The sequence below is a fragment of the Microcaecilia unicolor genome, chromosome 5, assembly GCF_901765095.1.
Source record: "Microcaecilia unicolor chromosome 5, aMicUni1.1, whole genome shotgun sequence".
Taxonomy (NCBI): domain Eukaryota; kingdom Metazoa; phylum Chordata; class Amphibia; order Gymnophiona; family Siphonopidae; genus Microcaecilia; species Microcaecilia unicolor.
In genome coordinates, this window is record NC_044035.1 from 253,398,280 (window position 1) to 253,520,175 (window position 121,896).

General features: G+C 44.0%; 2 protein-coding genes across 2 annotated transcripts in view; one reads left to right on the forward strand and one right to left on the reverse strand.

Annotated features, from left to right (window-relative positions):
- Positions 1-4,771, forward strand: part of GSK3B (glycogen synthase kinase 3 beta) — a 362,942-nt gene extending 358,171 nt beyond the window's left edge. Inside the window, 1 exon segment of the mRNA XM_030203995.1 lies at positions 831-4,771. Coding sequence (XP_030059855.1) covers positions 831-898 — 68 coding nt within the window. The 3' untranslated portion in view covers positions 899-4,771.
- A 45,926-nt stretch (positions 4,772-50,697) lies between these two features.
- On the reverse strand, positions 50,698-121,348 carry NR1I2 (nuclear receptor subfamily 1 group I member 2). The gene is given in 12 exon segments (XM_030203996.1): positions 50,698-52,846; positions 68,302-68,407; positions 69,432-69,441; positions 69,443-69,549; positions 71,923-72,068; positions 75,354-75,598; positions 76,237-76,397; positions 76,400-76,423; positions 80,243-80,373; positions 86,643-86,883; positions 117,453-117,505; positions 121,144-121,348. Coding segments are annotated over 10 exon segments (1,242 nt in total). The 5' UTR covers positions 86,810-86,883; positions 117,453-117,505; positions 121,144-121,348; the 3' UTR covers positions 50,698-52,701.
- Positions 121,349-121,896: the final 548 nt, after the last annotated feature.

Here is a 121,896-nt window from a genome sequence, read left to right on the forward strand (position 1 = left end):
GTCTGGCCTATCCCCCACTCTCTAGCCCCAGATAGTCCATTATATACCCCCTCTACATAACCCCCCACCCCCCAAAAAAAAAAAAAAAAAATCCATCTCCATTTTCCCTGGTTCCCTTACCCTTAGTCCTGTATCTCTTGTGTCTTGCCCCCTCCTCCCCACCCCCACAGGTCCAGCATCTCTCACTTTCTGTTCCTCCATCAGCGCCCCCCCCCCCCCCCCCCAAGTCCTTCAAACCTGAGTTTTTTGCCAGGAGCGGTACAATAGCATGCTGCCTGTGCTAGTGCTGGGGTCTTTCCTTTGCAACATCCCACCCCTTCTAACTTCCTGTTTATACATAGACAGGATACAGCAGAGGAAAGGCTCTGGCATCAGTCAGTCAAGAGCCCAGGTCTGAAAGATCCAGCTTGGGTGGGGGGGGGGGGGGGTTGCTGGGGGCAGGAGAAGGCAGGCATAAGAGATGCCAGACTATTGGGTGGTGGGGGGGTGGGGGGGAAGAGGGAAAGACAAAGGTGCTGGATGCACATCGAGGGAGGGGGGAGCAAGGGAGGGGCAGCTGCTGTTGCAAATTTTCCAAAAAGAAAAAAAGATCATGTCACAGCAGGGCTTTGGAGATTCATTGAATCCCTTGAACGCTGTGGTTACACACTTTGCCCAAATACATTTTATAAACTTATTTCTGAAGATATAAATCTTTAAGTGTATATGCAGCTATTTTTGAAAAAAACTTTCCTTAATTTTGCTTTTATGTTGAAAATTTTAAATATGTTGTATTCAGTTACACCAGTACCTCTCTGTAAATCATTTCTCTCCCATTCCTCTTTCAACAGAAGCAAATGCTGGAGACCGTGGACAGACCAACAATGCAGCTTCCGCATCTGCCTCAAACTCTACCTGAATAAATCAGGGGCCACAGCAGCATGGGGGAGGGTTGGAAAAGCACCAGTTATTGAGTCTCACTCTGCAACACTGGTCAGATTTTGAGAGAAAATATTAAAAAGAAGAAGAATGATTTTTTTAAAAGAAAAATCTGTTCCTTTTAGTGGTTCAGTTTTTTTTTATTATTATTATTTAATCTTTATATCAATACCAGTCAGTTTTGCTGTAAGCTTACTATGAGGGAATCCTAGGAGGTAGGAGAGAATGGGGGGATTGATGCTGAGGAAGAGAAATACCTCTCTCCCGTGGCAGTCTTTGTATTCAGCATCTGCTGCTGTGTTTCCAAATATGACTTTTGCCTCGTGTTCACCCTCCCAATGGCAATGATGAAGAAAAATTTAGCCTTTTGCTCAACTTGATTTAACTTTGTTCCTCCTTCCCCTTTTGTCTGTTTTTTCCGTCATATTTTTCCCCTTTATAAAGTGAAGTCTTGAGGCTTTAGTGTCATTCAGTCTGAATTTGGTTGGGAGCTTAGCAAATGAAACTGAAAACCAGTCTAATCATTTCTTCTATGTTTGAACCTCATGTTTGGATTTTGAAGAATTGTCTTTGGCTACAGGTGGTTGTGCAGGAGAAAGCGAGAAAGAGCACGAATAGCTAGGGCTAAAAAAAAGTACGATTGAAGTCTGATGTTTCCAGTAAAAGATGTTTTGTTTTAATTAAATATTATCAATTAAGAGCTGGTCTCAGTAGATGGTGAAGAAAAAGTCCTTCAAACAGTTTCAGTATAAAAAAAAAAAATCAAAATTTAGCTAGCTTCAGTGGAGCTCAGTTGTAGCAACAATGTGTGGGCCAGTCAACTCTGCTGTTCAGAGAAGGAGGCACCCAGACCATGTCTGCAGTGGAGGGCCATTTAGATGCCCTTTGACACAGCGACTATGGAAGGTGCTTTCGAGCTACTGCCTCTGGGCTTGCTGACACAGCAGTTTTATAATGTGAACTGTTAACAATCTACTGGTTTATTTTTTAATTAATTTTATTGAGAGAAGGCAGGATTGCAAATATCCACACTATAGTTTTAATTTTAAACCCAGATCTAGACTTTGTATTTAATTTTTTTTAACCTCATGCTTTTTTTTTTATCTATCCTTATTTATTGCTGCATGTCAGATATGCTATTATGATATTGAAATGGTAGACAATAAACTGAGCATCAAAATATCCAGTTACCTGTACCTACTGACGTGTAAGAAAGTGGACTTCATAAATGTGTGCGTTTATGTATTTGTATATATACGCACACACTCCAGATACCATTGTATATAATATGGGTGTGTACATACATGTATACATATATTCAGTGCTTTTTTAATATGTTGTCTAGCATATGAAAGTGAAAGAAATAAGAATACATGCTTCTGTTAAATACGGGGTAAGGTGTTAAATTGAGATTGGTTCAAGCATCGGATTTTTGTTTGCTCATTTAAAAGCAATATTCCTTGAAGAGGATAATCAGTCTTTGCATTACATAAAAATAACTCATCAGTACTCATGAGGACCACCACCTTGTGGGTTGAATATATTCATTCAGAATAAACAAAATGGACCTTTAATTCATCCAGTTGCATCTGGATACTTGCTTGATCTTTGATTTTTCAGACACAAAATGGTCTCTTGTTTTTCCCACTTTACAGCAGTTTCCTTTCTGCTTTGATGCCCCCATCACAACTAAGGCCAACCACAAAGCAACAAAAAGATGAAGTGCATAATGCAAATGCTTTTCAGTCCCAGTAGCCACGAAAGTTGGAACATTTTTTTTAATGAGAGAGAGATAACATCCTCAGATATATCTGTTGGATTATAAAATAAGTTTACAGGTTTTACTCTCCCTTTATTTGGCTTAACTACAAGGCCCATTAGTTCTTTTCAGATTTTTAATGGTGGAGGAAAGGATATGTCTGAGGTGCTCAACATGTATCAAGGACCTAAATAAAGCTTTAAAAAAAGTCTTAATTAAAGATGTTGGTCAGTAAGCAAATCTGGAAGTATGTATTTGAAGCACATGCACACAAACACTCTTAGACCATACTTTCAAGACCTGGAAGAGGATACAGGGCGTCAGTGCAGGCGAATGCGTTGTATAACTAGCTGGCTAGAACAGATAATTAACACCCTGTATTAGCATGGACTTTTGCTGACAGTTTATTACCAATTTTTGCTACAAAAGATTTTTGCTTGTTTAAGGAGCCACTTTGTGTTTTTGTTTTTGTTTTTTTTGGTTATGTGTTTTCTTCATGGGGAAGAAAGGGTAATACAGAAAATGAAGAAGTTATATTTTTATTACATTTTCTTGCTTAATGGGTGGGGGGGTGCAGTCAAATCAGATGCTTTCATAAAGGATCTTGGCTGGAATTATTTTGTACACCTGAGATTCCAGATCCTTATTAAGAAAAATTAAAAAAAAAAAGAGAAACCTTAAAATAAAAAGCAAAACAAAAAAAAATGTAAATATAAAGCTCCCCACCAAATCCAAGCTTGTACATTTTTTTATTTTAATTTTTAATGTTTTTTTTATTTTTTATGTAAATATGTGGACCCAGGAACTGTTATTAATGAGCAAAATGTTACCATTCAGGGCAGTGATTCTGTTTAATAATCAGACAAGTATAAGTAGACGAGCTTGTTAAAGCCATATAGTTTTAATTCTGTACAGTAGGTGCCAGCCTGTATTATTGTAACAATAACTTTAGCAATGTATAGTGTATCTATATAGTTTGGAGTGCCTTTGCTTCCATGGGTTTCAAAATTTTCCTTTTTCCCTTCTACACATTGTGTCCTTATTTCCCAAACCCTGAAGTACTCTAAGATTTTTTTTTTTTTTTTAAGGTTTGTAATACCATTTTCAGTAGCAGAAAAAAATAATCCTACATTTGTTTGTTCAAGCCATGGCTTAGACTTCATTTATGTCCACCATTGGCAGTAACCAACTTTATTTATCATAATCCCTCATTCTGTGTGTGGCACCAATCCTGTAGATGGTGGCTAGTGACTTAGGTCAATTTTGCTCGTCTCCCTAACCTTCCCCTGCTCCTGTGATGTGTAGAAGTTTTTAAACCCATTTTCTTAGCATGCTGAGGAAAAGTTGAGAAAACTGGGTTTTGTAAATGGGATAGGACCTGGGGATAATTGAAGAAAAGTACCTTTTTGGACCCACTGTGCCTGTTCAATGGTCAGTTAGCCCAGTTGAAGGGCTTATGGTAAAGATCAGGTCGTTTGTGTTTCCCACCAAGTAATCCAGCAAGGTGATCTTGAATTTTTATAAAAACTTTAAAAATAAACCAAAGGTTACTGCTCTTCTAACCATTTTTCTTGATAATCGTATTAGATGTGAGGTTTTTGGTTTGAGAAAATATGTGAGCATATATCTTAAAAGGTTGTATGTCCACTGTGTGTGTGTCTGGGGTACAGTCTGAGTAGTATCTCCCCCAGTGGGCTTCATTTTAGATGTTTTAATTTTCAAATTTGAGACATTATAATCCTTTGTTTTCTTAATGTTAATAGGTCCCATTTGCTTGTTCTTCTGTTGCTTTTGAAATATATTCTGAATGATAGTGTTGTATTTGGGTGTGAGGAATAGAATCATATAACATAATCAAGGACTTCACTTTCACCAAGATAACCCTTGTTCCTAAGCCACTAAGTTTAAAAAGCACAGAAAAGTAACAAATCAGGATCCAATTTTTTTTTCTTGCAAGTAAACTAGATCCTTTTGGTCCTTACAAGGGTGGGGGAAGGGAAAGGAGGGGTTCATTTTAAATGATCATAGTTTGTCTTTGTTTTGGCAAAACTGCAATAAAAAGCAAAACAGGGACTCGGTGAGATTGCAAAATAAGGGCAGTTACCTGTGGGTTTTGTTTTAAAATGTAGCTTCTTTGTGTAGTTTTTCTTGCTATATATTTTTGCTTGCTTATAAAACTTGAGTTCATAAGTGTGCTGCTGATGGATTACTTGGCCTACACACAAATTAGCGTGACCACTACTATCTGAACAGAATCAAAAGATATATTAAAAATAAAAAAGTTAAGGACTGTGGGTTATATATAAACTATTGTATACACGAGCAAAATGTCTTGATTAAAGAAAACTGTATACGATTATTACTACTTGAATGCCTCTGTGACTGAAATTTTATTTCATTTTTAATTTTTTTTTTTTTTTTTTGTGGAAAGTATGCTTAATGTTTTGGTCCTGTTCTCTCTTACTCCTTCCCCTGCTGTAAATACATTTTGTTCTATGTGACTCTGTTCAGAAATAGTTACTGGTACTGTAATTTGCATTAAATAAAATGTAGTTTAGCCTGAAAATGATATTAAAAACACAAACAAATGTGTGTATGTGTGATCTTTGAGTGCTTTCTCCTCCTCCACTTTCATTCTTCCCCTACTTTGTGCTTCAGAACAGCTTAGTGTGAATTAGTTGTATTGCAGAGGATTTTACTTTAGTTATATTAATTTGAATTTTCTTAGAGAACTGGAAGGACTGTCTAGGTTTTACTGAGGATTTTGGAGACATGAATCATAAATGCTATTTTCTTTGTTGCTCTACAGATAGCAACAAAGAAAAAATGCAGTTCAGATAGGAGCAACATCTATCTCCAGTTATGAGTCAACAGTCTTATTTTGAAAAGTCCCTCTCCCCAGCATAGTAATAGTCCATGATGATTGGTGAAAGAATACAGCTAACTTATTGAAACACCTGTTTCATTGTATTTTACATTCTGCCTTTACTTTGCAGTACAACACAGATCACAGAAGAAAACATAACATGAATATCTTATATATCTTAAATTACAAAAGTACTGTAACACAAAAGGAAAAAGAACATAAGAACTTCCATACTGGGTCAGAGCAAATGTCCATCAAAAAGTGGCTTCCCCCAAGTCAATTATGGACGTTTGCTCCATGAACTCAGCTGAGTCTTAAAACACAGCTACACTAACAGCTTTTACCACATCTTCCGGCAGTGGGCTTTTTTCCTCCCAGTTTTGATAATCTGCTTACGTCTCCATGATGGAGTCTCGAAACAAAGTACAATTAAAAACAAATAAGAATGACCTATATCATTACAACATAAAATAACCCTGTCCCCCAAATTATATTAAGTAGTCTTAAACCTGTCATTTACAGAATAACCAAGTTTATAAACCCTTCCTAAAAGCCATATTGTTGCTTGAAAGAAAAAGTGTCATATGTTCAATTTTTGTGTGAAATGAGAGAGATGTATATTTTAGTACAGTGTTGTAAGATCATCTTGAATGCAAACTGTTGTAACTTCTGAAAGGCCCTATCTCAAGTAAATTAAAATTTGATATATTGATGATAATTAATACTAGCATTAAACTTCACATCTCATTTTCTGTGTTTCTCATCAAGCATTCATTTTGCTTTCAGGTGATCATTTATGAAAATTCCCTCCAAATTCCACAGTCTGGGCGCAAAGCTGCCATCCACTTTCCTATTTGTTTTAAATGTACTATTAGTAACTTCATGGCATCTTTATGTGTGGTTTTGGTTTGTTTGTTGTTTTTGAAAGTAAACAATCTATTTGAATTTACTAATTCCGCTATTTTTTTTTTGAGATGCAGTGACCAGAATTGCAAAATAATATTCAAGGTATGGACACACCATGAAGTGATACAGAAGCATTATATTCTTTGTTTTATTTGCTATTCCTGTCCTAATATTGTTTGCTTTTTTTTAGCTGCCAGCCTGCCACTGCACCGTGAGCAGATTTCAACATATTGTCCAGATGATGGCTAGATTCTTTTCCTGGTTGGTGACTCCTAGTGTGAACTTAGATATAATTTGGGTTATTTTTCCTTATGTGTATCACTTTACACTTGTCCACCACAAATTCCATCTGCCATTTGGATGTCTAGTCTCCAAGTTTCATACTGTTCTGACATTTTCACTATCATCCTGCAATTTAACAACTTTGATTCATTTGGAGGCATATTTTCAAAGTTACATAGAGGAGCATTTTCGATATGACATCTAATTCCGACTTTGGACGTTTTGCAAAAATCATCCAAAATCTGAATAGGGAAAGGAGGTCATTTTCAAAAAAGAAAAACATCTGTCTTTTTTTGTTTTGTTTCAAAAATACTGTTTTCAAGATGGTTTTGTGATTTGGACGTTTTGTTTTTGGTCCATTTTTGAAAAAAGGAAGCCCCACGTGCAATTCAAGCCACTTGGATGTAGATGGAGCCAACATTTTTAGTAGACTGGTCCCCCAGACATCCCAGGAAAGCAATAGGGCACCCTTGGGGGCACTGCAATGGACTTCATAAAATGCTCCCAGGTCCACATCTCACCATTGCTCCCTTATCTTTTCTGCTGAGCCCCCCAAAACCCACTACCCACAACTATACACCACTACTATAGCCCTAATAGGTGAAGGGGGTACTTACATGTGAGTACAGTGGGTTTCTGGTGAGCTTTGGAGGGCTCACAGTTTCCTCCACAAGTGTAACAGGAAGGGGGAGGTATGGGCCTGGGTCTACCTGTCTTCAGTGCACTGCACCCACCATTAGACTACTCCTTGGACCTGCGTGCTGTTCTAATGGACCTGAGAATAATATCTGAGGCTGGCAAGTAATGTTTTTAATCTTATTTTTGTGAGGGTGACAGTTCTAGCTCAAAATGTCTTCGTTTCAGTCCTGGATGTTTTTGTTTTGTTCCATTATGGCTGAAAAACGTCAAGTATTAGGAACGCCCAGATCTCGCTCTTAACCTTAACACACCCCTGACGTGCCCCCTTGTGATTTGAACGCACTTCTGACGAACTTCATAGAAAAACGTATAAAAATTGATTTTGAAAATACTTTTTGGACGTTTTTCTCTTTTGAAAATGAGCTCAATAGTAACCTATAGAACTTTGTAAGTCTTAGGTCCTTTGAAAATGAGCCCTTTGATGTCATCTGCAGATTTGATCACCTTGCTTCTATTTACAGATCTTTTATAAATATTGTTAAAAGAGCAGTTATTTTGCTCTAAGCCCCTGGGGTACTCTACTGCTCACCTTTCTCCATTGAGAAAATTAGCCATTTAACTTTTCTCTTGTTTTCTACCTTTTAACCTGTTCCCAGTCCACAATAGGATATTGCCTCCTATCCCATGCCTTTTAATTTCCTCAAGAGCCTCTCATGAGGAACGTCATCAAATGCTTTCTGAAAATCTAGATACACTTATGGAGGTTATTTTAGAAGCATCATCACGTATAAAGTATGACATTTACACATGTAAACGAGAATTTCAGAAAACCACTATTTTACACATGGAGATCCTTACTTTGCAAAGATTTTAAGGGGGCATGGCTTGGGCATGCCAAACATCTACACTTTTCTTAGAGGTGGCTTTTTCTTCCTGTGACGGTTGTTGGCAGCCTCTACTCTCCGTGTCCTGTGGAGTTGGACTCCTTATTGATCTATTTGTTTCCTCATCTAGATGCGCCACACATTTTTCAGTAGACCTGCAGTTTTTGTTTTTCAGCCATAGACATCGAACATACCTTGTTAATGGAACTGTCACCCACATCCTTCACCCCATCCCCTTGCAAGAAATGTATTTCATCATAAGGATTTTTAAATATTCTTTCAGAGACTGAAGAGAAAATGACATCAAGAGCAACAACGTATTACAGAAAGGAAGAGACATTATACAATTGCTAGTTAATAAGTAGTAGTACCTGATACAACTGGTATTACATAATCAGTAGTGAAGATGATGGGTTTTTAACCCTTCTTAAGGTTACCCATTTGTGGGGGAGAGGTTCTCTTTGATATGTTAAGCTGAATTACATGCATTCTTAACTATTCCAATAGGGCCCAACAGGTAAAGGCAATATTCTGCAAGTTATCCAGCCTTAGTCTGGATTCTAGAATGCTTTAACACTATTATTATTACTATTATTATTGCATTTGTACCCCACATTTTCACACCTGTTTGCAGGCTCAATGTGGCTTACATAATACTGTCGAAGGCGTTTGCCCAGTCGGTTGACAACAAATACGGGTTGTATAGAGATCGAATGAGGTATATGTGGAGGATTGGAAAGGATGAAGATTACGTGATGTCCGGTGCGATCATTAGTCATGTTATGTTCCTGGGTGAAGAGGTTTAAGTGGGGTCATTGGGATAGGCCTTTTTGAAGAGGTTGGTTTTTAGTGATTTCCTGAAGTTCAGGTGATCTTGGATTGTTTTCACCGCTTTTGGGAGGCCATTCCATAGTTGTGCTCGTATGTAGGAGAAGCCGGATGTGTGAGTTGTTTTGTATTTCAGTCCTTTGCAATTTGGGTAGTGTAGGTTTAGGTATGATCTTGACGATCGGGCTCTGTTTCTTATTGGTAGATCTATAAGGTCTATCATGTATCCTGGGACTACGCCGTATATAATTTTATGTACTAAAGTGCAGATTTTGAAGATGATCCGTTCTTTGATTGGGAGCCAGTGCAGCTTTTCTCGAAGGGAGTATAACATGATCTTTTAGCATTCCTGGGGGGTAGGTCTATCAGGTCTGACATATGTAGGCTGGTGCATCTCCGTGAATGATTTTGTGGACTAGGGAGCATATTTTGAATGTGATGCGTTCTTTGAGTGGGAGCCAGTGTAGTTTTTCCTCGTAGGGGTTTAGCACTGTCATATTTAGTTTTACCAAATATAAGTCTAGCTGCAGTGTTCTGGGTTGTCTGAAGTTTCTTGATTATTTGTTGTTTACAGCCGGCATAGAGTGCATTGCAGCCTTAACTATTCTAGACGACTGAGTACTGTTGATTGTACCAGGTTGTGGAAAACTGTCCTTGGGAAGAAAGGTCTTATTCTTTTTAATTTCCACATTGAGTGGAACATCTTGGTTGTGTCTTTCGCATGATTCTCGAGAGTTAGGTGTCGGTCGATGGTCACTCCAAGAATATTTAGGGTATCTGAAATTGGAAAGTTCAGATTTGGAGTATTAATGGCGGTGAATTTGTTTTTGTTATGTTGAGAGGTGAGTATTAGGCATTGGGTTTTTTCTGCATTAAGTTTCAGCTGAAATGCATCCGCCCATGAATGCATGATCTGGAGACTTTGGTAACTCAATGATTTTCCAGCAGAGATGCAGTAATTGTAGACACTATCCTGCAAGTTACTAAGAGGAAGCCACTGGAGTGACAGTTAATGAGTCCTATCAAATGGGAACGAGGAGCCATTGGTGCAGCTGCTGATGGCCCTTATCCTATGAACTGTTCTCTGCTAGTCTGCACTTTATACAGTATAGCTGATGTTTTTCTGGCACAGCTGCACATAGTTTGAAGAGCAACAGTTATTGCACAGCCCAGTAGAAGATACTACATTACAGCTTGAGAGGAGTGGTAGAACTCTGTGATTGCACTAATTTTAACCCCCACAGTTTTCTAGTTTTTTATGGATTGAGTGGGAAGGCTGAGTTGCTATGGGCTGAAATTCAGGGCCAGAAAGCAATAGCATTACTGTTATTAGGACAAGGCTCATCTTGAGGTCAAGAAGTAGATTATCTCCACTACCAGTGTGCCTTGTAATAGCTGTTGAAATAAGTAAGAGATGATATTTGATAGGAGAGCTTGTTCCTTCTGGATAGAAATTGGAAGACGAGAAGAAACCAGAGATTGAGCTATGAAGAGGAAGAGTCAGAGAATGAGGACAAATCTAGATGCTGGTGGACTGAGGCAAATGACACAGTCAAAATGATACAAAAAGACTAATTCGTTGAGTATTTTGATAGAAACCCTATTTTTAAAACATTCCTAAATAATAGCAGATTGCAAAAGCTTGGACCTCTTGCAAGAAGTGGTCCATTAAGTGTTAATTTACCTTCCCCAGAGTCTTTGTAACCTTGGCATTTATTCAGAAAATAATCTGAAGTATTTATTTGGGGGGGGGGGGTGGTCTTCAACTTGAGAGATGGAATGCCTTGGCTTTTTGAAGAATCCGAATCCAAGATGACTGTTGTTCAGATAACTGGCATTTGGATTGATGGAAGATACAAAGGAGGCTCACCAGGATAGAAAGCAAGTTCTAGTCTAGAGAGGCCTTCCACATCCAAGATTTGCCTTCTATGTGCCCTACTAAGATTATGGAGAATAAGAAGGGTTATCCTGAAGTCTGTGGTACTTTCAGGTGAAGAACTGGGAGTCCCTCCTGTCAGTCCCTGTCCTGCCCAAAAAGATAAATTCTCTCAGAAGAAGAAAGAGACCAAATATATACAGTGGGGGAAATAAGTATTTGATCCCTTGCTGATTTTGTAAGTTTGCCCACTGACAAAGACATGAGCAGCCCATAATTGAAGGGTAGGTTATTGGTAACAGTGAGAGATAGCACATCACAAATTAAATCCGGAAAATCACATTGTGGAAAGTATATGAATTTATTTGCATTCTGCAGAGGGAAATAAGTATTTAATCCCTCTGGCAAACAAGACCTAATACTTGGTGGCAAAACCCTTGTTGGCAAGCACAGCGGTCAGACGTCTTCTGTAGTTGATGATGAGGTTTGCACACATGTCAGGAGGAATTTTGGTCCACTCCTCTTTGCAGATCATCTCTAAATCATTAAGAGTTCTGGGCTGTCGCTTGGCAACTCGCAGCTTCAGCTCCCTCCATAAGTTTTCAATGGGATTAAGGTCTGGTGACTGGCTAGGCCACTCCATGACCCTAATGTGCTTCTTCCTGAGCCACTCCTTTGTTGCCTTGGCTGTATGTTTTGGGTCATTGTCGTGCTGGAAGACCCAGCCACGACCCATTTTTAAGGCACTGGCGGAGGGAAGGAGGTTGTCACTCAGAATTGTACGGTACATGGCCCCATCCATTCTCCCATTGATGCGGTGAAGTAGTCCTGTGCCCTTAGCAGAGAAACACCCCCAAAACATAACATTTCCACCTCCATGCTTGACAGTGGGGACGGTGTTCTTTGGGTCATAGGCAGCATTTCTCTTCCTCCAAACACGGCGAGTTGAGTTCATGCCAAAGAGCTCAATTTTTGTCTCATCTGACCACAGCACCTTCTCCCAATCACTCTCGGCATCATCCAGGTGTTCACTGGCAAACTTCAGACGGGCCGTCACATGTGCCTTCCGGAGCAGGGGGACCTTGCGGGCACTGCAGGATTGCAATCCGTTATGTCGTAATGTGTTACCAATGGTTTTCGTGGTGACAGTGGTCCCAGCTGCCTTGAGATCATTGACAAGTTCCCCCCTTGTAGTTGTAGGCTGATTTCTAACCTTCCTCATGATCAAGGATACCCCACGAGGTGAGATTTTGCGTGGAGCCCCAGATCTTTGTCGATTGACAGTCATTTTGTACTTCTTCCATTTTCTTACTATGGCACCAACAGTTGTCTCCTTCTCGCCCAGCGTCTTACTGATGGTTTTGTAGCCCATTCCAGCCTTGTGCAGGTGTATGATCTTGTCCCTGACATCCTTAGACAGCTCCTTGCTCTTGGCCATTTTGTAGAGGTTAGAGTCTGACTGATTCACTGAGTCTGTGGACAGGTGTCTTTCATACAGGTGACCATTGCCGACAGCTGTCTGTCATGCAGGTAACGAGTTGATTTGGAGCATCTACCTGGTCTGTAGGGGCCAGATCTCTTACTGGTTGGTGGGGGATCAAATACTTATTTCCCTCTGCAGAATGCAAATAAATTCATATACTTTCCACAATGTGATTTTCCGGATTTAATTTGTGATGTGCTATCTCTCACTGTTACCAATAACCTACCCTTCAATTATGGGCTGCTCATGTCTTTGTCAGTGGGCAAACTTACAAAATCAGCAAGGGATCAAATACTTATTTCCCCCACTGTATAACTTAATTCTTTCTATAAAAGAACTAGCAAGAATTGTAAACCTCTTAAGTACAATGCAGTACAAAAAACTCAGGGGTAAAAGCCTCAGAACACTTCTTCCGCTTCTTATTTGTAGAAGAGCATATGGTAGGAATATCTCTGATAACATTTACTTCATCGGCATAAAAACCCCTTGAGAATTTAATTGTTAAAACGCCAATGAAATCAGTTTTCTTGGATCCAAATACGAGTGATATTATAAATAAAGTTCAAATGTGACTTCTTGAACATTCATGCAATTCAGCTTCCAATTCAGCACACACCGACTGTGGCCAAAATTTCACCAATCAGGCTGTTTCAAGGTGCATATAAAGTGTCTCAGCTTAAGACTGCAGTGCTTGCTCACAGAGTCACAGAATGCTCCTGCCCCGAAGACACCACTAGACCACCAGGGCTTTTACAAGGTAGACCTGGTTAAAACCCTACTGTAGGGGGGGGGGGGTGAGGAGTTCGGACTGGTAGGTGGCCCGGGGGAAGTGTTTTTGCTGTCGGGGAGGCTGGCCTGCAGCAGAGGCAGGGCCACAGTTCTGGTTGAAACCAGAACGCAGATTTGGTTTGGGTCAGAATCGGACCCGCTGGTTTTGGTCAGCCTATGAAAAAGGTAGTGTTCACAAAACATGCAAAAAGAGTAATACAAAAAAAGACACTGCATAAAACTGATGGAGTTGAAAAAAATCAAAGGCAAAAAAGCATGGAAGAGAAGAATGTTCATGAACATATTGCAAAACTGAAAGTGGACAAAACCATGGGACCTCGTGCAGTAAGGCCCAGGATAATGAGAGAACTAAAAGAGGTTTGGCAGGTCCTCTAAAGGATTTGTTTAAATAGATCTTTGGAGATGAGGGAAGTTCTGTAGGATTGGGAAAAGGCTGATGTGGTCCCTCTTCACCAAAATAGGAACAGAAAGAGGTGTGACACTAAAGGCTGATAAGCCATACCTCCTTGGTAGGAAAGAAAATGGATATGATGCTGAAGAAAGTATAGTGAACTTTCTATAACCCAATGAGTTGCAAGATCTCAGAAACGGGTTTACCAAAGGTAGGTCATGCCAAATGAATCTGATAGGTTTCTTTGGCAAAAGAATTGGATTGAGAACATGTGCTGGATGTCCACATGGATCACAGCAAAACCTTTGATACTGTTCCTCATTGGAGGCTCATGAGTAATGTTTGAAGTCACAAGCATTGAGGAACTGAAGCAATATCTCAAGGGCACCAGTGCTGAATATGCTACTGTCCAGAATAGATTTTGGTCTGTTTCCTATTTTCATAGTTGATCTCACTCTGTTCTACCATTGGCCTCCTGAACAGTGCATTCTCTTACTGGTATATGTCATAAATGCAGGGCTTTTCTTGAGGGGGTACTTGGGGGTACTGAGTACTGGCACCTTTTCCATTGTCTGCTAAAATTGACCCATGGTCCCCAAGTTTTAATGAAAGAGCTCTGGCTCTACACACCAATTCTGCCTTGTCATACATTTTCTGACTGGTTGCAGGGAGCCTGGCTATTTTGGGGTGGGTTCATCAGTGATCTCCCCACCCCTGAAGGGTGGCCAGGCATTTGAGTGCCGGCACCTTTTTTGCTAGAAAAAATACACTGCATAAATGTCACTGTGTTCTATCACCCATGTTTGGTCTTGTTCTTTCAAATGTGTCTTGCTATGCTTTTAGTTCTCTTGCAAGCCTGAACACTAAATTAAAAAGTTATAAAAATAGAAGGTGTTCATAAGTTGCAAGGTACATTTTTCTAAAGCAGCTAATCTTAGATTCCTCAATTTTCCTAAATTGCCTTTTGTTTCACTGCAAGATATGTTTAAAAGATATTTGACATTTTGGGAGTTGCTGTAGAAACTGTTCCCCCTATAATTTGTGCCTATTTACCTACTGGCAAAAAAACAAAAAACTAAGTTTGCAGATTCAAGGCGATAATTGTTGAGAATGGACATTTTGGACATTTCTAGTATCTTGGAATAAATCTGATTCTGCTATTGCAACCCCTCAACTATTGGTTACATTTGCTGTCTGAGAAAGAATGGATGCTTAAGGTATTTGTGCAGACATTGTAACAAATTATTTCTCAGTGTATAGATGTCTTTCCAGTTATGTCTAGGGATGCTCAAAAGAGAAATAGTTGAGACCAGGTATGGTTCAGTTGGGGGCATTGGTTTTTCTTAAGTTCCCTTACAACTGTATAATTTATCAATCTGTTTGGTATATATATATTCTTTTATCCTGCTCACTTGACTGGTTTTCAGGCTTTTGCTAATGGCATTAATGTAGGTTAATAGTCTCTTATTTGGATTTATAGGATTTTTCAACAGTCTTGCTACTTTTTGCCCTTTTGTGTTTAAATTTGCCTTTCTATTTTTAGTCAGCCCTGTCTCCCCTTCCCAATTGTGGACTGGAGTAAGTAAAAACGTATTTCCTTTGAAGTTTTTCATAGCTGTAATTGGCTAGATTTAACATGTTGCTTTTTTTGTATAAGAATGATTTTTTATTATATATCTTTAAATTACAAAAATAAAACATTTAAAGCAATTTTTGCCACATGGTTACTGAGTGTTGTTTGTATACTTCAAATTGAATCAAAGTGTGCTTTTTTTTTTTTGAGTACTGCCTTTCTTCTTCCCACCCTACCATATAGACCAGATTTGCAGAGGGTTTGGGCTACTGTTTTCTTGTGCACATTTCAATGTCTTGGTCATTGAAGCCTATAGCTCATTCAAAGTTGCTATTGGCCTCTTGGTTGCCTCACATATGAGTCTCATCCTTGCTTGGTCATTCAGTTTAGTGGGACAACATGAAGCAGGCAGGATCTTGGTGGTAATTAAAAGAATCAATGGTACAGATTTCCGATATTAATCCTAGAATATAAATAAAGCACATCATTTTATAATAATACTTAAGCATCTAAATATTTAATTTGCAAATTTATAGAGTGCTCATTCACACAATAGAGTCATCATTCAAAGAGACTGGATGAAAACCATCATTGCACTGCTCTTGTTCACATAATATAAAGATGATGTATACCAACAATGTGACCCACACATTGCTGTGTCTTCATCAAGAAAACATAACTAGACATAGAACAAACAGCATACATGTAATGCTGATATATGAACAGTGCCGATGGATCACAGTATAGCTGTACTTATCTCAATTTCTGTGTCAGTCAATGTGACCCAAAACATCCCAAATAAGTAGGATCTACCAAAATTACCACTTTCCATAAATTCTCAAAGTGAAGCAAAGCAACCAATAAACATTCGCATTGGATAAAACTCACCATTTCCTCAACCCAGTTCTTCAGGAGGAAACATCAAATTGGAGAGAGCTCCAAATCCATGCATCATGCACAATTCTCGATATCTATTTCTATTCTATTTCTCGATAACCACCCTTACCATGCTCTGGGAGGACTTTGTAATTCTTTTTACATCAATTCCCTAATTTGTGCCTTTCCACAACTTTGAGTTCTTTTGCCAGCATCTTTTTTCTTATGAACATACTATACTGATGCATCTTGTTTCTTATGAATATACTGATAGATTTTGCTATGTTGATCAGACTAAAGGTTCATCAAGCCCAGTATCTTCTATGTGACAGTGACCAATCCAGGTCACAAGCAGCCAGCAAGATGATAAGGGGGCTAGGTTAGTTTCTTATTATTCATCCTGAGAGAAAGTGTCTTTCCCATGCAGCTAATAATGTCTTATGGACTTTTCTTCAAATAACTTATCTACCTTTTTTTTTTTAACCAGCTATGTTGCCTTGACCACATATTTTGGCAGCCAGTTAAACAGCTAATTTGTATGTTGAGTAAAAAAAAAATTCCCAATTTGTTTTAAACGTGCTATTAATTTCGTGAAGTGTCCCCCTTGTCTTAGTAGTATTTGGAAGGATAAATAACCATTTCCTATTTACCCATTCCATCCCACTCATGATTTTATAGACTTCAACAGGGGTGGCCCGAGGCAATCTGCTGCCTGAGGTGAAGGACGAGATGGCAGTCCCCCACCAGCACCTCCTCAAAACTACAATCAGGGAGGGGGTTGGGAGTCATAGAAAACAAGTTTATTATGAAATCGTGAAAATGTATGTGAGTCATATGCACATAAAACCAAAGTCAAACAGCCTGATGCATTGAACCACACACAAACGAAAAATGTCCAGTCCATTCTACCAGGGTTGAACCCTCTGCTGCTGGCGGGTGCCACAGCCTAGCGGGGGGATCAGGGGTGTGGGGGGGAGTGCCTTCTTTTATTAAGTAGAGGAGGTTCAGGAGCTCTTTTCCACCTGGAAAACCTAGACTGTTTCAGATTCCTATACAGAATCTATATATCTACTGCTACTACTTATAATTTCTAAAGTGCTACTAGATGTACGCAGTGCTGTACAATTGAACATGAAGAGACAGACCCTGCTCGACAGAGCTTACAATCTAATTAGGACAGACAAACAGGACAAATGAGATAAGGGAATATTAAAGTGAGGATGATAAAATAAGGGTTCTGAACAAGTGAATAAGGGTTAGGAGTTAAAAGCAGCATCAAAAAGGTGGGCTTTTAGCTTAGATTTGAAGACGGCCAGAGATGGAGCTTGATGTACCGGCTCAGGAAGTCTATTCCAGGCATATGGTGCAGCAAGATAAAAGGAACGGAGTCTGGAGTTAGCGGAGGAGAAGGGTACAGATAAGAGAGATTTACCCAGTGAACAGAGTTCCCGGGGAGGAATGTAAGGAGAGATGAGAGTGGCGAGGTACTGAGGAGCTGCAAAGTGAATGCACTTATAGGTCAATAAGAGGAGCTTGAACTGTATGTGGAAACTGATAGGAAGCCAGTGAAGTGACTTGGAGAGGGCTAATATGAGCATAACAACACTGGCGGAATATTAGTTCTACAGCAGAATTTTGAACAGATTGAAGAGGAGAGAGATGGCTAAGTGGGAGACCTGTGAGAAGCAAGTTGCAATAGTCTAAGCGAGAGGTGATAAGAGTGTGGATGAGGGTTCTGATAGTGTGCTCAGAAAGGAAAGGGCGAATTTTGGTGATATAGAGAAAGAAACGACAGGTTTTAGCAGTCTGCTGAATATGTGCAGAGAAGGAGAGGGAGGAGTTGAAGATGACCCCAAGGTTATGAGCTGATGAGACAGGAAGGATGAGAGTGTTATCCACAAAAATAGAGAATGGAGGAAGAGGAGAGGTTGGTTTAGGGGGAAAGATAAGAAGCTCAGTGGTCATGTTTAGTTTCAGATGGCGCTCAGACATCCAGGCAACAATGTCAGACAGGCAGGCTGATACTTTGGCCTGGGTTTCGGCTGAGATTTCTGGTGTGGAGAGGTAGATCTGGGAGTCATCAGCGTAAAGATGATACTGAAAACCATGGGATGAGATCAGAGTACCAAGGGAAGAAGTATAGAAGGAGAAAAGAAGAGGGTCCCAGGACAGATCCCTGAGGTACACCAACTGACAATAGGATAGAAGTAGAGGAGGATCCACTAGAGTATACACTAAAGGTACGCTGGGAGAGATAAGAAGAAAACCAGGAAGGAACAGAGCCCTGAAATCCAAGTGAGGACAGCGTATTAAGGAGTAGGCTGTGATCAATAGTGTCAAAAGCAGCAGATAGATCGAGAAGGATGAGGATAGAATAGAGACCTTTGGATCTGGCCAGGAACAGATCATTGGAGACTTTTTAGCAAGCGCTGTTTCAGTTGAATGAAGGGGGTGAAAGCCAGATTGAAGTGGATCAAGAATAGCTTGAGATGAAAGAAAGTCAAGGCAACGGCGGTGAACAGCACGTTCAAGTATCTTGGATAGGAAAGGGAGGAGGGAGATGGGGTGATAGTTGGAAGGACAGGTAGGGTCCAATGAAGGTTTTTTAAGGAGTGGTGTGACTACGGCATGTTTGAAGGCATCAGGAACAGTCGCAGTGGACAGTGAAAGATTGAGGATATGACAGATAAAAGGGATGACAGTAGGAGAGATAGTGTTAAGTAGATGGGTGGGAATAGGATCAGAGGAACAGGTAGTTTCGAGGAGGAAATAAGATGTGTAGTTTCCTCTTCAGTGATTTCAGAAAAGGAGGCAGGGGTTGGAGGGTTTAAAGAATGGACTAAGGGAAGGAGAGGTGTAGGTGACCTGGTTGAGAATTCAAGTTTAATCTTGTGAACCTTATCATGAAAGAACTCAGCCAGAGTCTGGGGGGAAAGTGAAGGGGGGGGGGGGTTGGAGGTGAAGGCACTTTGAGGAGAGAGTTCAGTGTGGCAAAGAGACGTCGATTGTTTGAGCCAAGAGAATTTGTCAACTGAATGTAATAGTCCTGTTTGGCAAGTAAAAGAGCAGACTGGAAGGAGGTCAGCAAGAATTTTAAATGTATGAAGTCAGCATTAGCACGGAATTTCAGCCAAAGGCATTGGGCAGAGAGGGCACAGGAGCGTAGGTAGCGGATTACAGAACGGGGAATGGGAGGAGCGAGAGTATCCAGAGCAGAGGAGAGAATAGTACTATAGGAAGAGAGAGCCTCATTGATAGACTTGGATAACATAGTGGTAGAGAAGAGATTTGAAACACTGGAGGACAGAGTAGAAGGGTCAGTAGCCTGAAGAGTCCTAAATGTATTGGTTAAGATTGGACGGGACTGGGGAAGAGGGTGTTTAAGTGTGAAAGTTATCAGATGATGGTCAGAGAGGGGAAGAGTTGAGGCACAGAAACTGGAGAGAGAGCAGTTTGAGAAGAGGATAAGATGAAGACAGTGGCCATTCTGGTGAGTGGGGGCGGTGGAGCACAGTTGAAGATTGAAAGAGGATGTTAAAGCAAGAAACTGAGAAGCATAAGAGTCAGAGGCATCATTAGCATGAATGTTAAAAATACCCAAGAATGAGGGAAGGAGATGAAGGTTCAAGAAAGAAGGAAATCAGGCATCAAAATCAGTGAGAAAGGAAAAAAGGGACTTATCAGGGGATTGATAAATGACTGCTACTCGGAGAGGCAGACGAGCAAATAGACAGATGGAGTGGACTTCGAAGGAAGAAAAACAATGAGAGTGAGGTGGAAGAAGAGGTTGAAATCTACAAGAGGATGAAAGTAGTAGCCCGACACCACCTCCACGGCCAACCGGGTGAGGAGTATGGGAGAAAAGATAATCTCCATGACATAGGGCCGCGACTGAAGCAGAGTCTTCAGGGTAAAGCCAAGTTTCAGTTAGGGCAAGGAGATGGAGAGTATGAGAGAGAAAGAGGTCACTGATGTTGGAAAGTTTGTTACAGACAGAGCGGGCATTCCACAGAGCACAAGAGAAAGACGGGAGAAGGGGGGAGGAGAGGAACAGAAATTAGATTGGAGATATCACGGTATGGCCTGCACAAATAGGATGAGAGCTGATGTTGGAGGACCAGGATTGGGATTATTGTCCCCAGCGGAGAGCAGGAGAAGGAGCAAGAGAGTACGGAGAAGAGTAGGAGAGGTATGACGACAGCGACGAAGGCAAGATGTACTCAGAAAGGAGCTGGATGAATGGAAGGAAGGAAATGTTGAAGGTTGAGAGCTGAGAAAAAGGAAGAGGAAAAAAGAGATGGTGAGATGAATACAGAGAGTGGACAATGTGTTCCTGCAGTGTACAGTGGTTTCAGATGGAGAAACAGATTAGGAAGGGACAGTACCAAGAAGAAAAAGTGTACTGGAGCCATAAGTAGTAACTGGGAGAAAAATAAATGAAGAGAAAAAAATGCCTAGAGTGGAGGCCCTGAGTGGATCGGAGTGGACCTGGGAGTCACCCTGGAGAAGGCTGTAAAGGATATGCAGATGAGCTGCAAGTCCTCCACAGCACCTGAAAGGCAGCCAGTGGTAGAGCTGGGCACCTCTCAGTCGAGGAAAGGCTTACCAGGAGTTAGGCCGAAGCCAGCATTCCTCTCCCTGTGGTCGCCTGATCCAACTTACAATATATCATTTCTTTTATACAGTGACAACAAAGGCCATCACTCTACCAGCCTAGGCCCACTGTTTATTTGAACCACACAGACTCCATACAGCCACACAGTTCAAATAAGCAGTTGAGCTCAGGCCAGCAGAGGAGGAGGAACTGGTCTGATGCAGCTGCTTGTGTCTTCCTTATGCCACATAATCCAGGAAGGCAGCACTACAAATATTACACTGGACCCTAAAATAGTATCAGCTCCTCTCGTACCTATATGAATCTTCACTATCCTACTTGCATTGGCCTTAAATATAAGGCGGCCTACGCATCCAATTTCACCTATTTAAGTACGCAAATGTGGAATGCATTACCAAAAGCAGTGAAAACGATACATGACCATCTACAATTCAGGCGAACTTTGAAGACCTATCTGTTTTGTAAGGCCTACCCTACTGTATCTGATTAGCAACCTCACCTCTGCACCAATTTAAAAGACACAGTTTTTTCTTATATCTTTGCCATTTATTGTTCCCATTTACCCCTGCCTTCCCTTACCTTGATTCTATTTGTATTTGTTTAACATTGGCCGAATTGGAGCTCCCAAATACAGTGACTTGTAAGCCACATTGAGCCTGCTAATGTGTGGGAAAATGGGGGATACAAATGCTGCAAATAAAACACCAAAACATCTATCCAAGTATAACAAGACAACACTGAAAAAACAAATACATTTCCTTTTGTACTGACAACAATACATAAACATCTGAGATGCACGTTTCACAAAGCTAACACATTTCAGTTAATAAATTCAAAATAAAACATATTTTTCTACCTGTGTGTGGCTGGGCCTTATTTTTCTATCACATTGGTCCCTGTCTTCTGCTAAGTCTGTTTCCAGCAGCCGCTGTCCATTCGTTATTTCCTCTCTCCTTCTCTCACTACACCGGTGTCTGATGCATCAGTCTTTCTCTTTAAGCTTTCTTTTCTGCCTCTGCCCACTCAAATTTCACCCTCTTGCTCTATTCTTTTTAACTTTTCATCTACTTATCAACTTTCTATCTCCTCCTCTCTTCCCCTAGCTCTCAAATTTACCATTCTCCTATTCCCTTTTATCTTTCTCCATTACCACATTCTACCCTCTTACTCATCTCCTTGACACCCCTCCCATGGCCTCTCCCACACGAATCCACCATTCCTAGCATCCCCCACCTTTATTCCTCACTCCACCCTTGTAACCCTTCCCACCATCTCTCTTTCCCTCCCTTCTACCCCATCTGAAATCTCTCTCTTCCCCTTCTGCCCCATCTCTCCTCCTCCCTATTTGCCCCTTCCATCTTGTACCTGGTCCATTTCTTTCCCTCCCCCTCTCCATCTATCCCTGCTCTTCTCCTTCCCCCTTCCACCCTCTCATCTGTCCCCCAAGTTCATCTCTCCATCTCCTGCCCCACCCTCCCCATTCATCTCTCTCTCCCACCCCTTCCATGAATCTGCCATCTCTCCCTTCCTCCCTTTACCCCCATCCTCGTCTTTCATCTTCTCTCCCTCTCCCCATTCACTCCCTGAGTCCAATAAGTACATATAAGTACATAAGTATTGCCATATTGGGAAAGACCAAAGGTCCATCGAGCCCAGCATCGTGTTTCTAACAGTGGCCAATCCAGGTCACAAATACCCGGCAAGATCCCAAAAATGTACAAAACATTTTATGTATTTATTATTTATTTATTTATTTGACAGTGCTTATATCCCACAATTTCCCACTTCTGGCAGGCTTAATGTGGCTTACAACATTTGAAGAACAAATAGGGTACAATAAATGGAAAGGGTTAAGCAGGGCAGAGAGGTAAGGATAAAGAAATGGGTCAGTCCATAATAGTAGCGTCAGTCCATAATGGCAGCATCCTGAGGTCAGTGAGGCTGGACAGGATCTTTGGGGTACGCGTGCTCAAATAAGCAGGTCTTATACTGCTTATCCCAGAAATAGTGGATTTTCCCCAAGTTCATATAATAACTCCTATGGACTTTTCCTTTAGGAAGCCGTCCAAACCTTTTTTAACTCCGCTAAGCTAACCGCCTTTACCACATTCTCTGGCAATGAATTCCAGAGTTTAATTACACGTTGAGTGAAGAAAACATTTCTCCGATTCGTTTTAAATTTACTACATTGTAGCTTCATCGCATGCCCCCTAGTCCTAGTATTTTTGGAAAGCGTGAACAGACGCTTCACATCTACCCGTTCAACTCCACTCAGTATTTTATAGACCTCTATCATATCTCCCCTCAGCCGCCTTTTCTCCAAGCTGAAGAGCCCTAGCCGCTTTAGCCTTTCCTCATAGGGAAGTCGTCCCATCCCCTTTATCATTTTTGTTGCCCTTCTCTGCACCTTTTCTATATATTTTTTGAGATGCGGCGACCAGAATTGAACACAATATTCGTGGTGCGGTCACACCATGGTGCGATACAAAGGCATTATAACAGCCTCATTTTTGTTTTCAGTTCCTTTCCTAATAATACCTAACATTCTATTTGCTTTCTTAGCCACAGCAGCACACTGAGCAGAAAGTTTCAACGTATCATCAACGTCGACACCTAGATTCCTTTCTTGGTCCGTGACTCTGGGAACCTTGCATGACGTAGCTATAATTTGGGTTCCTCTTTCCCACATGCATCACTTTGCACTTGCTCACATTAAACGTCATCTGCCATTTAGACGCCCAGTCTCGTAAGGTCCTCTTGTAATTTTTCACAATCCTTCCACGATTTAACGACTTTGAATAACTTTGTGTCATCAGCAAATTTAATTACTTCACTAGTTACTCCCATCTCTAGGTCATTTATAAATATGTTTAAAAAGCAGCGGTCCCAGCACAGAGCCCTGGGGAACCCCACTAACTACCCTCCTCCATTGAGAATACTGACCATTTAAGATACACAATACCAACCGGCTCACCTTTATCCACGTTTGTTCACCCCTTCAAAGAAATGTAGTAGATTGGTGAGGCAAGATTTCCCTTCACTAAATCTTTTAACCAGTTTTTAATCCACAATAGAACACTACCTCCTATCCCATGACTCTCCAATTTCCTCTGGAGTCTTTCATGAGGTACTTTGTCAAACGCCTTCTGAAAATCCAGATACACAATATTAACCGGCTCCCCTTTATCCACATGTTTGTTCACCTTTTCAAAGAAATGTAGTAGATTGGTTAGGCAAGATTTCCCTTCACTAAATCCATGTTGACTTTGTCTCAGTAATCCATGCTTTTGAATATGCTCTGTAATTTTGTTCTTAATAATAGTCTCTACCATTTTGCCCGGCACCGACGTCAGACTCACTGGTCTATAATTTCCGGATCTCCTCTGGAACCTTTTTAAAAAATTGGCATTACATTGGCCACCCTCCAAACTTCCGGTACCACGCTCGATTTTAAGGATAAATTGCATATTTCTAACAATAGTTCCGCAAGCTCATTTTTCTGTTCTATCAGTACTCTGGGATGAATATCATCCGGTCCAGGACATTTGCTAAGCTTCAGTTTGTAGAACTGCCCCATTACATCCTCCAGGTTTACAGAGAATTCATTAAGTTTCTCTGACTCGTCAGCTTCGAATACCATTTCCGGCACCGGTATCCCACCGAAATCTTCCTCGATGAAGACCGAAGCGAAGAATTAATTTAATCTCTCCGCTACGGCTTTGTCTTCCCTGATCGCCCCTTTTACTCCTCGGTCATCTAGCGGTCCAAGTGATTCTTTTGCCAGCTTCCTGCTTTTAATATACCTAAAAAAAATTTTTACTATGTGTGTTTGCTTCCAACGCAATCTTTTTATCGAAGTCCCTCTTAGCTTTCCTTATCAGCGCTTTGCATTTGACTTGACATTCCTTATGCTGTTTCTTATTATTTTAAGTCGGTTCCTTCCATTTTCTGAAGGATTTTCTTTTAGCTCTAATAGCTTCCTTCACCTCACTATTTAACCATGCCAGCTGTAGTTTGGTCTTCCATCCTCCTTTTTTTAATACGTGGAATATATTTGGCCTGGGCTTCCAGGATGGTGTTGTTGAACAGCATCCATGTCTGATGTAAAGTTTTGACCCTTGCAGTCGCTCCTCTAAGTTTTCTTTTCACCGTTCTTCTCATTTTATCATAGTCTCCTTTTTTAAAGTTAAACGCTTACGTATTTGATTTCCTATGTATACTTACTTCAAAGCTAATATCAAATCTGATCATGTTATGATCACTGTTATCAAGCGGCCCCAGCACCATTACCTCCTGCACCAGATCATGCGCTCCACTAAGGACTAGGTCTAGAATTTTTCCTTCTCTCGTCGGTTCCTGTACCAGCTGCTCCATAAAGCTGTCCTTGATTTCATTAAGGAATTTTACCTCCCTAGCGTGTCCCGATGTTACATTTACCCAGTCAATATCGGGGTAATTGAAATCACCCATTATTATAGTGTTGTCCAGTTTGTTTGCGTCCCTAATTTCCTTTAACACTTCTGCATCCGTCTGTTCATCCTGGCCAGGCAGACGGTAGTACACTTCTATCATTATCCTTTTCCCCTTTCCACATGGAATTTCAATCCACAGCGATTCCAAGAAGTGTTTTGTTTCCTGCAGAATTTTTAATCTATTTGATTCAAGGCTCTTGTTAATATACAATGCTACCCCTCCACCAGTTTGATCCACCCTATCTCTATGATATAATTTGTACCCCGGTATCTCTCAGTCTCTCCCTTCCACCTCTCCCCCCCCCCCCCCCCCCCAAAATCTGACATTTCTCCCCCCCCCCCCCCCCTTCTTTCTAGTACCCTGAGCCTAGGAGGTTAGATAAAACAGGAGGTGGGGTGATGCCAAAAAGTTGAAACCAATTAGGTTAATCTCTGTTTCCTCTTCCCCACGTAGTCATCATTGCCATACACTCAAAACAAAGCAAGCAAACCTATGAGCTTCTGCATCTATATCATTCTTTGTTAACATTTTTATTTAATCTCACTTATATTTTCAATCCATAAGTAACAAAACAAACAAACAAGCAACTAGGTTAAATAAGGTAAGATGGTCTGCTGACAAGCCTGACCATATTGTTTTAAATGTCATAGCTTAAAAATAATTTTGTCCCTAAACTACTACTACTACTACTATTCAAAGCTGAGTCAACATTTAGGGTGGAGAATTTTGAACACTATAGAGATGGATTGAGAGGTTAGAAATATTTATTAAATTATAAAGAACACTTTATTTTAATTGAATTCAGTAATGCCCATTGGTTTGAATTTGGAGATCGGATGTCTCCGATTTGAATGGGACATTTTAATAGGTCTCTGGTGATCATGTGAACTAAATTAGAAACATCTTTAAATATACATGACCTTTTACAAATGAATATGAAGGTATGATCTTATGAACATGGAGTTATTTCACTGTATGCTTCTCTTCTAAGATAAGTGCATTTACATTTTTTCATAGACCAACTTCCCTTATACAGTTTAACGAAACATGAATCTTGTCAGCAGCTAGTCCCCTGATTCTTATGGGACAAGTGTTTCTACGCTAATTGTTGCATGTTTTGAAATTCAATACCTTTGAATATTTTTAATTACAATGGAAAAAGTTTTGAAATAATGAACCTATGATGAAATTAGGTGAGCCATCAGTCTGAATTATCTCATATGAAAAGTCATCTCTGATGGTCCTGAATATATTTTCTATAACTTTATAGTGTTGGTTTGCTAAAGCACACGTTTGAGGATCATTATATATGCACTGGGATTATTATGGTGTATATTGAAATTCCCCCACAGTGAAAAATGTCCTTAGACTGCAATAAGGGCCCTGTTTACTAAACTGCGCTAACGTTTTTACCGTGCACTAAAAATTAGCATGCACTAATGTTAGAGAATATATGGGTGCCCCTAGCATTAGCGCGCGCTAAAAACGCTAGTGCACCTTAGTAAACAGGGCCCTAAGTGTTTTATCGACTATTTTTCTGAGACAGTTGGCGCTGATTACTGGTGTCAACTAGAATTCTTTTAAAATTTTATATATTTTAAATCTTGCATGACATGGCTGCTGCTTATATAATTGCTGTGGTTTTATGTAATGCCCTTTATGGGCCTCTTCTTAATTCTGTTTCTGTGAAAAGATTGATGTTACCATCTTCTAAAACTTGTTACTTAAAGCATATAATAGACAAATGGTTTAGGATGGCAACAGAATGGAATTCTTTTCCCATAGCTCTCAGATATGAATAACTATGTGCAGTTTATCAACTTTTGAAAGCTAAGGGTCTCTTTTATCAAGCTGCGCGGCCCACGCTAGTGGCTTCTGGTGAGGTAATGCTGACAAAATCCATTCGCTTTGAATAGGCTTTGTCGGCATTGCCACTCGGGAACTGCTAGTGCAGCTTGGTAAAAGAAGCCCTAAGTTATTCCAACAATATTTAAATTTTTAATGTGTGTTTAGGGGGGATGTGTTTTTTCTCATGAGATATGTTGTTTATATTTTTAAGTATTTTGTATTGTAAAGATTTTATATAGATATTTGTACAGTGTTATTTTTATTAATGTATGTAATCCACCTTGAACTTTTAGTGTAGGCAGACTAAGGTGATCAAATTGAATTAATTCAAGGAGTTAAAATGGACATTCAGGGAGGACAAGGCCATAGCAGCGAAACTACATGAATTCTTTGCTTCAGTCATTACTCAGGAAGCTATAAGGAAGCTACCTGTGCCAGAACTAGTATTTAAAACTGATGATGCCAAGGAAACAAACAAATCTTTGTGAACCTAGAATATGTAATAAGCCTACTTGTCAAGTTAAACAGCAGTAAACCTCCTAGACCAGATGGTATACACCTCAGAATACTGATACTAAAAACTGAAATTGCAAATCTACTATTAGTAATCTTTAACCTATCATTAAAGTCATCATGGTATCAATGAAAAGATTGGAAATTGGCCAATTTAATGACAATTTTTTAAAAAGGTTCAAGCAGTGAGCCAGGAAACTACAGACGGATGAGCTTGAATGTCAGTGCCATACAAAATGATAGAAATTTTTTAAGAACAAAATTAGGGCCCTGTTTACTAAGCTGCACTGTAGGAATATAATGGGTGTTTCAGTTAGCACCTGCTAATTTTTAGCATGTGCGGCTTAGTAAACAGGACCTAATTAGTGAGCACATAGACAAACATAGTTTAATGGGACAAAGTCAACATAGATTTAGCACAAGAGAACTCTTGCCTCACCAATCTGCTACATTTTTGAAGGTGTGAATAAATGTGGATAAAGGGGAGCCAGTTAATATAGTGTACCTAGACTTTTAGAACACCTTTGACAAAGTCTCTCAAAATGGCAGATGAATGCAAAGTCATGTACATTGGGAAGAATAACCCAAATTATAGCTACTTGATACTAGCTTCCACATTAGGAATCACCACTCAGTAAAAAGATCTAGGTGTCATTGTGGACAATGCATTGAAATTTTGTGCTGACTGCTTGTGGTGATGATGATGGTCAAAAAAAAATAGCAAGCAATGTTAGGAATTATTAAAGGAACTAATAATAAAACAAATATAATGCCTCTATATCACTCCACAATAAACCACACCTCAGTTATTGTGTACAATTCTGGTTAAAATAAAAAGATATATAGTGGAATTAAAAAATGTATAGAGAAGGGCAACCAAGATGATCAAGTTGGATGGAACTTCTCATATGAGGAAAGGGTTAAAAGATTAGAGCTCTTCAACTTGAAAGGGAGATATGATTGGGGCCTATAAAATCCTGAGTGGAGTGGAGCAGCTAAATGCAAATCAAAAGACCCAGTATGGCTATTCTTATGTTCTTATTTTTTTCGCTCAGTGCATAGTTAAGCTCTGAAACTTGTTGCCAGAGGATATGGTAAAAGCAGTTAGTGTAGCTGGATTTTCAAAAGGTTTGGACAAATTTCTGGATGTAAAGCCCTTAAACTGTTATTAAGGTAGACCTAGAGAAAGCCATTGCTTATCCCTGGGGGTAGCTGGAATGGAATTTTGCTACATTTTGGGATTCTGCCAGATACTTGTGATCTGGCTTGGCCACTGTTAGAAGCAGAATACTGGGATAGATATACCATTTGTTAATCGTAGTATGGCCATTTAAAAAATATATAAATTCTTATGTGTAAACAATAAAAAAAGTGGAAGGCAAAACATCAAACATCTAAATCTTTATTATTCCTCATATAGTAACATAGATGACAGCAGAAAAAGACCCGCAGGGTCCATCCAGTCTGCCGAACAAGATAAACTCATTTGTGCTACTTTTGTGTATACCTGACCTTGATTTGTTTCTGCCATTTTCAGGGCACAGACCGTAGAAGTCTGCCCAGCACTAGCCCCGCCTCCCACCACCGGCTCTGCCACCCAATCTCGGCTAAGCTTCCGAGGATCCATTCCTTCTGAGCAAGATTCCTTTATGTTTATCCCACGCATTTTTGAATTCCGTTACCGTTTTCATCTCCACCACCTCCCACGGGAGGGCATTCCAAGTATCCACCACTATCTCTGTGAAAAAATACTTCCTGACATTTTTCTTGAGTCTGCCCCCCTTTAATCTCATTTCATGTCCTCTAGTTCTACCACCTTCCCATCTACGGAAAAGGTTAGTTTGCGGATTAATACCTTTCAAATATTTGAACGTCTGTATCATCATATCACCCCTGTTTCTCCTTTCCTCCAGGGTATACATGTTCAGGTCAGCAGCGGATCGTTCTTGTTGCATTAAATTTGAAGAAGAATTTTGATCATTGCCAAAATATACTGTTTGGCAAAGGAATACCCAGTTCCTCTCTCCCCATTGGCTCAGCAATTGATACATTCAAAAAAATAGTGTTACAAGAGATATCTAAATTAGAACAGAAACCCCAATATCAACCTTCAAATTTAATGCAACAAGAACGATCTGCTTTACAGGGTTTGAGGAATAATAAAGAATTGGTCATCAAAAGAGTAAATAAAGGCGGAGCCATGGTGGTTCAAAACAAACCAGGATTTTGTTAATTAGATTCATCAACAACTTTCAGATTATACGATTTATTCTAGATTACATCGGGATCTGATAGAAGAACTGCTGGCCCAGATTGCAGGTCTAACAAATGATGCGCTAAATAGTGGATTCTTAACAAAGAATGAATATAAATTCCTTAACCACCATACAGCAAAGTTGCCTGGCTTCCACACCATTCTGAAAAATCATAAAGCCTTGATAAATCCCCTGGCTGCTCAATAGTTTTGACTAGGGACTCTTTATTAGAAAGAGTCAGTAAATATGTAGATTGTTTTCTAGCTGCGTTAGTGGTGGAAATCCCTTCTAAGACACTACTCATTTTCTCGATAAACTTTGGGCCCTACAAGATATTCCTCAAGATGTAATTCTTGCAACCTTGGATGTACAGTCCCTCTATACAGCCATATCACACATGGAAGCCATACAAGCAATAGAAAGTGCTTTGAAAACCAGACTATTCCCCTTGCCAGTTCCTCCTACTTTTTAATGGAATTAGCAACATTAGTTTGAAGAACAATTATTTTGTTTTTGAAGGAAACAGTTTTTTGTTTTTTTACAACTTGGGATTGCGTGTTAACTCCTACTATGGAACCCAGCATTGTGTATATTAGCATTATTTTCCCCTAGGTGCATCACTTTCATTTCTGTACCTTAAATATTATCTGCTATTCAGGTACCCAGTCCCCTGTTCTTTCCAGATCCTCCTCCTACTCCTCACAAGCCACTAATGCTTAAAAAAAAAACAGTGTGAATAATTATTTCTCATCTGCATATTTAATCACTTCAAACCTAGCTCCCTTTTCCAGGTAACTTCTAAATATGTTACAAAGAAGTAGTCTTGGTACAGATACTTGAGGCAATGCCACTATTTTCTCCTTTGAGAAAATTCCACACTTTATCTTTTAGCCAGTTCCAAAAGTCAACAGAAGGAAGTCTGCTCTGCTTTTTAGTGTGCAGTGGAGCCTCTCATGAAGAACTTTAAATGCCTTCTAAAACTCTAGGTGCACTATATCAAAGGGCCCTTTTACTAAGCCACAGTAGGCGCTAGCATGTACCTACCATGTGCTAAAAAGCACTGCTGTGGAATGTGCTAATCAGTGTTCTAATCCTGTGCTGAAAAATATTTTTCATTTTTCAGCATGGGGCGAATGACTATGCTGCATACTGTCTGATTAGCATGGGGTTAGCGCAGTAACCCTTAGTGCCTACAAAATAGGTGGCAGAAATGGCCATGCACTAATTGGCCATTAAAGAAAAATATACAAGTGCGACCATTTTACTGCCATGCTAAAAGTGGCCGCAGCATGCTGGGAAACCCAAGCACTAATGGCACTGGCCACTTTTAGCACTGCTTAGTAAAAGGGCACCCAAGCGACTTACCCTTATCCGCTTATGTATTTTAATTTCTTATATACTGCTTGCAAGCTTGAAAGCTATCAAAGCGGTATACATTCAAATACCTTTAAAAAAAAAGTCTAACAGATTGTTAAGGCTAAATCCATGTTGGTTCTGCCCCATTAAGGGGGGTAGTTATCAAGCTGCATTACAGCTATTATTTGTATTTGCCCTTAATTCGTTTTAAAGGGCACTAATATAAGTTAAGGTACTGTTAGGTAAGTTACAGGTTACATACTAATGAGACGCAAAACATATCACAAAGTGCCCCTTGGGCCTACCTTCAAACATGCTTGGTGTTTAGTGGAGTCAGGCAGGAGTGATCCCCACTCACATTGTGGAAGGGGGTGTAGATTTTCAATAGCCACTGTAACATCTTTAGACCCAAGTTTAAAAGACAATGCAAGGTTATATGTCAAGAATTGTGTTCTAATACACTTTTTTACTTTACAAATAACTCTGTGTTAGAAGTCTTAATAAATAAAGCAATGAAGCACAAGAAACGCACGAGAATGTAAGGAATTCCTCCACTCCTGGGACCTCACATGGCCACTAACACAAGCAACTCAGGTCAAAGGGCATATATTGGACCTCCTCTCACACAAACTGCCAACAAACCAGAATATAATAATAGACACTAACGGACAGAACACCTTGGACCGACACTATAACTAACCATATCATTAAAATGGCGAAAAAAGGGCTCATACCGCACACAAATACATAATACCTACAGCACTAGAGGTCAAATAGACCCGGAAGCATTTTGGCGACAGATGTATGGAAAGCTCAAACGAACTCCACAGACTACCTAACAGAATGAGACAACAGATGCAGAAGCACACTAGACGAAATAGTGCCTCTACGAACAAGAACATCACATAGGCACAACTCCATAGCATGGTTTAACGATGAATTGAAAAGACTAAAAACTCAAGCCAGGAAATTCGAATGAGCTTCGAAAAAACTAAAAGACGAATAAACACTCAACGCTTGGAAACAGACACAAAGAAAATATAAATATGCAATAAGACAAACCAAAAGAACATAACTATAAAACCAAAATAGGGCCAGACTACAAAGACACAAAGAAACTTTACCAACTTGTGAACAAACTTTCTTGACACCACAGCGGTCACTGCTACCAATATAGACGTCTCATCCACAGACAAACACGCTAATTACTTCAAAGAAAAAATCATAAATTTATGCAAAACGCTACCCCAGGTCAATACTGACACCGATAACTTAATCGACAGCTTGGACCCAAACCCTGGAGAATATCCAGTCGACCGAACTTGGTCAAATTTCACACTCCTCACCATCGAAACAGTCACCCAGGTGATCAAAAGATTCTCCAGCACCCACTGCAAACTGGATACCTGCCCCAGCCACCTACTAAAATCCGCCCCAGACCACTTCTTAACGGACCTCACTTCCCACTTAAACTGCATGCTCCAACAAGGTCTTTTCCCAGCGTAGCATGGCAATATCCTACTCACCCCAATCCCAAAAGACACCAAGAAAAAAACTACAGAACTTGCTAATTATCGTCCAGTTGCATCTATTCCACTAGTAGTCAAACTGATGGCAAGCATGGTGACCAAACAAATCACTGACTACATGGACAAGTTCTCAATACTACACGAATCACAATTGGGATTTTGCCCCCTCCACAGTACCGAAACTGTGCTAGTCACTCTCATGGCCAAATTCAAACTAGAAATAGCCAAAGGTAACAGTATACTCCTCCTCCAATTCGATATGTTGAGCACATTCAACATGGTCAACCACAATATATTATTAAAACTCTTAGATTATTTCGGGATTACTGGAAACATACTTAACTGGATTAAGGGTTTTCTAACTACCAGAACATACCAAGTGAAATCAAACCTAAACATATCACTTTGGAAAGCAGATTGTGGAGTACCTCAAGGATCACCACTATCACCAACACTATTAAACATAATGATGATCCCACTGGCCAAATCCTTATCTAACCAAGGTCTCAATCCGTTCTTATATGCAGACGACGTTACTATATACATTCCCTTCAGACACGATCTAACAGAAATCGCCAATAAAATCAAACTTGGATTGAACATCATGGACTCATGGGCAAACTCCTTCCAACTGAAACTGAACACAGAAAAAAAAAACACTACCTCATCCTCTCTTCTCAACACAATACGTACAAACCCACAACCTTAACCACTCCAGAGCATACTCTCCCTATATCAGACAACTTGAAAATATTCGACGTCATAATCGACCACAATCTTACGCTCGAAAGTCAAGTGAACTCCGTAATAAAGAAAATGTTCCACTCAAAGTGGATACTTAGAGTAAAACCTGAGGGTCTCATTCCGTAACCTAATACAATCAATGGTACTAAACCACGCAGACTACTGCAACGGAATCTATGCGGGATGCAAAGAACAACTCACAAAGAAACTTCAGACCGCCCAGAACACAGCAGCCAGACTGATATTTGGCAAATCACGATTCGACAGTGCCAAACCCCTCCAAGAAAATCTGCACTGGCTTCCAATCAAAGAGCGCATCACTTTAAAAATCTGCACCTTGGTCTACAAAATCATCTATGGCCAAGTCCCAGGTTACATAACAGACCTTATAGACCTTCCACTCAGAAACATAACCAGATCATCCCGAACATACCTAATCCTTCACTACCCAAACTGCAAAGGACTTAAATACAAAGTAGTCTATGCATCCAGCTTCTCCTACATAAGCACACAACTATAGAACGCACTACCAAAAGCTGTGAAAACCACATATGACCATCTAAACTTGGAAAGCTTTAAAAACCAACCTGTTCAAAAAGGCATTCCCCACTGACCCAACATAACCATCTACACACTGCAACACAGCAAAACCAAAGATCGTATTGGACACTACACAATCTCCTCTCCTCGATCCCCATAATAATGGACACTATTTAACCTTCCTCTCCTCTATCCCCATTGTACCTATCCACATGTATCTATAATCGACTATCACCTTGTATTTGTTTTTCTACCGGACTAGGCGAAAGCCTTTACGGTATTATGTAAGCCACATTGAGCCTGCAAATAGGTGGGAAAATGTGGGATACAAATGAAACAAATTAAATAAACTAAACCAGAAGAATTCCTTTATGGAAAGTTTAAACATGGCAAAGTTTGCATTGTTTCTTGTAAGCAATTTTGTGAAAAATACTCTTTTGAAGGACATGCAGGTGATTTTGGTGAAGGACTTTTTTAGTTTTTGCATATCCTTAGTTGTGCTAAGACCTGCTGTTAAATCTCCCTCTCAGCCTTGGCTAACTTACGCTCTGATAGCAAATGACTGCATTACACTTTTCTCTGCTTATAGCAAGTGACTGCATTCTCTGCTTGTAGCAAATGACTGCATTACACTTTTCTCTGCTTCCATATTCTGGGCAGCCTGCCACATTAAAAATGTAATGATGTGGGTTATTTTTTATTATCTAAATGTTAATTGCACATTGTTTCTTTTGAGTGCTGTAATATGTTAATTTGAAGAAACAGGAGAAGTGGATTCCCCATTTTACATAGAGCATAGAAATTGGGACATGGTCAATTCTAAAACAGCTGCTCGAGTGCACTTGTACTTATCTGCACATGCAGTGGGAAAAGCCATTTTGCAGATACACATTGAAAAAATGAATGGCATGAACTTGGCTGCTTCCATGTAGAGGTGTCACCTTTACAGCTGGAAGTAACAATTTCACAACTTTCAACAGGTAAATAGCACCACCTCTCACCTGCCCCATTTTTTTCAACTATGCATGTGCATTTAGGAGATGAAAATAAACTATATGGAATGAAGGACAATGATTCCCTTAATCCCTCATGTTAAGCCCTGGCTATAATGAACATGTTTAAAAAGAACGATACAGTCCTTTGCGCAGTAGTAAATCCAACTGTGCGAATTTTCCCTCATACATATACACTGGCTGCCAGCTCTTACGTGAGCCCCAGCTGCTATAGGGACCCACTAAAGACACTTATGCTAGCTCCAACTGAATATCCAACAGCAGGGGACCAGGTGTTCTGCCCCCTCCCTCAGACCAGAAGAGCCCCCACCCCACCCTTTGTAGGCTATCCCTTTTGAAAGCCCTGGTGGTCTAGGGAATGATGCCTACTTCCACCTGCCCATCATAGCTTCAGCCTCAAAACGGCAACAGAAACTTCTGACGTCAGTCTCGTAATATTTGCTAGTTCTGCAAAACTGCCAGTAGAGATCGTGGTGGCTATTTTGAGGCAGGGGCTGTGACGAGCAGGAGCACATGGACATTGCTGCTGCCCTCATGGCTCTCTAGATCACCAGAGCTATCAAAGGTAGACTAGGGGGTGGAGGCTGGTCAAGGGATCTTATTTTCAGGGGGAGAGGGGGGACCTGAAATCTCTTGGACCATTACACCTAAGTTAGCTATCTAAGCACTGGCACTGAATATCAGCCAGCAAAGACAGGACTGTTTTTCATGCAATCCTCTCTGCCTGGTTAGCTATGTGGGTGTTGGCACATGCCTAACAGCAAGCTCCTCCCTAACTCTGCCCCCCCCCCCCCCCCCCCCCCCCCCTCCGTAATGCCTCTCTTGCCTGGTTTCAGTTTGGCTAGTTCATGTTGATCATTAGTGACATTGTCCAGTTAATTGGTGCTGAATATTGGCAGCCAGCCCACTGAGTTACCCACTTAAATCAGAGCTTTTATCAAAGAATATACTGATGCAACTCGCTTCCTATTTTCAGGATGGGTGTGTGAATTGCTTACACCTCTTTTGTTTTGTTGACCTACCAAGAAATTAAGTCCAGTCGACAATGTGAGCCTAACTGTAAAATATCTTCTCCCTCTACACATCTTCCTTATGGCAATAGCAGGGTCAGGTTACATCCAGCCAGTAACTGCATTGTGCCTGCAAAGTTCCAGGCCTCCAGCAGAGGATGCCAATTTCTTTCACATGCTTGTGACCTTTACAAATGACTGCCATGCTCTCCTACTTTCATTGCAGTGCATTAATGACTGCCATGCTCTCATACTTTCATTGTAGTGCATTGATGATTGATGGCAGGACCAACAGGGAAGTCATGTTGAATATGCTAGCTGCAACTCTGATCCCTCAACAAAGCAATTGGTGAAACAGGAACCTGGCATAGTCCGGGATTTTGCAGACTGCACAGGTAAGTGACTGGTTTGCCTGCCTAAATAATGACATATTAGAAAACCATATTGAAAAAGTTCAACAAAACTTATATTGAAAAACTTCTATAAAAATATCAGATGGATGGGGATTTTGTCTATAATTATACTTGCCTCAGAAAGAACTCTACACAGATATGAAGTCCTGGAGGCTTTGAGACTTTCCCCCTTGCACCACATAGTTGTGTAAGATTGTATAACCTGTTAGACTTTAGTTCAAGTTCATTGTTGGTGTTTCAGAAATTACAGTCGCATTTGGTGGTATTGGGTTGTATAGATTAAAGGCAGATTCTCTGGTAACAAAATGGATACAGTCTGAACTGGTCACCTCTGTATTGCAAGACCGGTGCTCTAACCACTAGGCCGCCACTCCACTACTAGTCTACTAATTATTTGCTCCCAAGCAGTTGTGGTAGGTCAGCAGTGCTGAAAAAGGCATAAGATATTTTTAATGCCTAAACAGTTGCATATTTTCTCTACCACATTTTTGTAATCGCAACTTTTTTTTTCTTTTACATTGATGCACTTAACTGTGACTGAGCAGCACAGCACCCTGTACAACAATTAAGTTGCAGTACAGTCTATTGATGAAGTATGGAATGATGTTAGATCATGGGTAGCTAAACTTTGACTCCAGCCAAGCTGTCACAGGATGCTGCTCTTTATTCTCACATCCACCCTTTCAAAATTGCTGCTTCTACAGCAGAGCCTTTTGTAAAATACTGGCAGAATTGTGAAGATTCCAACTGTGCCATCTTAAGTCCTTTCTTGATGACCTAGTACAATGCATTTTCATATTTTATTTCCTGGCTATTTTAGTATAGGTCATGCACCAGCAGGGCTTTTTTTGAGGGGGTACTTGGGGGTACTGAGTACCGGCACCTTTTCCATTGTCTGCTAAAATTGACCCATGGACCCCAGGTTTTAATGAAAGAGCTCAGGCTCTACACAACAATTCTGCCTTGTCATAGATTAGGTGACTGGTTGCAGGGGGCCTGGCTATTGTGGGATGAGTCCCTCAGTTTTCACCCCACCCCTGAAGGGCATTTGAGTACTGGCACCTTTTTTGCTAGAAAAAACACACTGTGCACCAGTGTGCTGGCCTTTTTCTGGACTGCTTCCAGCATGCTTGAGGTGAAGGATCCACTGTGGTAGCCGAGATCTCACCAAGGATCTATACAGTGAAGCTACCACCTCTTTTTCGTACTGGTTATGTTTCTTTCTGGACCAACTCAGGTTTTGCGCCGGCTATCATCTTATAATATTGAATTGCCATCTTCAGGACATGGATGTGATCACCCCAAACTCACGTTCATGTTCAGTACACATCAGTGTCTGTCCACTCCTTATGTACAGGGCCAGTCAAACCCGGTAAGCAGGGTAAGCACTGCAGGAGGGCGCCTGCCTTTAAGGGTGTCACTTTGCAAGCAATCAAGCTCAGCTGAGTATCTAATCTCTGCTGCTCATCTCAGTCTGGCTCCAAAGCTGTCAGCTTTCTGTCCCGTCCCCTCCCCCCTCCCAAGCAGAGAAATATCCTCCTTGTGTTTGTCAGAGGACGTCACTGCTCCAACTGAATCTGGCTCTGATATAACTTGTGGGAGCTCAGCTAACCTCTGTCCTTTGCCCAGAGAGGGCTCAGACAGAGACAGCACAGCAGAGCCTGGACCCATGTTTTGTCAGAGACTGCTGTTTAGTGCTGCACCTGACCCACCCTTTTCCACCCCCCACCCCCAACACAGCAACTCACAGGACAGGAGGGCTAGATGCCTGCTTTCAATTCCTAACCATCACCTATCTCTCATTCCCACTTCAGTAACTCCTGTTAGTCTGTCCAACTCAGATTGTAGAATATGTTAGTTTATGCTGATTAAGTCTGTCCTAGCTAGATCCTAAGCTGTGCTCGATGGGAAGGCTATTGTGCTGCATGCAGAGTCTAACTTCTTAGGATTTCAGGTTAATTAGAAGACTTTGAAGAGGGGCTATCTCTGTTCTACATGTGTGACTGCAAGGCCAAGTGTCTGAATAGGGATCTGTTTGTTAGATTCTGAAATTTTGATAACACATTGTTTTTCAGAGTTGGCAAGACTGTTCTCCTAATTCCTGGTCTGTGTGCTAAGTTATTTTTCCATATCATCAAGCTGATCAATCCATAGACTGGTGGGTTGTGTCCATCTACCAGCAGGTGGAGATAGAGAGCAAACTTTTGCCTCCCTATATGTGGTCATGTGCTGCCGGAAACTCCTCAGTATGTTCTCTATCTCAGCAGGTGGTGGTCACACACAGCAGCAGCTCTGGCTAGGCCTCCAAGCCTAATTTTTAGGTTTTGTTGAGTGCCTGGGGTTGAGGGCTCTTTTGAGCAAGTGCAAACCTGGTGGTGCCAGGTCCCTCCTTTTCTCCCCCCTCCCGCTGGCTCCGTAAAAAAAAAAAAAAAATTTTGAACGTCCTTAAAGGCGTTTATTTCGACGTTTATTTAAGCGTCTATTGCAGCTACTCACTGGGACACCAGGTCGTTACAACTCGGAGCGGACAGCAGGTAATTTTTACCTTTTTATAGCGGGCAGGGGGTTCCCCGATTCTTCTCCTCGTGGCATATGGCGTCTGAGGGCGAGGGCGCAAAGGGTCGCTCCCCGGGTCGCTTGAGCGCTTCTAGAGGGGATGCGGGGGTCTTAAAGCCTGATTCGCCCTTGTTGGGTGACAGTTTCATGACCGATGAATGTCCCGGTCCTTCCTCCGGCGTGGCGGTTTTTCCCGCCATAAACGCCCATCCCCCGCTCCTCGCCTCCGCCATCTTGGCCGGCCACGCGGCTCGGACGGCTTCTTCTTGGGCCGCCCTTGAGGTTGGAGACATTAATGCCATGAACGCCCTTAATTTGGGCGACGGCACAGAAGCGGCTAAAGTTAAGAGCCGTTCTTCCCGCGCGGCTCCTTCGCGGAGTTTCGCGCCGGACGCCATTTTGGATGCGCAGCATGTCTCTCCCCCGCTATTGCGAGCGCCGGTTGAGGGTGCGTCTAGGGCTGTTGCCCAGGCTGCGGAAGTGCACAGTCTGGGGGGTTTCTCCCCCGAGTTTGTTTTGCTGCTGCATCAGGCCTTCCTCATGCACAACGCTGCCCCTGCTCCCTCGTCTGGTAAAGAGGTTGAGGTTCCCAGAGGTAAACGCCCTCGGGTTGATTCCCAGGCCTTGGAGGAATTTGTCTCCTCCGATGTAGATGAGGGCAGCGTGTCTGAGGTCTCCCAACGGTCCTTTGCGGATTCCTTGGAGGAGACGGATCCCCGCTCGGATGGAGCAGATGACCCCTCTGCAGCGCGGCTTTTTAGCCCAGAGGATTTGCCCAACCTGTTGTTACAGGCCATGGACACTTTGAAGATTTCCTCTCCGGAGGACGTCTCTCCCTCAGCCCCTGTTGGCTCTGCCATTATGCTGGGGACGAAGCGCCCGCCTAGAACCTTCCACGTGCATGATGCCATGCACACCTTAATTTCGGCTCAATGGGATGTCCCAGAAGCGAGCCTTAAAGTGGCTAGGGCTATGTCCCGCCTCTATCCTTTGGCTGTGAGTGAACGTGAGGCCTATCTGTGGCCTACCGTGGATTCTTTAATCACTGCGGTGACTAAGAAAACGGCGTTGCCGGTGGAAGGTGGCACGGCCCTAAAGGACGCCCAAGACAGAAGATTGGAGGCGGCCTTAAGGTCGTCCTTTGAGGCGGCTGCTTTAAGTTTGCAGGCCTCAGTTTGCGGCTCCTATGTGGCCAGGGCGTGCCTGACTATGGTGCAGCGGGCTTTCCCCTCGGATCATTCCTTGAGGGCTGATTGGCCGGCCCTGGAATCGGGCTTAGCCTATTTGGCAGACTTGCTGTATGATGTCTTGAGGGCCTCAGCGAAAGGCATGGCTCAGACAATCTCTGCGCGGGCGGTGGCTTTGGCTGAAACATTGGTCTGCTGACCACGCCTCTAAATCCCGCCTGGCTAGGTTGCCTTTTAAAGGCAAGCTGCTCTTTGGGGTCGAGCTGGACAAAATCGTGACCGATCTCGGCACGTCTAAGGGCAAGAAATTACCAGAGGTCAGGGCTCGGGCTAGTACTCGTCCCGGTACCTCCAGAGGACGGTTGCAGGAAGCCCGGCGGTACCGCCCGGGCAAGTCGGGTTCCTCTGCCCCCTCTTCCTTCAAGAGGAATTTCTCCCCCAAGCAGCATTCCTTTCGCAGAGACCGCCGTCCCGGAGGTGCTCCCTCCGGTCCTCCCCCAGGGTCTCGTACCCAATGACGGGGTCTTGGTCCACGCCCCAGTGCAGATTGGAGGACGGCTGTCCTCGTTTCTGGGCGAGTGGACCACAATAACTTCAGACGCGTGGGTGCTGGAAGTCATCAGAGACGGCTACAAACTAGAGTTCTGCCGACCCTTAAAAGACGGGTTTGTACTCTCTCCCTGCAAGTCTCCGGTCAAAGCTGTGGCAGTGCAGCAGACCTTGGACAATCTGATCCGCCTGGGCGCGGTCGTTCCGGTGCCAGAAAGTCAGCTTGGCAAGGGACGTTACTCCATTTACTTTGTGGTACCAAAGAAAGGAGGTTCTGTCCGGCCTATCCTCGACCTCAAAGGGGTCAATCGGGCCTTGAAAGTGCGGCACTTTCGCATGGAGACTCTCCGCTCTGTTATAGCGGCAGTGAAGGCAGGAGAGTTCCTGGCATCCTTGGACATCAAGGAAGCGTACCTGCATATTCCCATCTGGCCTCCTCATCAACGCTTTCTGCGTTTTGCAGTCCTGGGACGACACTTCCAGTTCAGAGCCCTCCCTTTCGGGTTGGCTACTGCTCCGCGGACCTTTTCCAAAGTAATGGTGGTCATCGCGGCCTTCCTACGAAAGGAAGGGGTACAAGTCCATCCTTATCTGGACAACTGGTTGATCCGAGCCCCCTCTTATGCAGAGTGCGGCAGAGCTGTGGACCGGGTAGTTGCTCTTTTGAGCTCCCTGGGATGGATCATCAACTTGGAGAAGAGCCAGCTGCGCCCGACTCAGTCCCTGGAGTACCTGGGAGTTCGATTCGACACCCAAGTGGGCAGAGTGTTCCTGCCAGACAATCGGATTGTCAAACTTCAGGCTCAGATGGACCAGTTCCTAGTAGCCTCTCCCCTTCGGGCTTGGGACTATGTGCAGCTGTTGGGCTCTATGACGGCCACGATGGAAGTTGTGCCCTGGGCCAGGGCTCATGTGAGACCACTTCAACACTCTTTGCTGCAGCGCTGGACTCCGATGTCGGAGGATTATGCTGTGCGCCTTCCCTTGGACCCAGCAGTGCGCAAGGCGCTGAGCTGGTGGATGCAGACAGACAAGTTGTCTGCGGGAATGCCTCTGGTGACCCCAGAGTGGATTGTCGTCACGACGGACGCCTCGTTGTCGGGCTGGGGAGCCCACTGCTTGGGAAGGACAGCGCAGGGGCTCTGGTCTCCTGCAGAGGCAAAGTGGTCTATCAACCTCCTGGAACTCAGAGCCATTCGGTTGGCGCTTTGGAGTTCATCCCGGTACTGGTGTTGAAGCCTGTACGGGTCCTGTCGGACAATGCCACGGCTGTGGCCTATGTCAACCGCCAGGGAGGTACCAAGAGCGCCCCTCTAGCCAAGGAGGCTATGAATCTTTGCCAGTGGGCGGAAGCGAACCTGGAGCAGCTTTCAGCGGCCCACATTGCCGGAGTCATGAATGTCAAGGCGGACTTTCTCAGTCGCCATACCTTGGAGCCCGGAGAGTGGCAGCTATCTGCTCAGGCGTTCTTGGACATCACGAAGCGCTGGGGCCAGCCGAGCCTAGATCTGATGGCGTCATCGGCCAATTGCCAAGTGCCGCGCTTTTTCAGCAGAGGACGGGACCCTCTATCCCTGGGAGTAGATGCTCTTCTCCAACAGTGGCCGACACAAGAGCTTCTCTATGTGTTCCCGCCCTGGCCCATGTTGGGCAGGGTGCTAGACCGGGTGGCAAAGCATCCCGGCAGGGTAATCCTGGTGGGTCCGGATTGGCCCAGGCATCCCTGGTATGCGGACTTGATCAGGCTCTCAGTCGACGATCCTCTGCGGCTGCCAGTGGAGCAGGGCCTGTTACATCAGGGTCCCGTGGTGATGGAGGATCCCTCCCCCTTTGGTCTTACGGCCTGGCTATTGAGCGGCAGCGTCTGAGGAAGAAGGGCTTCTCAGACAAGGTCATCGCCACTATGCTGAGAGCGAGGAAGCGCTCTACTTCTACTGCTTACGCCAGGGTTTGGCGTATCTTTGCAGCGTGGTGTGAAGCAGGCTCACTTTCTCCCTTCACTGCTCCAATTTCTTCAGTGTTGGCGTTCCTGCAAGAAGGTCTGGAGAAAGGCCTGTCGCTCAGTTCCCTTAAAGTCCAGGTAGCGGCTCTGGCTTGCTTCAGGGGCCGCCTGAAGGGTGCTTCCCTGGCTTCGCAGCCAGATGTGGTGCGCTTTCTCAAGGGAGTTAATCACCTGCGCCCTCCTCTGCACTCAGTGGTGCCTGCGTGGAATCTCAACCTGGTACTAAGAGCATTGCAGAAGCCGCCTTTTGAACCCTTGTCGAGGGCATCTCTGAAAGACCTGACGTTGAAAGCAGTCTTTCTGGTGGCTATCACTTCAGCCAGAAGAGTTTCCGAGCTCCAGGCGCTCTCATGTCGAGAGCCTTTTCTGCAGTTCACTGAGGCAGGAGTGACTATTCGCACAGTGCCTTCCTTCCTGCCCAAGATTGTTTCTCGCTTCCATGTGAATCAGCAGCTCTGTCTCCCTTCCTTTCGTAGGGAGGACTACCCAGAGGAGTACTCTGCTCTTAAATATCTGGATGTGAGACGAGTCATCATCAGATACTTGGAAGTGACCAATGATTTCCGGAAATCGGATCATCTGTTTGTCCTGTTTGCAGGTCCTCGTAAGGGTCTGCAGGCTGCTAAGCCTACAGTGGCAAGATGGGTCAAGGAAGCCATTGCAGCGGCTTATGTGGCCGCGGGGAAGGTGCCGCCTATCCAGCTGAAGGCTCACTCCACGAGAGCTCAGGCGGCCTCGATGGCAGAGGCCGGATCCGTCTCCTTGGAAGAGATATGCAAGGCGGCAACTTGGGCTTCGGCTCATACATTCTCCAAGCATTACCGTTTGACTGTGGCTGCACGGGCGGAGGCCCGGTTTGGAGCTTCAGTGTTGAGGTCAGGGATTTCAATGTCCCGCCCTGGGTGAGTACTGCTTCGGTACATCCCACCAGTCTATGGATTGATCAGCTTGATGATATGGAAGGTAAAATTATGTATAATCATACCTGATAATTTTCTTTCCATTAATCATAGCTGATCAATCCATAGCCCCTCCCAGATATCTGTACTGTTTTTATTCTGGTTGCATTTCAGGTTCAAGTTTAGTCTTCAGTTACTTCAGAAAGACTTCGTGTTCAAGTTTTTTCACTTGGATTCTTCAAGAGTTAAGACGAGTTTGTGTTACAGTGAGCTGCTGCATTCCTCTCCCCTCCGTTTTACGGGGCTGGATTGAGACTTAAAATTCTGCCGGCACTCCCTCCCGCTTTGTGCGGCTGTAGGGCAGCTTTGTACCCCTCCCGCTTCGGCGGTGTTAGGGTCAGTCAGCTCCTCCCGCGGTTGCGGTTGCAGGATAAGCCAGATCCCCCCGCATCGGCGGGTGTGGTGTCCCTCCCCCGCTCCGCGGGGATGAGCTGGACGGATTCCCCTCCCCCACTTGTGTGGGGATGAGCTGGGTTAATTCCCTTCCCCCGTTTCGGCGGTGGTGAGCTGGGCAGAGTGTCCCTTCGTGGGTGTAATTCTCTAAGTGCTGAGTCCTGCGGATGGAGCTTTGATATCGACATACTGAGGAGTTTCCGGCAGCACATGACCACATATAGGGAGGCAAAAGTTTGCTCTCTATCTCCACCTGCTGGTAGATGGACACAACCCACCAGTCTATGGATTGATCAGCTATGATTAATGGAAAGAAAATTATCAGGTATGATTATACATAATTTTACCTTCTTCTATACTGGTGTAATATTTTCAATGATGCCATGGCTGGTAAAAGGGGTATGTCTACTGTGGGGGCGGAGCCATAGTGATCCCACCTCTGGATGGGTAGGGGTACCGACTAATAGACTGCAGGAGGACGCTAGAAACCCTAGAGCCGGCCCTGCTTATGTACCTCTCCTGGATTTATGCACGCCAAATGGATCTCTGCTTTGTAAGCAGGATTCTGAGAAAAGGCAGGAGGGAGAGGAAAGAGCCGGGAGGAGAGGAGCTAAGGTTCTAAGAACAGGAAACTACACGGACCAGAATTCTCTGGGAGAGGACACACTCTAGTGGGTAGAGATCAAATGGGGTACTCTAGACAGGGGGAGAACTACAGAACCCAGCACCACTTGCAGGGGAGGAGGGAACACAGGAAGCGGAAATACACCCCAGGAGGCCGTAGGATCAAGAGAGGATTGGGAAACGGAGGATAATCAAGGGGAGGAGGAATACCTGGAGGAGAAGGTGGGAAATGATTCTATGGCATGGGAGGAGTTTGCACAAAGGGGAGATGGAGGAAGGAGGTGAGGAGCAGATAGAAGTTTCTGTTCTAGACGCAGGACAGGGCTTAAGCCTGAAAGACAAAGAGGAGTGATTGCATGGGGGGGAAATGCTGTACTTTGGCATCAGGAAGAGACTGTTAAACCAAGACTGGTATTTTCAATACCTCTAAGGCAGGTCAGTCTGAACTGGGTGGTTGTCAGAGAGTTATTGGCTGACATAGAGGGTGGTGAAGTTCAACACGGTCTCTTGATTGGACTTGAAAGAGAGAGGGGTAAAAGACTGAACCTGATATCTCTAGGACTGAGGATTCTACTGGTTTATGGGGTATTGAGGGCTAACCTAGGGTGGGTGAAGAACTGTGTGCTAAAGCAGGGGCTTTGAACTGAAACTTTAATAAAGGATCATGGGGATAGTGTTTTAAACTGAACTATCCCAGTGACCCAGGCTTTGGGGACTGTGAGGCTTAAAGGTAGCCCAAGGCAAAAGAGGAAGTAATGGACTTTTTCTGTATTTACCCTGAGGGAGAGAAGTGCAACAGTTTTGTTTTGAAGTATGCTATAACTGCTCCCAGGAATTTAAGACTAATTGTCAGGACAAGGTCAGCTGGTTTCCCAGGAGGCAGATACTGGAGGTGATATCGGTGTGGCAAGGTTGGCGAACAGCACAGACTGGTGTGGAATTCGGGGCGGACAGCACAGATAAGTACAGATTCAGTACCGGACAGCACAGACGGAAGCATCTGGCGGATGCGTGCTGACAGCTTGTGTGTACTGACTCTTAACTGCCAAGCAGTCAACACTACTGGGAATGTCTTAGGTTATAGCTACAAGGAAAGAAACCCACCATATTTCCATTATCCCCTTCCAATATCACTCACCTCGCCTAGAGGCGATTCTTCCCGCCCGCCGGAGTTGGCAGCGGCCTCCATCTTGGAGGCACCGCATGACCCGACCCTCGCGGTTGCGGAGGGGTCTGAGTGCAGGGGGACGCCTCGTTTCGAGGTTTCTAGAGGAGCTTTTGCCTCTGCTTCCCCCAGTGTGAGGGCGGATATACAGTGTGAGTTTTTCTCCCCTGAATATGTGCTGCTGATGCATAAGGCTTTTATGTTAAAAGGAGCACTGCCTGAGGCTACTGACAATTCCTGTCGGTCTGGGTTGCCTCTGGTTCTTTATAGCCCATCGTCTGCTGGAGACTTTATTTCTTCCCCCGAGCTTTTGGCTGATGCTAAGCGTAGACGAGTGAATACCCCGTCTGAGGGGGACTCTTCACTCTGTTCTCCCTCGTGGTCTAGTTTCGGGGAGTCTGAGCGGTCTGGCAAGCCCTCACGGACTGATGATCCAGATGATGGTGGCTGCTTGCCACAGGAGTTGGATGACCCTAAAGCGGTCCGCTCTCATTTCTGATGCCTTACAGGCATGGCTCTCTGTCTTTCTTGAGCCCTCATCCCCATCCCTCATTCTTGGAGATTTTAACATACAGACTGATAACCCATCCAACACATACGCTTCTCAGTTCCTCACTCTAACATCCTTCTTCAACCTCCAGCTAAGCTCCACCACCCCTACTCACAAATCTGGCCACTGTCTTGATCTTATCCTCTCCTCTACCTGCTCACCCTCCAATTTCTGCGCCTCAGCTCTTCCTCTCTCTGACCATCACCTGATCACCTTCACACTTCATCACCCTCCCCCTCAGTCCCGCCCTACACTAACCACTACTTCCAGGAAACTCCAGGCTGTAGATCCTCCCACCTAGAGGATACTAGAGGATACTCTAGTATCTCTGATCTCCTCCCTTCCATCTTGTCCTCCAAGTCTGTTGACAAGGCTGTCTTCACTTACAGTGCCACTCTCTCTTCTGCACTGGATGCCCTCGCACCATCCATCACCTGTCCCACAAGGCGTACTAATCCCAAGCCCTGGCTGACCCCTTGCACCTGATACCTTCACTCCTGCGCCCGATCGGCTGAACGCCTCTGGAGGAAATCTCGCACCCATACTGACTTTATTCAGTACAAATTCATGCTATCCTCCTTCCAGTCCTCCCTATTCCTCGCCAAACAGGACTATTACACTCAATTGACAAATTCCCTCAGCTCTAAACCTCGTCGTCTCTTTGCCACCCTTAATTCCCTCCTCAAAGTGCCCTCCGCTCCCACCCCCCCCCCACCCCCACTCTCTCCTCAATCACTGGCTGACTACTTCCGTGACAAGGTGCAGATCAACCTCGAATTCACCACCAAACCATCTCCTCCTCTTCACCCTATAGCCCACTCCCTCAACCAACCAACCCATGCCTCCTTCTCCTCCTTTCCTGAGATCACCGAAGAGGAAACCGCCCATCTTCTTTCCTCCTCGAAATGCACCACCTGTTCCTCGGATCCCATCCCCACCAACTTACTCAACACCATCTCTCCTACTGTCACCACCCCCCAATCTGTCATATCCTCAACCTCTCTCTCTCCACTGCAACTGTCCCTGACACCTTCAAGCATGCTGTAGTCACACCTCTGCTCAAAAAACCATCACTTGACCCTACCTGTCCCTCCAACTATCACCCCATTTCCTTCCTACCCTTCCTCTCCAAGATACTTGAATGCGCCGTTCACAGCCGTTGGCTTGATTTTCTCTCCTCTCATGCCAGCCTCGATCCGCTTCAATCCGGCTTTCGCCCCTACACTCGACAGAAACGGCACTATCTAAAGTCTGCAATGACCTGTTCCTTGCCAAATCCAAAGGTCACTACTCCATCCTCATCCTCGACCTATCTGCCGCTTTTGACACTGTTAATCACAATTTACTTCTTGCCACACTGTCCTCTTTTGGGTTTTGCCAGTTCATTAAGCCCTAAATGTAGTGCAGGTTCTCCAAATATCCCCCTTGTACTACTAAAACTTCCAGGTTTACAGCTTCTGGAAGTTGGCCCAAAATGTCATTTTTGCTCAGGCGACATTTTGCAACCCTTTACTTGAGGTCCCCTAGAACCTCCAATTTTTAGTCTTTTGAACTAAAATTTTGCATAGCTTAGGTTTTTATCATAAAGAAACTATGTACCAAATTTCATCAAAATCTGAGATGGTGAGGTGGGGACGACCTTTAAAATTGGTCCACTTGACACGGAATGACTCATCTAAGACTTTAGTCACCTTTTCCAGAGAAGGTCACATATTTCTCCAATTTTGCAAGCTTTGTATTGGTTGCCAGTTGAAGCCTGATGTGTTTTGGGCAGTGCATTTCAATCCTTCTCCATATATTGGTATTCTGCTGCCTCGGTGTGTCCCAAGCGGCTGCTCTTTGCTGTTCCTGACCAGATCTATCTTCAAGGGACTGGACAGCCAGCTTTTGCGTAATTTGGTCCCACATTATGGAACCCTCTTTCTCTTTCTGTTCATGTGGGGGGAATTAAATAAAATGGTTAAGACCTGATTGTTTAGTAATTGATCCTGCTGGAGTATATTCTTTTAACATTTTTTGTTTTAATTTCTACTCTGTTACTGTCATGTTTGTTATTAATGTACCATTCTTTGGATGTTTTCACTAAAGTGTGTAATCAAGTCGAATGAACGTATAATTGTAAAGTGCTGTATACCCCACTGAAACTAATGCTGAGCTAAAGGAAATTTAGTGAAAAATGAAGTAAAAAGAAATATTCTTAAATATTCATACAGGAAGAAGACACTGCAGACGTATTGGGAGTACAAGGCAGCTGCAAGCACATATCAAGAAGCCTGGAATAAATTACGAGAACAAGTATTCAGGAATTGGATCAGAACTCCACGGAATTACTTGGCATTTACCTGAGACCCTAGAACTTTGAAGGACACATAATATCTTTATAACTTTTTTCTGCTCTGCTCTTTTAATTAGCCTGGGAATTAAATTTGGACATAGTACCTAGTTCCTGCGCTCCTCCGGGGAAGGGGACAGAATAGAGATAACTGCAGGTGTCAGAGCACAGTCCTTGAGTTACTGCTGGCAACTGTCAAATGAGTTTAGGAATTCTGATCATTTATTTCTGTTGGCAGGTCCCCGACGGGGGTTTCCGGCGTCTAAGGCCACTATAGCCCGATGGCTTAAGGAACTCATTTTTTCGGCTTATCTGCTTTCAGGGCGGTCGCTGCCTGAAGCGTTTAAAGCACACTCTACGAGGGCAGTGTCCTCTTCGTGGGCTGAAACGGGTGTTTTTTCTCTTCAGGAGATCTGTCATGCGGCTACTTGGGCTTCTCAGCTCTCTTTCGTGCGGCATTACAGGCTGGATGTGGCAGCGCGGCAGGATGCGCATTTTAGAGCGCAAATGCATGCTTGCAGAGTTGCCTGTTCCCACCCCACTTAGGGAGTGCTTTGGTACATCCCATCAGTTAATGGATTCATCTGCTGTTGATGACAAGGAAGGGAAAATTAGGTTCTTACCTTGATGATTTTCTTTCCTTTAGTCACAGCAGATGAAGCCATCCCTGACTGACTTTAGTTTTTGTACAGATGTTGCATAGACATTGTGCCTCATCAGGAGTACTTGAAGACAAGCTATCAGAGTTTCTACATGCTGTTTTTATTGCGGGAGGTTGATAACGTCTCTCCTTTGTTTGGTTATTACCCCGGTTCTGGGGCGTTTGTTCTCTGTGAGGAAAGTTTGTTATATTGCCTTTTTTATTCACTCTGCTTTGGAAATTTCATATACTGCTGGTAGGTGGATACAACCCATCAGTTAATGGATTCATCTGCTGTGACTAAAGGAAAGAAAATTAACAAGGTAAGAACCTAATTTTCCCTTACTTGATACTAGTCCTGTGACTATGGTTGTTTGGTTGATTTAATAAAGATACATTAAAAAATAATAATAATTTAGTGTATGGAACATTCTAACCAAATCGGTGCAGGGAGGGAATTCCATAGTGAGGGGACAAGCCAAAAAAAAAAAAGGCAGCAGCTCACAAACTGATCAGTAGTTCTGCCAGAGAAAGTGTGAGATAAAATTCAGAAACTCCCAACACATGGGCAATATTTAATATCTGTATTCTCAAAACAACAAAATACTATCCCTTACAGTTCTCATCCTTTTCCATAAGCCTGATTACAGCTGTGACCCTTTTTTTTTTTTTTTTCAAATCTTATGTTACAGAGAATTAAATAGTAGCATGAGAGGATTGCCATCATTCAGCAGTGAATTGTACCAACCTTTTATTTAATTAGAGTTGATCTGATATGCCACCATTCAAAGAACAGCAGCATAGCTCTTTAAAATGTACCATCTAGGATAAAAGTACTGTAGTTCCAAACACACTGAACACTTTATTATAAAACTGAGCAAAGATATACTGTAGCACAGGGGACATGAGGCTTTACAGAGTGGCTGGGATCAAGCCCATAATTAGCATAATGGGAGTAGGGTTTTGCAACACAACTTACCTTTAAATACCTGTCTTTAAAGCTTTCAGGAGCCCTTTTACTAAGCTTCTTAAGGGCCTACACAGCAACAAATCGGCACTACCGCCCAGCTAGCGTGTGAGCCGTGTGGCCATTTTGAATTTGGCATGTGCCAAATCCTGTGGTAGAAAATAATTTTCTATTTTCTACCACAGGCCACTTAACCGGTGGTAAACAGCGCACGCTGCATGCTTACCACACGGGGGTAGCACATGAAACCTTACTGCTAGGTCAATAGGTGGCGGTAAGGTCTCAAGCCAAAAATGGACATGTGCTGGTTTTAATTTTAGCGCACGTCTATTTTCTGGCCCCTTTAAAAAAGGCCCTTTTTTCTAGACACAGTAAAAAAAAAAAAATGGCCCAGCGTCCACCCAAAAGACATACTCGCACTACCGCAGGCCACTTTTTACCGTGGCTTAGTAAAAGGACCCCTCAGTTTTGAACACAGTTATAAAAAGCCAGACAACCTGGCTTGTCATGACATTCTGTGCACAGCTCATGACACAGGAACAATAACTCAACTTTTCCATAGCATGATCATCCAGAACTACCTTGTGCTTCTAGTCGGGGAAGGCTGTATTTACTTGTTCCTGAAACAAACTTTCAACTCTGCCTCCCAAGGGACAAATTTGCCTGGGTCACTGCCTGCCCGCTCACTCTACCCAATATTCTCCAGCTTCCAATGGGGGAGGAAACCCCAAAAAGTAGAAGCAGCCACAATTGGCTGTAGTTACAGAACAGGTGCCAGGACTACTTTAAGTTAATTAAATAATCCAAGACATTTTTTAAGGCAGCTTAATAATCTCCTGAGAAGCTGTCCACTGCCTTTGAATTATTTTTTAAAATTTTATAAACGCACAACTCTAGGCCTAAAGTAGATTTAAGTAATAATTTTAGGAGCCTACAACTTTTAAAAATCAGCCCAATTTGAAGAGTTTGCCACCTAGACTTTTCAATTAAAACATTTGCTGGCTTGGCCCTGATTTCTAGCACTGGACATCTCATTTAGAAAAGTTAATAGCAGGTCTAACTAAGTGCTGTAGTTCAAAGTGCCTATATTTAGAAAAGGATTTTAGACATCAATGTTTAATAAACATAGAATCTTTAGTGCCTAACTTAAGTCTCTCTTGGGGTGCTCAACCCTCTTTGAATATCAGGTTCTGTAAGATTGGGATGGTACTGTTGTAGTTCAAAATCCCCTCTTACAAAACTTAGAGAAAATTTCCTGTCCCTGAATTTTTATCCAAGAAACGCCAAGGCCAGCCTTCCATAAATATTACTGATCTCAGTATGAAGTAAAAAAAAAAAAAAGTCAGTGTTTACTAGGGCTGCTCTACACAGTCTTGTAAATTAAATGATGCAAGTGCAAATTGTCACCATAATTACAATTTATAATGAAATCTATGCAATCAAGGTAAATGCTGTTCCTGAGCTCAAATACAGTCTTATTTTCATTCCTTGCTCTGTAAGTACCAGAAACCATGATCCTTGCGATGAATTAAATTCTATGAGGTTCTTTCCACATGATCATGTTCTACCTAACATCAGTAAGGTCACATCCTTGGGGGTGGGGGGGACCCATAAACACCCACAAACACCCACTACTGGCAGACATGACTGGATCCTGAGAGTCTGCTAGCTAGTCCATGAAAACCTCACTTTTCTCAGCAAATGAAAAAAATTCTTTCCAAAATCTGCCTTCCTTTTCCACTGGTAGTAGCGGCGAGCAGTACAGCAGTGAGGTCAGTAGTAGTTATCAGACAAAGTGCCTATGTGATATCCATGTGTACTTTCTTTATTGATTTCCTGAGTTGATGCATCAGAATTTGGCCATCGAGCCAAAGCCATAAATGTAGGGAAAACTATAACGTCTTGTTAAAGCACACCTGTTATAATTTCTTTAATTGTAAAAATACATTTTGTGTATGGAAAATAGTTCTAAGATGGTCTATGGTGTCAAGGCAATCATATTATGATCTTTGTCTCTTTGAAGGCTAGCACCTCAAAATCTTCAGAGGTTTGTAGTCACATACTAGAAAAAGCAGATCCTCTGCATTACATTTCACAGTGAAAAAAGGCCCCCTCCTCATCATCAGGTTTTGGTAACTTTGTCCATGGGATAAGATAAAATGCCAATTAAATATCTTTCCTGGCAAGACCTTTATCAGTCCTGTTGAACCCAGTGATGGAACATCATGCCTACTGTCTTTCACTAACAGCTCCTGCTGTTTTTAGAGGAGGCCTTGAAAATATTCTTTGTAAGATTTGAGAGAGACAGCATTGAAGCTTGTGTTCGGCTCCTTTTTTTGGCTGGTGTCCTTAAGCACAGCATCCAGTGAATGAGGGAGCAAAGGGGCCGAAGAGCAATTCAATCCCCCACCCTACTATACACTTCCATCATGAGTGGAGTAATATCTGGCTGGATGTTCTGGATCTGGAGAACCTGTTTACAGAATTCATTATTCATGCTTCTAATCTCTGTCAAGAGTGCCATGATCTTCGGGAACAGGAACCTAAAATTAAAAATGGAAAGACAGTCAAGTCCTGTTATTACTGTGTGTCCAATCTATGCACACATCTTTAATCTGCTAAAGGTAGATGCCCTCTGGTATCAACCTAAGGGGTGTTCTGGAGGAGGAGCTGGAAGGAAAAACAAAAATCCAGTACAGGATCTTTGTGATGTCGTATGTGGTGGGAGAGGGGGTACAAATTAAAAATTGGACCCTGGGCACTGGAGGCCCATGGTACACCATTGAGCTATTTGCTTGTGGGCTAATATGGACCAAATATAAATACATATACTTTTCACAAAAAAAAAAAGGTAAAGGCCTGAGGTCCCCATTGAATGGTTGCCCATATTAAAGAGCAACCCCTTGGTCTAGCACAGTTGCCAGATTCTTCTGACCTGTGCATATTGAGTTGAAGAGCCAGCATGCAAGTTTTGAGTGTTGTGCATCCTATAAGTCAAATTAAGCATTAACAAGTCAATATTGAGCTAGTGGTAGTCAGAGCTGCTGGCTAATTTAGACCCAGATATTCAGCTCCAGGTCTGATCTGGGCACCACCACTGAACATCCAAGTCAGCAGCGGTACCCAAAGGTTATGCGGCTATGGCCGATATATAGTGCCATGCCTGCATAGCTAACCAGACAAAGATGTTGTTCAAGTGGTCCTACTTGCCTGGTTAGCTATGCAGGTACCAGCACCGATTATTACTGGTGCCTACATAACTCCTGGCTCCTCCCAAGACCACCTGGCACTACTTGGAGTACGCCATAGCAGTCATAGGGGATATTCAATGGCGGGTTACAATCTAAAATAACAACAAAATTAAGAAAATTGAAAAGGAACTACGATGTGTGGATACGACAGGAGTCTAGCATTCAACACTAGGTCAACCACCCAGTAGAAACAAAAGGGCAAAGGGGTATTCTGGGAGGAAAGGGAAAACTGAGAATTTGCATGGGGGAAAAAGAGAAACAAATAATGGAGATGATACTACAGCTTTTTAAAAAAACTTTAGGACAGATTATTCCAAGTGGATAAAGAGTGGAAGGGAATTCCAGTAAAAAGGTGCCTGAAAATAGAAAGCACGATGACAGGTAGATTCTAACTGAGCTTGTTTTGGATTCGGAAGAACTAAACGATCATTAATGAAACGTAACAATCGTGCAGGGGAATATAGAATAGTAAAAGTAGATAAATAATCAGGCAAACCGATCCTGTGTACTTTGAATGTAAGTGTAAGTAGTTTAAGAAGAATGCGTTTTTCCACAGGAAGCCAAGCTCACTGCGATTTGAATATTGGACCCTAATTGGTTTCTTGGCACAGCACTAACATTCATGGCATTTCTTTAAAAAAAAAAAAAAAAGTTGATGCAAAAATAGGTCCACATCCAAATCTCAGTAAGTGGAATATAACACATCTGCCATTTTGAAGCCAAGGAATTCCAGTGTAAGGACTGATCCAGATCATCCTGAGAGGTGAAGGATGTACGGTGAAAACAGGGAGGTTATTGTAGAACTGGTAACGGGACTTTTAAAAATTTTAATGTACCAGATTTATATTTCCTCAGATCCTAGTGCCAGACTAATGCAAGGTAGATAAAGCGAATGCTACATACGTGTAGAAGGTATTCTCCGAGGACAGCAGGCTGATTGTTCTCACTGATGGGTGACGTCCACGGCAGCCCTTCCAATCGGAACACTTTCTAGCAAAGTCCTTTGCTAGTCCTCGCGCGCCGATGCGCACCGCGCATTGCGTGGCCGTCTTCCCGCCAGAACTGGCTCGTGCCGGCCAGTCTCATATGTAGCAAGGCAAAGAGAAGGGAAGACACAACTCCAAAGGGGCCGAGGCGGGCGGGTTTGTGAGAACAATCAGCCTGCTGTCCTCGGAGAATACCTTCTACAGGTATGTAGCATTCGCTTTCTCCGAGGACAAGCAGGCTGCTTGTTCTCACTGATGGGGTATCCCTAGCCCCCAGGCTCACTCAAAACAACAACCATGGTCAATTGGGCCTCGCAACGGCGAGGACATAACTGAGATTGACCTAAAAAATTTACCAACTAACTGAGAGTGCAGCCTGGAACAGAACAAACATGGGCCTAGGGGGGTGGAGTTGGATTCTAAACCCCGAACAGATTCTGAAGCACTGACTGCCCGAACCGACTGTCGCGTCGGGTATCCTGCTACAGGCAGTAATGAGATGTGAATGTGTGGACAGATGACCACGTCGCAGCTTTGCAAATCTCTTCAATAGTGGCTGACTTCAAGTGGGCTACCGACGCTGCCATGGCTCTAACATTATGAGCCGTGACATGACCCTCAAGAGCCAGCCCAGCCTGGGCGTAAGTGAAGGAAATGCAATCTGCTAGCCAATTGGATATGGTACATTTCCCCACAGCCACTCCCCTCCTGTTGGGATCAAAAGAAACAAACAATTGGGCGGACTGTCTGTTGGGCTGTGTCCGCTCCAGATAGAAGGCCAATGCTCTCTTGCAGTCCAATGTGTGCAGCTGATGTTCAGCAGGGCAGGAATGAGGACGGGGAAAGAATGTTGGCAAGACAACTGACTGGTTCAGATGGAACTCCGACACAACCTTTGGCAAGAACTTAGGGTGAGTGCGGAGGACTACTCTGTTATGATGAAATTTGGTGTAAGGGGCCTGGGCTACCAGGGCCTGAAGCTCACTGACTCTACGAGCTGAAGTAACTGCCACCAAGAAAATGACCTTCCAGGTCAAGTACTTCAGATGGCAGGAATTCAGTGGCTCAAAAGGAGGTTTCATCAGCTGGGTGAGAACGACATTGAGATCCCATGACACTGTAGGAGGCTTGACAGGGGGCTTTGACAAAAGCAAACCTCTCATGAAGCGAACAACTAAAGGCTGTCCTGAGATCGGCTTACCTTCCACACGGTGATGGTATGAACTGATTGCACTAAGGTGAACCCTTACAGAGTTGGTCTTGAGACCAGACTCAGACAGGTGCAGAAGGTATTCAAGCAGGGTCTGTGTAGGACAAGAGCGAGGATCTAGGGCCTTGCTGTCACACCAGACAGCAAACCTCATCCACAGAAAGAAGTAACTCCTCTTAGTGGAATCTTTCCTGGAAGCAAGCAAGATACGGGAGACACCCTCCGACAGACCCAAAGAGGCAAAGTCTACGCTCTCAACATCCAGGCCGTGAGAGCCAGGGACCGGAGGTTGGGATGCAGAAGCGCCCCTTTGTCCTGTGTGATGAGGGTCGGAAAACACTCCAATCTCCACGGTTCTTCGGAGGACAACTCCAGAAGAAGAGGGAACCAGATCTGACGCGGCCAAAAAGGAGCAATCAGAATCATGGTGCCTCGGTCTTGCTTGAGTTTCAACAAAGTCTTCCCCACCAGAGGTATGGGAGGATAAGCATACAGCAGACCCTCCCCCCAGTCCAGGAGGAAGGCATCCGATGCCAGTCTGCCGTGGGCCTGAAGCCTGGAACAGAACTGAGGGACTTTGTGGTTGGCTCGAGATGCGAAGAGATCTACCAAGGGGGTGCCCCACACCTGGAAGATCTGTCGCACTACACGGGAATTGAGCGACCACTCGTGAGGTTGCATAATCCTGCTCAACCTGTCGGCCAGACTGTTGTTTACGCCTGCCAGATATGTGGCTTGGAGCACCATGCCGTGACAGCGAGCCCAGAGCCACATGCTGACGGCTTCCTGACACAGGGGGCGAGATCCGGTGCCCCCCTGCTTGTTGACGTAATGCATGGCAACCTGGTTGTCTGTCTGAATTTGGATAATTTGGTGGGACAGCCGATCTCTGAAAGCCTTCAGAGCGTTCCAGATCGCTCGTAACTCCAGAAGATTGATCTGCAGATCGCGTTCCTGGAGGGACCAGCTTCCTTGGGTGTGAAGCCCATCGACATGAGCTCCCCACCCCAGGAGAGACGCATCCGTGGTCAGCACTTTTTGTGGCTGAGGAATTTGGAAAGGACGTCCCAGAGTCAAATTGGACCAAATCGTCCACCAATACAGGGATTTGAGAAAACTCGTGGACAGGTGGATCACGTCTTCTAGATCCCCAGCAGCCTGAAACCACTGGGAAGCTAGGGTCCATTGAGCAGATCTCATGTGAAGGCGGGCCATGGGAGTCACATGAACTGTAGAGGCCATATGGCCCAGCAATCTCAACATCTGCCGAGCTGTGATCTGCTGGGACGCTCGCACCCGCGAGACGAGGGACAACAAGTTGTTGGCTCTCGTCTCTGGGAGATAGGCGCGAGCCGTCCGAGAATCCAACAGAGCTCCTATGAATTCGAGTTTCTGCACTGGGAGAAGATGGGACTTTGGATAATTTATCACAAACCCCAGTAGCTCCAGGAGGCGAATAGTCATCTGCATGGACTGCAGGGCTCCTGCCTCGCATGTGTTCTTCACCAGCCAATCGTCGAGATATGGGAACACGTGTACCCCCAGTCTGCGAAGTGCCGCTGCTACTACAGCCAAGCACTTCGTGAACACTCTGGGCGCAGAGGCGAGCCCAAAGGGTAGCACACAGTACTGGAAGTGACGTGTGCCCAGCTGAAATCACAGATACTGTCTGTGAGCTGGCAGTATCGGGATGTGCGTGTAGGCGTCCTTCAAGTCCAGAGAGCATAGCCAATCGTTTTGCTGAATCATGGGGAGAAGGGTGCCCAGGGAAAGCATCCTGAACTTTTCTTTGACCAGATATTTGTTCAGGGCCCTTAGGTCTAGGATGGGACGCATCCCCCCTGTTTTCTTTTCCACAAGGAAGTACCTGGAATAGAATCCCAGCCCTTCTTGCCCGGATGGCACGGGCTCGACCGCATCCGCGCTGAGAAGGGCGGAGAGTTCCTCTGCAAGTACCTGCTTGTGTTGGAAGCTGTAAGATTGAGCTCCCGGTGGACAATTTAGAGGTTTTGAGGCCAAATTGAGGGTGTATCCTTGCCGGACTATTTGGAGAACCCACTGATCGGAGGTTATGAGAGGCCACCTTAGGTGAAAAGCTTTCAACCTCCCCCCGACTGGTAGGTCGCCCGGCACTGACACTTGGATGTCGGCTATGCTCTGCTGGAGCCAGTCATAAGCTCGTCCCTTGCTTTTGCTGGGGAGCCGAGGGGCCTTGCTGAGGCGCACGCTGCTGACGAGTGCGAGCGCGCTGGGGCTTAGCCTGGGCCGCAGGCTGTCGAGAAGGAGGATTGTACCTACGCTTGCCAGAAGAGTAGGGAACAGTCTTCCTTCCCCAAAAAAATCTTCTACCTGTAGAGGTAGAGGCTGAAGGCTGCCGGCAGGAGAACTTGTCGAATGCGGTGTCCCGCTGGTGGAGCTGCTCTACCACCTGTTAGACTTTCTCTCCAAAAATATTATCCGCACGGCAAGGCGAGTCCGCAATCCGCTGCTGGATTCTATTCTCCAGGTCGGAGGCACGCAGCCATGAGAGTCTGCGCATCACCACACCTTGAGCAGCGGCCCTGGACGCAACATCAAAGGTGTCATACACCCCTCTGGCCAGGAATTTTCTGCACGCCTTCAGCTGCCTGACCACCTCCTGAAATGGCTTGGCTTGCTCAGGGGGGAGCTTATCCACCAAGCCCGCCAACTGCCGCACATTGTTCTGCATGTGTATGCTCGTGTAGAGCTGGTACGACTGAATTTTGGCCACGAGCATAGAAGAATGGTAGGCCTTCCTCCCAAAGGAGTCCAAGGTTCTAGAGTCCTTGCCCGGGGGCGCCGAAGCATGCTCCCTAGAACTCTTGGCCTTCTTTAGGGCCAAATCCACAACTCCAGAGTCGTGAGGCAACTGAGTGTGCATCAGCTCTGGGTCCCCATGGATTCGGTACTGGGACTCAATCTTCTTGGGGATGTGGGGATTACTTAATGGCTTGGTCCAGTTCGCCAGCAATGTCTTTTTGAGGACATGATGCATGGGTACTGTGGACGCTTCCTTAGGTGGAGAAGGATAGTCCACGAGCTCAAACATTTCAGCCCTGGGCTCGTCCTCCACAACCACCGGGAAGGGGATGGCCGTAGACATCTCCCGGACAAAGGAAGCGAAAGACAGACTCTCGGGGGGAGAAAGCTGTCTTTCAGGAGAGGGAGTGGGATCAGAAGGGAGACTCTCAGACTCCTCGTCAGAGAAATATCTGATGTCTTCTTCTTCTTCCCACGAGGCCTCACCATCGGTGTCAGACACAAGTTCACGGACCTGTGTCTGCAACCGTGCCCGGCTCGACTCCGTGGAACCACGGCCACGGTGGGAGCGTCGAGAGGTAGACTCCCTCGTCCGCACCGGCGAAGCTCCCTCCGCCGACGTAGTCGGGGAGCCTTCCTGCGAGGCTACCGCAGTCGGTACCGCATGCGGCACCGACGCCGGAGACCTCACCCCGCGCAATGGGCCAGCCGGCGCTTCGCTCGACGGTACCGGTGGCACAAGCACCCCCGGTACCGGAGGGGTAGGGCGCAACAGCTCTCCCAGGATCTCTGGGAGAACGGCCCGGAGACTCTCGTTCAGAGCGGCTGTAGAAAAAGGCATGGAAGCCGATGCAGGCGTCGATGTCAGAGTCTGTTCCGGGTGTGGAGGCTGTTCCGGGCTATCCAAAGGGGAGCACATCGACACCTCTTGAACAGAGGGCGAGCGGTCCTCTCGGTGCCGATGCCTACTGGGAGCCGACTCCCTCGGCGACCCAGAGCTCTCGGTGCCGACACGGGAAGGGGACCGGTGACGATGCTTCTTCGACTTCTTGGGACGAAGCATGTCACCGGAGCTTCCCGGCACTGACGAGGAGGACGTAGAATCCAGCCGTCGCTTCCTCGGGGCCGAGACCGAAGGAGGTCGGTCTCGGGGGGCTGTACCGCAGGAGCCCTCGGGATGGGGGGAGACCCACCCGAAGGCTCACCGCCACCAGCAGGGGAATGGACAAGCCCTCACCTGCACTTCAGACGAAGCATCACCGTCCGACGACATCAGCAGACGAGGAGGTCTCGATACCGCCGACGCAGCCTTCCGATGTTGCCCCGATGCAGAGGGCCAATGCCTCGATGCACTCGATGCAATCGGGGGCGAAGATGAAGGTCCAGGCGCCGACGACTTCGAAGCAGTCGATACTCCCGGTGCCGATGCCGACAAAGAGCCCGAGAACAAAATGTTCCACTGGGCTAATCTCGCTTACCTGAGTCCGCTTTTGTAAAAGGGAACACAGACTACAGGCCTGAGGGCGGTGCCCAGCCCCCAGACACTGAAGACACGACGCGTGCCTGTCAGTGAGCGAGATTACCCGGGCGCACTGGGTGCACTTCTTGAAGCCGCTGGAAGACTTCGATGTCATGGGCGGAAAAATCGCACCGGCGAGATCAAAACTCGAAATGGCGAAAATGCACCGCAAAAACAGGGGGAAGAAAACTTCGACCGAGGCCTAAATAGGGCCTACCCCGACGACGAAAGAAAACTTACCGGGGCAAAGACTGGAAGTACGGGAAGGGAGAAAACCATAAAGGTCTCCTTCCGACACCTTTTTTTTTTTTAGAACGAAGTGCATAAACGACGCGCGAGGTCAACTTTGGGGCGCGAACGGCGAAACACGACCGTACCGAGCGCGGACAAAAGAAGACTGACCGGCACGAGCCGGTTCGGGCGGGAAGACGGCCGCGCATGCGCGGTGCGCATCGGCGCACGAGGACTAGCAGAGGACTTTGCTAGAAAGTGTTCCAATTGGAGGGGCTGCCGTGGACGTCACCCATCAGTGAGAACAAGCAGCCTGCTTGTCCTCGGAGAATAAATTAAAACAATCAGTATGTATCATTAATGTAATTTTACATGAATTTATGCTGTAGAATAGGTTTTAGTAAAAGACACCTCACAGGTGGCAAGCAGCAAAGAATGGAGTGAGGTCCAAAGTACATTGAGTCCAAGAATAAAATTGTCACTTCCATTTATTTATGATAAAATGCCATCTATTGGAATACAATAATACACCTGGAGAAGCACGATTTGACACAGCTGTGTTTCAGCTAAAATGCCTGCATCAGGAGTCCAATATGCTAACACAAAACAGCTAGTACAACATATCAATTGACCTTGCGGGATAAATCATTGCATATAAATACATAGTAAAAAAAAAGGTATTGTAATATGGTGAAATGGATCTATAATATTTAAAAAAGGATTTGCACAGAATACATTGATAAATATAAATGTAGCCACAAGATAATATATCAACATATCAAAGAGAAAGTTTAGAGACCACCAAAAAGATATGGGCCGATATTCAAAGGATTTGTACTCCTTACTTTGGGAGTTATGCTCATAAGTTGGCATCTCTGAAAATTTAATAGGGCTAATGATCAGAAGCAATAAGCTTGTGTCTATTTAAGACTTGCAATAATTGTCATTTTAACAGGACAGGACACTTCTACGTTCCAGATGCTATCTGAATTTTTAGTCATAGAGGATCAGTGAGTAATTCAACTACATGTGCATCATAGTAAGCTTCCCAGGGGGATTGTTCTTAAGGAGTGTATATAATATTTTAACTGGCAATATGCAAATCTGTTCCCCGTCAAAGTCCATTTTTATACTGCGATCATAGTGAAATATATTTTTGTTAGGTAGACCATTATATACAAGTGTTAGAGTCTAGGAAATTAAGCAAACTCCTCATGATATAACAAAATGTGGCACTGATTTTATAAACAGACGTTTGGATTTCCACAATGTAGGTGTCCACCACATTGCCACTTTTGGAATAGCGTTTTTCAATTTGTCCAATAAAGTAATATAAAATGCTGTCCATCAGCTCTTGAAGAACAGTTCCAGTATGACAAATACATAGTAATATGGTAGAAGTCGTGTGTGCCATACACATTATGGAATAAGTCAGAAGGAAGAGTATGTCTATTTCAAGTATTAGAGTCGTTGTGTTGCAGGACTCAGGCATTTAAGTTGTATCATTTGGGTATGCCTTTTTGAATAGGTAAGTTTTTAGTGACTTTCGGAAGTTTAATAGGTCATACATTGTTTTCACAGTGTTTTGGTAGTGCGTTCCATAGTTGAGTGCTTATATAGGAGAAGCTGGATGCATAGGTTGATTTGTATTTGAGTCCTTTGCAACTTGGGTGGTGGAGATTTAGGTATGTCCGTGTTGATCTTGTTGTGTTTCTAGTTGGTAGGTCAGTGAGGTCTGTCATGTATCTTGGAGCATCGCCGTAGATGATTTTATGAACCAGAGTTCAGATTTTGAACGCAATCCGTTCTTTGATTGGGAGCCAGTGCAATTTTTCTCGTAGGGGTTTGGCGCTTTCGAATCTCGTTTTTCCAAATATAAGCCTGGCTGCAGTGTTTTAAACAGTCTGGAGTTCTTTATGATTAGTTCTTTGCATCCCGCGTAGATTCCGTTACAGTAGTCTAGGTGGCTTAGTACCATTGATTGTACCAAGTTGCGGAATATTGCCCTCGGGAAGAAAGGTTTAATTCTTTTGAGTTTCCACATTGAGTGGAACATTTTCTTTGTTGTAGATTTCACTTGGCTTTTGAGCGTGAGGTTTCAGTCAATTGTAACTCCGAGAATTTTCAGGCTGTCTGAAATGGGAAGGGTGTAGTCTAGGAAGTTTATATAAGTGGGTTTGTTCATGTTGCATTGGGATGAAAGGGATGAGACAGTGTGTTTTATCTAAATTAAGTTTTAATTGGAATGCATCCGCCCATGAGTTCATGATTTTTAGGCTGAGTTTGATTTCATTAGTGATTTCTGTTAGGTCATGTTTGTAGGGGATGTATATCGTGACATCGTCTGCGTAGATGTAAGGTTTGAGGCCTTGGTTGGCTAGGGATTTGGCTAGTGAGGTCATCATTAGGTTGAAAAGGTTCGGTGATAGTGGTGATCCTTGGGGTACTCCACAGTCTGTTTTCCATGGTGATGATATGTTCGAGTGCGATTTCACTTGATATGTTCTAGTGGTTAAGAAACCCTTAATCCAGCTAAGTACACTTCCACCAATCCCGAAGTATTCTAGGATGTATAGTAGTATTTTATGGTTTACCATGTTGAACGAACTAGACATATCGAATTGCTGGAGAAGTATGCTTTTGCCTTTTGCAATTTCTTGTTTGAATTTGGTTAGGAGGGTGACTAGTACTGTTTCGGTGCTGTGGTTGAAGCGAAATCCTGATTGTGATTCGTGTAGTATAGAGAATTTGTTTAGGTAGTCGGTGAGTTGTTTGGTTACCATACTTTCCGTCAGTTTGACTACCAGTGGGATAGATACGACTGGGCGGTAGTTGGTGATTTCGTTGAATTTTTTCTTTGTATCTTTTGGTATTGGGGTAAGTAGGATGTTGCCATTTTCTTTAGGGAAGAGTCCATGTTGAAGCATATAGTTGAGGTGGAATATGAGGTCTGTCATGAAGCGTTTAGGAGCGGATTTTATTAGGTAATTGGGACAGGTGTCCAGTTTACAGTGAGTTTTGGCGGACTTGTTAATCGCTTTGGTGATTATTTCGGCGGTAAGGGGAGTGAAATTTGCCCAGATTCTGTCTGCTGGGTATTCACCGAGGATTGGGTCTAGACACTAAATGAATTTTTCAAAGTCGGTGGTGTTCTGAGGTAACATGTTGCGTAGGTTTACAATTTTTTCTTTGAAATATTTAGCAAGTATGTCGGCAGATGGGGTGTCTGTGTTGGTTGTGGTGACCGGTGTGGTGTCTAGTAGTTTGTTTACGAGTTGATATAGTTTCTTCGTGTCTTTGTAGTCTGGCCCTACTGCAAGGTGCTTGAACATTTGCAAATTAAGGGAGAGTGAATAAGAAAACCTCAGCTATTGTCACGTTATCAAAGAAGTGAAACTTAGGGGTAAAAAGTAGTGCAAATTGTTTTTATCATCTCAAAAAGCTCCAAACAGATTTCTGTAAATGCTTTCCTCTTTGCTATCACTGCCGTAGAATAATTCTAAAAGCACATAACCTTTTTGTCATCATAAATGAGCGATTTAACTACCTGTAGTACCCTCAAGATTGCCCACAGGCAAAGTTCAGCACTCTCAAAATGACCACTTGAGCATGCGAGCCTTCTGGTCCTTTAGGGCCCAGTAAGTGCACCCTCTCCACTTTGAAGGGGCCATACTGTGGCACTGATGATGTTAAGGTTATATTTGAAAATAATAGTCCCCTCATTCATACAGAGGAATATTAGAGGTTAAATGTTAGTATAGTAAATAAGATGGAAAATTACTAAAATTTACCAGATGCAGGAAACTGTTATTACACAAGTACATAAGTAATGCCATACTGGGAAAAGACCAAGGGTCCATCGAGCCCAGCATCCTGTCCACGACAGCGGCCAATCCAGGCCAAGGGCACCTGGCATGCTTCCCAAACGTACAAACATTCTATACATGTTATTCCTGAAATTGTGGATTTTTCCCAAGTTCATTTAGTAGTGGTTTATGGACTTGTCCTTTAGGAAACCGTCTAACCCCTATTTAAACTCTGTCAAGCTAACCGCCTTCACCACGTTCTCCAGCAACAAATTCCAGAGTTTAATTATGCGTTGGGTGAAGAAAACTTTTCTCTGATTTGTTTTAAATTTACTACACTGTAGTTTCATCGCATGCCCCCTAGTCCTAGTATTTTTGGAAAGCGTGAACAGACACTTCACATCCACCTGTTCCACTCCACTCATTATTTTATATACCTCTATCATGTCTCCCCTCAGCCGTCTCTTCTCCAAGCTGAAAAGCCCTAGCCTCCTTAGTCTTTCTTCATAGGGAAGTCGTCTCATCCCCGCTATCATTTTAGTCGCCCTTCGCTGCACCTTTTCCAATTCTACTATATCTTTCTTGAGATGCGGCGACCAGAATTGAACACAATACTCAAGGTGCGGTCGCACCATGGAGCAATACAATGGCATTATGACATCCTCACACCTGTTTTCCATACCTTTCCTAATAATACCCAACATTCTATTCGCTTTCCTAGCCGCAGCAGCAGAAGGTTTCAGTGTATTATTGACGACACCCAGATCCCTTTCTTGGTCTGTAACTCCTAGTGTGGAACCTTGCATGACGTAGCTATAATTCGGGTTCTTTTTTTCCCCACATGCATCACCTTGCACTTGCTCACATTAAACGTCATCTGCCATTTAGCTGCCCAGTCTCGTAAGGTCCTTCTGTAATTTTTCACAATCCTGTCGCGAGTTATTAGACATAAACATGTTTGGAAGAGAACAGGGAAGTGAATATGATGTATGCAGATGTCTGAGCACACAGATGATGTATGGAATAATGTATGATAGTTCCGTATTCCTATAAATATTTGATTTTTACTGGAATCACTATCAGTTTTGGGAGTACCCTGAATCCCCTGAACTTGCAGATGTAAGAAGAATATAATCTAGCCAATGATTTTTTAAAGTTTATGTCCCATGATTTGTGATGTAACCAGTTAATTTATGACAATGCATTCTTAATAAAAGAGCAGAGGATGTGAGGGATTTTGAGACTGTTCTGGGTGAACTCACTGTCATTAAGTGGAACCCACACTCTCTCCCAAAGGCCTTTGATCTCTCTCTTTTTTTTATTGGTGATGTGTGTGTGGATTTCTTTCCTTTGGCCTCCTAGAGTTGAAAATAAAGGGCCAGGTATGATCCTGTTCTGGGTGGGGTCCCAGGCAATCAGCATCAGCTGCAAAGTCTGAGGGATCCAAGTCTCTATGAAACCCTGCAGTTCACCCTCCAGTATAATCCTACTAAACCAGAAATTGACATGGTTCTCTGTGTCATCAACTTTGCTTTCTAGAGCCAGGAAATTTGCACGCAGTTGTACCTTGTCCTCTAGGGCTCCTATGTGGTGTAGCCATGCATCAAATTCAAGTTCCATACTTTTTAATCTCTAGTGAACTGCTTCAGTTTTGTCACATAGCACTTGTAGTTTCTTGTCGATGGCTGCTTCAACTGCTGCCAACACCTCAGAGATAATTTCTGTAGTCCGTGCAGAGTTGACTGTGGGATTCGGAGGTGCAGGCTGATCTGCTATCTTGGGGTCAGTGGCACTTTGCCAGTCTTTCTTTTCGTGGGGGTTTTGTGATCATAATGTTGATTTTGCAAACTTACTGACAGCAAGCCATGTTTAGGAAGTTAGTCGCACACCTACCATTGTTGAAATCAAAAATATGTCAATGGAAGACAGAAGTTGTTAACAGAAGCAGGTAAGGAATAGGGCAGCTCAGGACAGACCAAAAGGTCCATCAAGCCCTGTATCCTGTTTCTAACAGTGGCCAATCCAGGACACAAGTACCTGGCAATATACCAAAAGATTAAAACAGATTTTATGCTGCTTATCCTAGAAAAAAGTAGTGGATTTTCCCAAGTCCATCTTTACAATGGCTTATGGACTTTTAGGGACCTTACTTAGATGTTTTACCACAGTCTCTGGCAACAAATTCCAGAGTTCAATTACTTGTTGTTTGAAGAAATATTATCTCTGATTTGTTCTAAATTTATTACTTAGTAGCTTCATTGCGTGCCCCCTCTCCTCAGCCATCTCTCCTCCAAGCTGAAGAGCCCTAGCCTCCTTTAATCTTTCCTCACAGGTAAGTCGACACATCTCCTTTATCATTTGTACCTTCTCTAATTCTGCTATATCTTTTTTGAGATGTGGTGACCAGAACTGAACACAGTGTTTGAGGTGCAGTTGCACTACGGAGCACTACAAAGGCATTATAACATTCTCATTTTTGTTTTCCATTCCTTTTCTAATAATTCCTAACATCCTATTTGCTTACACAGCCGCCACTACACACTGAGCAGAGGGTTTCAATGTTTCATCGATGACACCTAGAGGTGGTGATTTCTAATGTGGAAACCTTGCATCACTTAGCTATAGTTTGGGTTCTCTTTCCTACATGCATCACTTTGCACTTGCTCACATTAAATGCCATCTGCCATTTGGATGCCCAATCTCATAAGGTCATTTTGAATTTTTCATAATCCTCTTGCGATTTAACAACTTTGAATAATTTTGTGTCGTCAGCACATTTAATTACCTCACTGGTTATTCCCATCTTAAATAAGTTAAAAAGCAGTAGTCCCAACACAGATCCCCTGAGGAATTCCACTATCTATTCTTCTCCATTGAGAATACTGACCATTTAACCCTACTCTCTGTTTTCTATCTTTTAACCTGTTCTTAATCCACAATAGGACATTACCTCCTATCCCATGACTTTCTAATTTCCTCAGGAGTCATTCATGAGGTACTTTGTCAAATGCCTTTTGAAAATCCAGATACACAATATCAACTGGCTTACCTTTATCCACATGTTTATTCACCCCTTCAAAGAAATATAGCAGACTTATTTATATGCAATGATTTATCCCACAAGGTCAAATGATATGTTGTACTATATCATTTGCTGTAACATACTGGACTCCTGATGTAGATGTTTTAGCCTAAACATGGGCTCCATGGTGTGATCGCACCTTGAGTATTGTGTTCAATTCTGGTCGCCGCATCTCAAGAAAGATATAGTAGAATTGGAAAAGGTGCAGTGAAGGGTGACTAAAATGATAGCGGGGATGAGACGACTTCCCTATGAAGAAAGACTAAGAAGGTTAGGACTTTTCAGCTTGGAGAAGAGACGGCTGAGGGGAGACATGATAGAGGTATATAAAATAATGAGTGGAATGGAACAGGTGGATGTGAAGCATCTGTTCACGCTTTCCAAAAATACTAGGACTAGGGGGCATGCGATGAAACTACAGTGTAGTAAATTTGAAACAAATCGGAGAAAATATTTCTTCAACCAACGCATAATTGAACTCTGGAATTTGTTGCCGGAGAACGTGGTGAAGGTGGTTAGCAGAGTTTAAAAAGGGGTTAGACGGTTTCCTAAAGGACAAGTCCATAAACCACTACTAAATGGACTTGGGAAAAATCCACAATTCCAGGAATAACATGTATAGAATGTTTGTACATTTGGGAAGCATGCCAGGTGCCCTTGGCCTGGATTGGCCGCTGTCGTGGACAGCATGCTAGGCTCGTTGGACCCTTGGTCTTTCCCAGTGTGGCATTACTTATGTCGCGTCATCCTTCTCCAGGTACATTGTTATATTCCAATAGATGGCATTTTACCATAAACAAATGGCAGTGCCTATTTTATTCTTGGACTCCACCTTCTTTGGACCTTATTCTATTCTTTGCTGTTGAGTAGTTTTAATTCATCCCCACCAGGATCCATAACAATTTTGTTCCCTCAAGTGCTGTATCCCCTATATTATCTTCTACATATAAACATATAGTTGTAGGCCAACCCAAATAAATGGTCTTTTGGGAGAGGGAGCTTAATTCTATAGACCTTGAGCTGCATTTCCAAGTGGACTGTCTCTTCTACACATCTCACCAGAATCCAGATGACATGTTAAGATGTGAATGGACAACCATGTTTCAGCTCTACTTATTTCTTTTATACTTACTTAGATGCAGACTGTGACCGTTTAATGTCAATATATGCTTTTAAGGTTATTGCAATCTTCTCTTGAATCTGGTCAATAGAATGATGATGTACTATGCCTGGACGGTCTATGTAGAAAAGAAAAACAAAATAATGTTAGAACAGCAGATGGGAGGCAGTGACAGAAGTCGGTATTCCAGGTCAGCCCAGTTTGATTCCTAGCACTGGAGTCCTGTTCCCTGGGTTGGCTGGGACTGGTGATGCTCTGGAAGCAGTGTACACAGATCACAGGGAAGTAGAGAGTCTAAATGATTGGAACCAGGGCCTTTGATTGTAAGGTTCCAAAGGAAGGCAGGTTAGATGGCCACCGGCACAGGATAGGAGCTGCAACAACACAATCAAGGATGTTGGGTGATAGGGAATTAAAACAGAGGGAAAATGCTTGAGTCGTGCAAGCAAAGACTGTGTCGGACCCCAGACTTTTTCCAATTGATCTGGAGCTATAAAAGGAGCATTTGAGAACTGCTGGGTTCAAAAAATAAAATAAATATATTTCAGTACTCCAGCTGCCCTCCTTAGTTTCAACTAATGGATGCTTAGTTTTTCATTCCTGTAACTGTAGCTTTTCCTCCCCTCAATGCAGTAGTTACCAGCTGCCATATACAGCATCTAATCCTTTCAAAGCAATAAGGGGCCCTTTTACAGAGCAGCGGTAAGCCTAATGCGGGCTTACTACTCACTCTTTTGGGACTGTCACTGGCCCAAAGCAGCCACCAAGCCTGCGCCATTTCTGGGGGGAAAAAAAGAAAACTCCCCGAAATGGCTTGCATGGCGGTAACCGGGCATTGGCGTGCACTGCCTGGTTACTGCTAGGTTAGCGTGGCAGCCCTTATCGCCACCTGAATGGGTGGCAGTACTTCATATGGACATGTGGTAAGAGTTCTCTTACCATATGGCCATGTGTGCAGGGGGATTTTTTACCTGCTGCAGTAAAAAGGGCCCTAGCACATGGAAAAACAGCCCTGTTGCCAGCGCAGGTCCTTTTTCCTACAGCTTGGTAAAAGGGCCCCTAAATCTTTTGGTGCAGCAAGAGAAATATAGGGTGTAAAATAGAAGTGCAAACTTATGACTTCATGATTATATAATGCATACCTGGTGAGAAAAAGGGAGATAGCCTGCATGAGTACATACTCTTCGGTGTGTAGATTCAGAGTTCTCAGGGAATAGTGACATTTTAGCAAAGGCTCAAGGAGATCCTGTTGAAACCCAGCTGTGGGGAAAGAGAGAGAGTCTGTCACCATGAAAGAATATATGCAGGTTTCTTGGTGCAGCATAGTGTAGAAGACACTGCTGTATAAGATGGAGAAATTAGGCCCTACCTGCTAATTTGCTTTCCTTTAGTCCCTCTAGACTGGGCCCAGCAGAACCGATGGGTTGTGCACACCTTCCAGCAGGTGGAAACTGAGAACAGAGCTTCTTGAGAGGCAATAAGAGCCCAGCTCATCCCTAGTCAATCTCAGTATATCAGTAACAAAAGAAGAAACAAAGAAAGGAAGGCAGGATGGATAGATTGTGCTCCACTGGGTCTTACAGCCGCTGCCTTTGGATGTTTCTCCTGTGTCCCTTACTGTCCCCAAAGAGACCAAGGGTGTCCTGGGAAGATCAGACCTTAGTCCTGAATGTGGAATTAGAGTCTGTAGCCGATTTAGATGACCTGGAGATGGAAGCAGAGGACTGCGAGGAGGAGGCGATGGTTTTTTCTACGCCTGAGGAGTTTACCTCCGGGGGAGGGATCCGTCTGTGTCCAGGGTCTTCCATAAGGAAGACCTGCAGGAGTTAATTGCCCTGGTGTCCTCTACTTTGAATTTTGAAGAGTTACAGGAGACGACAGTTTCATCACAGGGTGGATCCCTTGGTGAAGGGATTCCGTAATGCTGGTCAGTTCTTTCCCTATGCATCAGGATATACAAGATTATTGTGCTGGTGCAGTGGGATGTTCCAGATGCCCCTTTCAGATTGTCTTGTTTCCCATGGTCTGGCTTTATCCAATGCTGGAGCAGGAAAAGGACTGGCTCAAGCCTCTGGTTTGTGGATGTGGTATTCTCGGCAGTGTCTAAGAAGAATACAGCGCCGGTGGATAGCGGTACAGCCCTTAAGGACCCACAAGACCGTCGCCCGTAGATGCTCTTAAAGCATTTCTTTGATGTTTTGGCCTTGGAGGTGCAGGCGGCCATCTCGAGGATGCTGGTGGCACAGGCATGCTTCAGATGGTCTGAGCGAGTTTTAGATAGAGAGGCTGATGATTTTTCCTTGCAATCAGGAGCTAGCTGAGATTGGCGCAGCCTTTCTGGTTCGACACACTTTGACTTGCTTCGGGTGCATTGCCAAGTCTAGGCCTTAGGAATAGTGGTTTGCAGGACCCTTTGGCTTTGGGTTGGTCGGCGGATGCAGCCTCGAAGTCCAGCTGAGTAAGTTTCCCTTCAGTGGATCTGATTTGTTTGGGGAGGAGTTGGATAAATTGTTCAAGAGTTTAGGAGATACTAAGGTGCCTCGGCTTCAGAGGACCGGCCACAGTCGGTGGGTTGTGGGTATACTACCTCCAGAGGTCAGGAGGTCAGGCGCTTTAGGCCTGGCAAAGGAACTCCTTTCCAAAGATCCCGTTATTTCCAACAAATACAGCCCTTTAATGTGGGACAGTGAGGAGGCAGGGATGGCACCTTCTCCTCCTAGGGCTCTGTCGTCCAGCTCAATGAAGGTGTACAGGTCCATCCTCCAGTAGCTGTCGTTCATCAATTGAAAGAGTTTGGTTGGAGGCGGGTCCAAATACTTCAGATCAGTGGGTTCTCAAAATTATTCAAGACAGTTACGCTCTCAAATTCCTTTACACTCTGCCAGATGCCTTCCTTGGAATCCTTTTTGGTCTCAAGTGAAGGCGCAGGGCCCTCTGGCCCGCTAGTTGAATTGCGGGCAGTATGCCCAGTCCCAGTTACCGAGTGAGGTTTTGGCAGATATTCCATCTACTTTGTGGTTCCGAAGAAGGAAGGTTCTTACCGTCCCCATTTTAGATCTAAAGAGAGTCAACAGGGCCCTGCGGGTTTCTCCCTTTCGCATGAAATTTTAAGGTCAGCGATTGTCACCATTCACTCTGGAAATTCCTCACGGGCTCTCAACCTGACTAAGGCCTATTTGCACATTCCTATTTGGCAGGCACATCAGCAGTTTCTCTGCTTTGCAGTGTTGGGTCAAAGTAGAAAATACACGGGGACAAATTTGTCCCCTGTCTCTGTCCCTGTCCCCGCGAGCTCTGTCCCTATCCCCACTGTTACTGTGGTTCCTCGTCCCCGTGTCATTCTCTAATTGAGACACTTGCACCTGTGAAATGGCCCACAGCCCAGAAACCTATTAGAAAACAACAACTTTAAAAGCCAAAATCCAGAATCTAGGCTTGTACATTTAGCTGTACTGGATCGTGCTGCTGCCTGGCAACTGTAGAGGGGAGCCCAAAGGCTCAGGTCTGTGGTTTGCATGAATGTTTAGAACTTATATACTTAGGTTGTTTTACTGCCTTTTAAAGAAATTTACCAAGATGGTATAGAGCAAGCCTATACCCAAAGGCATTGGCTCTCAGGGGAGAGTAACTCACAGTTGACAGCATCTTCAATGGTGTAGGACAGCTTGCCACACTCCCACATTCTGGTTTCAACATTGAACACCATGTTGAAGCGGATCTGAGATAGCTCGAAGGTGGCTCCCTTCAGCAGTGAGATTTGGTCTTCTATATCCAGTTCCCTTCCAATGACCAAAAACAGGATATTTAGGCAAATGATTCACACCATATTAAAACCTTACATGAGTTTTCAAAGATTAATCTACATTTCATCTTCTTCATCACACAAAAGTATGTGATACATTCATTGACTTCCTCTTGGCACACCTCAAGAATGCTAGCTAGCTGAGAGAAAGAGCTGTCCCACCCCCTCAGCAAAAAGGGCAGACACATACAAGAAATTTTAAAAAACAAAATGCCTAAATACTATTCTCATAGTCAGCATTGGGAACCCTTAACTAATTATACACACAGGTACGTTAGAGAAACTATTTATATGAGCCTGTCCCCATCAGAGAAGCAGAAACATACATACAAGCACTCTCGCTTTTCAGATACATGAGCACACCCACATACATACATACATACATACATACATACACACACACACATCATTTTCTGCCAACTTTTTTGTCAGCATCTAGCAGCTATCCCCACAATATACTTCCACCATTCATCTTACATTCCTATCCTTCTCAACAACCCCCCTCATCCCCAAAGCACTCGCTAATTTCGTTGGGTGGACTCCGAAAACCCAAGCAAAGCTCACTTGCTCTATCCCTCCTCATTCCCATTGCCCCTTGCAGTTCGGCCCTTCCCTTATGACTTGGAAGCCTTCCCATTGGCTGGATTCCTACCACAGCCTCTGCATCAGAATGGGAGAGAGCTATAGAGGGGCTAAACACTGAATAAATATTCAGGACACTTTAGCCATCCTTCTGGCTTTGAGAGAAACGCCTGTTCATTTATAACTGTAAAATCCTGAAAACATCCAGGCAGTTTGCTTAGTTCACTATAACTTAACCTGGCCATACCAGGAAAGCCAATCAGGTCAGCCTGCTCCAAAGCTTGAGTACAGGTCAATACTAGAGAGTTGCACGGGGACAGAAATGCGACCCGTCCCCGTCGAAATCAAACCCTTTCCCGCTCATCCCCACCAGAATCTAACCCGTCCCCGTGAGTGATCTCCATCCCCGCCCGTCCCCATAAAAAAGAAGAGGCGATTGGCGTAACCATGCTTTGAAAGTTTGAATCTTCTGCTGCTCTACTGATATTACTCCATCTACTATTCCATAAGTATGTATAGACTCTGCCTATTCAAAGAATGTTCCTCTGCACGTCTCTCCTGACTCCTGTATAGTTCATTGTTGACTGAATGTTTAACTGCTCCTCTGCATTTTTTCATCACAAGACGGTCCACCAACAAGCGCTGCGGGCTCGCGTACTGTAACCTCTCCGTGAACACCTGCTCACCTTTCCCCACTTACTCGACGGGCAGTGAGGAAAACCAGTCAGCGTGAAAGACAGCGACCTAGGGGGCGGAACCTGGCGTTGCGTTATCCAATGTTTGCAGAGAGCAGGCAGGTTGCGGGCTGTCTAGGGATATTTTTGCAGCCACCCGAGCACCACCTGGGGTTACAGTGCTAGTAGTGGGCTCGCGGAGGTACGGATGAGCTCTGCTTGCGTGTGTGTTCTTTAGCCATGCCGCTGCAACTGCAAGCCTAAGCGCAGGAGGTGGCAGCCGAGGAAGGGGCGACTGCCCCTGAGGCTTAAATGGATTGCCGCTGCGCTTTTCTCTCCCTTGGCTGCAACTTGAGCTGTGCGCCGTGGCCCATGCTCCTGAGGCAAGGGTGAGCTCCAGGGTTCGTACGGGGTGCAGGAGAGGATGGGGTGGGCGAAAATACAGTGGATCCTGCTGTTTGCTCCCTTTTACTTCGGGTGATAGGAATGGGGAGATCGGTATGTGTCCTCTCAGGCCAGTTGTCTAGTTCTCCCCAGTTCACTGGGTGGAATTGTAAGTATCTGCGACTATGTTCACTCCAGTCTCAAACAAAGGAATGTGCACATCCCCACGGGAATCCCGCCAGAACATTCTCCATCCCCATGGGAATCCCCATGTCTGTTTCCATCTCTGCGGCACTCCCGCTGACCAGGGGGGAACCTGCAGGATTCCTGCAAACCCCGTTCCCGTGCAGACCTCTAGTCAGTACCTTCAACTGAAAGTCAGCCCAATTGCACTCTTCCTCTGCCACAGTGCATCTGTTGTCTTATTTCACATACAGTATCCAGAATACATGAGGAGTGGCAGACTGAAAAGTAAACGTTTGCTTAGACATATGGCACTGCTGCTGTAGCATACGTAGTAGACGTATGGTGTAAGCTTGGATTTTCTGCTGCCACCCAGTGCTAGAACAGACATTTACTACTACTACTACTTATCATTTCTATAGCGCTACTAGACATACGCAGCGCTGTACACTTGAACATGATGAGACAGTCCCTGCACGACAGAGCTTACAATCTAATTAGGCCAGACAAACAGGACAAACAAGAGATAAGGGAATATTAAAGTGAGGAGAGGCTAACTACATAATCTGCCTTATATACCTACAGCTATCATGGGTCTTGAACACTGTACTACCTGCATTCTAACAAAAGTTTATTTTAAAAAGAATAGGATCTTACATGTCATCAGATGCAGACCTTTTCCATCCAGTCTGGTACTTCTGATCCTTTTCCATGGGTCCTGTCTTCTCTAACACAAACTCCAGCATTCATGCAGCAAGTGCTTGCATCCAGTCCTCCCATCAAGTTGCATTTGCCTGCTCTTTATATATGCAAGCCCTGTCTTCTTCAATGACACATGCTACCCACTCCTTTAAGCAAGGGGTTCTTGCAGCTCTGCTCCAATCTGATATATCTAAGGGGCCCTTTTACTAAAGCACATAGGTGCTTATGAGCGTCCAACGGTGAGTCAATTTGGAACTACCACCTGGCTACCGCAAGCCCCGGGTGGTAATTGTATTTTTTATGCACGTCCAAAAATATTTTGTATTTTCTACTGCATGGCGCTAACCAGGTGGTAATCACCAGTGTATGTGCGCTGACGATTACCGCCAGAGACCTTACCTCTAAGTCAATGGGTGGCAGTAAGGTCTCAGGCCCAAAACGGACACATGACAATTTTTATTTGCCGCACATCTATTTTTGGCTTTAAAAAAGGCCTTTTTTGTAGGTGCGTTGAAAAATGGAATTCACACCTCCAATACATGTGCCTACAACAGAGCAGGCCATTTTTCGGGCACCTTAGTAAAAGTACCCCCTAATTTCATATAAAAAATATAACAAGGGGCTTCCATGGACACTGCTGGTAATGCATTTTATTTTCCTCTTTTTAAAAACCTATTCTCTTTCTACTCATCCTCACCAAACACTCAGCACCCAGACTTGTCCAGGTCATACCGTACCGAAAATAAGGGATGAATTTTGCGAAGTCGATGACACCTTTGATCATATAGGTGGACACGTCAGACACATGTGGCAACATGGAGTAGATGCTGTGACTGCTGTTCTCTCCTGGCGATGTAGAACTGCAGTCTGTATCACCGGTTTCAACGCTGCTGCTACTGCTGTCACTTCTCCTCCCCCTGATGCTGTCACTAAAAAATCCATCGATACTGTCCCTCACCATGCCGGGACTGCGTTTAATCGGCTAAAATACCGGAAAAGCACTGTGTGAGATAAAGAGAGACAGCAGTCCTTATATAAGTGATGTCTCTAGCTGGCTACCTCAGGAGGCCTTCCATGCCCACCAGAGCTAGTCAGCCACCAAAGAGGTCCAAATCCAATTATTTTGTGCATGTTGAGAACCTGCATGCTCTAGTTTAGGGGACAGATAAGTTAGAAGATAGTAACTTAATTTTTCAGCAACTCATCTATTAGATGCTGAAGCTTTGAATGGTCATCCACATCACTGCATCCACTGACCTGAGGAAGAACAGGTTATGCAAATGATGCATTCAGCAGTAGCATATGGAGAGGGAATGAATATCTACAGTTTCACCTTGGGAAAGACCCAGTACAGCTGGTGGTATGAATGCTTGCAAATAAGGTGAGTTATTAGAATGGAAATAGCAGAGAATGTGGTAGCTAAGGATATGGAATGTTGATACCAAGATAGATATCTGGGGACCAAAGGGTCAGAAGTAAAACCTTTGGGGTTCAGAACAGTGAAAGTGTTTGCAAGTCAGCATTACAGATGAAATACAGAATCAATGAGCCAAGAATTAGCATATTCTCTTCACATGGGGGCCACTTCTCAGTCTGAAGCAGCCTGCAATTTGGCCTTACCCTGAAATGATGGAAGTTGGCAAACAGGATATCGAAAGTCTTGATCTGGGCCTCTACTAGCAACTTGATCAACTCCTGCTGCTCGCTGCTAAACCTTTATCCTCTGGGCTTGCAGTTTGCCTGGCGCTGCTGCTGCTTTCTTTTGATCAGTGTCCGCCTGGCTCCACAGCCTCATCGGACATGATCACTGTTGGATAAGGAAGCAGGGGAAATAGAGGAAAGTATGCCGGATTTTAAATATACCCAGAGATACCCAGATATACATACTTTTGTTCTAGAGAGCTTAGCAGTAGACCCCAATTTTACTAAAAGCAGCAGATAAAGTTTGATTCCAGATTAAAACACATCAAGATTGATGCATTCTGAAGTCACTAAGCAGAGAAAAATAGTAATGCAAGTGAATAATATCAGAAATCATGGCTGTGGAAATCAGTGAGGCATATAGAAAAATCAAGGAAACAAAAACAGCAACAGGGAATACAAAAAAAAAAAATCAATAGAACACGAAAAATCCCATATGTGACAACAGGAGGGATGTAACACGATATGGAAAAATTTATATATATATATATATATATATATATATATACACACACACACACACATATACATACATTGTATTGGCAACAAAATATTAATACTTCAGTTTGATATGTTTAGTGCCTTTGACACTGTTGACCATAATATTTTTCTAAATATCCTCAACCCATTATGGAATCTGTGGAGCTGTCCTGAAATGGTTCTCTAGCTTTCTAAAGTACAGATCATATCAAGTCAAACAATCTATTCTTCAACATGGTCTCCTGATTATGGAGTACTTCAAGGTTCTCCTCTGTCCCCCATCCTGCTCAATATCATGATGATCCCTTTAGATAGTCTACTAGAAATAATGGTCTTTCATCATTCATTATGTCAAAGATGTCACCATTTATATCCCATTCTCTAAGAATTATATGAAATAACGAACTCGGTCAAATTAGACATCAAATTAATGGGAAACTTGGGCATCTAATTTTAAATTAAAACTCAATACTGAAAAAACTAATAGTAACTAACCCTCACCACCCTATAAATCTTTAACATTTTACTTTAGAGAACATCACTTATCCCCTTGACTCATCAATGAAAATATTAGGAATCACAATTATCAATTCCTTACCCTTGAAACTCAAGTTTCTAGGTTGGTCTCAAGTGTCTAATTCACTTTGGAAACTAAAGAGATTAAGACCTTTTTTTCACTAAATCAGTCTTGTGTACGTTGGTTCAATCCCTAGTACTAACAAAATTCGACTACTGCAACTCCATTTATGCAGGAATTAAAGGCGGTCTTATCAAAAAAAATTACAAACTGCTGAAAATACCGCTGCACGCCTCATATGTAGATCACCCTGCTTTTGTCAAAGCAACTCCTCTTCTATACAACCTACACTGGTTACCAATAAGAGAGAGAATATCTTTCAAGTTCTGTGTTTTTATTCACCAAATTCTATATGGTCCTGCTCCATCATATATGAACAATCGCATTGAATTACCCCCACATAATGCTGTATCATCATCCAGAGAATCCCTCATTCTGCATTTCTCTATTTGTAAATGCCAGTTTCTCATATCAAGGTACTAAAATTTGGAATTCTCTACCAAAAACAATTAAATACACAGATGATTATCTGACCTTCAGAAACCTACTGAAAACTTTGGAAAAACTCGCTTTGATAGTGCGCAGCCTCTCCGTGAGTGTCTTCAGTAGCTACCCATCAAAGACCGTATTGAATTCAAAATCTGCGCCTTAACACATAAGATCATTTACGGAGAAGCACCAGTTTACATGTGCGATTTGATAGATTTACCTCCCAGAAATTCATCGGTGTCATCTCGTACTTAGCTCCTTCTGCACTATCCTTCCTGCAGGAATCTAAAGTACAAGACAATCTACGCTTCTTCCTTTCCGTTCATCAGCCCGCTCTCCTGGAATGCTTTGCCGAGACTACTGAAAGAGACATCGGATCACCCAACATTTAAAACATTACTAAAGACTTATTTGTTTAGTAAAGCTTATCCTAAAGACCTCATTACTTTTTAATCCCCTATTTCCGTTTTGACTGAATTTCCGTTTTTTTGCCTTCTGTCTGCTTCCCTTTGTTGTTCCTGTTTTCCCATCCATATTCTCCTATTTAGCTGCTTTCATTACTGTATTTGTTAATTTTCTATAATTATTATATCTGCTGTATTATGTTTTGATGTATTAACTTGGTTAGCCACATTGAGCCCGCACTAGCTGGGAACATGTGGGATATAAGTGAACCAAATAAATAAATTTCTTTCAATTTAGCCTTTCAGAAATCTAAGAATCTATTTGAACATTATCCATTCATACATTAATTTCACTTCTTCTTTCCTCCCTAATCCTATCTAGCCCTAATGTACCCATATTTATCATCTTCACTTCTTTTACAAACTTAATTATGATTTAATCTTCTTCTCTATCCATCTACACTTAAGAACAGTTGCATGCAGGTTAATTCACCATATATGTTATATTTGTTTTACAAACCAATGTTTAGCATTATTTATTGTACTTTTAATCTGTGTATGTATTAATATGTATCATTCAATTTAATTGTTTGCTATGTAAGCCACATTGAACCTGAGTCACTTTTGGGCTAATGGGGGTAAAAATGTCATAAATAATAATAATTATAGATAGGTATGCATAAAGATAATGGTAGTTATCTAAGCCATGACACTCCCACATCTAAGGCTTCTAAGGCAACAAAGACTATAAGCCTACCATGAGGGGATCTCATTTGATGCCCAGATACATCCTGAGTAAACCAAATCGCCTGTGACAATGCAATGAGTACAATAAAAAATAATTGAATGAAAAGTGTATACATTCACTACTCAAATACAATTGGTGTACCCAACAAAACAAAATGACTCCAATACTAAATATGTATCGGCAAAAGTATTTGATGAAAAATTCAGTCTTTCAAACAATTATACTCTATCGCCATTTTTGAAAGGTCTTTGACTCTTTTTGCAGTCTGATCTCAGCTGTTGCCCGGATCCTGATGATTTTGAAATGGAGCTCTGTAGAGTCAGCAGTTGGAGAGTTCTACTACGTACTATCTTTGACCTTTTGTTGGGCTTCAAATAAGTACAATTGTTTGAAAGACTGTGATTTGTATCTGGACATCAAATGAGAGCCCCTCATGGTAGGCTCATAGTTCTTTGTTGCCTTAGACAGTTCAGTACGAAAGACATAACAATAAAAGGCAACAGCATCTTCATGCATTTGTACTGAACCGTTCTGGATCTGTTGAAGGAATTTTGTGACCCCTGATGAAGGCAAAGCCAGAACTTGACCAAGTTGAGTCTCTCTTCAATAAAATTTACATCAGATGACTCATCTGCTTTTCATTCTCTGGATCACTTGTGCATTTTTGCAGAGGTTCTTCTTCTTACCCAGTATTCTACCCATTTTTATCCTACTTTCCAGAGGAAGAAAAGGCAGTTCATGAGATCAGCATTTGTGGTTGTTGTCCTATTCACACACAATTTTCATACTTGTTGGAGGGAAAGGATCAAGAAAATCCTGCTGGATATTGTTGGAGAGATCCACCTCGTTCAGTGGATGTACGTGTCCTGGATTACCTAGACTTCATTAATTTTAGGTGGAACTTTTTATTTGCATGGTTGCAGGTGAGCACTGAGATAATGGGTTCAGCTGCTCAGGGAAAATACACTATGGTCCCAACTCCACAGTATAGCACAGGCCTCATTTTAACTTTCCCTCATTAGAAGAGTCAATGTCCTTTGACATGCCAGTCTCTAGCTAACTTGCTTAGTTCCTCACCTGTACAACCAATAAAATGTTACAATGCTCAACAATGAATAAAACCATATTGTATTTCCAGCCACTAAACTTTAACATATCCACATCCCAGTAGCCTTGGATCTGATAGACTCTGCTGGAGCATCCCCGACTCCTACGGCCATTACTTACTTTCTTTCCGCATGCCGATATTGAGGCACTTTTTCAGGCGGCACGCCTGACATTGCCGCCTGTTATTTTTGGTAATCTCACAGGAGCTCTGGAAGGGGCAACTCAACTGTAGACTCCGTTTTATGGCACGTCTGAAGGAGGAAAAAAAACACACACATGGATACCTGAACATAGTCTACACAAAGGGTGCATGTTTCAGAATGGAACAATTCTGAATACTTTCCAATCCTGTTCTGTCCGACTGATTCTCTTCAAGCAAAAGCAATGCAAATCACCACAGGATCAAGTGTTTATAGTGTATGTAATACCCCTCCACCCACTGTTCCCTCCGTAAGAAGTGAGGCATAGGGGCTGTTCATCCTCCAGCAGGAAGGAAGCTTCACTTCACAGCACTTCTGGAGGATGTTCCAATAGATGTCTTTATTGAAAATTAACTTTTGATGGTAACAATTTAGCATATATGTGGGAAGGTGGGGGGGGGGTTAAGATGGCTGCTGAGAAGTTGTCATATTTTAAAGTTATTTTTCTTTTTCAAAACTGTCCCATGATCTTTATGCTGGGATGGTATGGAAAAGGAAGGGCCAGCTGGCTCCATGACTCGAGGGGAAAGCCTGAAATTCAAAATCTGATGGATCACATGTCAGTGGTGATATCCTCACAATGAAATGTTAAGTAGAGGGAGCAGGAGAAAGGAGACTTGTTAGGGCCAGATGTCTTGTTGCCCTCTAGTGGTAGAACACCCTAGCCTGGAAGCATGAGAGCTCCAGAGCTAACTGGCACTCAAACTATCAAGCCTGAGTGGTGAATTCTAACTGGCAGTAGGGGTGCTGGGGGACACCCCAAGTCAACATACCACTGCAATTTTCAAGGATTCAGGTGGGGTGGCTTTAGGGATGTTACAACAGGGCAGTCAAACACTCCCAAGAGTGTAACCTTCAGTGTATCCAGGTCTATATGGAATCAACTCTGGGGCACGTGAATATCCTGAACCCTGCATTGTTCCCTGTAGGAAGGTCTCAGGTCTTAAGATTAAACAATAGATGCTATTCTCTCTAATATCTTACTATTCTTTAAAAAGTGATTAAAAACAAATCTTTTCTCACAAGCATTCAACACAGCATACTTTAGTAGGTTGTCTATTATAATGATGATGGAAAGATCTGTATTTTATAACATTCTGTTTTGTTTGTATATACGTATCATTGTACCTTGCCTAGAAGAACAGATAGATGCGAGTAATAAATATTTTAAATAAATATTAAGCCTCAGAAAGCAACCCTCAGTGACATTATAGCAGCAAGGTCCAAATCTTTACTTACCAGCACTATTACTCAATTATGTTTCTTCGTTCCTTAAACTTGGTCACAGTCTCTTGAGAGGAGAAAAGGTTTTCCACTTTGGAAGATTAATTAGCTCAATTTGGAGAGCAAGTAGCTACAGTTCAGGCCAGTGGAGCTGCCCACAAAGATAAACTGGAATGTCTATAAAAACCTATGAAAGCTAACTACAAAGGATTGTCAACTTTCTTCAAGAATCTTTTTGTCCAAGGAGTTATTTGCTAGGTAGGTACACGAGGTTTGGAATATTGCACCTGATATAGTGATATCCATGACTAACATCTATTATATACCTGACTAGTATGCTGGAGAGTGTGTATAAAAAAAGGGTCATGATACTGTTTTATTTTGGATAGTTTAAACTAGTTTTCTGTTGTTCTCCCAGTATAGTATATTTCCACAAAAATCATCATGGTGGCGTCCTCTACAGAAGTTAAAAACTTAGATCCTCAAAGTCTTATTTCAAGAATAAGGACTAAGGGCCCTTTTACTAAGGTATGTAGGCGCCTAAGCTACCGCCCCCGGCTACTGCATGCCTCAGGTGGTAATTCTATTTTTGACGCACGCCCAAAACACAAGGTAGAAAATATTTTCTACCGCGTGGCGCTTACCCGACGGTAATCGACAGTTTACATGCGCTGGCCGCTTACCACCCGGTTAGCATGTGAGACCTTATCGCTAAGACAATGGGTAGTGGTAAGGTCTCAGGCCAAAAATGGATGCGCACTGGTTTTAATTTTGCCGCATGTCTATTTCTGCCACAAAAAAGCCTTTTATCCAGGCGCACTGAAGAATTGGCCTGCGCATGTCCAAAACACGCACCTACACCAGCGCAGGCCACTTTTCAGCACGCCTTAATAAAAGGACCCCTAAGTTTTGGGAACAGAAAATATAGCTATTCTTCTACAGTGGTGGAAATAAGTATTTGATCCCTTGCTGATTTTGTAAGTTTGCCCACTGACAAAGACATGAGCAGCCCATAATTGAAGGGTAGGTTATTGGTAACAGTGAGAGATAGCACATCACAAATTAAATCCGGAAAATCACATTGTGGAAAGTATATGAATTTATTTGCATTCTGCAGAGGGAAATAAGTATTTAATCCCTCTGGCAAACAGACCTAATACTTGGTGGCAAAACCCTTGTTGGCAAGCACAGCGGTCAGACGTCTTCTGTAGTTGATGATGAGGTTTGCACACATGTCAGGAGGAATTTTGGTCCACTCCTCTTTGCAGATCATCTCTAAATCATTAAGAGTTCTGGGCTGTCGCTTGGCAACTCGCAGCTTCAGCTCCCTCCATAAGTTTCAATGGGATTAAGGTCTGGTGACTGGCTAGGCCACTCCATGACCCTAATGTGCTTCTTCCTGAGCCACTCCTTTGTTGCCTTGGCTGTATGTTTTGGGTCATTGTCGTGCTGGAAGACCCAGCCACGACCCATTTTTAAGGCCCTGGCGGAGGGAAGGAGGTTGTCACTCAGAATTGTACGGTACATGGCCCCATCCATTCTCCCATTGATGCGGTGAAGTAGTCCTGTGCCCTTAGCAGAGAAACACCCCCAAAACATAACATTTCCACCTCCATGCTTGACAGTGGGGACGGTGTTCTTTGGGTCATAGGCAGCATTTCTCTTCCTCCAAACACGGCGAGTTGAGTTCATGCCAAAGAGCTCAATTTTTGTCTCATCTGACCACAGCACCTTCTCCCAATCACTCTCGGCATCATCCAGGTGTTCACTGGCAAACTTCAGACGGGCCGTCACATGTGCCTTCCGGAGCAGGGGGACCTTGCGGGCACTGCAGGATTGCAATCCGTTATGTCGTAATGTGTTACCAATGGTTTTCGTGGTGACAGTGGTCCCAGCTGCCTTGAGATCATTGACAAGTTCCCCCCTTGTAGTTGTAGGCTGATTTCTAACCTTCCTCATGATCAAGGATACCCCACGAGGTGAGATTTTGCGTGGAGCCCCAGATCTTTGTCGATTGACAGTCATTTTGTACTTCTTCCATTTTCTTACTATGGCACCAACAGTTGTCTCCTTCTCGCCCAGCGTCTTACTGATGGTTTTGTAGCCCATTCCAGCCTTGTGCAGGTGTATGATCTTGTCCCTGACATCCTTAGACAGCTCCTTGCTCTTGGCCATTTTGTAGAGGTTAGAGTCTGACTGATTCACTGAGTCTGTGGACAGGTGTCTTTCATACAGGTGACCATTGCCGACAGCTGTCTGTCATGCAGGTAACGAGTTGATTTGGAGCATCTACCTGGTCTGTAGGGGCCAGATCTCTTACTGGTTGGTGGGGGATCAAATACTTATTTCCCTCTGCAGAATGCAAATAAATTCATATACTTTCCACAATGTGATTTTCCGGATTTAATTTGTGATGTGCTATCTCTCACTGTTACCAATAACCTACCCTTCAATTATGGGCTGCTCATGTCTTTGTCAGTGGGCAAACTTACAAAATCAGCAAGGGATCAAATACTTATTTCCACCACTGTATGTAGCCTGTGCCACCCAAGCCGACCCAACTCATTTGAAATCTTTCTTGTACCTAAAAGTATCTATGATTTTTCTCATTTTTGAAGGGTTCTTGGCTTTGAGTGGATGAGTTGGGAATATTGTAAGGAATAAACTTGTAGATTTAGTTTCCAGATGCCTGCTTATTTTCCTTTGGCTGTTTTTTTCCCCATCATGTTCTTCCTTCATCAAAATATGGACTGGTCACAATTCATGGTCTGCTTTCGGATAATCTTGCTCTCTTATCTGCCTACATTTTTCTCTGTTTCTTTTGTTTCTGTAAACTGCATTGCAAGTTCTCAGAACATTTTATGTATATGCTTAATTAGTAAAAAAGTTAAATAAAAATTCAACATACAGTGCATTTTTGGAGGTAAAAAAATCTGTACTCTCCATTTTCACATCAACAGCTCTTGGTTAGTAAGATTCTCTTAAGCTATGGTGCTGACTAGGGATGTGTAAGCTAGAACATTTTTGTTTCATGTTGTTTCCAGTGTCATTTATGGGAATGTTCATTTTATTTGGGGTTCTTCTGGCATTTTTTTTGTTACAGAAGCGCACACTTTCTCTTTGTGCACCTATTTATGGAAGCATGATAGCTCTTTCCAAAAGAGTGCACACCACTGATAAACACAAATTTTATGTTGACATTTTCCATGTTGTTTCAAACAAATTCATGTCCCTAGCATTGACTCTTCCTGAGTGAGGAAACTCTTAACCCTTTTCAGTTACCCTTTTACTTGGAAATGCTATTTCTCTGCTGATGCTGAAGTTCTACAGGCAAGACTCCTCTTCTTTTAAGTAGCTTTTCAGCATAGCTTCTACCCTCTTAAATGTGTAATACAATAATGGTACCTGAATAGGCTAACTGGATGAGTCAGTTTACTCGTCTTCACTTTTCAGAATCACAGCCAGAGCCCTGTAGCCATTTTGTAGAACTCTCCATTTAAGGATAGAGTCCTTCTCTTCCCTAAGGATTCTATAGGCAGGAGCTTGCCTCCTTTCCAAAATGCTTTTATGAAGAAACCTACTACTCTCACTGTCACACAGATTCTATGCTAGGACTCCTTCCTCAACAGCAGCATTCCTCCAGGTCGCTCCTGAAGTACCCCTAAGCCAGCCTGGTTTTCAGGATATTTACAGTGACTATAGAGACAGATTTGCATGATCTCTCTCATACATATTCATTATTGAGGTAGTCATATACCCATGGGTGGGCTGGGGCACACCCACTTTGGGCTCGGACCCACCCAGAATCTGTAAGGTTATTCAAAGGTACTATCCAGATAGTACCTCTGAATGTTCCAGCTAGCAGCACTTTCTGGGGAAGTGGTTTATAAGAAACAAAAATTGCTGAAAGAAATATTCTCCCCCCCCCCCCCCCCTTTTCCCGCTGGCTTTCCAACAACCAGAAAACATGGAGCAAAACTTCTAACCAACTTGGAAAGAAACTGGCACAAAACCCTGCATGCCATCGCCCTGCAAAACCATGCCAGTATATTTCATAGGACATGGAAAAAATATATACTCTGGCTTAGGATTGAGGTTCCTTACTGTCATGGTATGTACAAAACTAACTCATTTGGAGACATTAATATTCCGCCCCCCCCCCCAAAATCCAGCATACAAGACCCTGTTCATGCTTCTCCTCCGATGCAATATATTATTGACTACAGAAGGTGAGCAGGGCTGCTACATAGACACTACATCAAAATAAACACATTACAAAGAAAAGCCTGGCAGAAACCCCAGATCACTGAATCAACATTATTTACGTTCAGGCACATAGAACAGAAATTCAGAAGTATACAAGCAGCAGGCCTTTCAAAGTGAAAACAATCGGACACTAAAAAAAACAAAACACAAAAGGATTTGACAAACATTAACTTTCCAGTGCACTACCAGACAATTATCCTGTCTCTGTCACCTTTTTATAAGTTACATAAATCCAGTATGTTTTATCTAGCAAAAAAAGGTGCCGGTATTCAAATGCCAGGCCATCCTTCAGGGGTGGGGTGATCACTGATGGACCCACCCCACAAGGGTGGGGTGATCACTGAGGGACCCACCCCACAATAGCCAGGCCCCCTGCAACCAGTCACAGAATCGATAACAAGGCAGAATTGGTATGTAGAGCCTGAGCTCTTTCATTAAAACTTGAGGACCTTGGGTTAATTTTACCAGATAATAGAAAAGGTGCCAGTACTCAGTACCCCCAAGTACCCCCTCAAAAAAAGCCCTGCATAAATAACCAATTTTCAAAGGAAAATGTATGCATACTTTTCCTTTGAAAATTACCCCACAGAAAGTAAACGCACACATTTATACTTACGATTTAATATTCACAAATTTTCAATGGTATGCATGTAAAAGTCAACCATTCCCCAGCTCCACTCTTAAGGAACGTCTCCACTCAGTTTGAGTAAAAACTTATGTTTGTGTGGGCATAGATCCAGGCAATTTTAAAAAGAAGCCATTTCAGCCTAAAACAGCTTTTAAAAACTACCCCTTTAATGGATAACAGATGGAAACGATGTAGCATGTACCTGAAGAAGCCCTTACACCCTTCACATGTCATGGCATTGAAATGATATCCTGTAGCCCTGTCACCACACACATGGCAAATTTTGGGCACTCCATCATCCTCGTCTATGCCAGTGTCGAAGGCCGCCTCCTCTTCTTCCGATAAAGGAGCGTCTGTGACTTTCAACATGATTCAGCCCTGGTCCTCCACAGTCCAGCACAGTTCACTTCTAGTTTTCTGCTCACTAGTTCTCCCTGTCAAAGCTGTAAGGCAAAAAGGAAGGGGGAGAGTTAACATGTAAATTATATTTTTGTGGTAATCACAAATGTCCTTCGACACATAAAATTAACTGTTTGCAATAGAAAATAAATCCACATGACAAAACATGAAAAACTGAATGAGGGACTGTCTCTTCATGTTCAAGTGTACAGTGCTGCGTACGTCTAGTAGCGCTATAGAAATAAGTAGTAGTAGATATTGTAATAAGCAAAGCTAGTTTCAATATCACAGGTATGTAAAGATACATCTCATCCCTGAAAAAACACCATCAGATGTGCATTTTAAGGTTAACAAAAAATTAGGAACAAAGGGGAGGCCAGTGCCATGTACTATCAAAAAAGAACAGCACCAAAAAGAAACCATAAAGAACTAGAAAGAAACAGACTACAATTTTTTTTACGTTATTTCTATTTTTATGTTTCAGTGATTCATAATGATAACCCTAATCATTCTCAATGATATAATGTATTTATGTTTTTTTCAGTTTATGGACCAACTGTTCACACCAGTGCAGCCTTGATATTGGGTGGAGTGGAGTATTAGGTTTTTTGTGAAACTCCAACACACTGGTGAGGCTAGTCATCAAGTAACAGAAATTAAAAAAAAAAAAAAAAAACAGTTGTAAGGGTGCTGCAGCCTTTAGATGGATGTGATGCCACTTGAGTGGAGAGGAGCTGGAAGCCACACTGGCCTCTGATGTGTCTCTTCTTTTGGCACCTTTGAGTCTTGCCTGGCTGTTCCAGTAAAATCTGAAAAAGAGCGCCAATGGGTAAAACCCTGTGGGTTTTAACACATTTTGATGTTTTTATATGTCCTGATCTGTTTTGTTATATTTGTTGTTTTGTTTTTTTTTTAAAGAATAAAACATGGTTTTATTTATTTACTAGTAAAAAAGGCCCGTTTCCGAAACCAATGAAACGGGCGCTAGCATGTGGTTCTTTTTGTGTGTGTGTGTATGTGTCACGGAGTTATTTTGTGTGTGAGTGTGTGAGGGTGCGGTGTGTGTGCAGGTTGTTGATGTGTGTCTTTTTTTTGTTTTATTTTGTTTTTTGCTTGGGGGTTGGGGGATGTGCTGTGCTGGCAAAGTGGGTTGGATTGGTGTGTGGCTTTGAGGGTGTGTTTCTGTTGTATTGTGTGTGTGTGGTTTTGTCTGTCAAGGAGGTTTGTGGAGGGGGGTCTTTCTGTTGGTGAAATGTAAATGTGGTTGTAGGGGGGTCAGCATTTGTTGAGTGTTGGTTTTTTTTTCCATGGTTTTTTTTTTGTGTTGTGCTGAGGCAGCAGTGTTGTTTTAGATGGGCGGAAGGTAGAGGAGCACGTTCTTTGTCGGTATTTTTTGGCCGTTTCAGGGCTGCTGTAGGGGAATGCTGGAAGAGAAATGTGCTGTTGGAAGCAGCGCCATCTTTTTCCATTGGGCTGGGGTTCTGGGCATCCTGGAGGTGGGTGATGGCTTGCCTGAGGACGGGGATGGTTGTTTTAAGTTGGCGGAAGGGAGAAGAGCACGGTCTCGGGCCGTCGGGGGGTGATCCGATATGTTTGGTCCATTTCAGGCCGGCTGCAGGGGAATGCTGGAACATTTATGCGTTGCAGGAATCAGCGCCGTCTTTTTCCGGGTGCTCGGGGAATCCCCGAGGTGGGAGACAGCTTGCCTGAGGCTGGGGATGGTTGGGCACGTCCTTGGCCACTTTGGCAAAAGGGGAAGAGGAAGGGGGTGGGGAGTTACCTGCAGCCGCCTGAGAAACCATGTATTCTTTGTTTGTTTTGTATTATTAGTTTGCATTTCTGTTGAAGAAAGAGTGGATGCCTTTCGAATGATGGAGGTGGTGCGTCGGTGTGCGGTTGTTTTGTTAGTTTGGCAGCCAGTCTCCAGCAATTCCTGGGCAGGGAAGGAGTAGGGAAACACGCTCCGCGTGTTTCCCTACTCCTCCCCCTTCCTTGGTCGCTGTTTGCTGCTGGCTGGGTCGCGGGTAATCCTTCCAGCTGGGCCGCAGCTTGTCCTGTTCGTCCACGTCCCAGATGGTGACGGGCACGTTGTTTTCCGGTTCCTCTGACTCCATGTCAAGCGATCCCAAATATAGTCTGTGCTATAGGCCCTCTGGCACCCTTCAGTACTGGCATTAGGCATTTAAAAAATCCCCCCCCCCCCCCCCCCCCCCGGTCTATTTTTGCACATACCCACAGCAGGAATATTCTTCTCTCGTTCCAGCGGTGGTTCTGTGCTCTCCGTGCTGCACAGATAATGAGCCATTCTGCTGGGGAATGCTCCTCCCTTATTGTCACGTAGTTTCCTCTGATTGGTCCGTCTTACGTTGCCTAGTGTTGCCTGGGAACGGTGTTGTGATGGTCCTTTGTGTTTCAGAATGTTGAGTGTGTTTTTTCTGATTGGTCCGTCATGCGAGGGCGAGGCAGAGAGACATAGTCAGTGTTCTGGCTTCACCACCATGAATCCATGAACCCTTCAGTGAGTGACTGAGTGACTTCAGAACGTTGTCTTAAGAACGTTGAGGGTGAGTTTTATTATAGTAGATTTGTTTGTTTGTTTCTGGTACTGTTCTCCTTTGAGGTTAGCAAATAGTTCCAGGATGTCACAGATAGGCTGGGCACAGGATTGCCCCTGTGCATGAAGCGGCTTGTAGTTCAGGTCTGCTTAGATAAATAAGAGCTAAGGGCTAAAAATCCATATAAAAACAATAGGGGCTGACTGAATTGGTTTTAGCACCAAAACTGAACCGGGTTCAGGTTTCAGTCGAAAATGCTTGTGCATTTTCAGCAGAAACCGAAAGCATAGGCCCATCCACCACAAGCTCATCCCCCTGACAGAAAACCCATCCCCCTGGGCCGCCCACCAGCTCCACCCTCCACCACCTGATGACCCTCTCTGGCTCTCATGGCCTGGATGTTGAGAGCTTAGAATTCGCCTGCTTGGGTCTTTCAGAGGGTGTCTCCTGAGTCGTGCTAGCTTCCAGGAAAGATTCCACGAAGAGGTGTTACTCTTTCAAATGGAGGAGGTTTGCCATCTGGTGACAGCAAGGTCCTAGATACTCTATCTTGTCCTACACAGACCCTGCTTGAATACCTTCTACACTTGTCAGAGTCCGGACTCAAGACCAACTCCATAAGGGTTCACCTCAGTGCAATTAGTGCTTATCATCGGCGTGTAGAGGGTAAGCCTATATCTCTGGACAGCCTTTAGTTGTTCGCTTCATGAGAGGTTTGCTTTTGTCAAAGCCCCCAGGAAAACCTCCACCAGTGTCATGGGATCTCAATGTCGTTCTCACCCAGCTGATGAAATCTCCTTTTGAGCCACTGAATTCCTGCCATCTGAAGTACTTGACCTGGAAGGTCATTTTCTTGGTGGCTGTTCAGCTCGTAGGATCGGTGAACTTCAGGCCTTAGTAGTGCATGCACCTTATACTAAGTTTCATCACAAGAGAGTAGTCCTCCGCACGCACCCTAAGTTCCTGCCGAAGGTGGTGTTGGCGTTCCATCTGAACCAGTCAATTGTCTTGCCAACATTCTTTCCCCGTCATCATACCAACCCTGGCGAAAGCAGTTTGCATACCCTGGACTGCAAGAGAGCACTGGCCTTTTACGTGGAGCGGACGAAGCCCTTCAGACAGTCCGCCCAATTGTTTGCTTCTTTCGATCCCAACAGGAGGGGAGTCGCCATCAGAAAATGCACTATCTCTAATTGACTAGCAGATTGCATTTCCTTCACTTATGCCCAAGCTGGGCTGACTCTAGCGGGTCATGTCACGGCTCATAATGTTAGAGCCATTGCTGCATCAGTGGCTCACTTAAAGTCAGCCTCCATTAATAGATTTGCAAGGCTGCAACATGGTCATCAGTCCACACATTCACATCTCACTACTACCTGCAGCAGGATACCCGACGCGACAGTCGGTTTGGGCAGTCAGTGTTGCAGAATCTGTTTGGGGTTTAGAATCCAACTCCACCCCCCTAGACCCAGTTTTATTCTGTTCCAGGCTGCACTCTCAGTTAGTTGTTTATTGTTTCAGGTCAATCTATGTTATGTGCTCACCGTTGTGAGGCCCAATTGACCCATGTTCATTGTTTTGGGTGAGCCTGGTTGCTAGGGATACCCCACATGCGAGAACAAGCATCCTGCTTGTCCTCCGAGAAAGCGAAGATACTTACCTGTAGCAGGTATTCTCTGAGGACAGCAGGCTGATTGTTCTCACAAACCCGCCCACCTCCCCTTTGGAGTTATTACTTTGTTCTATGCTTTTTGATTAAATTAAAGGGGCATGGGTGGGAAGTCGTCCGCGCATGTGCAGTACGCGCGCCAGAAGACTCTGGCAAAACTTTTATATATTTTTTACTTGAAAAAATTGCCGTTTCCTAGGCCGATGCAGACATCAACCCACATGTAGCCTGCTGTCCTCTGAGAATACCTGCTACAGGTAAGTATCTTCGCTTTATAGTACCATTTATCATATTTACTACACTGCTTCTCTTGTACTCAAATCAAAATGTTTACAATATGTAAAATTAACAATAAAACCAAAATAAAACAGAAAAGGAACACCTAAATATAGATAGAAAGTACAATCCCTCAAGTCCAGTCAACTAGATGACAAAGATGCATTAAAATCAGTCACCTTAATCACAAACATCTACATTAAAAACCCAAGTACATCTTGCATAAAGCGATCACTTAGAATTTACATTTGCGCTTTCTTTCCCCATCGCAGAAGATCAACCAGACAACTATATAGGTGTTTAGATCATTTCTACTTTAAGAGTTATTGTCAAGCATGAAATCCTTTGTAGCAATTCCTAGTTGTGGATTTTAACTCTGTTGCATTCACATATTTATGTGCTTAGAGGCCGAATACCACTGCAGTAAATCCTCCAGTTTTAGTGGGAAGATTCTGTATTACCAACCCAACTGCATCTTATCAATACATCTTACCTTGGTCCTGGATTTCTAGGTTCCTAACCAATATATTGCAAAGCCAGTGCCAGACTACAATGGGAAAGGATGTACATGAAGGCAAATAACATCCACTGACACATATAGGGGTAAATTCTATAATTAGCACCTAAAAGAATTGACGCCGAACCCCCCCCCCCCCCTTAAGCAGCATTCTATATTCCATGCCTAAAGTTCGCATGGTTTATAGAACACATGCACAAATGGAAAGTCACATTTAAATTTAGGCGTGGCCATTCGAACCAATGAAAACATACTGCAAATTCCCACTCCTAAATTTACACGCGGAGCACCACCATAATTCTGTAATTATGTATGAAACTCGAAGCTATGGCCCTGTTCCACCTCAACCTGCCTATGACCTTCCCATATCTGCGCTCCCTTTTTGAAATGTGCCTAACTTTACAAGCGTTAGTTCCAATAATTGTTAAAAAGCAAATAATTGGCTTGTTATTCAATTAAATTGTGTGCGCAAATTGGGAGCATGCCTTAATTTGTATGCACAATTTTTGCTAACTTTTACAGAATCGGGGATAGCCTGATCAGTTATTTTGGTGTAAATATTTGATTTAGTTGAATGTAATTTTTCATCTGTGCACATGTATGTTCTTGATGAGTTACAACAGAAAGTATTTTGCAAGTCATCAATACAATAAAACAAGTCAAATAAAAATTTAAACAATTGTAACCAACTTCTTCAAGGATATATCCTATATGTCAACTAACACCCAGTATCTGTATCCCACCCTATTCCTAATTCTTTCTGTTGAGCATTATATTAATCTAAATATGACGATGGGGAGTTAGGTGGACTACATGCATTCCCTCTTCATCAGGAAAAATGCAGTATCACTTTTCAGCACAGTTACATTCACACCCATAGCAGGGTCTTGCTCAGAGCCACGAACCAAAAATCCTCAATCATTAGTACATAAGTAATGCCACACTGGGAAAAGACCAAGGGTCAATCGAGCCCAGCAACCTGTCCACGACAGCGGCCAATCCAGGCCAAGGGCACCTGGCAAGCTTCCCAAACGTACAAACATTCTATACATGTTATTTCTGGAATTGTGGATTTTTCCCATTTAGTAGTGGTTTATGGACTTGTCTTGGCCAAAAAGGATGCCATCCTCAGCAGACAGCCCAAATCTTACATTTGGATGTTTGAAAGCAGTGCCATCACATACACTTCAGAAAAGTGCTAGTGAAACATCTGGAAGTTTCAGATCATGGTATCAGACATAACCTGACATAAGAGCCACTGCTGTGCTCACAGGGGCAATTTCATAAGACTTTCCATGTGCAAGGTCTATTTTACATGCAGAAATATCAGAAAAATCACACATGAGCAAAAGCAGCTGGCACAGGAAAGAGCACACCCACTTTTCCATGTAGAGATGTTAGAGAACTGGGTCCCAAACGGTCCTGGAGGCACCCCAGTCAGTCAGGTTTTCAGTATATCTGCAATGAATATTCATGAGATAGATTTGCATGCAGTAGAGGCAGGGCCCTGTGCAGACCAGTTTGGTGGGGCCACTGCCCCATCTAGCCCTGCCCCTTGTTGACAAGATACGTTTTTAAAAAATGTATTTCAAATAAAGGCAAATCAAGCAAAACTTGTACAGAAAAACTAATTCAAATAAGAACAATGCTATCATAGGAACCCTTTGGGTTTAAAAAGCAAAAAAAGCTATGTGCATGTAAGGACTGGATAAATTTAAAACAAATGCCCTTAATATGTAATACTTGGTAGCAATAATGAAACAGTGATTGAATATTCACATAGCAAGCAGCCTGAGCCAACAGATTTATTTTCCACTGAACATAATTATCCTTGTATGAACTTGGCTGCTAATAGTGTGCTGAACTGGACAATGCTGGCACATTTAGACTGACTCTGGACATTTCTGCATGAAGGAAACCCTTCCCTCATTATTCAATACCTTCTCTATGAAATAGTAGTAATAAAAAAAGGCAAGTGCATTTTTATAATATACCACTGCATTCCACAAAGCAAAAGGAGCAAGTTTCAACATTCCATCTTTTTTTCTTTTGATGTAGGCAAAGGGGAAAAAAAATTTTAAATGCAAAGGGGAAAAAAATTTTTAAATGCTCCCAGGTTTCAACCTAATTCACATTTAATGTGGGATATATAAATATTAGTGAGATTAAATAAAAATTCCACCAACAATAAAGAAAGACAATGTGGATGCAGCCACTCATATGTTTACTTATTTTAACTACACAGGAATCCAGCTGCGTGAGGAAGGGGAAACATAAGTTTTGGGGGTTTTTTTTTTAAGTACCTCCCCCTCCCTCTCTCCCACATATTCCAGACCTCCTCTCTGCTCCCCCAGGGGAATGCATGACGATCTAAGTTTTGCCTTTCCTCCCCCAAGTCACAGGGTGCCCTCCCGGCACATACCTCAAGCCATGCTGGTGGTCTAGTGGATTTCATCTTCCTCTAGATATCCTTCTACCAGAACCTTCTCACAAACTCTTCAATATTTTACTTTCTATTGCTTCCCATTTAATAATTTGTAAATGGAAAGATAATTCTTCCCTAAATTTCACCAAATGGTGGAACTATGTATAATTAAGAAATATCCGTTCTACGATGCTCACTTTGGCACCTTTTGACTCTTTTTGCTCTAATTGTCCATAATCTTATTGCTTTACATTCCCTGCTTATTTTACATCTTTATATCTTTCAGTGCCCCTTTTACAAAGAGGCAGTAAGCTCAACGTGGGCTCACCACTCGCTAAAAAGGAAGTATCGCCTGGCTACTGCAGCAGCCCAGCAGTACTTCTCACCCCAGCAAGCCATCATATCTGGAGCTACAAAAATATATTTACCACCGGGTACACACTGATGCTACAAAAATATATATTTGTAGCGTCAGTGTGTACCCGGCGGTAATCAGACAGTGCCATGTGCTGCCCAGTTACTGCGGGGTTAGCGCAGGAGCTAGTGGTAAGGGCTCCCCCTGAAATGGCCACATGGCAAGTGCTTCATTTGCTGAATATCCATTTCTTTAAAAAAAGAAAGACCTACCTTTTTGCCTGCTGTGGTAAAAGGGGGCCTCAGCACGTGTCAAAAATATGTGCCAATGCCAGCACAGGCCCCCTTTTGCTGCAGCTTGGTAAAAGGGGCCCTAATTTGTGATGGTTTATGGTGATGCACTCTGCCTTTTAGATAATATTGTGTTAATAGCCAGCTTGTTCTCTTGGTTTGTTTGCTGGTTTTTTTTTGTTTTTTACACCTGTGATACAATTTGAAAATGTTCAATAAAAATTTTGGAAAAAAAAAAAAGCAGCATCTGCAGTACAGTGACAGAGCCATAACAGCCTTCTGACCATCACTGCCAAGGCCATCTGCTTAGCAGGTGTCCAAAGGAAAACGTAAAGGGAATCTGCCAAATATGCCAGACTCATCTTCATAGAAGGAAAATGAAAAAAAAGCTGCTGTATCAGAATCAGCCAGTGAATCTGCAGCCTGCTGAACCCAGCTAAGATATGCCCTAACCGCAAAGGAACTACAGACCATGGCCTAAAGGGACATCAAAACCACCTCAAAGGAGAACTTCAGAGAGGCTTCCAAAATCCTGTGTTTTTTCTTGAGAGTGACGCCACCCTCCACCAGAAGTTTGGTCTTTTTAGTGACAGCTGCTACCAGGGCATCCATCTTAGGGAGCTGCAACTTTGCCAGTTCTTCAGGAGAGATAGGATATTAGCAGGCCATGGCGCAGGCCACCTTCAAACTAGTGTCTGGATTGGACCATTGAGCTGTGATAAGCTCTTTCATAGCCTTATAATCTAGAAAGGATTTAGGACGCTTCTTCTTACCATCACTGGATGAGCAGACACTGAAGATTGAGAAGCATGGCAAGAAAGGTTATGGACTTCAAGAGCCTTAGTAGCAGAAGTCAGTAGTTCTCCTTATGGAGCATCCTGACCACTGAGCGATCATCAGCCTCATCCTGAGGAAGCTCTTCCAATATTTCAAGATTCAGTCTGAATAGAAGTGGCAGAAAGGCCCCTATTCAGAACAAGGAGGGGGAAGAGGGAGACTTTGGGTACATCTCTGTCATGATTTCCACTCACACTCTCAGCTGCAGAGTCAAAGGGAAGGGGCTGAGGGGGAGTCAGAGGGACATCCACAGGATGGGCCCCTTTAAGCAAGTAAGTTTGATGTAATAATAAAACAAATTCTGGAGAAAAGGGTACTTGAGCCTCCATGGAAGCGATAATCAGTACTTACTGATGGCACTGCCTCTCAAGGGCTAAGCCAGAAGACCATTGGCCCCTACTGGAGACCTTAACCCCTGGGGAAGGCTAAAAGAGCACCCACTAGTATGTGAGCTAAATCCATGAACCAAGGCCTCTGAAGTCAGGTTGGGGCTATCAGGTGGATCAGAAAGGGTTGCCACTAGGCTACTCGAGGGACCTTCTTGCTGCTCTAATAGAACTGGCCATAACATCTGAAGCTGTCGTAGAGGCTGATTATTCCAGCTTGTTCCAGTCCTGCTGCTTAGCTCTCCTCTGCTCCAGCTTGTATCAGTCCATCTACTCCAGCTTGCTCAAGTCCGCCTGATCCAGCTTGTTCCGGACCGTCTGCTCCAGCTGTTCCCTCCTGCTGCTCCGTCTGTTCTGTTCCAGCTTGTTCCAATCCGTCTGTTCTGTTCCAGCTTGTTCCAGTCACATCGCTTCAGCCCCAGCCTGCCTGCCTGCTAGCCCATCAACCAACCTGCCTGCTAGCCCATCAACCAATCCTTCTGTTCTGTTCCAGCTTGTTCTAGTCACATCGCTGCAGCCCCAGCCTACCTGCCTGCTAGCCCATCAACCAACCTGCCTGCTTGTCAGCCCATCAACTTGCCTGCTTGTCAGCAGATCAACTACCTGCCTGCCTGCCTGCCTTCAAGCCTGCACAACCACCTGCCTGCCTTCAAGCCTGCACAACTACCTACCTGCCAGCCCTTCAACTTGCCTGCCTGCCAGCTCACCCATCAACCTGCCTGCCTGCCTGTCAGCACATCAACTACCTGCCAGCCTGCCCTCAAGCCTGCACAACTACCTGCCTGCCTTCAAGCCTGCATAATTACCTACCTGCCAGCCCTTCAACTTACCTGCCTGCCAGCTCACCCATCAACCTGCCTGCCTCCCAGCCCATCTACCTGCCTGCCTCCTAGCTCATCAACCTGCCTGCCCCCCAGCCCATCAACCTGCCTGCCTGCTTACCCGCCAGCCCATCTCTTCCAAGTTGTTGCCTGTTGTTCCAGTCTTACTTATGGCCCCTATACACATTCTCTTCCTTGCCCAGTCCCTTCCCAATCTTTTCCTCCTCCCCCCACCACTGTCTACCGCAGGAACTCACTGCCCATCCATGTTCTCTCCCGTCCTGCTCACTACTGCAATACCCTACCCACCCCCGTCCCTCACCACCTCACCTGCCCCCCTCCTTCCTAGCTCTCAACCTTCAACACTTCCTTCCTGCCATTAACCTATCCCCATTCCTCCTAAGCGCATCCCGTCTTTGTCGCCCTACCTCCCCCACCCTCCTCCGCACTCTCTTGCTCCTCCTGCTATCAGCGGGAGACATCAATCCCAATCCAGGTCCCCCACACCTATCCTCATCCTATCCCTGCAAATGATTCTGGAATGTCTCCAATCTCATCTCTATTCCCCTCCTCCCCCCTCTTCTCGTGTGCCCTGTGGAATGCCCGCTAGGTATGCAATAAACTTTCCTCCACCCATGATCTCTTCATCTCCCATTCCTTTCAACTGCTCGCCCTAACTGAAACCTGGCTCACCCCCGACGACTCTGCCTCAGTCGCGGCACTTTGCCATGGAGGTTATCTTTTCTCCCATACTCCCCACCCAGTTGGCCGCGGAGGAGGCGTCGGGTTTCTACTTTCGCCCTCCTGTAGTTTTCAACCCCTCCTACCGCAGTCTCACTGCTTCTCATCCTTTGAGGTTCACTCCATCCGTCTATTCTACCCGCTGCCACTCAGAGTTGCAGTCATTTACCGACCCCCTGATAAGTCCCTCTCTTCCTTCCTTACCGACTTTGATGCCTGGCTCTCCGTTTTTCTTGAACCTTCATCTCCGTCCCTCATTCTTGGAGACTTTAACATACACACTGACGACCCATCCAACTCTTACGCTTCTCAGTTCCTCACTCTGACATCCTCCTTCAACCTCCGGCTGAGCTCCACCACCCCTACTCACCAAACTGGCCATTGTCTCGACCTCGTCCTCTCCTCTACCTGCTCACCCTCCAATTTCTGCGCCTCAGCTCTTCCGCTCTCTGATCATCACCTGATCACCTTCACACTTCATCACCCTCCCCCTCAGCCCCGCCCAACACTCACCACTACTTTCAGGAATCTCCAGGCTGTTGACCCTCCCACCTTATCCTCTAGTATCTCTAATCTCCCTTTCATCATGTCCCCCGAGTCTGTCGACAAGGCTGTTTCTGTTTACAATGCCACTCTCTCCTCTGCTCTAGACACCCTTGCACCATCCATCTCCCGTCCCACAAGGCGTACTAATCCCCAGCCCTGGCTGACCCCTTGCATCAGTTACCTTCACTCCTGCGCCGGATCTGCTGAACGCCTCTGGAGGAAATCTCGCACCCATACCGACTTCATTCATTACAAATTCATGCTATCCTCATTCCAGTCCTCCCTATTCCTTGCCAAACAGGACTACTATACCCAATTGACTAACTCGGCTCTAACCCTCGTCGTCTCCTCGCCACCCTTAACTCCCTCCTCAAAGTGCCCTCCGCTCCCACCCCCCCTCACTCTCTCCTCAATCACTGGCTGACTACTTCCGCAACGAGGTGCAGAAGATCAACCTTGAGTTCACTACCAAGCCACCTCCTCCTCTTCACCCTTCAACCCTCTCCCTCAACCAACCAACCCATGCCGCCGCCTCCTCTTTTCCTGATATCACCGAAGAGGAAACCGCCCACCTTCTTTCCTCCTCGAAATGCACCACCTGTTCTTCTGATCCCATCCCCACCAACTTACTAAACACCATTTCTCCTACTGTCACCCCCCCCCCCCCATCTGTCATATCCTCAACCTCTCTCTCTCCACTGCAACTGTCCCCGACACCTTCAAACTGTTGGAATGTAATTGTATTTTACATGCATTGCCTGTCACCTATTATTTCTCTGTGATTACTCTGTGACCTCTGATGTGAATTACTTAGAGAGGTCACACTGCTATGCAACTTCCTGTGGGGGTTAGATGCAGCAGACACAGCACATGGAGCACATGGAGCTCATGATCTCTCCTAATCTGAGAGGATCTATGGTGGTGTGAGCATCCATTACCATCTAAGCACATGGAAAGAGCTGATAATACAAATGTATAGTAATATGTATATATAAGCCTGTCTGATTATAATCTAACTACAAACTGTGAGTAAACAGATGTTTTGTTACTTCAACTTTAAAGTGACTCAGCAGTGAATTATTCAGGGGTGAATGAGAGAGAGATGAAGAAAGAAATTAACATTTCTAAAGCTGAAGCTGTGTGTACTAAATCTGCTAATTATTTACTACAAATAATCCAACAAAAGGGTTATGGGCCCAGGGCCAGGAATTGAAAAAGAAGAGAAATATTACCAGGCAGAAAAAAAAAGCCACATTTTTCTCTTAAGTTTTAAAGGAAAGATTCAGTCTGTCTCTCTCTCCCCCCACACAGCAGACAGAAGGCTAAGAAAATGGCTGAGGGAGGAAATTCACCATTTTTCTATTCTCTCAAGGTGCCTAAATTAACTGAGTTTAATTATCGGCAGTGGGAACTAAGATTCATATGTCTCCTTCGAGCAAAAGGATTAAATATATGCTTAGACCAAGACAGAACAGCTGAAAATATGGCTGAATGGGACAATGCAAACTATTATGTGAAGTGCATGCTTTTGGAAGCTCTCTCAGAGAAACAAGCCATATTAGTGGAGGGAAAAGATACACCAAAGGACATTTTATATAAACTGAGAACTATGTATGCAACTACATATGCAAAGCAGCAACCAATTTGGCTGGCAGAGTTGAATGAAACCAAATTAAGGGATAAAAGTAAATGTAATGATCACATTATGCATCTTATGTCTTCATTTCAAAAGTTAGAACTTTCTGGAATTCCCATGTGTGATGCATTGAAAAGAGCATTTCTTTTTACCTCACTATCAAAGAAGTTTGATGTTTTTAGGTCTGTAAATGAGGCCATTGAAGGGCAATCTTTTGAACAGACAACATCAAAACTAAGGCAGGAATGCATAATAAATGATTCTGAGGAGATGTGTTCTCAAAGCAAGTCAGAGAGAAATGAAACAAATTTCTTGGCAAAGAACAGAGGAAGGCGGAGCTATGGGAAAACTCCACCCAAGGGCAAGCTGATTTGCTACTCATGTGGAAAGGAGGGACATGTATCTAAATGGTGTAAGGAAACACAAAACACTCCCTCTAGCTCACCTAAGCCAATGGAACTAAAGAATTTTCAAACCAGGAAATGTATGAAGGACAAAGATAAACACAAGGGCTTTCTAATGGCAGAAAAATCTTTGACTATGGTAAATAATAATTCAAATGAAAGTACTTGGATTTTGGATTCGGGGAGCACATGCCATTTAACCAATTGTAAGGATTTCTTTCAGGAAATGTGTCCAGAGGAAGGTATTCTTAAAACTGCAAACGCAGGGACTGCTAAGATCCAAGCAAAAGGTATTGGATTCTTAAAATGCAAAGTGTCTAATGAAGTTAAAGAAACTCCTGTAAGTGATGTCTTGTATATTCCCCAAGCAGTTTGCAATATGCTTAGTGTATCTACATTAGATAAGAAGGGATTTGTGATTCATTTTGAAAACAGTAAGTGCACAATCTCTAAAAATGATGAAGTGTATGCTGAAGCTTTTATGCATAATGATGTTTATAAGCTGAACATTTCAGGTGAAGCCTCACATATGGCGCAAGTAAGGAAGAATGATGGTAAATGTAGTCTGGAAATCTGGCATCGCCGCCTGGGACATCGTGATTGTAAGGTGATCCAGGATCTTTACAGTAAGCAACTGGCCACCGGCATTCAGATAAGTGCAGATGCTGGTAAAATGGAGAAATGCATAGACTGTGTTACTCAAAAAGGTGTAAGACCCTCATTTCCTGCATACACAGGAAATAGGAGTAATAAAGTGCTGGACTTAATACACAGTGACTTATGTGGACCGTTTAATATCCCATCATTGGGAAATAACAGATTTGTGCTAATATTCTTGGATGATTTCTCTAGATATTGTGTGGCCTATTTGCTGAAAGAGAAAAGTCAAGTCACAGACATGCTGAAGAAATACGTAGCCATGGTGAGCAATAAATTTGAAAGAAAACCAAAGGTTCTTCAGACCGACAATGGTGGTGAGTTCACTTCACAAAGCATGCGCACATTTCTAGAACAAGAAGGCATTCAGCATATCACAACAGTAGCTTATACACCAGAGCAAAATTCTGTTGCAGAGAGAAAATTTAGGTCACTTGTGGAAATGACCAGATGTATGCTGTCAGATAGCAATCTCCCTAAAAGACTATGGGGGGAAGCCATTCTCACAGCAGTGTACCTACAAAACAGAATGCCAACTAAAGGCGCTGAGCGCACACCACATGAGACATGGCATGGTAGGAAGCCAAACCTGTCACACATAAGAACATTTGGAAGTACAGCATATGCTCATGTACCAAAGCAAAGAAGGCATAAGCTGGATTCCACAACACAAAGGGGCATTTTAGTTGGCTATGCTCCAGGACACAAAGGATATAGAATTTTGAATCTGAAAACTGGCATTGTTGGCATAAGACATGTTACATATTTTGATGAAAACAAAAGGGTTGATAAAGGCTGGATTATCCCAGATGAGCCTTATCATCCAGAATATGAAACTAGAACCATAATAGACATGCCAGTGTATATAAATGCCATACCAAGGCAGATGTCTGAAAGCAACTCACCTGTATCTAACGAGGAACAGGCAGAGGAAACAGACACAGAAAGGATCATTGAAGAAGACAGTACAGTTGGAGAAGGGGAATCAATTGGAGAAGAACTCTCAGATTTAGAGGATGCGGAAAGGTCGGACCAACCTGTTGTCAGACGCTCATCCAGGGAAAACAAAGGTGTTCCACCCCCAAGACTGTCTTACCTAACAAAGTCAGCAGAAGCTCAAGAGCCCTTAACATGGGATGAGATTGAGAAAATGTCAGCAGAAGAAGCTGCTGAATGGCATAAAGCTGCACAAGAAGAAATTGATGCATTGGATAAAAATAATACTTGGATTCTTACAAAATTACCTCCTGGCAAGAAAGCTATAGGATGCAAATGGGTATTCAAGTTAAAAAGGAATGCACAAGGAAAAGTGGAAAGGTATAAAGCCAGATTAGTGGCAAAGGGATATCTTCAAAAATATGGAGAAGATTTTGATGAAGTGTTTGCACCTGTAGTGAAACACACGACAATCAGAACACTTCTGAGCATTGCAGTCTCAAAAGGCATGCAAGTCAACCACATTGATGTGAAAACAGCATTTCTTCACGGAGATATAACTGAAGACTTGTACATGGAACAACCAACAGGTTTCATAAATACAAAACAAAGACAGCTAGTGTGTAAATTAAACAAAGGTCTTTATGGATTAAAGCAAAGTGCAAAATGTTGGAATGAAAAATTGCATGAAATATTGACAAATTTAGGATTTAAGCAAGGTGAAGCAGATAAATGCTTGTACACTAGGTGCACAAATGGACAATATGCATACATTTTAGCTTTTGTTGATGATCTGCTCATTGCAAGCAAAAGTGAGCAAGAGTACAAGGACATTGTAAAGTGTTTAAACCTCAATGTTGAGATAAAAGAACTGGGTAATGTGTCATACTATCTTGGTATAGAAATTGAGAAACAAAATGATGGTTCTTATCTTCTAAGCCAGAAGCAGAAAATAAATGAGCTTATTGAAAGTTTAGGTATGCAAGATGCCCAAGTTGTAAGCACTCCCATGATCACTGATTTTCTGAAGGATGAAACAGTAAGAGAACCTTTACCAGATAACATCCAATATAGATCAGCCATAGGTAAGCTTTTATATCTAGCTACCACATACAGGGCTGATATAGCAAATGCAGTAGGAATTTTGAGCAGAAGGGTCAGCTCACCTACCAAATCAGATTGGACTGCAGTTAAAAGGATGGTAAGGTATTTAAAGGGTACCATTGATTGTAAATTAAAGATTTCAGCCAATAGTAATCCAAAACTAATATGTTACTGTGATTCAGATTGGGCAGGGGATCATTCTGATTATAAATCCACAAGTGGATATGTGTTTATGTATGGAAATGTACAAATTTCATGGGCCAGTCATAAACAAAGTATTGTGAGTTTGTCTTCTACAGAAGCTGAATATGTGGCTGTATCGGAAGCGTGCAGAGAACTGATGTGGATTGAAAAACTTTTGCTGGATTTCGGAATAGCTGAAAAGAGACCAATCCAGATAATGGAAGATAATCAGAGCTGCATCCGACTGTCACAGAATGACAAGGTTCAGTCACGCACCAAGCACATCGCAACGAAATACCACAACGTGCGAGAGTTGGCGAAAGAAGGGGTCATCAGTCTACACTATTGTCACACCAGTGAGATGACAGCTGACATCATGACCAAACCGTTACCCAGAGAACATTTTGTGAATCTGCGTATAAAGCTTGGACTTTGTATGAATAAATAATTGCATGACAGTTATGCATGAGAAGGGGTTTGTTGGAATGTAATTGTATTTTACATGCATTGCCTGTCACCTATTATTTCTCTGTGATTACTCTGTGACCTCTGATGTGAATTACTTAGAGAGGTCACACTGCTATGCAACTTCCTGTGGGGGTTAGATGCAGCAGACACAGCACATGGAGCACATGGAGCTCATGATCTCTCCTAATCTGAGAGGATCTATGGTGGTGTGAGCATCCATTACCATCTAAGCACATGGAAAGAGCTGATAATACAAATGTATAGTAATATGTATATATAAGCCTGTCTGATTATAATCTAACTACAAACTGTGAGTAAACAGATGTTTTGTTACTTCAACTTTAAAGTGACTCAGCAGTGAATTATTCAGGGGTGAATGAGAGAGAGATGAAGAAAGAAATTAACATTTCTAAAGCTGAAGCTGTGTGTACTAAATCTGCTAATTATTTACTACAAATAATCCAACACAAACAAGCTATAGTCGCACCACTCCTCAAAAAACCATCACTAGACCCTACCTGTCCTTCCAACTACCGCCCCATCTCCCTCCTACCCTTCCTCTCCAAGATACTTGAATGCGCCGTTCACAGCCGCTGCCTTGACTTTCTCTCCTCTCATGCCATCCTCGATCCGCTTCAATCCGGTTTTCGCCCTTTACATTCGACAGAAATGGCACTCACTAAAGTCTGTAATGACCTGTTCCTTGCTAAATCCAAAGGTCACTACTCCATCCTCATCCTCCTCGACCTATCTGCCGCTTTTGACACCGTTAACCATAATTTACTTCTTGCCACACTGTCCTCTTTTGGGTTCCAGGGCTCTGTTCTCCCCTGGTTCTCCTCTTATCTCTCCCACCGTACCTTCAGAGTACACTCTCAAGGATCTTCCTCCACCCCCATCCTGCTCTCTGTTGGAGTTCCTCAGGGATCGGTCCTCGGACCCCTTCTCTTTTCAATCTACACCTCTTCCCTGGGCTCGCTGATCTCATCTCATGATTTCCAATATCATCTTTATGCTGATGACACCCAGCTTTACCTCTCCACACCAGACATCACCGCGGAAACCCAGGCCAAAGTATCGGCCTGCTTATCTGACATTGCCGCCTGGATGTCCAACCGCCACCTGAAACTGAATATGGCCAAGTCCGAGCTTATTGTCTTTCCACCCAAACCCACTTCTCCTCTCCCTCCACTCTCTATTTCAGTCAATAACACCCTCATCCTCCCTGTCTCATCTGCCCGCAACCTCGGCGTCATCTTCAACTCCTCCCTCTCCTCTGTGCATACCCAGCAGACAGCCAAGACCTGTCGCTTCTTTCTCTATAACATCAGCAAAATTTGCCCTTTCCTCTCTGAGCATACCACCCAAACTCTCATCCACTCTCTCATTACCTCTCACCTTGACTACTGCAACCTACTCCTCACTGGCCTCCCACTTAACCATCTATCCCCCCTTCAATCCGTTCAGAACTCTGCTGCGCATCTTATCTTCCGCCTTGACCGATATGCTCATATCACCCCTCTCCTCAAGTCACTTCACTGGCTTCCGATCAGGTACCGCATACAGTTCAAGCTTCTCCTACTAACCTATAAATGCACTCAATCTGCAGCCCCTCATTACCTCTCTACCCTCATCTCCCCTTACGCCCCTACCCGAAACCTCCGCTCTCAGGACAAATCCTTCCTCTCAGTACCCTTCTCCACCACCGCCAACTCCAGGCTCCGCCGTTTCTGCCTCGACTCACCCTATGCTTGGAATAAACTTCCTGAGCCCATACGCCAAGCTCCCTCCCTGCCCATCTTCAAATCCTTACTCAAAGCCCACCTCTTCAATGTTGCTTTCGGCACCTAACCATTATACCCTATTCAGGAAATCTAGACTGCCCCAATTTGACTGACAACACTTTGTCCTTTAGATTGTAAGCTCCTTTGAGCAGGGATTGTCCTTCTCTGTTAAATTGTACAGCACTGCGTAACCCTAGTAGCGCATTAGAAATGTTAAGAAGTAGTAGTAATAGTTGCCAGGCTGCTATACACAGCACCCTCCCAATTAAGAGCCAAGAAGGAAATATGCAAAGCAGAACCTGCTGGGGACACCAGGGCATCAATGCCATTGAATCCGATCATCTTCTGTGCCTGAAGAACCAAGACACCTTGGCATTTACCTCAAGGCCATCAAATAAAAAACCATGATCAGTTAGAAGGCCCCTTGCCTCAACTCCCACTCTCCTGGATACAGGGTGGACCGGCTGAGGAAGTCTGCTTGTACATTGTCCTGGCTCACAATGTGAGCCACCGACAGCACCAGACAATGGCTCTCCACCCAACGGCATAGAGCTGCTGCTTCCTGTGCTATGGCCTGGTTCTTTGTGCCCCCCTGCTTATTGACATACACCACTGCTGTAGCATTGTGACATCACCCATACCACTCTCCCTTGCAGAATGAGGAAGAACTCCAGGAGTGTGAGGTCCATGAATCACCTCGAGACAAAGGCCCTGCGCCATCCACGTGCCGCATTGAGCCCTCCTAGCCCCTGAGGCTGGCATCTGTGGTTACCATAATTCACACTGGAGGTTCTAAGGGAATCCCCTCAACAGATGAGCCATGTCAGTCCACCAGGTGAGGCTCCTTCAAACCCTCAGAGGGAGGAGCAGTCCGTCCTTGAAATCCTGAGACCTCAGGGCCCTGCAGGATAGCAGGGACCCCTAAAAGGGGCCGCATATGTGCATGCGCCCATAGGACTATCTTCAGAGTGTCTGTCAAAACGAGAACCTGAACATAATTTACATCCACAGGGCCTGCAACTGACAGGGTGCACAACTAAGACTGAAGCTTATGCATCCACTCCGCAGTGAAGAACATTATCACCTGAGCCATGTCAAGTAAGGCTCTCAGGTATTCCAACTGCTGACAGGAAACCAAATGGCTCTTGGTCCAGTTCACCACAAAGCCCAGGCCCTCCAGGAGTTGAACACCTGGGAGGTGTTCACTCTGAACTCTTCTGCTAAATTAGCCCTGATCAGCCAATCATTGAGATAGGGGTACACCCTGATGCTTTGAGTGTGTAGCTGGACACAAAAGTGCAAGAAGCACTTGTGAGCCACTTTTATAAGACTGCAAAGGTAGGCTTCCATCAGATCCAGAGAGGTTAAAAAAACAAATAAAAATAAACAAAACAAAACACACAACTCATCCAGCAAAATGTTGGCGATGACTGAAGGCAGCATCTCCATCCACAATAATGGCACTCAGAGCCATGCTGACATCTTTGAGGTCCAGGATGGGTCTGAAGGAGTCTTATTTCTTTGGCACCATGAAATAGATAGAAAAGCAGCCTTTGCCCTGCTCCACGGGAGGCACCACCTCTATAGCCCCCAGCTGGAACAGATGAAGTTTGTCAGCCACTCCCTGGTGTTTTGTGGATAAGCTACAAGGAGAGATCATGAAGGTGTCTGGAATGGGTCACACCACATCTAAGGTATAGTCTTGTCTCACCACCTCTAATACCTACTGTTGACGGTGATGTGGGCCCATTCATGGTAGAAGAGGGACAGTCTGACACCCATCTGAATCGAAGGGCCTAGCACAATTTCATTATGCTCCTCTGATGATGCCATCACCCCAGAGATCCGGCCACCAGGCCTTTCTTGGGCCCATCCAGTAGGAGCTTTCTGGCACACTTACAGGAAATGTGGAAGGGTCCATCGAGCCCAGCATCCTGTCCATGACAGCGGCCAATCCAGGCCAAGGGCACCTGGCAAGCTTCCCAAACGTACAAACATCCTATACACGTTATTCTTGGAATTGTGGATTTTTCCCAAGTCCATTTAGTAGTGGTTTATGGACTTGTCCTTTAGGAAACCGTCTAACCCCTTTGTAAACTCTGCTAAGGTAACCGCCTTCACCACGTTCTCCGGCAACGAATTCCAGAGTTTAATTATGCGTTGGGTGAAGAAAAAGTTTCTTCGATTTGTTTTAAATTTACTACACTGTAGTTTCATCGCATGCCCCCTAGTCCTAGTATTTTTGGAAAGCATGAACAGACGCTTCACATCCACCTGTTCCATTCCACTCATTATTTTATATACCTCTATTATGTCTCCCCTCAGCCGTCTCTTCTCCAAGCTGAAAAGCCCTAGCCTCTTTAGTCTTTCTTCATAGGGAAGTCGTCCCATCCCCACTATCATTTTAGTCGCCCTTCGCTGCACTTTTTCCAATTCGCATATGAATGACCTCTTGTACAGTAGAATACTGTGCTTTTCAAGATGGCCGACCTACCGTCAGCACTGGGACCAGCTCCGTGTGCCCGTCCGCCCGAATCCCTTTCCTGCTGGTCCCGCCGCCGACTTCTTACATTTCCGCATCGTAGGAGGCTCTGAGCGCCAGATGGGCGTCGGATCGGCGTCCGACCGTGACCTCCCCATCGATGTCGGCTGGGCTGGCCTGAGCAGCCTGCAGGAACGTCGCAGGAACGTCGCTGGCCGGATCGGGCGGTGAGGCCGAGCGGTAGGACCCATTCGGGCTGGGGGACAGAGAGGTGAGAGGCAGGCGGTTCAGGGCGGGAGGTCGTGAGCTGCGGAGGCGAGGCGATTGACGAGAGGCTGTGCGCTGCGAGACCGCGAGTCCACGTGGCAGCCGTTCGTCCCTCGCTTCCGCTGCCTGCTAACCGGAGCAGCGTGAGCCAGGAGACTGAGGTGAGCGAGGCGGTGGGTGATCGGCGAGGTAGGGGCGAAGCAGCGAGTGATCGGCGCCTGGGAGTGCTGCTACTCGATTGCAGCTCTGTCCCTTTGGCGTGGGGAGCCAGGTGACCTGGGGCAGCTGACCCACAGGCCCTGATGGCGATCCTTCTGAGAGGAGCTTGGGGAGCCAGGTGACCTAGGCAGCTAATCCCTAGGCCCTGGTGTTGATCCTCTCCTCCTCAGACCCCTTCTCTTGCCTCCGTGATCCCTGCCGGCTCTGATCCTTGCCTTGCCCTGCCGCCAGCTTGCCCTGGTCCTTCGGCTCTGGCCTGTTCCGGTCCGCTGCTCTGCTCTCCTCTGCTCCTGCTTCTCTCAATCCGTCTATTCCGGCTTGCTCTGGTCCTGCTGCTCCGCTGTCTTCTGCTCCAACTCGTCCCAGCTTATCTGTTCCAGCTTGTTCCTGACCTTCTGTCCAGCCAGTCCCAGTCTGTTCCAGCTTGTCCCAGCTTGTTCCAGTCCATCTGTTCCACCTTGCTCCAGTCCGTCCGCTCCAGCCTGTTCCAGTCCATCTGTTCCAGCTTGTCCCAGCCCTACTGCTCCGCTGTCTTCTGCCCCAACTTGTTCCAGCTTGCTCCAGGCCACCCGTTCCAGCTTGTTCCAGTCCACAACTGCCTGCCTGCTCTAATCCATCTGCTCCATCTGCCTGCTCCAGCTCGCTCCACTTTGCTGACCCAGCATTTCCCTGCCTGCTCTGATCCATCTACCTGTTCCAGCCCATCTGCTGAATCCGGACCATCTGCTCAGCTTGCTCCAGGACACCTGACCCAGTTTCTCCCTACTGTTCCATCCAGTCCACACGATCCAGCTTCTTCCTGCTTGTTCCAGTCCGCCTGCTCCAGCCTCCCTGCTTACTGCAGCCATCTGCTACAGCTTGGTCCAGCCCGCCTGATCCAGCTCATCCAGCTTGTTCCACTCCATCTGTTCCAGTCCATCTGCACCAGCCTGTTCCAGTCCATCGGATCCAGCTTCTTCCTGCTTGTTCCAGCCACCTGCTCCAGCTGTTCCAGCCCGCCTAATCCAGCTTGCTCCAGTCAGCCTGATCCAGCTTCTCCAGCTTCCCCTTGCTCGTTCCAGTCCATCTGGACCAGCTTGCTCCAGCCCGCCTGATCCAGCTTCCAGTCCATCTGCACCAGCTTCCTCCACCCCACCTGATCCAGCTTCTCCTGCTCGTTCCAGTCCATCTACACCAGCTTGTTCCAGCCCATCTGATCAGCTTCTCCCTGCCTGCTGCCTGCCCCAGCTGTTCAAACTTATCCCAGCCCGCCTGATCCAGCTTGTTCCAGCTTGTCCAACTTGCCTGCTCACTCACTCCCTCTCTCACTACCTATGGCCCCCATTCACATACTATTCCTCGCCCTATCCCTCCCCAATCTCTTCCCCCTCCCCCCACTGTATACCACACGATCTCACTACCCATCCCCCCCGTCCTGCTCACTACTGCAATACCCTACCTACCCCTATCCCCCATCACCTCACCATCCCTACTGTCCTCCTCTTCCTTCCTAGCTCTCAACCTCCAACACCTCCTTCCTGCCATGAACTCTTCCCCATTCCTCCTCAGCGCATCCCGCCTTCAGCGCCCTACCTCCCCCACCCTTCTCCGCTCTCTCTTGCTCTTTCTCCTGCTATCCGCGGGAGACATCAATCCCAACCCAGGTCCATCACACATGTCCTCGTCCTCGTCTCATCTAAGCAAACGTTCCCGCGATATCTGCAATCTCATCTCCATTCCCCTCCTCCTTCCCCTTCTCGTGTGCCCTGTGGAATGCCCACTCAATCTGCAACAAACTTACCTTCACCCATGATATCTTCATCTCCCATTCCCTCCATCTGCTCGCCCTAACCGAAACCTGGCTCACCCCCGACGACTCTGCCTCAGTCGCAGCCCTCTGCCACGGAGGCTACCTTTTCTCCCATTCGCCCCGCACAGCTAGCCGCGGTGGCGGTGTTGGCCTACTACTTTCACCCTCCTGCAGTTTTCAACCCCTCCTCCTACCACAGTCTCACTGCTTCTCATCCTTTGAAGTCCATTCCATCCGTCTATTCTACCCGCTGCCACTCAGAGTTGCAGTCATCTACCGCCCCCCTGATAAGTCCCTCCCTTCCTTCCTTACTGACTTCGATGCCTGGCTCTCCGTTTTTCTTGAGCCCTCATCCCCATCCCTCATTCTCGGTGACTTCAACATACACACTGATAACCCATCCGACTCATACGCTTCTCAATTCCTCACCCTAACCTCCTCCTTCAACCTCCAACTGAGCTCCACCACCCCTACTCACAAATCTGGTCACTGTCTTGATCTCGTCCTCTCTTCTACCTGCTCACCCTCTAATCTCTGCGTCTCTGCTCTTCCCATTTCTGACCATCACCTGATCACATTCACACTTCATCACCCTCCCCTTCAGTCCCGCCCAACACTAACCACTACCTCCAGGAATCTCCAGGCTGTTGACCCCCCCCCCCCCCCCACCTTATCCGCTACTATCTCTGATGTCCTCCCGTCCATCACGTCCTCCGAGTCTGTTGACAAGGCTGTTTCCAATTACAATGCCACTCTCTCCTCCGCCCTAGACACCCTTGCACCATCTGTTTCCCGTCCCACAAGGCGCACTAATCCCCAGCCCTGGCTTAACCCTTGCACCCGTTACCTTCGCTCCTGCTCCAGATCGGCTGAACGCCTATGGAGGAAATCTCGCACCCATACTGATTTCATTCACTACAAATTCATGCTATCCTCCTTCCAGTCCTCCCTATTCCTCGCCAAACAGGACTACTACACTCATTTGACTAATTCCCTCAGCTTTAACCCTCGTCGTCTCTTTGCCACCCTCAACTCCCTCCTCAAAGTGCCCTCCGCTCCCACCCCCCCTCACTCTCTCCTCAATTACTGGCTGACTACTTCCGTGACAAGGTCCAGAAGATCAACCTCTAATTCACCACTAAACCTTCTCCTCCTCTTCATCCTATCACCCACTCCCTCAACCAATCAACCCAGGCCACCTTCTCCTCTTTTCCTGATATCACCGAAGAGGAAACCGCCCATCTTCTCTCCTCCTCGAAATGCACCACCTGTTCCTCAGACCCCATCCCCACCAACTTACTTATCACCATCTCTCCTACTATCACCCCCCCCCCATCTGTCATATCAACCTCTCTCTCTCCACCGCAACTGTCCCTGACACCTTCAAGCATGCTGTTGTCACACCTCTCCTTAAAAAACCTTCACTTGACCCTACCTGTCCCTCCAACTACCGCCCCCATCTCCCTCCTACCCTTCCTCTCCAAAATACTTGAACACACCGTTCACAGCCGTTGCATTGATTTTCTCGCCTCTCATACCATCCTCGATCCGCTTCAATCTGGCTTTCGCCCACTTCACTCGACAGAAACGGCACTATCCAAAGTCTGTAATGACCTGTTCCTCGCCAAATCCAAAGGTCATTACTCCATCCTCATTTCTCCTCGACCTATTCCGCCGCCTTTGACACTGTCAATCACAACTACTTCTTGACACACTGTCCTCTTTTGGGTTCCAGGGCTCTGTCCTCTCCTGGTTCTCCTCTTATCTCTCCCATCGTACCTTCAGAGTACACTCTCATGGTTCTTTCTCCACCCCTATCCCGCTCTCTGTTGGAGTTCCTCAGGGTTCTGTCCTTGGACCCCTTCTTTCTCTATCTACACCTCTTCCCTGGGCTCCCTGATCTCGTCTCATGGCTTCCAGTATCATCTTTATGCTGACGACACCCAGCTTTATCTCTCCACACCTGACATCACTGCGGAAATCCAGGCCAAGTATCAGGCCTGCTTATCCGACATTGCTGCCTGGATGTCCAACCGCCACCTGAAACTGAACATGGCCAAGACCGAACTTCTTGTCTTCCCACCCAAACCCACTTCTCCTCTACCTCCACTCTCTATTTCGGTTGATGACACCGAGGTTGCGGGCAGATGAGACGAGGTCGATGAGGGTGTTATCTTCGACTCCTCCCTCTCCTTCTCTGCGCATATCCAGCAGATAGCCAAGACCTGTCGCTTCTTCCTCTATAACAGCAAAATCCACCCTTTCCTCTCTGAGCACACCACCCGAACTCTCATCCACTCTCTCGTTACCTCTCGCCTTGACTACTGCAACCTACTCCTCACTGGTCTCCCACTTAGCCACCTATCCCCCCTCCAGTCCGTTCAGAACTCTGCTGCACGTCTTATCTTTCACCTGAACCGATACACTCATATCACCCCTCTCCTCAAATCACTTCATTGACTTCCAATCAGGTGCCGTATTCAATTCAAGCTTCTGCTACTAACCTACAAATGTACTCGATCTGCAAACCCCTCCTTACCTCTCAACCCTCATCTCCCCTTACGTTCCTACCTGTAACCTCTGCTCTCAAGACAAATCCGTCCTCTCAGTACCCTTCTCCACCACCGCCAACTCCAGGCTCCGCCCTTTCTGCCTCGCCTCACCCCACGTGTGGAACAAACTCACCGAGCCCATACACCAGGCCCCCCTCCCTGCCCATCTTCAAATCTCTGCTTAAAGCCCACCTCTTCAATGTCGCCTTCGGCACCTAACCTCTACCCAGGAAATCTTCACTGCCCTAACTTGACATTTCGTTCTTTAGATTGTAAGCTCCTTTGAGCAAGGACCGTCCTTCTTTGTTTATTTTGTACAGCCCTGCGTAACCCTAGTAGCGCTCTAGAAATGTTAAGTAGTAGTAGTAATACAGACTGGCAGGAAAGTATATGCTATGCTTTGATGGCACATAGTTTGTCAGTGGGTGTGTGACAGACTGCACTTGTGTGCCTATAAATTACATTACAGAATACTATAAATTATACACTGTCACACCTACAAACAGGTTTGGGCATTTACAACAACTACAGGGTTGCACCAATTTAAATGTATGCTCTCTGCCATTTGCACTACTATTCTATAAATAAAGCTGTCCTAACCAGTACTGATAGTAGTAGGCATCCTGTTATACAACTACTCTCCACTTGTAATATTTTGATATTTATATTATAAATTCTATCCTTCATCAAAGGGAGGGGGTGACTGATCATTTTCAGTTCAGTTCCATATTGCTTTTTTGGCTTCCTGTTGTTTAGATAGCTTCGGTAATAGAGAATAGGGTAATAGTTCTTTTGTTAGACCAGAGTATTATTATTTTATTATTATTATTACATTTGTACCCTGCGCTTTCCCACATAATGCAGGCTCAATGCGGCTTACATAGTAACTTGAATACAAGTTAATAGAATTTTAATAAAACAGTAGTAAAACAATGTAAAGTTGGGCTTAGTAGTGTATGATAAGTTGAGCTAGATAATATATGACTAGGATAAAAGAGGGTAGACAGGATAGGACAGTGTAATTTGGGAGAAAGGGTGATAAAATTATACACTATATACATTTCTGACTTCTTCATGACTATTCAGCAGTTATTTGTTAAAATTTTATAAAATTTATGATTGAGGAGCAGATTATTGTGTTATATTATTTTATGATTAGTGCTTTAATATGCTAATATTCTTTATTTTAGATGTTTTGTATAACTCGTATTTTTTCGTCACTGAAGATATATGTTTGTATGTGTGTTGCCTTTGTCAAATTTTTATTGATATCAGTTTGGAATTATTTAGACTCCTGAAGGCAGGCCTTTGTGGCCAAAACACGACTTGTTGAGTTATTGGATGTTTTATTAAACTTCTTACAATTTGAACATCGTCTAGCTTCTAACATTTTGTGTCACTTTCACTGTGTTCGGTACATCTGTGCAACTGCAAGGGTTCCTTTTCTTCTGTTCACTTTGTTGTCTTTTTTGGTTTACCCATGGTATAATGAGATATCCAATGTTGTTTTCACTACCTACCCTTAATTAACAGTCATTTCAGGGATCACTTTCCACAGGTGTACACTCAGAGAGGGAACCGTTCATATACAGGTACAACAGATATAGCTCTACCCAGGCATCAGAAGGGTCTTGTCTCTCAGAGGCTGATGCTCAAAACTACTGCCAGCATTAACATGTGCTCAATGCCAGGTTTGCACATACATTATTGCTCACTGAGAGACCCTTTTACCAAGCTGCGGCAAAAGGGGGTCTGCACTGGCGTATGCACCGAGGTCCCCTTTTATCGCAGCAGATAAAAGGGACATTTCTTTTTCCTGTAGGAAATGGCCATGCGACAAGTAAAGCACTTGCCGCGGGGCCATTTCGGGGAGTGGGGGAGCCCTTACCACCACCCATTGAGGTGGCGGAAAGGGGTCCCGTGCCTAACCCAGCGATCACTGATTACCACTGGGTACACTCCGGCGCTACAAATATAAATATATTTTTGTAGCGCTGGATATGATGGTGCGCTAGGGGTGGCCTATTACAAATTCTCCCTCAGTGTAACCTGGAGTTTTATATTTGCAGTAGTATGAAAGTCTAAATTCCCTCTGTAGTGTCATATTAAAAGCAGAAACAAACAGAAAAGACAAATGCATTCATTAATTACTAGACACCTCTCCTCTCAACCAACTCTTCTATGCAGCCCCAGACCTAGCGAAAAATGTCCTCTGCTAAACACGCATGAAAACATTTTTTTTCTTTTTCTTTTGAGCATATGATTGAATTAAAATGCATTTAAATGCAGCCTGCGATAATGGTTTCAATGTAAGTTAATACCCGCACTGAAACCATTTCAGCATTTAGGGCCCCTTTTACTAAGTGGTGGTAAGCCCAATGCAAGCTTTCTGCTCGCTAAACAGGAAGTACTGCCAGGCTGCAATAGAATGAAGACTCTACAGCGAACCTTCGAGCATCAGCCTTTCAAATAGCAAAAGGCTTATTTGAATTCATCTTCTCGAACATTCCTTAATCTTCATTTTCCCAACTGCAAAGGTCTGAAATACAAATTAATACACGCCTCTACCTTCTCCTACATGAGCACGCAACTCTGGAACGCGCCACCACGCTATTTGAAAGCGACCTATGAACTGGCCAACTTCGGCAAACTACTAAAGACTCATCTCTTTGAAAAAATATACCACAAAGATCAAAACATGTAAAATCTCCAATTACACCCAGGTCTAATGTCTTACAATCTTGTATTTCTATTGCCTGATAATGTCTTCTTTAATACCACTACCTTGTATTTTTAAGGTCTAATAATGTCTTCTGTAATATCACTATCTTGTACTTCATGACCATGTAACCCAAAATCCTTCTGTAAAACCAAATGTATATCCTCTTCTCATTTCCAGTATCCATGATGTATTGTAAGCCATATTGAGCCTGCAAAGAGGTGGGAAAACATGGGATACAAATGCAATAAATAAAAAAATCAAAGATAGTATTGATATTCACATGTGCAGTATTTTAAAGCTTTTGTCTTTTCTGTTTGTTTCTACTTTTAATATGACAATACAGAGGGAATTTAGACTTTCAAACTACTACAAATATAAAACTCCTGGTTACACTGAGGGGAGAATTTGTAATAGGTCATTTAATTTGTGTACCAAATATATTATTAGCATTATTAGATTTTAGAAGAAACTCACCCAGAGAGGTACATAGCAAGGTATATCTGGACACCCACAATTACAGCAACAAAATATTCATATTATGGGATAGCATGCTATTTATAATGTCAACACATACACATAAACAACAGACAGCGGGGTAGAACACAAGACAGATAATAGTAGCAGAAATCAGAAAGAAGATAAGGGTGACCAACTTAAGGAAAACTTGCAAATGGAGTCAGAAAAGATACATGATAAGCAAACCTTGTGACAGTATGTGCAGCTGGTGTTAGTCTTTGTGTGTATCACTACCTAGATACTTGCTTTTTCCATTAAAGCTTTGAGTGAAAAGCCAGGAAAAATATAAGGGCAAGCAGTACAGTACCTCAGGGATTAGTTCTGGGGCCAATTCTGTTCAATATCTTTGTGGCTGATATTGCTGATGGTTATTGGAAATTTACAATAGAGTAGACACTCCAGAAGAAGCAGAAAATGTGAGAAGTGATCTACAAAAATCAGAACTGGTCTAATACAATGCTCATTAATCTTTCAGAGGCCGTGACCCCCATTCGAGTGGCTGTTGAAAGTGCATGACCTCAAGTGGGCACAGGACAATGACATCCTATGTACCAAGTGCTCAGGTGGCAACCCCACACTTGGGGTCATGACATATAGTTTGGGAAGTTCTGGTCTAATGCTCGACAGCTAAGCTTTAATGCTAAGAAGTGCAGAGTGATGTACTTTGGGTATATAAATACAATGGTGCTGTATAAGATAGGAGAGGAGAGGCTGATGTGCACAGAACAGGTGAAAGACCATGAGGGTATAGTGAGGATCTCAAGGTGGCAAAACAATATGACAAGGTGGTGGCCAAAAACAGAGGAATAACCAGCCGAAAGGAGATGGTGTTAATGCCACCGTATAGTCATTGGTGAGGCCTAACTTGGAGCAGCTGTATCTCACAAAGATATAAAGAGACTAGAAGTGACCAAAATAGTATAGGGCCTTGAGGAAAATGGTCACTGCTGGGGCTATTCAGCTGCAAAGAATGGTCCCAGTCCAAGAGGTGATATGAACTGTGTGTGAATTATAGCATCCCGTGTAAACAGTGGACATTCCATAAACTGGATTGGGCCTCTAGGGAGTATGTGCAGATAGAGGAATGGCGATTTAAAAAAAAGCTGACGGAAAACGTAAACATGGGAGAAGTAACTTATTGCGGTTGAAACAGACATGCGATAAGGGTGTGGGGGGGGTATTTGTGAAATAGCATTAAGGGGAGACAAAGGGACTGGACATCAAGCTTTAAAAATAGAAAAGGGGAAAAAACTCTGAAATCAACCCAATCTCCAACCCAGATGGATTGTCTTTAATGACAAGGGTTGGAAAAGTCCATGGGTTCCTTATCATTGGCATAAAAAACCCTTCCATTTTATAGTACAAAAATGCTAAACCTTCACACTGACTACGGATCCAAAAAAAGTGAAGAGATTTTTAAACTTCAACTTTCAAATGCAGGGAAGAAACCATGTGTAGGTAATCGATCCAACACACCGATTTTGGCCAGAATTTCGCTATACGGTAGCCGTCTCAAAGCATGAGTAGACCTTTAAAAAAACAAAAACAGAGTGCAAAAACTAAAATGTGAACAAACATCAAATATAAGTGACAAAAAATGCAGACACTAAAGTGCAAAAATATGTGCTAGATCCAAAAAGTCAAAATGAAGAAATAGTTCAAAAGAAAGTACCTGCCAAAAGACTTAAGCACACTCAAACTTCCTGCTGTAGGATCCCTGCCAAAATGGCCGCAGCGTTTTTTCTTTATAGATTTACTATCCGGAATCAAGAAACGCCACGGCCATTTTGGCAGGGATCCTACAGCAGGAAGTTTGAATGTGCTTAAGTCTTTTGACCCACTTAGTCACCTCTCCCTTCTCCAGTCGGTACAAAACTCTGCTGCCCGTCTCATCTTCCGCCAGGGTCGCTTTACTCATACTACCCCTCTCCTCAAGACTCTTCCTATCCGTTTTCGTATCCTGTTCAAACTTCTTCTACTAACCTATAAATGTACTCGCTCTGCTGCTCCCCAGTATCTCTCCACACTCGTCCTTCCCTACACCCCTTCCCGTGCACTCCGCTCCATGGATAAATCCTTCTTATCTGTTACCTTCTCCACTACTGCCAACTCCAGACTTCGCGCCTTCTGTCTCGCTGCACCCTACGCCTGGAATAAACTTCCTGAGCCCCTACGTCTTGCCCCATCCTTGGCCACCTTTAAAACTAGACTGAAAGCCCACCTCTTTAACATTGCTTTTGACTCGTAACCACTCGCCTCCACCTACCCTCCTCTCTTCCTTCCCGTTCACATTAATTGATTTGATTTGCTTACTTTATTTATTTTTTGTCTATTAGATTGTAAGCTCTTTGAGCAGGGACTGTCTTTCTTCTATGTTTGTGCAGCGCTGTGTATGCCTTGTAGCGCTATAGAAATGCTAAATAGTAGTAGTAGTAGCAGGTACTTTCTTTTGAACTATTTCTTCATTTTGACTTTTTGGATCTAGCACATATTTTTGCACTTTAGTGTCTGCATTTTTTGTCACTTATATTTGATGTTTGTTCACATTTTAGTTTTTGCACTCTGTTTTTGTTTTTTTAAAGGTCTACTTATGCTTTGAGACGGCTACCGTATAGCGAAATTCTGGCCAAAATCGGTGTGTTGGATCGATTACCTACACGTGGTTTCTTCCCTGCATTTGAAAGTTGAAGTTTAAAAATCTCTTCACTTTTTTTGGATCCGTAGTCAGTGTGAAGGTTTAGCAATTTTTGCACTATAAAATGGAAGGGTTTTTTATGCCAATGATAAGGAACCCATGGACTTTTCCAACCCTTGTCATTAAAGACAATCCATCTGGGTTGGAGGTTGGGTTGATTTCAGAGTTTTTTCCCCTTTTCTATTTTTAAAGCTTGATGCACTTCACAGAACTGTAGTCTTCTTAAAGTACTATTCTGCCATTATATTAGGGAGAATTTTGTGTAACATTATATATAATACTCTCTTTCCCTTGTTGGGATATATTACTATTGGTGTTTTGATTAACTACATTATCTAATGGCCTTTTTATGTACTTATTTATTTACAGTAATTTGTTTAGCCCCTGATGCAGCCCTTGTAAGGCGAAACATGGCCATGTTGGGCAGTAAAAGGAAATTCTTTGCAGTATTGATGTCAAGGAAATAAATATCATTTTACATTTTATGTGGTCTGCTCTTGTTCTCCTATTTAAAAGTAGGCCCTCGTCACCCAAAATAAAAATGCTCAAGACTAGTGGTTGCCACATCCTGTAGAGTCACCACACAAACAAAAACCCACCTGATTTAATCAAAATGTTTGGCAATGGAAGGCGTATGTGCTGCTCCTGAGCTGATAATCACAATTTGAGTATTTTTTGTATGGCAAGTTCATTGTAATGTGGATTGTTGGGGGAATATGGAGTTTGTGATACGAACTGGAGAGACAAGATTTATATTGAGATTCTGTCCAATCCTGTAGAGACTCTTGACTCCACTCCCACACAGAAGAATTTATTGAATGGTGCTATTATAATGGTGGTTTTACATGGTAGCTGAAACTAGCTAGAGAGAGAGAGAGATTCATTATGCATAGAAGGCCATGGTGTCTCATATTGTTATTTTTTAAAAAGAGAGTTGAGGGGTGTGTGATGTACAGAAATGTCACTTTGACTCACAACCTCCCCCTAGTTGCCACCCCAAATATTTCTGTCTAGAGACAGCACTACAACCGGGTGGGAGGGAAGGGAAGGCAGTGGTGTATTAAGACAAAGTAAACCCAGTACCAGTTTGTCACTATGTAAATAAAAGGAACTGATTGAGAATGGGAAAAAAAAGGGTTTACTTTCATTAATATGTGCTGTTGCCATTAACTAATCACATGACTGCAGAGCACTTTGTACCCTTCCTTTAAGAAGATAAACAACTCTGTCCCTATTACAGTTATGTTCTTGCTGCACTGAACTGGCACTTTCTACTACACACCTTTTATATACATCTATATCTGTGTTTTAGATCATCTTCAATTATTAGCAACTCAAACACTTATGCAACCTATTTACATCCTCTGTTGCAATTAGGCATTAAGATGGTGTGGCTTCACTACTGATTATGTAAAACCAGTTACACAGCAGGGTGGCTGCAGGTTCTTAATGCTACTGAAACCAGCAGGCAAAGCTAACATTTCTTAAGCATTTAATGGTCAATGCTGTAAAACAAACCGGATTGGACTGATAATTTTCTTTAAAATTGGTTTTATGGGGCAATAAATTATCTTACAGCAAATCTCTACCAGACCATCAATTATTTACAAAAAAAAAAAGTTTTTCACCATCAGGAAGTGTTCTCTGGCATAATTACACTTACAACATCTCACTGTCCCTCGTATTCACAAAAACTGTTTACATGAAAGCTAGTGTTTATTGTGTGTAGATTATATAAGTACTTCCACTCTTTAAAGGAGCCCACATTAGGCTTGCTACTTTTGGCGATACTGATTAAACAGCCAATGATTTCCAACGAACAGATTACCACTGAACCTGAAGAATCACGACTTCCAATCATAACCAATGCCATTTTTGTTAGCATACCCCTGCTAATTAAACGTTCAATTTGCCAAAGGTAGGTATCCAACTGACATATCAAAACACCACCTGAAGCGGGACACAGCGCCCAGCACTACCCATGTCAATTTCTGAACACATTCTGAACCTAGTAACCTATACGTGTGTGGAAACAGCGATCATCACAAAATGTTCACATAAAATCCCTTTACTCATAAAAAAAAGTGAGAACTTCAATTTGTGATCTGTGGTTTCCACACCTCACCTGTATTGCTTGCGGATCAGACGAGACTTTTTTTTGTTGACTTCAGGTGACATACCCTACACTACGCTGGAATAAAGATAGTTGAAAAATGAGGAATCCCGCAGAGTCAGATTGTTGGCTGTATCTGCTACCTTAGCATTTGTTTGTGAACCACTAAAGTCGATTCCTGTTTTGCACCTTAATGCGCAATGGCAGGTCGTCCTTGCGTACAGTACCGCTCCCTCCTCCCGATCTGCACATACTTGGTGTCGCACGGGCGTCCATCATTCTAAAACTTCCTGGATGCCATACATTTTTCAGACTCCCACCCTCCCATCGAAGAAATTCAACCACAGAGCTCAGTTTACCTGTAAAAGTTAGGTGATTCTCCAAAGGGAATCCAGCAACCGCTGACAACTCCACTGTCTCCAGAAAGCCATTGGGTAACACCCCCCTCCCCCCCGAAAAAAAAAAGGGCATGCCAGTTGCTCAACACCAAATAGGATTTGGGCCACCCTTTGTCCTCAGTGCTGTCTCCCAGAAAGATCCGGACCTGTCATTCCCGACCGACGCCTATCACTCTGCCCAGGGAAAGTGCTAACGGGCGGAGCTAGCGAGCAGAAGAAGGCGGAGATTAGCAATGACCAATCAGGAGCAAACTAGAAGGTAAGTGGGCTGAAGGTGATCCAGGAAGTTAGCGAACAGCTCTCTCAAGAGAGAATAAGTTAACTCCTTCAGAGCTGGTACATGGAGCAAGTATGTCCAGCGCACCGTAAAACAGATTAGCAAGTCTCTGTTATAAAAATATTTTTGTAAGAAATTCTGCACACGGGTTTGAAGCAACAACTAGGAATTTAGTAGAATGAGATATACTGCTTGCGAGGTTATAATAAATATTTAGTAGGGGAGGTACTTTGCTTTTGCAGTGAAGAGGTCTGCGCGACTAACCTGTCTAATATAAGAATAGCAATACTGGGTCAGACCAATGGTCCATCTAGAGTATCCTGCTTCCAACACTGGCCAATCCAGGTCACATGTATCTGGCAGAAACCCAATTAGTAGCAACATTCCATGCTATCAATCCCAGGGAAAGCAGTGGCTTCCCCATGTCCATCTCAATA